Raw genomic sequence first — 144,179 nt, 5'->3', positions numbered from 1 at the left:
GATGAAACTTTGTGCATGAGTAAGCGCAGCAGAAGGTAAGGCTATGACAGTTGGTTGGACTGGCTGGGTCCATTGTGGTAAATGGATGGTGGCAATATAGTCATGAGAAAGGTAACATGAAAAGGTAGAGTAAATGGATTTGAGGCTTCATATGCCTTAGCTATGTTGGGAACTATTGTTCTCAATGTTGTGTATGAATAAAGGAATTTCTCTCAACCTTGACCTTGGTATTTAGTAATTATGCTATGATCATGAATATGTTGATGTTTATACATGTACGTGTGTATGTATGTCATGTTTGATAGGGTTGTCCTGGATCATGATTATTAATGCTAACATTTATATCTATAAATGTATGAATGTATGTTGTTGTCTGACTAGATCATTAGTATTATATGTTGATGTTTATGTATATGTATGTATGTATCCATGTATCTATGTCACTATCCGATAGGTCATTAGGAATCATTCTGTAGAGGAATGATTGCTTATGCATGAGAATCACATGACGAGGTTCGTGGTCTTACAAGGAATCAATTGGGAAGAGTAGTCACGACAAATATACGAGGTCAATATCATGTGGATATGATTTGGTACTGTATACTTGTATTATGCCTATGTTTATGCTATCACAGGTAATTTTGAAGGATAGATCAACAAAGTGAAAGCAGTGTGGTCTGCGGCATGCTAGGATAAGCATGGATGAGATACTGGAAGTAAGGTTTCTTGGTAGAGGTAGTGTGGTTTCGGATGTTTGACATTACTATTGTGCATATATTGTATATGTTGTACATGTTTCATATATGATGTGTGCACATGCGGTGTTGTGTATACATAGCATGTGTACATGTTATTTATGCAATGTTATGTATAGGATGGTACAAATAGGGTTGTGTGAATATTGCATATGGGGTGTTGTATACATATTGTATTGTCTTCATGACGTATATGCGGCGTGTGTGCATATGGTGCTATGTACATGTTGGATATGCAGTGTTGTGTACAGATGATGTTATGTACGTGTTGGATATGCAGTGTTATGTACAAGTGGTGTTGCGTGCATGTGGTACATTAGTACTATGTACATATGGTGTGGTGTGCATGATTGTACTAGTGGTGTCGTGTGTGTGTGGTGCTATGTACATATTGTACAAGTGGCACTGTGTGCATGTGGTGCTATGTACATGTCATGCATATGGAACTATGTACATGTGGTGTCGCGTACATGGCGTGCATGTGGTGGTATTATGTACGCAGTGTATATTGGTGTAGTGTACATGTGGTGTTGTGTACACATTGTGTAGGTGGTGCCATGTACATGTGATGTTGTGCACACATTGTGCAGGTGGTGCAGTGTACCGATGGTACTATGTACATGTTATACATATGGTACTGGTGCACGTGTGGTATTGTGTGCATGTCATACATGTTGTGTTGAGGGCATGCGGTATTATGTATGTGCATCATGTAGTCGGGGTATTGCGGCGTGTGTAGTCGTTGTGTTGTACACTGTGTAGCTACATGTATTGGGTGGTATTACACATCGGGTATAGATGGATGCACTATGTTGTACACTAGTTGTAGGTGTATGCGTTGTATGTTAGGTGTAGGTGCATGTATTGCATGATGTTGTGTGTCAGGTGTGGTTGTATGTGTTTGATGCACACTATGTGTATGTGCACCTAGTGGAGGAGAAGGCACTGGGTGTTTGTTGGGTATCGCAACCGATCCAGCGTGTGTACAGAAAGAATAAAGGCAAACGTAAGGATCGATGAAGGATAAGTATCAGTATTGTATTTCGGTTTTAGTATGCATGTGATTTATGATTATGGTCTATGATGATTACATGTGATCTATGATTTTGATTTATGATGGTTACATGTCATTTATGATTTTGATGGTTATGTTTTGAGCTAACCTGATGTGATATTTTTATACATGTTGATTTGGTCAAATATGCTAGTTTGACTTATTGTGACAGGAAGCAAACATGATTGCAAATGTACCTTATTGACGAGCTACCAATGAGGTATGATGTGAATTTATTTTAATTTATTTTAAAACTAATGGAAGCTATGTGCGTGGTACAAGAATCATGAACATGCCCAATTGGGTAGTTGAAATCAACTACAAGAATTAGCAGCTTGATATGGTGGTTTGGTGGTTGCTTATGGTGGTTTGGTAGTTGCTTTATGATGGTTTAGTATTTGATTTATGTTGGTTTAGTATATGCTTTATGGTGACTGATATATGCTTTATGATTGTTGATATATGCTTTATGATGATTTGATATATGCTTTATGTTGGTTCATACATGCTATATGATGTTTTGATAGATGCTATATGATGATTAGTGTATGATTGATATATGTTTGGTATATGATTTTGCATATGTTTTGGTATATATATTTTGATTAGGTTGTTATATGTACACCCGTGTATGGATGTAAATACCGTAATGTGTTGTGTTATAAGGCTCCACTATGCGGTATGGGTGTTATGTTATTATGTTATCATGATGTTATGATTTCATATGAGTTTTTAAGTAGGATGATCATTGTAAATAATGTAATGAGCTATGTTATAAAGTTCCACTATGTGGTATGTTGTCATGTTTTCATGATGTTTTATCTTGAGCAGATCTTTCATTGTAAATATTGCATCGAGCTGGGTTATAAAGCTCCATGAGTAGTATGTCTTCTGTCAGTAGGTTGCTGAGGTATATGTGTGATTGAACACCGAGGATGGTGTCCCCCAAGGGGGAGGGTTCTGTAACAGCCATGGTAAAAATTCCATGTAATAAATGTTAAAAATAATAACCATGGATGACTGGGACACGTATTCCAAGTTGAATGTTGGGCAAGAAACCATAGAGGGTGTTCATTTGATTGTTTATGGCTAAGGAAATTGGCAAAGGCAATGTCTAAGGCATTAAAATACATTTTGGCACATTTATTTCTTAAAATAATGGAAACTAGGAGAAAAAGAAGGTGAAAGGTCACAGGTTGCATGTGAGGAGGAAAATGGAGGAAACTAATGGAAAATGAAGAAAATAGAGGCCTCATTAATAAAAATTCTTCTAAGGATCAGTGGGTAGGGCTTGATCAGTTCAGTTTTGGAGCTCTCTCATTATTCTCTCTCTCTCTCTCTCACATACTCTTGGATACTTAGATTTTTCTTGGAGCACTCTTAGAGGGTGTGGCATACTTGAATTCTTGGAGCAAGAAGGCAAAGGAAGAATAGGAAAGTGTAAGAAGGCATCGACATCAGCAACTACATCAGATTTTCTTGCAGGTACTAAGTTGCATGTATGATTTCTTCACTAGTTTTGGCATGCATGGCACATGCATGTTTTTTATTGGTTGTGATCTATCATTTGCAAGGAGGATGACCGGGATTGATAGTGGATTGTCTAGCCTTGCCATTTCCTAGATAGCCATGGTGATTGTGGGTTTACATTCATTGCTTTGTTTTAGTTGGTTCTCATGTTTCCATAGCTTGGGTTGAGTTACTAGTCCTAGAATCCCTGGTTGAACAAACGCTCTGGAAGCCCGGTAACAGCTTGGGTTGAGTTACTAGTCCTGGAAGCCCTAGTTGGACAAACACTCTGGAAGGCCTTGGTGGATTGAGTTACTAGTCCTGGAAGCATTGGCTGGACAAATGCTCTGGAAGCCCTGTATAAGGTGTGGGTTGAGTTATTAGTTCTTGAAGCCTTGGTTGGACAAACGCTCTAGAAGCCCTGGAAGACTTGGATGGAGACCAATCTAATGATGGTTTTTGATGATGTCCGACCATGAGGTGGAATAATTGTTTGATGGGTTGGGGTGGATGGAATCTGGAAGCCCTGGATGAGTTTTGATTGATGTGTTATATGAGATCCCACATTCATGCTTGGAATATGGCACAAGGGTGAATGGTTAAAGAGAGATTTGGCTCAGCCATTCTACGATCAGGTGGAACATGGTAGTCCCATCTTTAGTTGGTTCATTTCATTCATTAATAAGAAATCCATTCCCTTCATTTTCATGTGTAAAGGTACTAATGTTTTAATGGATTTTATGGATAATATGGTTATTGTATTTTTGTTCCTATTATGTTGGTTATATGCACATTTCATGACAACAACTATGTATGGCTCTCAACATGCTTTTACTTGTATATGAATGGATAATGTGTTTATGAATTAATGGAGGATAATGTCACAAATAGCACGAGGGAACTATGGTTCAAAGCGATTCTCAGATAAGTATGAGATCCCTACACTTAATTATGTTAATTACACATGTAGGTTACATGTTGATGATATGCTTAACGAAATGCTTTTCATAGCTAGTAGGGGTCTGGTGATGATCTTGTTTATATTATTGCTTTTGCATCATTGTTTCCTTGCATCCCTACTAATTCTAAGTGATCATTCCATTCTAGGCAATGTCCCAAGCTCTGGGCCGAAAAAGGTGGCTCAAATCCTAGAATGCTAGCATTAGTTCTGAGACTAACTCACCTGGGTAGTGTCTGGGAAGCGTTATAAGCACATGGGAAGTTCCTGGGGAGCGTTAGTCCTGAAACTAACTCTCCTGGGCAGTGTCTAGGGAGCGTTACCCTGCCCTTCAGTCTCTCAAACAGCAGTGGGGCCCAGGGATAGGCAGTATGTGTGGCTGACTTGTCTCCTAAAGGTTATTTGGATGAAGTTGGATGACTGTATGTGATGTTTCGTTGATTCCATTTCCTTAAAGTCACCAAGGAGGTTGAATTTTATCACAGTGGCCTCTCGTCGCATGTTTACCCTAGCTGGCTGGTTGCTTGGGTAGATGTGGGAGGAGGGTGTGACACTTTCAATGGATCCTGCTACACAAAAAATGAGAAATACATAAAAAATGTGATTGCAATCACGTTTTTCTTGTATTCCACATTATCGTGTAGCGGGCTCCATCGCAAGCATTCAACATGGTTACTCATTGGATGCAAAATTAAATTTTGCGTCCAACGATTGCTCTCACTCTAAATTTGAGTAAAACTGTAGGGAGATAAGTTCAAAATACAAGTTGAAAAAAGTAGTTTTTTCATTTTTCACTTTTTTATCATTTTACCTTTTTGTTCCAAAAATGGTGAATCGTCCCTTATGGTTGACATCATCATCTTCAATTCTATTGGTTCTTATCAAGCTGGTTTTGGTTGTACATTTTTGTTTGAGGCCCATTTTTTACCTCAAAATTCCTCTAATGAAAGGCCTTGAATAAAGGAAAATTTGCTTTATATAGGGATAAGTTGGGTTTTGTGGAGAACACCTTCCTTGTTAAGAGGGAGCGTTAAATATTGTAGCTTGGACAAGTGTTCTAGTCTTGAGAGGTGCCATGAGGCTAGGATCATAGAGGAATTAAGTATCTCCAATTCCATATAATTTTTTCTAAGTTTCACCTAGGAGAAATGTCTTAATTATGTCAATTAGTGATTTTTTAAATATTTTCTAAGTTAAAACTTCAGGAAAGTGGTTAATTAATTAACATTAGTTTGGATAAGATTGATTTTCCCCTAGAATATTGTAAAAAGTTTTTAAGATGATCTTAGCCATCGATTGGGACAAGTTAACTTCTAATCATGGCCATTCATTTGTGAATGAGAGATTATAAAGAGAAGTCGATAGGTAACATTGGAGACACATCGAGTGAGTATTATTGGCTGAGTTTCCAGTGAGACACCAAGAGGGTCTCAACAACAGTGATTGAGGAAGAGTTTTGCAAGTTTATTCTTCATCTGAGAAGACTTCCATCTTATGAGTTTCAGAGCAATTTTTTGTTGGCCATGATAAAAAAAAAAAAACTATTTGCAAAGAGGGTCGAGTTATTTTTCGAAGGCAGTGTAAATTTCTAGATTTTCTAGTGAAAGTTGGAGGCAATGCAAGTTGTCAAAATGAGTTTCCATAGCCTGTGTGAGTTTTCCAGGAGGCCATGCGAGTTATCTAAGAAGCAGTGCAAATTGTTGGGGAGGTTCTGTGAAATGTTGAAGAGGTAATGTGATTTGCAGAAGGGAAGTTGTGGCATCTTCATAGTTCGATTTGATCAGTAAAGGTGAATATAAAAAAATTGCAAAGATTTGCTAGTGTCAGGCAAGCAATTTATGTAATTTCTCAATAGCATATTTGTTGAAGATTAATAATAAAACCCTCATACTGAGGATTGATTTTCCCCACATTGGAGTTTTTCCAAGGACATTTGTCCAAAAATATTTGTGTTATTTTTGTGATTCGTTTCTCGTATATTATGCTGCAAAATTTATTTGGTGAATGGTGTTGTTTATGTTTCTATTCATCACTTTCAATTGATATATTAATTTGTTGTGTATAAGTGACCAAAATAATTAACTAGGTTAATAGCACCTTCTAGGTAGTATAAATTTCACAATTTCAAACACATTTGTTGAACAATCTTCAAGTTATGGCATACTAATCTATCCCTCATTATGATCTTTAATAACCTCATCATATGCTCTAATTAGTTCTTTGTGAGAAGAGTGTTCATATTCTTGTTTAATCAATTGTTTGTGAGAAGAACGTTCATATTCCATTTTAATCAATTCTTTGTGAGAAGAGCGTTCATATTCTTGTCTAATCAATACCAATTGTTCTAATTTTCTTTAATAATTTCTATCTTGTTTTAACTATTTTTTTAGTTGAATGCGTTACTTAATCCTTTTTATTTCTTTCTTTCATCCTTCTTAATTAATTTTTTTCATGGCCCTATATCATAATGTTAGTATCAAATATCTATCTAGGAAAAAGATGATGATAAGCAACTACAACAAGTTGGAAATTCCATGAATCAGGTTGAGAAGAGGGCATAGGTAAAAAGAGGGTCCACAAATTCCTGTGGGAAAATTATTGACATGGTACCAATTTGGCAGAGAGCACTTATGCCAGAAATCAGAAGGTTGAAGGGTAGTTAAGAGGTTGATAGTCGAGAAATTTCTTTAGTTCACTAGTGTGGAAAAGGAGAAAAATATAAGATATTTATACAAAGGAAATCAAATTCTTCTAAATGAGAGGAAGATGATTTAGAGAGAAGATTTACATATTTAGTAAAATGTCTAGAAGAAGTATTAGAATCTGAGTTAGAACTATAAAGGACAATGTAAGTATATTTTTTATGAGATTCAAAACAAGAATCCCAATCAACATGGTTAAGTTTCTTACCAAATAGAGTGATTAATTTAGTGGCATTGGAGGTGCTTCTTTTCTTTGGGCAATTTTTAGCCCAATGATCTTACCCTCACATTAAAACCATGATTTGACTTCCTTGGACTAGTTCTTCATCTCTAGAAATATTTCCTTCAATGTTTCTTGAACCCTTATTTTTTAAAAATTTTGGATAAGAAACTAAACAAGTACAATGCTTCATTCAATGTATTGGTCACATTTTCTATTTATAGAACCCAAAATCATAAGTTTATTTAAATTCATTACAAAGGGCTTGGTTCAAAATCTAATAATATTTCTTTAATAGCCTAGATACTTTCAATTTAGTGCAAGCATCTTACAAAGTATTTTCAATCTATAGATGCAATCATGCTAGGGAAAATTCTTACATATTCATTTTCAAATATGGTAATATTTTTCTCACTAGATTAGGTGTTATACGTAGCCATGATACAACATAATATATCAAGAATAGAGGATCCTTAGGATGATATATTATATATAACAAATCTTGCATGACATATTTATATTCAAATCTCATGGAAATATCACAAAGCTTCCGGAGACTAAAGAGATGCGAGTAAATTTATCATCATTTGGAACATTACCATAAATTTCTTTGGTTGTTTCTTGGGCCAATTCACTTATAGGATATTGAAGATCATTTATGATTGAATCTCTACCATCCTATCTTACGGATGACCATTAGTTTTCTATCTAACTAGTAAATCCCCAAGTTATTATTAAGGTCGACTTTGACAAAGGAATCCTATTGTTTCATAGGGCTCTTTAAGTTCCACCTCAACCACTCAAGCTTGAATTTATTTTCTAATGTTAACCGGTTTTTTACAATTGAAACATTATATATGTATTGCATCTCCTACTAATGTTAATATAGAAGAAGCAAGAGTATTATATGGATCAAGGGGTACCTTTTTTTCATCTCTCATTTCTTTCCATCTATTTACAAATGTTCCTAAAATTCCAATAATTTAGTCTATAAGATTATTTTGTGTTCCAAAGAATTTCATTCTTTACATCATTCCATTTATCAACAATATGAAAGAAAACATAAGAAAGCTTCTTTAACTCTTTTCTTTTCAAGTTGTTCAAAGTAATTTATTTTTTCTTCCCTTTAAAAGTAGACTAGAACAATGTTTTCTATTAGGAGACATTTTCCAAAGAGTATTAGGTTCATGAATACCATCATCATAAGTTAGAGGCTTACATTACTTTGATTTTTTTTTTTCTAGGGATACATTTCCTTGAATCGTGTTTTTTTTGTTCAATAATTTCTTCTACCTTATCAATCCTAGACAATGTTGCTTATAACCGTAGGTGTTCTATCTCTTCTTTTCATTTGAAAATCCGTTCTAATTATTTAAATCTTGATGATATTTAGATCCATGATTTTTGGCTTCTAACACATCTTTGGCCAAGTTACCTATATATTGATGTAAATAGACTATCTAATAATTGCAGTAATTCATTTGCCTCGATTGTGAAAAGACTCATTCTTCATTACACCATCAATATGACATAAATTCCATATTGGTCATGGAATTATTTTCCTAGAAAAATAAACTTGGTATCACTAGGACTTAAATTCATTTATTGTGAGGATCTAATAGGAGTAATCGTTTCTTTCTCTCTAGGTAAGGTAGGAGAACATAATTTTACTTCAAAAAGATTTGAGGAAGTTGAACAATATTTATAATTAGAATGTTTCCTATTATATACTATTTGTACCACCAATAGATTTTCAGTGAGAATCTTGATGTCTAAGTGAAACTCATCTTTTAATTAGCAATGGGAGTTACTAGAAGTGTTTATTGGCATTTGAAGACTAGGATATTTTTCCATTCAAATTACTTCTTGACTTGAGGATGTTTAAGTGAAACTCGTCTTTTAATTAGCAATGGGAGTTACTAGAAGTGTTTATTGCCATTTGAAGACTAAGATATTTTTCCATTCAAATTACTTCTCGTCTTGATGAAGTAGTACATATTAATAATCTTTTAGGTTTTATAGTATTGACAGCTTTATACAAAAAAAAAATGGTTTATATATTTCTTGGTCTAGCCACCACGTTTTTGGTTTTGCCAAATTGACACTCGAATTTATTAATACAATCATAGTAGAAATTACAAACTGTAAAAAAAAATAGAGTTTTGCAATTAACCAAAGTCCATATCAAAATCTCCAAACTGAATATAAGCCCAAAGAAAATTTAAATGTAAATATGACAGATTAAAGCTAGGATAAACAAAGGTCCAAATAAAGTCATTAAGCAGTTCCTCAAATACAATAATAAATAAGTCTAAAAAGAATTATATGTCTAAAATCAAGATACAACAAAGGCTTGAAACATTTAATTTAGAACCCATTAATGAATTTAAGGAAAAATAGGCTTTTTGAAGTCCATAGTAAGTCTCTTTTTGTTTAATAAAAGGGATTTAATAAGAAGATATTTACTAAAAAAAAATGCAATTATACACAAGTATATCTAATACGTTGAAAATATTTAAAGTCAAAGAACTAAGTGTGATAAACTTTTAAAGAAAGAATATTAATCATAATCCTGGGTGAGTTCCCTAGTTTCCTTGAAAAATCGTGCATTAGACCCTTTATGAGCTTCTCAAATGCAAACATCACATTCCATTGAGTTCTCCAAGGAAATGCATCGATTACACGACAATTAGTTTTCCTATATTTTCCAATGAAAACTTTTAACTATAATCTCTCTTTTTAATAATAATATTACTTAATGGAGTTGTCTATAATGCGACTTTTTGAGATTCCGGTGACGGAATCCGGCGGAAGAAATTGAGATGAAATCATGATTTGTTGCAGTTAAAATGGTTTTTTAACTGCATATTCGGATTCAGCACCCTGAAAAACCCCTGAGACGGTTTCATTGTGCAGAAATTAGCTATCAAACTTGGATTCCAATAAATTACTGCCGGATTTTCACCAGAAAAAATCGCCGAAAAGGCTTTCAAAAAGTCGCGTTAAAGACTACTCCTTACTTAATTCACTCAAGTTTAAATATTTTGATAGGTATTTATCCCTATTTCACTTTTTTTAACTTTAGTTTATTGACATTTTTAAAATTTCCACGTTATTAATAATATTTAATTAATTTTTTAAAACATCAATTTAATTTATATATATATATATATATATATGATTTTTTATAAAGTAGCAATAAGTTTTGATATAGTTTTAATAGTAATATTTTATTTAATAAGAGAGAATTTGATTTTTTACATAGTTAATTATTGTGTCAAGAGGCTTTTTAGCCAGTGTAAACTAGATGTTGTAATTCCTTGTTATGTTATGTAAATATTTTGATTTGATGAAATAAAAATAAAATTAATAATAAATATTGACGGTTTTATAGCTTCGGGTTTTGACAACCCATGATTTTGCCCATATTATATGTTACGATGAAGTATGTTTAAAGGTTTTAGGAAACCCATTATGGAATGTAAGAGTAGTGTAACCCATTTCTATATATCAATCGAGTCAAGCAAAACACATCCACTAGCTACAAAATATGTAAGTTTTAGTGTGTTCAACTAGTTTAGATTTTTTGTAGGATAGCTTTGTTTTCTCAAGGATTCATTTATTTTGATTTGAATTGATACTAATGAATTTTATTTAATGTATGTCGGTTCTTTGAGACTATGAAGCTACCAAGTTGTTCAACCATATCCAAAGAAAAGAGAGGTATTAGGAGCAGTATAAATTGTACTTGTGAGTTAATTTGAATTTATTGAGCTGAGAGGATCATTCTAGAGCCCAGTGTGATGTGTAAGCATGTCTGTCTGTCATCAAAGTTGAAATTTTGCCCATGTCGGCCAAAATAAAATAAAATAAAATAAAAATAAATAAATAAAATAAAATATCCAAAAATGAATAAATAATTATACAAAACATTTAAATAATGTCTACTCATAAAAAAAAATTGCAAATAAAGAAATTAGATCCCTCTCGACTCATGTTAGATCGTATTTAAGATGGATCTATGCTGGTTTGTTTTTAAAGTCACGTTTATTCATAAAATTTCAATGTTTGCGTAAAGAAAGTATGCTTTAAAATCATAGTAATTTAGCTTTAATCTGAATTTATTTATTTCTAAAGTTAAATAATCTAATAAGATAAAGATGGCTATTCAATAAATGATAATTTATTTATTTATTTAATTATTCAAAATAATTAACCTCTCTAGTCTTATAGGAGAGGCTGAGATTATAGAACAAATCTTAACTGTGTATCTCATAACTTACCCCAAAAAATATTGTAGTCATAATCTGAATTTATTTATTTCTAAAGTTACATTTATTCATAAAATTTTAATGGTTGCTTAACTGAAAATGTGTTTTAAAATCATAGTAAATGAGTTTTAATTTAAATTTGTTTATTTCTAAATCACATTTATTCATTAAAAAAATTAGTAATATAAATCTATATGCTTTAACATAATAATAAATAATCTAAGAAAATAAAAATGATTATACAATGATCACAGTTAAATCATAATTTTTATTTATCTTGTTATTATTATTTAATTAATTAAAATAATTATTCTCTTTTCTATTTTTCTCTTCTCTAGAATCCTATTTTTCTCTAGAATCTCGACTGGAGCCCTGCAGCCTTAAAATCGACGCTAATGACAACCGCTCACATTCACGACAGCAGGCTCCCGCCATTGGTCGATCAAGCCACGGAAAACACTGCCACACCTGTACATTTCGGTTCTAGTTACGTGGATCCGTAGAAGGCCATGGATCCAGGGCTGGTTTACGATTTGGGGGTAGATGCCTATGTCAACATTCTCTGCAGCCTCAATTGCACTGAGAAATCCATCAGGGCTATAACTCGTAGGACTGTAGGCTTCCCCACCCGAGGAAAACAGCGTGAGAATCTCAATTATCCTTCATTTGCCACTGTTTTCGATCAAACTCGGGCCTCTAACCTGTCGACATTTTTCATCAGAATGGTCACCAGTGTCAGGCCGCACCCGTCAACTTACAAGGCCACAGTGATTGCTCTAAGAGGGGACTGGGTGACAGTGAGGCCGAGGAAGTTGAAGTTTATAAAGAAAAATGAGAAGTTCAGCTACATGCTAAGCATTAGCGCCATGCTTGTGAAATTTCTCTCGGGAAACTCAGAAATAGTATTTGGGCAACTGCTTCGGAGCCATGAGAAGTATGATGAAAAAGTAGAGGAGGAAAGACACAAAATTGACATACAGAATATGAGTTGCAGCTTTTCTAGTGATCACATAAATTTGACTTGATTTGATTAAAATGAATTTGGTGAGGGGTATTTATGTTTTTCTACTAGGGACTCACCCAAAATAACTTCAACGTGCAAACTCACATTATATTTGATTTTTACCAAAATAAGACTAAACTTTAACACTCACTATATTTGAATTTTAGCAAAATAAGACTAAACTTTAACTAATGTGTACTTGACTCAATTAACTCACACCAAATTTAGACTACTTTGCATGCGGGAGTAATTATACTTTCCAACACTCCCCCTTAATTATGATCGTATGACTCAACATAACTCAACTATATCTGCTAGGTTTGCAATAAATTTTGACTCAATCATCACTCAAACATGTTCGTTGGTCTAAGTTTGCTTACAATGACTCAAAACTTTTACAATTTTGGACTTTCTTTTTCATTTCTTCCAAATTCTATATCCTCGGAATTGCTTTATTCTTTGTTGTGCATTCTTGTGGTAGGCTCCATATTTCTTTACTTCTTGTTGATGTAAATTTTTTTTTGACATATCTTCTATTTGTTCTGAAAAATAGTGTGATCCTATCTTTTCCAACTTCATCTTTAAATATTTGTTCAACCATGGATTGTTGCCACAACTCTTCATCTTCAAATTGGGATCTTTGCTCTTCTTCTTAAGCTTCATATTCCTGATCTTCTTTCTGCTATATTTCATGATAGTAGAATCTATTTCTTGTTGAATCCATTGCTGAAAAAACATTTCAATGTTTTCATCTTTGTCTTCACAAGCATCCATCTCTTTTTCTTCATTTCCTTCATCAGGTATTGTTGTTTTTTTCTTGTACTCTCCACACTCAAGATGATCATTAGTCTTACATGTAAAAGCATCATCATGCTTATTTTTCTCATTCACCATTTCATTTATTTCTTTTGTTCCAGGTTATACTTTAAGACTATCATCAATTTGTTCAATTGGCTTTTCAATCCATTTTTCAATGAACTTCAAATCTGCATCAAACTTATTAATAACTTTATTTGCATCAAACTTATTAATAACTTTATTTTCAACTTTAGGTCTCATGCTAATTCTAACACCTGCATATTCAAAAACAATGTTAAAAACATATTTGTTATGCTCTTCAGTGAGAGCTTCCTTCTCTGCCTTCTTTTCCATTACATTGAGGTTGTCTTCCACTGTTATGTTGTCAGAGGATATTTTCATAAAAAATTATTCAATCACTTTATCCTCTTTTTGATCATTAGTTGCTACTAGATCACATCCTCCTTCATGAGCAGTTCCAACTGCTTCATATATTGATGCTACTGTGACAACTTCAACCTTCAATTCTTCATCAAACATGGGGCTTACCATATTGCCACAATCAATCCTTATTTCAAAAAAGAAACGACACATATTATCAACATAACGTTCATCCACCCTATGGTGGGATATCCAAGCATGCATGTGCTCATTGGAAAATTAAACTTCACCAAATTCATAAGTTGCCGTTGGATTCACCAATGCACAGATCACTTTGCAATCATCATCCACATGTGTTTCATCACAGTGAGATTCACTTCAACTTCTCTCTTTGCAATCCTTGATGCATATTCTTCATTCATATGCATGTATGCATAATGGGTTTCAATTTTATAGTCTTCATGATCCTCATCCACTTTTGAGTGAGATTGTACAAACTCTGTTGTCTTCCCAAAGTTTTTCTCGTCCAGATCTGCGACTGACTCAATAGACTGTGTCACATCTTGTCACTACATGCCGCTCCCCCTTGCACCAAATTCTTCTTCCATGATCTTCCACGCTTCTTTGGAAGATGTAGCTTTTGCTACCTTGCACAAAACTATTTCATCCATTACTTATTGAATAAAATTTAAAACCAAAACATTTTTCACCTCATCATGGAGATTAACCTTCCTCATAATATCATAGTACAAACCTTTGCAACTTAGATAAACTCTCATCTTAATAGACCAAATTTTAAATTTCTAACTAGTAAACATAAGAAGTGTTATTAGCATAATACAATTGTTATTGTTGTGTTCTACGATGTAGAGAGTCCAGTTAAATTGAAGGGGCAAACTGCCTTCATACAATGCTTCTATATATTATCTATATTAAATTTTAAGTCGGAAGTTTCCCACTTCCTTATTTTGGGTTTGCAGGTTCAAAAAATTCATCATGCTATTCTGCAAAAGAGCAGCGTTTCTCCCATTTTCTATTTGTGTGTTATTCGCAAATTGTATTCAATTTTCTATGAAATCAAAAAAGACACAGGATTTCTAGGCTTGAATGGAATGATTTATGAAAATTCATCAACAAAAGAGCCAGCCAAAGCAGACACCTAGGCCATTAATAATAGATTATGACTAAAGATTATGACTAAAATGGAAAGCAAGTCCTCCAAATCACATAATCAGCAAAACCCACTATGCAAGGCAAGTGACATCCAAATTGATACCCAACCTAAAACAAGTTAGGTTGCTGATAAATTTGTTATAATGCAATGTCAAGCAAGTAGTAACCCTTTTTTATTTATTTTTAGGTAGACTTTGTTAGCCTTGAGCTAATTAGAAATTTAAAAAGTTTCAATGAACGATATAAATATTCAAAATTAAAAATTAAATTTATTATGGTGTTTAAAAATATAATTTAAATAATAAAATATTATAATGTCTTAAAAAAATAAGTCTTTACATTTAAAAAGGAAAAAACAAAAATTCTCCTACCTGCCAACGATGGAACACCATAAAAATTATATCATTACATTTAAAAAAAAAAACCAAAAATTTTCCTTTTCATATTATGCGCTTGCCTGCCACGACCAATAGAACCCAATGTAAAAAAAGTTAGGTTGCGGATAGATTTGTTAGGTAGACAAGCCGTGAGTAGTTTTATCAGAAAACTTTTTGGGGATGTGTTTGTGTCGAACTTTAAAATTTAACTACTTAATATAATTTAAATAATAATAGAGTTAAATAATAGAATTTAACTACTTTTTGACTCCTTTTTATGTCACTCCTAGTGACATATAACATTGGTGATTTTGCAATAGTTTCGTCCGTACGACCTTTTTTTTGTATTTGTAAATTCAAACTTTGATTTTGCTTCCCTTTTTTTAACGGCGGTTGACATCGGCTTGCTGCCACCACCAGGGTTTTAGTTTACGAGGACCGACGTCAGTTGGCCTTCTTGCTCAGCGAAACAGCGTTTATTATTTAATACTCGGATGGGTAAGCGCTTATGACACAACGGAAGTGGCGGCTTTTTTTCTCACAACCCACGAATCCCATTCAACTAAAATCTTTGCAAAAAACTCCTTAGAATCCACAATAATATGCCTATTTGTTGCAAACCTTCTCCCTTTTGGAAACTATGACACAAAGCCCTACATACACAAAAAAAACACACATATATATAAGTGCCATGGGTCCCACCAAAGTAAGTAGGGGGTTTGCCTTGACTAGAGGTTGGAGGTCGAACCTATTTTCTTATAATCCGTCGATGTCGACTCCTTCGAACCTGACTACATTGATTGGAGGTCGACCCCGACTCATCGATTTCAACTTTGGATAGTGATCCCCACCCTGAGTCTGGGTCAGGGTTCTCATCCAGAGCTTCACTTACTTGATGTCACCGACTACTAGCTCGTTCCAACCGAGACTTGTTTTGACCTTAATTTGAGCCTACTGAGACTCAACTTGACTGACGCCAACTATTTTCTAGGCCCAATCAAATTCTGCCCTCGACATGCTTTCATGGATTCTAAAACTATAGTTGTTGCAGTTTTGGGGTTTTCATTAGAGAAATTTTGAGGTCTAAAATGGGCCTCGAAACAAAAATGTACAACCAAAATCAACTTTATAAGAACCAATAGGATTCAAGATGATGATGTCAATCATGGGGATGATTAACCTTTTCTGGAGTAAAAAAAAAAACTACTTTTTCAGCTTGTATTTTCAACTTATCTCCCTACGATTTTACTCAAATTTCAAGCAAGGGCACTCATTGGATGTGGAATTTAATTCCTCATACAAATCCAAGGAGGAACCATGTTGCATACTTTCTATGGGCATTGCTACACGAAAAATGAGAAATACATGAAAAACGTGATTGCAATCATGTTTTTCATGTATTTCTCATTTTTCGTGTAACAGAGACCATTAAAAGTATGTAACATGGGTATTTCTTCAATAAAAAATTTAAATTTATCATCCAGCAAGTTCTCCCACTCAAAATTTGAGTAAAACCATAGGGAGATAAGCTGAAAATATGAGTTGAAAAAGTAGTTTTTCTTTTTTTCCTCTAAAATTTGATGATATCATCTAATCTTATTTTATTATTTCCACTGTTATTTTATAATATTCCTTAGGAAACCCATTCTAAACCTCAAAATTTCTCTAATGATGTCTATTAAAATTGCAGTTTTCACACGGTGACATTGTGGTTTTAGAGTGCTTTACTCTCTTCTCCTTTATTTCGAGCTAATTTCTATCGATAAAAACACATAAAAGACACATTTTAGGTGACAGTGATCCTATGAACCTTACTAGATTGAGTCTTGGACAAATCTTCTTTTCATTTATACAGTAGAATAACCAAGGAACAATTATCTCAAAAGAGTTATGAAGCACCACATTTCAACTAATTTGACGGAAGTGTTTGGTGAAAGTAATTAAGATCACCCTTTCAAAGATGCATTCCCTCTACATACATATAAATATACATAGCAGACAAATACTAGAGCCAATTGCAGAAGACGAGTGTATTTTCATATATTCATTGATTGTACTCGGAGACAATTAATGAGTGACCATTTGCATGGTCCCAACAATTTCAATCCATCGAATATATATATATATATATATATATATATATATATATATAAAAGCAGAATCTATTTTCAGTAATGAGACCTTTAATAATATTTTCCTTCATTATTCTTTGGGAAACTGACGCTTTAGGCTGTCCTAAAAATTTTCGTTGGATACCACCAATATTAGTACAGTGTTTTCAATGAGTAAACTCCACTAGTAAGAAACTGTAAATGTAGAATAAGCAACTATATAACTAGAAAATGCATCGAGAGGTGCAAAGGAACACTAATAGGAGTGGGGAGAATGTGGAAGACAATATTAAGAGGGGGAAGAATGCGAAAGGAAAAATTAATAGCTTGGTGTTGTTGTCGGAGATGATGTTGTGAACATTGTTGTTGTGTTTGTAGATGCATCAATTGATGGTGGAGTTCTAGTAATGGAGCATGTCACTCTATTGAATGCTATTTTTTAGCATGTGGAATTATAGCATTAGAAGAAATGGTTGTGTTGAATTCCCAAAAGTTGGGATGAATTTGTGTATTTTCGAAAATTTCGAAAATTCGAAAAATTGTTTTTTCCTATTTTTCTGTAGAGAAGCTTTATTACCATCTACAATTTCCTAATTTTTTAAATACATTCAGAACATTAAAAATATATATTTAAATATAAAATGTTTCAATATTGTTAAAAATATGTTTTGTGATATTTATAATCTATTTCTTAAGGATTAAAATAGAAAAGGAGGACGTGTAAACTAAGTAATTTTTCTCCTCTTTAATTTCAATCCAAATTATAAAAATATTATGTTTATTACCATATGAAATCATATTTTCAAATATTCAAACAATTGTATCTTTTTGAAAATGCTAGATTTTTCAAATACTTGAACAATTGTATCATGGATTGTGTACATCATGGATATTTAGTTTGACTATAACATGTGTTTACATATCAACAGATGGTAGACATTCTAACCATTAGAGAAACTCTGAGGTCTAAAAAGGGCCTCCTAAATAAGATTACAAAATAATAGTGGAAATAATAAAATAAGATTAGATTATCTCATCAAATTTTGGAGTCAAAAAAAAAAAAAAAACTATTTTTCAACTTGTATTTTCAACTTATCTTTCTACGATTTTACTCAAATTTCGAGCAAGAGCACTTGATGAATGTGGAATTTAATTTCACATCCAAAGATTGCCCATGTTTAATACTTTCGATGGATCCAGCTACACAAAAAATTAGAAATACATGAAAAATATGATTGCAATCACGTTTTTCATGTATTTCTCATTTTCGTGTAGTGGGTTCCATCGCAAGTATTCGGCATGGGTACTCCTTGGATGAAAAATTAAATTTTGCATCCAACAATTGCTCCTGCACGAAATTTGAGTAAAACCTTAGGGAGATAAGTTCAAAATACAAGTTGAAAAAATAGTTTTTTCATTTTTTTTATTATCATTTTACCTTTTAATTCCAAAAATGGTGAATCATCCCCCATGGTTGACATCATTATCTTCAATTCTATTGGTTCTTCTAAAGTTGGTTTTGGTTGTACATTTTTGTGTTGAGCCCCATTTTTTACCTCAAAATTCCTTTAATGAAAGGCTTCAAATAAAGGAAAGTTTGTTTTCTTTGGGGATAATTTGGGTGTTGTGGAGACCACCTTCCTTGTTAAGAGGGAGTGTTAAATATTGTAGCTCGGACAAGTGTTATAGCCTTGAGAGGTGTCATTGAGGCTAGGATCACACAAGAATTAATTATCTCCAAGCCCATGTAATTTTTCCTAAGTTTCACCTAGGAGAAATGCCTTAATTATGTCAATTAATGATTTTTAAAATATTTTCTAAGTTAAAACTTTGGAAAAGTAGTTAATTAATTAAAATTAGTTGGGATAAGATCAATTTGCCCCTAGAATATTGTAGAAATTTTATAAGATGACCTTAGCAGTCAATTGGGACAAGTCAACTTCTAATCATGGTCATTCATTTGTCAATGAGAGATTATAAAGAGAAGTCGATGGGTAGCATTGGAGACACATCGAGTGAGTATTGTTGGGTCAGTTTTCAGTGAGACACAATGAGGGTTTCAACAACAGTGATCGAGGAAGATTTTTGTAGGTTTATTCTTCAATGTTCAAGAAGACTTCCAACTTATGAGTTTCAGAGCAATTTTTTGTTGGCCAAATTATTATTTACAAAGAGGGTCGAGTTATTTTTCGGAGGAAATCCAAATTACTAGATTTTCTAGTGCAAGTTGGAGGTATTGTGAGTTGTCAAAATGAATTTCCATAGGTTGTGTGAGTTTTCCAGGAGGCCATGCGAGTTATCTAAGAAGAAATGAAAATTATTGGGGAGGTTGTGTGAATTGATGAAGAGGCAATGTGATTTGCAAAAGGGAAGCTATGGCGTTTTCCAAGTTTAATTTGATCAGTAAAGGTGAATATAAAATTTTTCCAAAGCTTTGTCAGTTTTAGGTGTTGGCTTGTTGGGGCCTGATCCAGGTTTGGAAGAGTTATTAGCCAAACAAATCCCACACTACCAACCCTTTTCGCAACAGTCCGCGGAGCGCGGACTGAAGTCTCACCCACTCGAGGTAGTGGGGGGGGGGGGGGGGGGTGGTGCTGGAACCAGGTTTCCACACCCTTGGGATGTCTTTGATGTGGTCTGGAGGGGTCGCGAACCATTCTGCGGCCTCCTGCCACTTTGTACCGTTGTCAGGCTTCTGTGTAGATCCGTACAGATGCACTTTCTTATTAATGAAATTATTACAGATCTGATCTTCTTCTTACAGTCTTTAAGCAAACATTTAACAATAAAACCCAGTGCGCACAATCACAATTCTTAAAGACAGTGCAAAAATTCAGAACATAAGCAACAAATAGATTCGCGATAAAGCACACAATGATTCAAAAATTCTTATCTTTATTTATCTTCTGTCAATACAACCAGATCTGCCCTGCACACTCAGCTGTAGGGATCCACACACACAGCTGCAGACTCTACTAGGCCTCTGCACACACAGCTGTAGAGCCTCTATCTATCTACCAACACCCTTGACTCGGACTTACAGACGTAGAGAGAATATTGCCTTCATAAACCCATAACATTCAAGATCCAAACCAAAAACTAACTTCTAACCATAGAGCCTTTCTCTATTTATACATTTCCATGGTCCGCGGACCATGGGCAGGCCGACTCACTTTCTATTTTCTTACATTATTTTTGGGTGGACAACCCTTTGACTTGACTCATTACAATTTGCGCTCTGCGCACCTTGCGGAGCTTTTACCATACTTTTACCCAAAATTGTGGGCTTTGAGCCCCAAAACCATTACATGGGCCCTCCGCTACCCAACAGGCCCCCAACACAATCATCATGACTCATCCCGAGTCACTTGGCTGGTGTAACAATATTTGCGCGGAGGTCATTCAACAACTTTTGTGCTTCGCTTACATTCGCAACAAAATTTTCCGCCATCTACTGTACCCATTCTACGCAAGCCACTGATGCATCAGTATTAGTTTCCGTTGCTTGTCTAGGTTCATATACTACATGCATGTGTGCTAAATTTCCCTCGATGTTGGTGGAGACTGCGAATGCCTCTTCAAGCCACTACTGGATGCATTCTTTAAGCATTGCTTCCTTCTACCAGGCGGCATCAACTTGTGCCTTGAGAACCTGGGCCTCCCTCATTTTTTCCAATCGCTGCGTGATGGTGACCATTTGCGCAGTTCCCCGGACTTTGTCATAAGCTTGTTGTAACTCCTGCGCTTCTGCCTCTACCTGTTGTAGCGTTGGGTCTTCCTGGAGGGATGTGAGCGTTAGGAGGGACTGATCCAACAATTCTGAGCAATCTTGGATAGCACGCTTTATCACTTCCAGTCCTACTTGAATTTCCCCGCGGTGCTGCTCTCGAACTTACGCGGCTGTGGGTGGCTGTGCCTTCAGTCTTAGCTCCGGAATTTGTAAATTTAATTCGCATTGGGCTTTCGCAAGCTCCTCTTGTGTTGTACGAAATTCTGCGGCCATGTGATGAATCTTGTTAGCTATAGGAAGTTCCACTGGGATAGCCAACTCTGGTACCTTGTTGCAGGCTGCCGCCACAGCCTGTTCCACTTCCTGGTTGAGCGTGATCAAGTCATCGCGCTATAGACTGACCTACTCTAGATTTTCCTTGTGCTCCATTAAGATTTGGAGGTCACCACCTTCCCTGGCACGAAGCTTAGCAGTTACACCATCCTGTAGTTGGTATAGGGTTTCTCTAGGAAGGGTGACCAAATTCAACCCCCAACTTCTCATGTTACCTTCGGCTTCTACTAAGACAGCGCCTGCTGGAAACACTAAAGTGTTCATTGTGTGGGTGCACACCATCTGCTCAGCTGCGACTGTGTCATCTGCTAGGTTTGGTATCATCCCTCCCGGGGGTTGCACCTGTAATGCCTGCAGCTGCACTCTGAGCTCCCCCAACATAGTTGTTTGGTTGTCATCAGCTCCTCCAAGGCACCTAGAGTGACATTGTGCATTGATTTGCTGTTGTCAAGAAATTCTTTCTCCAAAGTCTTTGTTGTCTTTGACTTTTTGCATGTATGTGGCGATTCCTTGATGTGCGGCCTCTTGCCTTGGGTCGATTTTGTGGGAAGGTCCGTGTGTTCTCGTGTCTCTGTTTCCCTCTGCATGTCCTGTTCTGATGACATTTCCTGATCTTCCGTGATCTCCTCGATTATTACTTCCTTGGTCACCTCCTGCTGCGAAGCTGCCAGTTGTCCCTGACGTGTCCTTTCCGCCAGTTCAGTGAGTCGCAACTGGATTTCCTTCTTTTGCTGTTGTGCTGCCATCCTTTCTAATAGGGCCATGTCTAGGGCGCGCCACTCCGGGGGCCATGCTACTAGTACCTCATAGATTGCATCGTCTGTTGCAATGAACGAAAGCTTTACCCATGTTCGTTTAGGATCCTTCCGCGCCTGGATATATAGGTTATGCATGTCCGCTTAGACAACCGCGGTCTACGAGCAATCCATGTCCAGATACTCGCCTCCATGAATATCCAAAATACCTTGATGTCACGAACCCTCGTGGCATCCTTTGTAGCCCAGAGTGAGTTATACCGCACTGCTTCAGGTAGGTTCTTTTTGATGCTGGGAAACTGGCTACCCTGTGGTAGTTCTCCTGCAACCAGAAGGATTGATAGTAGCAACCATGCATAATGGAAAGTCTTACCTTTCTCCTGTGCTTCCTTACAATTGGTCAAAAATTCGTCGCATAGAAACTATGCCCAGTTGAACTGAACCCCTTCTGCACACTATTCCGCAAGCGCAATGACAAGGGTTGGCACCTCATCTGCGTGGTATTTCTTCATGAGTTTACTGGCCAGTAGCTAGGTGGTGACTTGCACCCCTCGGTCTTTGATGCTCGCTATGGCATAACTGCGCTTCTGCTTCTCTAACTTATATTTAGCCTTCATTGCTTCAGCGAGACCCACATCGCTACTGGTGTTGGCTATTTCTACAGGGTCGTTCCCTTTAGTAGGTAGATGGGTAAGTCGGTGTACTAAATCGGCCATGATGGGAATTGGTTCATCCAACCAGAGATACCCATCATGTACCAGACATAGTAACTGTCGGATAACAAAAATGGTGATGGCCACGTGGTGATAGTGGGGTATCCACCTCAGATTGAGTAATCCCGCCTTTTCCACACCCCTTAGCCACTTCCACTGTAATAATTTATCTTCAGCCAACTGAGGGAACTTCTCGCTATCTGTAAGATCCCAATCTTCGAACTTGATACTTGGTATTCGGCCCAGCGGCAGACCATCAAACCTTATCTCATCCAAGAGAAGCGGGGTTTGGAGCGTACTCTTTGCGGCGTCCAGGTCCTTCGGTATCTTGGTCGTCCCATGCCATGGAGAGAGATATGGTGGTAGCGACGGTATTTGGATAACATCCTCTGCTTCCTCATCCTGTGCTTCGATCTGAGCAATCAGGTCCTATAAATCTTCCTCATCCTCATCGATTTTAGTGGTGATTGCTTTGCCCTTTTCTACCACTGACAATTTACTGAATCTCGGTGATACCTGGACTGGCCCCATAGTCTGCTTGTCTTTTCAAGGTCGCGGTGTGCGAGGGGACTTTGGAACCTCGGGGGTAGCAGCTGCTTCTTCCGGGTCCTCTTGGGTCGGATGCAACTCTTCCGCGAACCTTGCTCGTGTTCTAGCCATGGTACTCATCGTAGGCCTAATAGCTGGGTGGTTACTGTTCTGTACTGGCTCAAATCTCAAATATCCCAGTGTTGGCCAAGGGTTTTTGTAGGACCGCGTGAGTTTGAATGTAATCCTTCCCTCCACTTTCAACTCATTAATGTCTTCTTGGCGGTCGATCTTTCTGTATCTATCTCGAAACTCCTGCCTTAATGGCCCACCGCCTGCTCCTCTCTGCCATAATCCAAACTTCTTGTCATGAATAGTGATATTAACGGTCACCTCCCAACCTTCCCACACTGCAGCGTAGCCCCTTTGGCGTGGCCGCGATCTTGCTGACCAACTGGCCCTGCATGGACCCTTCTTTCCGCGCAGGCCTCCCACAGACTTGTTTATAGTCCCTCGCCTTCTTTCAACTGCTTGGGGCGCTGAGACTATGCTTTCCATAGCTAGTCAAGTGGTCGCACCCTAGGTGCGAGATTTCCACTTCCCCACGAGCCCGGGCTGTGGGCACCTTTTGAGTGCCCTCGTATTCGTTATCCCCTTGTTCACTGCTATATATGCTACATTCCTCTGTTGGTGCAGTCGCAGCCATGCTAGCAAGGTCGCGGCGCATACTAGTACCACGGTAGACGTGGCCAGGCCTGGTTTCCTTATTTGCATATTTGCGCAGCCCACCTGTGCGACGCCAGTTTTCATTTTGCTGATTCCTTCCTCCAACCTCACGCTTTTCCTTCTCAACCACGCCCCTTTTTCATCGATTTCGCGAAGCTTGTTGCTACCCTTCTCATTCGTGATTCCATCTTGTCTTACCATTGATAAAATCACCTTCGGCCCCCTCCTTCTATGGATGGTCTCATAGGCCCATCGCACACTTGGTATCCACAAATTCCTAGTGGGTCATCTTATAAGACGGACGCTGTTTATTCTCCCCCCTATTTTCTTGCTGGCTTCATCGCGAACAGCTGGTGGAATGCATCGCTATGGTGAATTCGGATTTTTGATTCTTAGTTGGTTAGGCGTTTACACCACATACACCTGCACCCTATGCCATCGATGGATGCTCACCCTGCTTTTTCCTCTAACCCGTACGTGCACCGACCTGCGCCACTTTCTCCTAATCTTTTGGCGTCTATTCCACTCTTGTGCAGTCGTGGCACCCAGTGCCCCCGTTTGCGCACCATGTTGCTTTTGTTCCAATCTTGTCGTTTTGCAGTGGTCGACCAATTCCCTCGCTTTCATTACTCCCCCATCTGTTGGTAGCTCCCTTGCTTCTATTGTTACATGGCATAGTGATCTAACCATCATATTACAATTTAGTGTTGTTACCTCATGTAATCGGTTTTGCCATCACTCAATCTCTTCATCTGAGTTCGATGTGCAGGAATTGTCCCGTTCCCATGATATTCCCCCATCCGCTATCAGATTCACCTGATCTTGATATTGTGCTATGATCTGGTAAATACAGTCCAATTCATCGTCACTGTCCTCATCACGCATATGCTCAGTATAGCACGCTCCTTCGGCTAGGTCCAACAGAACCACGACGCGGAGAGACTTTCTCGAATATCATTTTTCATCGCTTTAGGTTGATGACTCCATTCATATCTGTGGCCCAATCTATACCTAACAATGCAGGATACAGGTTACTGACATCCACAATTTCTATTTTTTCAAAATCTGTTTGTGTGCTCACACCTTCAATGTCTACTATGACTCCTTATAGTTTCCCCATAGGCAAGATCTTCTATTGGTTCGCCATCCATAATTGAATAGGAGACCATTGTAGCACAGGCATGTCCATACACTCCCAGGTCTGCTTAGGTAGCACATTCACATCTGACCCCAAATTCAGAACAACTTGATCCATCTCATAGTCACTAATATGGACAGTCAATCGCATTTCCCGCCTAGTGCGCAAAGCATGCTTGTCTAGTTTCCAGACCATGCACGATTCACCCGACCCTGCGCACCTAGTTATCAACTCTTGCAACCCATTAACTACTTTATTGTCCTGTAGTAGCTTCATGCATGTCTTTAAAAAGGTAGTTAACATAGAAGGATCCATTTCCGGCTCAGCTTGATCCTTGCTACTTGAAGTAGAAGCCTCCGCGAAGCTCTTCTTAGCCTCCATAAATGCTTCCTTCACGCATTCCAAATCAAACTCAAGTTGCTTTATAAGGGCCTTGCGAACCCATGTATCCTCCTTGGGTTGCTTCCCCTTATCTTCTTCTATAGTGGCACCACTTCTAAGCACCATGTTCACATTAGGGTCCTCTTCGAGTGGTTCAACCTTCATCATTTGGACATTCTGAGTGGGAGTAGTCTGAAGCACCCCTTTTTCGCACATCTGTGAAATTAGTGTGGGGAAATCTACTGCTTCATGATCAAATTGGTAATAGTACGGGCAACATTTCCAAGTCATGTTCGTGTCATCACGCATGTAGTGCCCAATTCCTCCATAATTGCAGCAAATTAATTGTCCATGCCCTTGTCTAGGTCCCATTCATCGTCCCCACCCACGAACCTGGAATCCACCGCACGTTATTGCTGCAACTGGATCTTGTCCTCGCACCTCAGTTTTCATCTTGTAAGCGTGTGTCCAATCCATCAGCAACTCATAACTTCGGCAATTTCATTCATCATGGCCCATCGATCTACAAAAATTGCAAAACAGCTACTAGGTGGGCTATATAAGTTTCTACAATAGATGACAGTTGTTCGTAGTGTGCTTTCCTCCCACCTGACAGATCGCGCACCAGAGTGTAGGTGCCGCGCTTGGCCCTTCTTATGCCTCTGGTCGCAATGGCATTAGTTCCCCCCTACCACATAGTTTGCGAATACGGGGCAATGGTCCTTATCGTGACCTTGGCCTTTCAATTTGATACACCATACTTCTTCACTTGCCTCCAGTGGGGGTGCCCTATCTTGCTTCAAACTTTGCATCTCCAAGCATAGATTTTGTAGTTATGCGTGGATTTGCGGAACTCCCAACCCCAGATCCTGTATTGGAGTTTCATGCAACCTCATCGCTATCTCTAATGCTTCAGCTTGGGTTGAGATATTTTGCTGTGACAACGTCGTCCTCAGATGTGGTGTCAAAGATGCCACAAACCACGCGTGGTGCTACGCATCTATCAGTGTCATGTTGGCCTCATGGATTGTACTCTTCAATCTCTGATCCAAATCCCACAGGGTTTCACCAAGTAGCATCACGATCTCCTTGAACCCAATGATCGACTGTGTTTCTGATTTTGGCCGGCTAAATTCTTTGTTCAATGCATCTTGGATCGCCACTATTCCCACATTCGGGTGATCACTCGAGTACTTTATATACCACGTCAACGCGTGGTCCTGCAGCGCGCTAACCAGAGTAGCCTTTTTGATGTTATCATCCGTTACGCCTTGGGCTTCCCACACAGCCTTTACCACGAACCAAAACTGATCTGGTTCCTCATTTCCCACGCCTCTAAATACCGGCAACTTGATCGCACTCGCCATTTCGACCCTCGGTGGTGGCGGAGGTGGGGTAGGCGAAGATGGGTTCGATGTAGGTGAAGTGGGGGATGGTGTGGATGGTGGTGGTACCAGTGGAAAGCACTGCTTTATTAGTCGGACTGCGCTTCTTGGAGAGAATCCTACGAGCTCCTCCTCGCTTTCTCGCGAAATAGAAATCAGAGGACTGTTCTCTAATCCTTCGATCCCTCGGTAGCCTCTTCTGCTCCGCGTTACCCCAGACATCAATGGATGCACATAACCCGTTTTTCACATAACAACATTTTAATCCAAGTATTCAACGATTTGATGTACTTACCCTGTGGTCCTTGGAGAAAGCGCCTTTCTGCTTCGTTGTAACTCACAGTTGTGTCTATCGTGAACTCAATGATAAACCCTCCTATTATTTGATCCAACCAGTGATCTACTGCCCATGTGATTTTATCTTCAGATGCTTCCAGCCTACGCACCAACTCTGGAGTCCACACGATGGGACGATCCAGTCTACACCTTCCCTGATTATCAGCTAGCCTCGCGATCCACTCATACAGTTCTATCGAGAAGGATGTGAAGAAGATCTCGTGGATCTCTGTGTATATGTAGCAATCTAGCCACCTTTCCTTAGATATCCATGGATTTCTATTTTCCTGTACCACGAACTTGTGAAGCTTCTGATCCAACCAATCTTCAAGCTCTTTCTTCGTAGGGTTCTAGTGTTCTGACATCAGACATCCCTTAGGCAGATCCCGGTCCCGGCAACAGAACCATTTGTTGGCTTGTTGGGGCCTGACCCAGGTTCAGAAGAGTTATTAGCCAAACAAATCCCGCACTACCGGCCCTTTTGGCAACAGTCTACGGAGCGTGGATTGAAGTCTCACCTGGGGTAGTTGGGGGGGGGGGGGGGGGGGGGTGCTGGAACCACATTTCTACACCCTTGGGATGTCTTTCATGTGGTCTGGAGGGGTTGCGAACTATTCTGTAGCCTTGCGCCACTCTATACCGCTATCGGGCTTCTGCGTAGATCCGTACAGATGCACTTTCTTATAAATGAAATTATTACAGATCTAATATTCTTCTTACAGTCTTTAATAAAAAATTTAACAATAAAACCCAGTTCGTGCAATCACAATTCTTAAAGACAGTGCAAAAATTCATAACATAAGCAACAGATAGATTCGCGATAAAGCACACAATGATTCAGAAATTCTGATCTTTATTTATCTTCTGTCAATACAACCAGATCCGCCCTGCGCACTTAGTTGCAAGGATCTGCACACACAACTGCGGACTCTACCAGTTATGTGTGCACACAACTGTAGAGCCTCTATCTATTGACCAACACCCTTGATTCAGACTTACAGATGCAGAGAGAATATTGCCTTCATAAACCCATAACATTCAAGATCCAAACCAAAAACTGACTTCTAATCATAGAGCCTTGCTCTATTTATACATTTCCATGGTCTACAGACCATGGGCAGGCCGACTCACTTTCTATTTTCTTACATTATTTTCGGGCGGACAACCCTTTGACTTGACTCATTACAATTCGCGCTCCGTGCACCTCGCGGAGCTTTAACCATACTTTTACCCAAAATTGTCCCCAAAACCGTTACGCGAGCCCTCTGCTACCCAACATTAGGCAAGCAAATTATGTAATTTCTCAATAGCATATTTGTTCAAGATTAATAATCAAACCATGAGACTGAAGACAGGTTTTCCCCACATTGAGATTTTTCCAAGGACATATGTCCAAAGATCTTTGTGTTATTTTTGTGATTCATTTCTCGTGTAGTATGCTGCAAATTTTATTTGATGAATGGTGTTATTTATGTTTTTATTCATCACTTTCAGTTGATAAATTAATTTGTGTATAAGTGACTGGAATAATTAACTAAGTTAATAGCACCTTTTGGGTAGTAGAAATTTCACAATTTCAAACACATTTGTTGAACAATATTCAAGTCATGGCATGCTAGTCTATACCTCATTATCATCTTCAATAACCTCATCAAATTCTCTACTTAATTCTTTGTGAGAAGAGTGTTCATATTGTTGTCTAATAAATACTAATTGTTCTAATTTTATTTAATAATTTCTATAGCTAATTGTTTAAATTGTTTTTTTAGTTGAATGCTTTACTTAATCCTTTTGATTTCTTTCTTTATTTTTTCTTAATTATTTTTTGTCATGGCCCTATATCATAATGTTATTGTTAAATTTCCCGCTAAGAAAAAGATGATGATAAGGAACTACAAAAAGTTTGAAATTCTATGAATCAATTTGAGAAGAGGGCATAAGTAAAAAAGGGTCAACATTCTTGTGGGAAAATCATTAACATGGTACCAATTTGGAAATGAAAAGAGAAATTGTGCCAGAAATCATAAGGTTGAAGGGTAGTTAAGAGGTTTATAATTGAGAAATTTCTTTAATGCATTACTTTGGAAAAGGAGAAAAATATAGCATATTTATATAAAGGAAATCAAATTCTTCTAAATGATAGGAAGATGATTTAGAGAGAAGATTTACATATTTAGTAAAATGTCTAGAAGAAGTATTAGAATCAGAGTTAGAACTATAATGGACAATGTAAGTAGATTTTGGATGAGATTTAGAACAATAATCCCAATAAACATTGTTAAGTTGCTTACCAAATAGAGTGGTTAATTTAGTCGCATTGGAGGATTTTTCTTCTTTGGGTATTTTTAGCCCAATGATCTTACCCTCAAAATTAAAACCATGATTTAACTTCCTTGGATTGGTTCTTCATCTATAGAAATATTTCCTTCGATGTTTCTTGAATCCTTATTTTTAATTTTTTTGGATAAGAAACTAAACAAGTACAATTCTTCATTCAATGTTTTTATTGGTCACATTTCCTGTTTATATAACCCAAAATCACAAGTTTCTTTAAATTCATTACAAAGGAATTTCTTGAAAATCTAAGAATATTTCTTTAATAGCCTAGATACTTTCAATTTAGTGCAAGCATCTTGCAAATTATTTTCAATCTCTAGATGCAATCATGCTAGAGAAAATTCTTACATATTCGTTTTCAAATATGGAAATATTTGTCTCACTAGATTAGGTGTTATACCTGTCCATGATACAACATAATATATCAAGAATATATGATCCTTTTGATGATATATTATATATAACAAATCTTGCATGACATATTTATATTCAAATCTCATGGAAATATCACAAAGCTTCTAGAAAATAAGAGATGTGAGTAAATTTACCATCCTCTGGAACATAACCATAAATTTCTTTGGTTGTTTCTTCGGTCAATTCACTTATAGGATATTGAAGATCATTTATGATAGCATCTCTACCATCTTATCCTACGGATGACCATTAGTTTTCTAACTGACTAGTAAATCCCCAGGGATTTACTAAGCCCAAATTTGACAAAGGAATTGTAATGCCCCACTTAAATCTTATCCTACAAATTGTGTTAATATCTACATTATCTGAAAATATTGAGAAATATTGGTCTAAAATAAATTTATGATTTCCATTATTCAAATTCCCCACTTACCTTCTCAATTTGAATATTGTGTAGGATATGGTCTCCTTCCATTAATTCAAAATATATTTATTCATTCACACACCCCAATGTACCCTCACATTTAATTGGGAGAAGACATAGTCCTCTCCATCTTATCATCAATATACATATTTATTCATTTCACATTCCCCAATGTACCCTCACATTTACTAAGGAGAAGACAAGTCCTCTCCATCTTATCATCAATATATATTTATTCATTTCACATTCCCCAATGTACCCTCACATTTACTAAGGAGAAGACAAAGTCCTCTCCATCTTATCATCAATATATATTTATTCATTTCACATTCCCCAATGTACCCTCACATTTACTAAGGAGGAGACATGGTCCTCCCCATGTAATAACACTTCACATTCCCAAATGTACTTTTCAGATTTACTTGGGAGAAGACATGATCCTTTCCCATTAAATTCTCAATTTTAAATTCATATCACAATTCCAAATGTACTCTAGCTTAGAAGAGAAGTCAACCAAGGATGGGTGAGAGTTAATGACATTAATGAGAGGTGGTTGAGGAAAGAGGGTATAAAAGGGAAGGGGGAAGGAAGAAGAGGGGGAGTTGGAGTTTTGCTTAGGATTGTGGGGGTTGGTTGTGATTGTTTGGCCTTGTTATGATTTTTGGGAGACCTTGGAAACCTGTGGAGGTTTATTGGGTTTGAGAGGAGGAAAGTATCATTTTCTAGTTTTGCACATTCTTCTTGAGGACACACTATATCTGGTTGGACTTGGGCACGGAGGGCTAGGGAACCTGTGGAGGTTTCCTGGGCTAGGAATTTATTTCCTAGTTGGCTGGGAGGTAAATCCGGTTGGGTCGGCCAGAAGGAGCGTTCAGCTGGAGCTATCAGACAAAGGTATCGCCATCAACCACCGGAACAGGTATTTTTTTCCATGGACTACTCTTGTTAAGTTGATATCAATGGAATGCTCACCTTAATTTATGTTGCCTATGATAAAATGATTAGATGTTAAATGTTCAAAGATATGTGAAAAGGTCAGCAAGCTCCTTTTATTATTTATAAATTAATAGGAAAATAGATATGTTAGTGTATAAGGAATTAAAGGCTCTAATAATAGGATTCAGGTTCTTACACATGGTATCAGAGCTTTAGTTCACAATCTGGGCCTAAAACCCACTAAACCCAAATTCCGCTGTAAGAATTTGTAACCCTCATAAGGACTCATAATTCTAATATATAGATTCTTCAAAATTTTCCATCCAAAGCCCACCTCACACCCATTTTCAGATCTTAAATCACCTCATCAGAAACCCGATTTCTGGACTTGAGAGGGTTTATAGTCCACGGCAATGGGAACAACGGAGATCGACGTTGAATCACCGAGAAAATCAGTTATTGAAAAACAGAACATAGTGAACAAGCCAGGCGATGAAGTTCGCCCCCTCAAGGCTTCCAAAGCTTCAAAGGAGGCCATTGAGAATGCTGTCAATCAGCTGAAAGAATTGAAGTTGGAGCTGCAATCTGTTTCCAAAGAGCCTTAGTCTGGCTCTCGGAGGGTAGCGGAGGTGGGAGCTGAGCAGAGGATTCAGGGCGCTACGCTGGGGTTTTATTTTGCCTGTTTTGGGTTCGGCGGATCCTGCTTTCTTTCACCAGCCCAATAATGCCGGTGACTTTTCCGGCTCGAGAAGAGATCGAAATCGTGAGATTTGGGTCAAATTTTGTTCAATCTCAGCGCTATTTGCGTGGACGGTTCAGGATCGGGAGATATTCTCTTTTGTTCGAAGCAGAAGTCGGTGATTTTTATACGGCCGGCCAAGGGCTTCAGTCATTTTAAACCCGGAGAAACAGGTTATATATTTATCAGATCCAGGCCCAGGGTTTGGATTTCGGCACTTAAAGCAGGATTTTTAGGGCTTCCTGCATTTTTTTTAATGTTTCGCGCAGCTCCTGGGTTACAGCTGGTGTAAAAACGAAGTCCGTGTGATAAAAGGGGGAAATCTTAGGTTGCAGCGTGCAGGGCGAGGGTTCGAGTCCCGTAAAAGAGCCTGCCATTGGTGATTGGTTGAGGTTAGTGATACTTTTTGTCTGTGAATGTTATGGTCATGATGGGTCAGGAAAAGTGGGCACATGGAAGAGGGTCTTTGCAGCAGGTCATGTTGAAGCTCTATATTTGTAAATCGGGAATGGAGTCGAGTCCTAATTAACTGGGATCGATACACAGCAGGGGATCAGCATATTATATGCTACAATACTTCTTAGGCGAAACCCATATGTATTCTCTCTATTTTTCAAAAGACAATGCTTGAAACCCTTCTGCTAGACCATGCCACGTTAGCCCAACATTACGCCGTTGCCAAGGAAATCCTTGTAAGTTTCTTTCCTCCGCCTAGTTATGTGTCTGAACTCTTAATGAAGGGTCCCTTGCATTGTTTTGCATGGTTTTCTCCTGCGAATATTTGAAACCCCTCTGCTAGCTAAAACGTCGTTCAGTTGTTTCGTCAAACAGTTTGCGAACAAGGTTTTCATCAATTTGCCAGTTGTCTGTTCCGTTAATGACGACATAGCTTCGATATTTAAAATACACTATTTTTATCAGAGAATTCTCACGAATTCTCACTGTTGCGGGAGCATAACCCTGTAGGTAATTGGTGAGAATATTCCATGCCTAGGTGGGAATTTGGGCCGAAAGTCCTAGAGTCCTAACCGTTGGCAACATCAATGTAGCTTCGGAATTCAGTTATACCCACAACTTGTATGACCAAAACCTCCCCGGGAGTTGGGAAGGAACTATGAGATCTTCATTTATATATATATGTGAAAGTCAAGTGCGCACAGTATGGTAAACGGGGAAAAACAAGTTGGTTATATATATATATATATATAATAGTTTAATATTAACTTTATGGTTAAGCTCGATATAAATTGGTGTATAATTTTTATTTATTTATGGGATGATGGATTTTGATTTAATAATTTGATTGCTAAATTTATGGAGATTTACCTACTCTGTCTTTTGAATTTAAACCGTGACCTCTTAGAATGACACTAACTGTGACCTCTCAAGATGAAACTCATATTCTTAACAAATAAGCTCACTCACATGCCAAAAAAAAAATTGGATCCACTAGGCTCAATAGGGCATGTGACTATACCTAAAATAAAAATAAAGTAACAGGAAATTTATTGCTAGCTAGCTAACAAGGGGACCAAGATTGAACCAACCCTTCCATAAACATTAACCAGGGGCAAGTGCAAGTTGTGAGAGATTGTTTATTAGTGCCAAGTCCGATCTTAGGGTTCTGTATGCTGCGCACCAGACCATCTCCTGCTACTCAAACAAGAACTGAATCAGGCCTTCAGAGAGGACATCCATATTCAAGTCATTTCATTATGAGACTTCGGCATTTCTTGGTTAAGAGTTAAATACGTTAGTCTCTTTATTTATTGCTGGCCTCCCATCAATCTTTTCTTTGCCAATATCTTTTTATACCTTTATGTCTTTCTTCCAAAGATATGTATAAAGTCATATGCCCAAAAGGATTGGATCCATTCCATTGGTGAGGAGCAAGAATATTTTTACCATTGGGTAAGGTTTAATCACTGTTATATATAAACACATCACGCATATATAAACCATGGGTAATGCAGGAGCAATGTAATTTATCTCATGGACTTTTAGTGATCATTGCAAGTAAAACAACCTAGTATGATCCTGTGTGTGATTTTGTGCCCAGTAAGGTTTGAATCTGGATCATTGACACGGTGACACCCTGTTTCAACCACTAGAACACAGCCTACTGGACTTGGGGGTGCTTTTGTTAACACATGAAACATGTCAGATACCATTATCATGACTACACTAAGGATATTAATTATCACTTAAGAAACCTAGAAATTTGGGACTCGGTTGCATGAAGGAAGATGTTTAAGGTGTCAACACCCAGTCAAAGCAATACCTCAGGTTTTGCCAGGTCCATGAAGACAATGAAGAAGATTTTGATGAGGCAGGTCCATAATTAGTGTCTCAGCACTAACTCAGATTCTACTTAATGGTCTGACTGATGAAAATATGACACCACACCGAAGGATGAAACCAAAAAGGATTAATGCCTTTGAAGCTCTTCCGAAAAAAAAAAAGTGATATTAACAGGACTTTTGAAATCTGCAATTATTAGGGCCTCCAGTGGAAGTAATGCAGCCAGGGGCTGCAGGTGATGATGGAAATGAAAAACCCCACAAGAAAGGTAAGGAAATTATGTTAGAGCATGAGAATGATATTGTGAAATCCAAGAAAGAGAAAATTCTCAATGACAGAGATAAGGGTAAGTTGAGATACAGTTTAGTGTCGATTGAATTGTAGTCTAGCAGTAGACTTGTGGGAGTTTACCAAAACCAGCCCAGACTCGATACTCATGCAATCCATGCGTGGTCTCTACTTGAAATCCCTGCAGTGATTATTGCATCAGTGCAGTTCTGCATTGGCCAAAAATTGGATAGTTTCTGTTAAAAATAATATATATATATATATATATATATAGATATTTTGAATAACCAGTAGTTATAGTTAAGCTAATATATAGACAATGAATAAATGTATACTTTTATCATGTATTTGAAACATTTTAAATTTCGAATAGCCACTCCACTTATTATTAAAGACGAACAAAATTTTAAAGATCGAAACAAATACTAGGAAAGGAATAAATAGTTGTGATAAAAAAATAACAAATGAAAAAAAAAAAAAAAAAAAAAAAAAAAAACAAGGGTCAAGGATATTGAAAAAAATAAAAATGAGAAAGAAAAGAAAAATAAGATTTAACTTAATGTCCAAACTCCAGGGCATATACAAGTCTGCAATGTCCTAACAGTGAGATTCACGAAGTTTTGTGCTGTTATGCCTACTTTAGACCAGAGAAAAGAGTACATAAATGTGATATAAAATTTTTGTGAAATTAAAGTCTAGCAAAATGAAATTACAGAGCAAGATTTCACATATCTCTCTTTTCAGAATTAATTTACAGGATTGAATAGTCTTTTCTTCATAATATAAATCCAATTTCAATGTAGTTGTAACATGCGTAGTATAGTAGAGAAGACCTTTTATATTTCGAGAGACTGAGTTACAACGAAAAAGTTTGTGCAGAAATGAATTTGTTGGTTTATGAATGCATAATAATTCTGGGCCATTTTGTAACCCACTTTGGAAACTTCTAATTATAACTGGAGATTTTCCATGACCATTGAAGGATTGCAATGCCTTAAAGGTTGTTCCTAACATGTGGCACCATAGTATGGGAAATTTATTTTCTTTGGTTGTTAAAGTATATCTGGTTCAAATATGGTAGGTGCCTAGGTTTCAAGGGCTGGCAAATTGGTCAGTCTGTTTATGCATTGTATATAGCCTAAGATATATGCTTCTCACGTAGTTTTCAAGAGGGGTGGCAAATCACTCAAGAAATCAATGATGTTTCACTGTGAAAGACTATCTAAGATTTTATTTAGTTCTTTTGTAGGCAACCTGTGCTTTTGTTCAAATTTGAATGTATGTTGTGGCTTCAACATTAGAGCATATATGATCTAGTCACTGGGCTTCTTGGCTAACTTGATTTGGATAGAAGTATTATTTTCTTTTTAACGGAATTAAAGATTCATAACGATAATTTAAAAACAGCCTCAACTTTATGCATATACAGTTTTTCTATGGGCCGGCTCACAACAAGGCTACAAGCATAATTTAAGAGTGTACCATACAATGATTGCAATCTTGGGCAAGCTAAATCAATTTAATATTGCACGTGGATTGATTAGAGAAATGAAGGATAGGGGCATGGTGACCCATCAAACTCTGTTGATCACGATGCGTAGGTATTCGACTGCCGGCGATGTAGGAAGAGCTGTGAGGACTTTCCATGGCCTGGAGAAATTCAAGTTAAAGGTGGATATCAATGCATTTCATGGGCTTCAATGTTGATTACCTCTCCAACATATCTGAAAGCTTTGTGACATTGAAAACATTCGAAGGGGCTGATTTTATTTCCATATATGTCCTAGCATTTTCGCATTTGATCATAAGAAGACGGGCGAATGTATCTTCCCTAATGACAGTTCTTGTATTTCCAGATATGTTTGGAACATCTACAGTGTCTCTGGAAGATAGATCTACAAACTCTGTTGATTCTTGGTGTTTGAGATTAACTTGATCCAAGATTGGAAACAAGCAGTGGTGATTAGTTTTCTAATCCTCACACTATGTGGATCTTCCATTTATGCGTTTTATCTAGGGTTGAGATAACACTTTATTCTGTGAATAAAGAGGTAGCTAAATGGCTGGAAGCTGATTGTTCATGGCTCAACTTCAATATTGGGCCCAACTACAGCCCTTACAATCTAGAATGTGTTTTCTGTTAGGCCCTTGCAATGAACCCTTTATGGAAAGTAGTGAAGTAAAGATGTTTTAAACGCCCATACTGTTAAAGAATTTGAGATAGCAATAAAGAATATAATTTGATAGTTTTGACAACCCTTATGAAGCATCGTTGCTTATTTGTGAATCTGGCTTTTGAAAAACTTTCCATAAGTTCTAGCTCGACTATTTACCAAAAACTCGTAGTCCAGTCTATTTATGAGTTCTTTGTGTCCTGTAGTTTCTGAAGTTATGACACCATAAACCATCCCTTGATTGAGGTCTGTAGCCCTTAGTTCCCGAGCCTTTAAAGTAAAAATTTTGTTGTACAAATCGTGCACTTTTCTGAGATGATAAAAGTAACTTGCTTTCTTCAGATATAGCAGTGTATTTGTCCTGCCATTATGAGTAACAGTAATGTACCCTTCCTCAATTTCAATGTTAGGAGTTACGTATTCTCCCATGCTACCCAGTTTAAGTTTTAACCATATGGAATTCTGGGCTGAATTCCTTGATAGAAAAAAAAAAAAAAAATCACATTCTTGGTTCCAATCACATTGTTATTATGAGTATACACTGCTCTTCCTCTGTCTATCATGGAATATGGAGCAGAACTCTGTTCTCCAAAGTGTATGACTGCCTCGGGTTCAAAGGACTTGAAAGCCTCTGCAAGGAAATCAAAATTAGAAACATCTACTGCAACGAGGTCAAGTTGTTTGCTAGAGAATTTCTTCCATCTCTTTATTCTCTTCTGAATCGAGACCATGGCTGTTAGAGACTGATCCCAAGCTTCTAGGAAAACAACCTGCGGACAAGGCTATCAACAAGGACAACTTGGTATCCTTTATTTGAGAGATGCAAAGCTCTCGCCCATCCACATCCCATCCCTCATGCAAAGCTCTGCCTCCCAATTCCCCGAATCCCATCCCTAATCTCATGGTAGCCTTCAATATTGCCGACGGGCTGTGGACAGAAATCCCGTTGCCACAGAGATGCAAAAGGATTAGTCCTGAAAATTTAGGGGATTACAATGGGCAAGTGGTGCTAGTGGAGCACAAGGGCCATGACTCTGTTCGCATATGGAAGTTGAATGAAGCAAAAGTATGGTGTGATGTAAAAGAAAAAGAACCGTTTGGCAAAATGCAGCATTTCGTTATTAGATTCAGTAGCAGTTAATAGCAGTGGGTTGGTAATGGTAATGGATCGGAAAATGAATATATCGATATATAACTGGAATGGGAAATTGATAGTCTGGGGATTGAGATTCCCTGGGCCTCGCATGTCTCAACAACCAATTCGAGTATCGATATCAGCCTTCGAATCTAACAACTTATGGTGGCCTCAACCATTATTTATATACTGATCCATTATTTAGGAAATTTTAGATGGTTGTGTTTTATTTTTCCTAGTTCTTTTTCTAAATTTCGAGGATAATTGAAGTGCTGGGTTTATGAATATATTCTTTCTTTTTATCATATATTACCAGTGTAACATTTTTCATTTACTCAAACTATGGATCCTGAAACTTTATTGACAATTAAATTAGAATTGTGGAAGTTAGTTTCTAAACTTGCAGATCTGTTTTATCTATATATGTAAAAGAGAAGTAAAAGGTATGAATAGAGAAGAAGATTATTCATCGTTATATGCAAAAGAGAAGTAAAAGGTATGAATGGAGAAGAAGATTTGGAGGCTTTTTGGTGTTTATTTTGCAGTTTTTGAGATGGCTAGTAGTGTACCATAGATTGATGGGAAAATAGTATCTGGTGCATCAAGATGAAGACTCTTTTATACTTGTAAGAAATATATGAGATATCCAAGTGGGAAGATGATGATAATGACTTTGTGAGTTTTGCTATATATATATATATATATATATATATATATATATATATAGATATATATATATATATATATTTATCTGATTCTATTTATTTTGAGAATGTAGTAAAAGAAAGAAAATGGTGTGATGACATGGATGAAGAAATCCAAACAATTGAGAAAAATGAGACGTGAGAGATAGTAAATCTTCTAGCAGAAAAAGGAGTTATTAGTGTGAGGTGAGTTTATTAACCCAGGAATGATGTATAATGCATAATTGAAAGGCACAAAGCACAACTTGTAGTCAAGGGTACAAACGACAATATGGAAGAGAATATAATCAAACCTTTGCTCTTGTACAAAGAATGGAAACCGTTATAGTTGTCATGGCAATAGTAGCTCAATACAAATGATAAGTCCATCAGATGGATGTAAAATCAACTTTTCCCAATGACATATAAGTTAAGAAAAGCATTGTGTGGGTTCAAGCAGTTGCCAAATGCTTGGTATAGCTGCATTGACTCGTAACCATTGAGCAATGGTTTTAGTAAAAGTAGCAGGAAGCCAAACAGTTTACATCAAAGTTAGCAATGAAGGTGAAATTATCAAAGTTAGCAATGAAGGTGAAATTATAATTATTTGCTTGTATGTAGATGATTTTATTTTTACAGGAAATAATCTATCCATAGAAGAATCTAGATTAGCAGTCGAGAAAGAATTTGTAATAACAAAATGGGCTTATTGAGATTTTTTTTGGTATTAAAGTCGAACAAACAAATGAAAGTATCTTTATATCTCGAACCAAGTATGCAGGGGTTATCTTGAAAAGATTTAGGAAGTTGAATAGCAAGCTAACGCCAACAACAGCGACAAGAGATCTGAAGCTAAGCAAAGATAATTGCAGTAGCAATATAGATCCAACATTTTATAGAAGTTTGGTTTGAAGTCTTATGTATGTGACAACAACAAGAATTGATAACATGTATGCAGTCAGTCTAATCTCTACGGCTATGGAGACTCCAATATAAGCACACTTGCAAGCAAGAAAGATATTTTTAAGGTAGGTGAACCGTGAATGGCACCAAAAACCATGGAAGAATCTTGTATATTGCAGTACATAACTTTGAGTTAATTGGGTACATTTATTGTGATTGGAGAGAAAACATAGGTGATGGAAAGAGCATATTTATTGTGTTCCAAATTTGGGTCAGGAAGCATCTCACGGGTTTCAAAGAAACAAGCCATTGCGTCATTTTCCACAAAAGAAGTGGAGCATGTGGCAGCAAACATAACAGCTTGTCAAGCTATATAATTAAGAAAGATAATATAAGATTTCATGAACAACAAAAGGGAAGAATAATATTTTGTAATAATCAAGTGTTTCATAGATGCAGCAAACACAGCCATCAGATACCATTTCACAAGAGAATTCATTGGAAAAGGAGAAATAGATTTGGAATTTTGCAAGTTAGAGGAGCAAGTTGCAAAGAAGTCCACAAAAGCAAATTCGAAGGAGAATTTTGAACAGCGAAGAAATGATCTGAGACTGATCGATTTCAACAAACACTTGAATGACAGCACAACTATCACTTCAGACTTGCAATCCTAGAGCTTCTTCACAGCAGCATCTCAGAGGATTATTATTATAAATGACTTGTACATGCCTACACAACAACTGGGTTGCAGCTTCTCTTGCCTTTCACTCATCTACCATGAATTTGCTATTTTGATATATAGTTTATAAGCTTACAATGCTGCTTCATCTTTATATGCAGAAGAGAAGTAGGGGAATCAGTTGATAGATTTGATATTAATGATATTAATGGTTGATGTATGGACTACATGTATGACTCACTTAGTGATGGACTATCTAGTGCGTAACTTATCAGAATTACTTTGGTTCATATATAGCTCAAGTGGATATGATTTATTTAAATGAATGACTTAGCGAGAATTCTTGGATTGACACATGGATACTAGACTTAGTAATGTGATGATTATATGTCTTGTTGTTATATAAATGCACGAATGAGAGTCTAACCCGCAGGGGAAAAGAACTATGTGATAGCCAAGACGGAAGGATGAGACCTCTCATGAGGAAGGTATAATGTACATTATTTTACTTCATTGGTATCTACTTGATATGCACTCTTATGACACGAGAAAAAAAAATGCAAATGACAGGTGGCAAGACGACCTGACTGGATTATTCGATGACAAGTCCAACCAGCTCTGTAGTGTGGTCCCTGCTCTGAAGGAGGGGTGGAGGTGTTTCCCACCGTGTATCCTCCGAAACCTGGAATCGTGGGGAGGACAGCTGAACGCTCCCCCTAGACGTGTGATGACGATTGCCAGATGCCTGCTGGGGAAAGTTCAGTCGAGGTATTCGACGCTTCCACCATGTCGGTTTTATCAGTGGTTAGTATGGCCGTTGCCACTGATAGAGCAGCAGAGGATGGATAGGGTGGGAACGGAAGTAGGTCAAGATGAATAGGAGGAAATAGATCAGTTGGAGACTCTTGATGGGAGGTAATGTCATTGTCTGACTTATCAAATTTTAATGCTATAACTCTCTCTGGTTTGCTATGCTTTCAAACTCCTTGTATCTTTTCATTCTAACTTCGGGACGAAGTTTTCTGAAGGAGGGGTGTATGTAATGCCCCACTTAAATCTTATCCTACAAATTGTGTTAATATCTACATTATCTGAAAATATTGAGAAATATTGGTCTAAAATAAATTTATGATTTCCATTATTCAAATTCCCCACTTACCTTCTCAATTTGAATATTGTGTAGGATATGGTCTCCTTCCATTAATTCAAAATATATTTATTCATTCACACACCCCAATGTACCCTCACATATACTAAGGAGAAGACAAAGTCCTCTCCATCTTATCATCAATATATATTTATTCATTTCACATTCCCCAATGTACCCTCACATTTACTAAGGAGGAGACATGGTCCTCCCCATGTAATTACACTTCACATTCCCAAATGTACTTTTCAGATTTACTTGGGAGAAGACATGATCCTTTCCCATTAAATTCTCAATTTTAAATTCATATCACAATTCCAAATGTACTCTAGCTTAGAAGAGAAGTCAACCAAGGATGGGTGAGAGTTAATGACATTAATGAGAGGTGGTTGAGGAAAGAGGGTATAAAAGGGAAGGGGGAAGGAAGAAGAGGGGGAGTTGGAGTTTTGCTTAGGATTGTGGGGGTTGGTTGTGATTGTTTGGCCTTGTTATGATTTTTGGGAGACCTTGGAAACCTGTGGAGGTTTCTTGGGTTTGAGAGGAGGAAAGTATCATTTTCTAGTTTTGCACATTCTTCTTGAGGACACACTATATCTGGTTGGACTTGGGCACGGAGGGCTAGGGAACCTGTGGAGGTTTCCTGGGCTAGGAATTTATTTCCTAGTTGGCTGGGAGGTAAATCCGGTTGGGTCGGCCAGAAGGAGCGTTCAGCTGGAGCTATCAGACAAAGGTATCGTCATCAACCGCCGGAACATGTATTTTTCCATGGACTACTCTTGTTAAGTTGATATCAATGGAATGCTCACCTTAATTTATGTTGCCTATGATAAAATGATTAGATGTTAAATGTTCAAAGATATGTGAAAAGGTCAGCAAGCTCCTTTTATTATTTATAAATTAACAGGAAAATAGATATGTTAGTGTATAAGGAATTAAAGACTCTAATAATAGGATTCAGGTTCTTACAGGAATCCTATTGTTTCATAGGTCTCTTTAAGTTCTATCCCAACCACCCAAGCTTGAATTTATTTTCTAATGTTAAAATGTCTTTTACGATTGAAATATGATATGATATGGGTATTTCATCTCCTACTAATGTTAATATAGAAGAAGCAAGAGTATTATATGGATCAAGGGGTACCTTTTCTTCATCTCTCATTTCCTTCCATCTATTTACAAATGTTCCTAAAATTCCAATAATTTAATCTATAAGATTATTCTGTGTTCCAAAAGATTCTAATCTATTTTTTTCTTTCTTAACCATTGTATTTCTATAATTTCATTCTTTACATCATTCCATTTATCAACAAGATGAAAGAAGACACAAGAAGGCTTCTTTAACTCATTTCTTTTACAATTTGTTCAAAGTAATTTATTTCTTCTTCCCTTTAAAAGTAGACTATAACAATGTTTTCTATTAGTATACATTTTCCAAAGAGTATTAAGTTCATGAATACTATCATCATAAGTTAGAGATTTACATTTATTTGAAAGGTTTTTGTTTTTTTTTTACATTTCCTTGAATCGTCTTTTGTTTGTTTAACAATTTCTTCTGCCTTATCAATCTTAGACAATGTTGCTTGTAACAATAGGTGTTTTATCTCTTCTTTTCGTTTGAAAATCCTTTCTAATTATTTAAATCTAGATGAATTTTAGATCCATGATTTTTAGCTTCTAACACATCTTTGGCTAAATTATCTACATTTTGATGTAGACCGACTATCTATTAATTATAGTAATTCATTTTCCTTGATTGTACAAAGACTAGTTCTTAATTACACCATCAATATGACATAAGTTCCATATTGGTCATGGAATTATTTTCTTCTCTCTAGGTAAGGTAGGAGAACATAGTTTTACTTCAAAAAGATTTGTGGAAGTTGAACAATATTTATAATTAAAATGTTTCCTATTATATACCATTTGGACCAACAATAACTTTCCAGTGAAAATCTTGATATCTAAGTGAAACTCATCTTTTAATTAACAATGGGAGATTACTAGAAGTGTTTATTGGTATTTGAAGACTAGGATATTTTTCCGAAGTAGTACGTATTTATAATCTTTTAGGTTTTATGGTATTGACATGGTTCCATTTATATGATAGTGTAATTTGGGAAATGAAAATAATATAAGATTTATTAATGCAATCATACTGGAAGCTACAAACTGTAAGAAAATAATAGAATTTTGCAATTGGATAAAGAGAGATCTTGAGGCCATATCAAAATCCCAAACTAAATATAGCCTAAAGAGATTTAAATGTGAATATGCAAGGTTTAGATTAAAGATAAGATAAACAAAGGTCCAAATAAAGTCATTAAGCAATTCCTCAAATACAATAATAAGTGAATCAAAAAAATGCATAAGATACAAGAAAGGCTTGAAACATTTAATCTAAAAATCATTAATGAATTTAGAAACGAATAGGAAGAAAATTGAAGAAAATGAATATGAGAAAATTGAAGAAAACGAATATGAACATATTGATAGGCTTTTTGAAGTGCATAGTAATTATCTTCTTGTTTAATAAAAGGGATTTAATAATAAGATTTTAACAAAAACAATGTGCAATTATAACAAAACTCTATCTAATACATTGAAAAGATTTAAAGTCAGAACTCAGAACTAAGTGTGATCAACTTTTAAAGAAAGAATATTAATCATACTCTTTGGTGAGTTTCCAAGTTTCCTTGAGAAATTATGCATTAACCCTTTATGAGCTTCCCAAATGCAAACATCACACTCCAATGAGTTCTCCAAGGAAATGCATGGATTACAAGGCAATTAGTTTATATATATATATATATTACTTTAATTTCTTTTTAATAATAATATTAGTTAATTCCTTAGAGTTTTAATATTTTTTATATAGGTAATTTTATAATATTTTATGTACTCTTTTAAATATTACTTTTGTTATAATTTATTAAAATTTGATGTATTTATAAAATATCACTTTTGGTGTTGGGTATTAGAATTTTTTTATCATTGGTTTTTTTTAGCATTTGTAAAGTTAAACATTAGTTTTCAACTGCCACTACCAAGGCCATAGTCCGAGGTCTGAGGCCATAGTCCGAGGTCCGAGGCCATAGTCCGAGGCAATATGTCAGCCTCTATTTTGTTCCATATCGAACACTAGTTAAATTTGATAGATATTTATCTTTATTTCATTTTTTTAATTTTTATTGCATTTTGTTTTTATTTAAATAACAAAAATTAAAATTCACCTCAAATTTTTCCTTAGGATTCCGACCACAAAAGCTTCAAAAATTCTCACTAAATACAACTTTTATATATATATATATTCTAATGATTTTTCAATAAAGTAACAAAAAGTTTTGATATTTTAATAATAACTTTTCCATAATTAATAATGGAGAATTTGAATTTTTTACATAGCTAATTATTGCGTCAATAGACTCTCTTCTAAGTCTAGAAGAGATGTTGCAATTCCTTCTTATGTTATGTAAACATTTTGACTAAGTGAAATAAAAATAAAATAAAATAACAAAATAAAATTAATAATTTAACATTGACGGTTTTCTAGCTCCAGGTTTTGATAACCCATGGTTTTGTCCATGGTATTTATTATGATGAAGTCTATTTAAAGGCTTGAGGAAATCCACTATGAAATGTAATAGTAGTGTAACCCATTTCCATATATCAATCTATTCAACTAGTTTGAATTTTTTGTCATACAATTTTGTTTTTTTAAGGATTCATTTATTTTAATTTGAATTGATATTAATGAATTTTATTTAATGTATGCAGGTTCTTCATCACTATGAAGCTACCAAGTTGTTGAATGGTAGCCAAAGAGAGGAGAGGTATAAGGAGGAGCAATATAAATTGTACTTGTGAGTTAATTTTAATTTATTTGTTTCTAAAGTCATGCTTGTTCATAAAACTTTAATGGTTGGGTAAATTTTAATGGTTGTGTAAAACTGAAAGTATGCTTTAAAATCATTTTAATTTCGCTTTAATTTGAATTTATTTATTTCTAAAGACTTATTCGTAAAAATTTAATGGTGTTTAAGACTAAAAGTATACTTTAAAATCATAGTAAATAATCTAATGAGATAAAGATGATTATTCAAAAATCATAATTTTAAATTTTATTATTATTATTATTTGATTAATTAAAATAATTAGTCTCTTATGTGGAATTCTATTTTCCTCTTCCCATAAGTAAGATAATTTTCTTGCCTTAAGGAAAAGAAAAAAAGAGTGAGTTCCTCACCATCCACCAAATTAAATAATAGTAAAGAAATAAATTTCTATGATAAAAAAAATAATTATCTATTTGATCATTTTAAAGTAATATAAAAGATAGACATATATTTTAAAGAAGCCATAATTAAAAAATTTATGAAGACAAAACAAAAAACTTTACTACCAAAAAGTTGTTTTTATATTCACAATAAAAAAATTAATAAAAAAATATCTAATACATGATATTTAGATATTTAAATAATGAGTAAAAATAAAAATCAACGTCATGTGAAGAGAAAATTTAAAAGGAACTCGAAAATTATTGACAAGTAGGAGTACCCCTCAAATTTTTACCCTAGTCTTGGTCTTGGCCTTGTCCATGGCAACCTTGTACTCGCTTACGGTGGGGTATGCCTTCACCATGGTTTCTTCACCGACAAATGACAAACAAAATTCTTTTCGAGAAAGCTAAGAGACTAGAACGGGGATATTTTCTTTTGCAAATGTGACGAGTAGTAGTGTAACATAGGGCCTTAATATATAGCCATGTAGACTTGAAGCACGGAAATGGTAACTGATCTTGACATGCCCTTCGTGTGAACATTTTGGCTGCTTGGTGATGCAGGAGCATTCAGCCCAAGGAAAAGCATTGTAAATAGTAGACATAGGGGATCATGCATTTTAGAAAATAGTTAGGCTTTTAAGTGTGATTTAATTAGATAATGGGAGAATATGTAAATGCTTTCAAAATAAATAAATGAGAACATGAGTGGTAGAAGTCAAATCCAACTCTCTAGGAGCAAGAGAGAGCTTTTAGGAATTAATTAGAGTAGATATGGACCATTACGCTGTTAAGGAGACTTTTCTGTTTTAAAACAAAGAAAAAGCTAGAGTTGATAAGTCTGCCACATATATGTATGCATGTAGCGAACTTTAGGCTTTTGTTAAAGGATGGGATCAGGTCCTTCATAGTAATCCAATCCAAGTTTCTATATAAACATATGTAAGCCTACGAGTAGAAGGAAGAGGCCACTAATGTTGAGAATCAGGCCTGTGCGAGACGAGGAGTCTCAGATGTAATCTGTGCTTTTACATTAATATATGCAGTTTTCCTAACTATGTCAGAATGTATGGAATGCATGTTTCAAGTGTTGATTAATTATAGTTTGAACTTGTAGGCTCTGTAATGAATTGCAGGCAGAGTTATGAAGTACACAGAGGCGTAATATGATTCAGAAGAATCGAAGGGATCATTGAATCTGATTGGAGCAGCAGAGAAAAGCTCTAGAGAGATAACAAGCTGAGAGCTCAAAGACCTAAGATCAGAATCAGAGTGGCACACAGAAGCAGTGAAGGATCAGAACCTTCAGAAGAACCAAAGCACGGAAATAATTGAAGAAAACACGAAGAAATTCCAAGTAAAAGGAACTGCGGAGAAGTGTAAGTGATGCACAGTAGCCGTCAGATCTCGTAGATCTACAGATGAGATCAAATCACAATGGTAGGAGTCCCTTGTAAGTTATCAGAATGTGCCTTGGAAGTTTTCATAGAGAAAATAACGATTAATCGTGGACCGCTGAATCGTGCCCAGATGAACGGTCACGATTAAATTGTGTATCGACATCAAGGCTTATCGACAATCGGGCATTGGGCTTCAGATATCGGAGAGCGATAAAGACATGGACCTGACGAAGGTTATAGTGGCGCATTTATAATCTTTGAGATCCGTTATATGTGTTTTAGAGTGGTTTCCCTATGTATTGGCACAAAGTGTGGATTTAGTCTGCCAAGACTAAAACATATATAATATATTCCGATAGTCAGAGATCAGAGAATCAGAGGAAGGGTGTATATATGTGTATGAACCGTTGATATAGCTGATAGCGATTGCGATAGAGGTTTTAACCTCGGGTTCTGTGCTAAAGCCGTAATAAAGTGGAAAATGTGTTTTGGGAGTATTTCCCTTTGTAATGGGATATAAAGTGGAAAAGCGCCGATAGTGTTTTGGGTTAATATATGTGTAACCAAAGCATATAGTAAGGTTATATATATATGTGAACTGTGGTTCTGAAGGGTTTATTGTTATAGACATTTTTGTGCCTTACAGCTATAAGCATGAAATGTCCATAAACCAAGGGATCCTAAGTCCCTAAAAGTGTTGTTCCAGCTCCTAAAGGAACAAGGTCAACAAATTACAGCTTCTCCCAGAAGTTCTCCACCAGAAACTGCTCAAAACTAGTCAAAACAGGATCATTTCAAGTACTCCACTAGCTGGCTGCATTGCAAAGCACCCAAATACACTGGCTAGGTGCGTTGCAACGCACTTGAATGCACTACTAGGGTGCGTTGAGCGGGAAATGACAAGTGGCAGAGTCATTCAACGAGGTGGAGGGACAATGGAAGCTTCCAGAATCTTCTCCAATGACACTTGCCTCACTGAATTCGACCAGTGATGAGTAAGAGGCTTTCAGTCTCCAAGTGGAAGCAAGAACTGACAGAGAGAAGCCACTAATCAATTCATGAGCTGACTCATCCTCTTTGCATACATCTATATATGGATCCCTCACCAAGAGATCCAGAGGCTGGAATTTTGTGCATTGAAGAGAATCGTTGTTGGTTTTGTGATAGATATCAGAGTATTGGGTGATTTATGCTTTGTTGGAGGTGAAGAAGGGATTCTATGCTGGGAGGTTGATCCTGGATCAGGAATCATCGGTTGTAACTCCTCCTGGATCTTCTTGTTTTATCAATAAAACTACTTGAGTTTCTCCTACATGCTTGTATATCTGATGTGTGTTATATTTGTATGTTTAGCTTAAAACTGATCCTAAGCTTTTTATGAACATAAATCCATGTCTTTGTGTAGTTTCTCTCTTCTGTGAACTTGCAGGAACTAGGTAACGCTGGGCAAGTGAGGGAGCAGATCGGTGGAAGCTGGCAAAGAGAAGATAGATTGGATCGTACAACTAGCGCAAGACACAGGTCGGTTCATCTTAATCATCTTCATTTATAGTTCTTAAAGGAGAATACAAGAGTAGTTTTCCTTGTTTGTTTCTGAGGTCTCTGTCACAACCCAGTGGGATAGGGTTGTTCTGAATAGACACTTTTCCCGAAAACAAAATGGCGACTCCGCTGGGGAGCGTGTCTAGTTAGTTTATTTGTGTTTTTATTGTTGTTCATCTCATAAACTTAGGAATAGCGAATCGAACTGCATTTGCCATTTACAAATGCAAAGTAGACATCTGCTACTCTGGTCCATTCACTGGGCTTGTTTATGATTTGAACAGTTGACTCACAAATGATCTGATTACCCTTTGTGATATCTCTTAAACCTCTTGTAAATCAACCCTCTGATTGTACACAATTGATTGCTTTTACCCGACCAAAAACCATAGATTAAACTGCAAACCGTGACCCAGAACCCGGAGACAATTCTCGTTTCTTCTTCAGCGCAGGCTCTGTGAAGAGACTCTGCATTTCAGCGCAGTTCCCGAGAGGGCTACCTGCGTTGCAATTCAGTTTCTCTGTGCAGCAGGTGCGTTGATCAGCCTAGCCCTGCCTAGCTGAGGTTCTTTGCTCACTTTTTCCAGTTTTGCCTCTGATTTTTGCAGCCTGTGATCAGTGTGTTTGTCTGTTTAAAAGCCCCTTTTCTCTGCCTTGATTCCGCCTCAGTTGTATAAAAGAAACTGTATTTGTTTTTGTGTATTTGTTACTTCATTTACAGTTTCGCATTGCAAAAGTAAACTAGTCATACTGTCGCCCTTAGATCTAGATCTGTCATAAGTGTCATTTTTGATCTTAGGAGAGAGTATATTTGTTGTTGACAGTTGATTACACTTTTAATTTTGCCTTTGGCTTGAATTTGTGAATTTCTAGTGTCGAAACAAGTGTTTACTTCAAAATCATAAAGTGTCGTAATTGTCTCTACCTTTTGATTTCGAAAAGAAGCTTGTTTGTGTTTTTCAATTGAAATCGAATTCAAATTTGTACAACAATTTTCTTTTTAGGCATCAATATTAAGAAAGTGAAAAACAAATACATGCACAAGTGCATTTGCGTATTGACAGTTTGTATGGCTTGATTTAGGAAAAGTGCATTTACAGTGTGCTCTTTTCTCTTTGAGAAAAGATTGTGTCTTTCTTTTCCCCTTGTAGCTAGGATTTTCATTGCTGAAAAGAGATAAAAGCTTGCTTATCATCTTTAGATTGCATTTTAGGAGTTACATATACATCTCGTGGTGAACCCAAAAGGCAAACTTCATAAGAAAGATCAACCTAAAATAAATTCAATGAACTTAACAACGCTTTGTAACTTAACGCACAACATCTAGAGGTCTAGGCTAAAGACGTGTTCCGGCGTCGTAAAGCCTGGTAACTGTTGTCCTCACTGATGGTTGGGTGATTCCTCCACTTTGAGACGATAAGTGCCAGTATGGATTTGTGCTCCCACGTACCGTCGAGTATATATTTGGAGACCCCTATAGGCATAAAACCTTTATCCATAGGAAGCCGTGTCGGCCGCCCTACTGATCGCAATGCACTGAACACAGCATTCGGGAAGATTGAACGCCGTACCCTAAAAAGTATTCTGCGGTTTTGCGATTGGTTTGGTACTCCCTCTACCTAGACCTCCAGAGCAGTCCCTTTCGTTCCTTTTCAGACTCCTTAACGGAAAAGGTCCATCTGAGCACTTGTCACTTCAGGCTCATTAAAAATCGAAGGAGACTAGAGTCATCTTTTGTTTTTTCTCGACTCTTTAAAACTGAAAAAACAAAGTTGTGTTAAAGCGTGTTAAAATTTATTTTAAACGGAATATTCATACCCTTTTCCTGTGTTGATCTTTAGGTTGAGAAAATGGAGCCTACCAACCAAGGAGTTCCCCTTGGTGGAAATCCTAGTCCCTTCTCCTCTTGGGGAGATGTTGGTGCGCCCCATATGGCCACATTGTCGCTTCCAGGACTGACAATTGGCTTGCCAGTGTGGCTCTTCTCAACCAATGTCGTTCAGAACACCACTATTCCTGAACAGTCGAATCAGCAATTAGACGAGTCCAGAGTTACCCACCAGCCTTCTACTTCCTCTAATTCTTCCTCTCCTCCTTCCTCTTCGCTTGACGGGACTGGTAAAACTAAAAGCCAAGTTCCTAAGGAGAAGAAGGAAAAGAAGAAGAAAGAGAAAAAGAAGAAGGAGCCAAAGGCGAATAAGGGAAAACGAGTGTCGTCTAACGAAAATCCACACACAGCACCGACCAGGCCTAAATCGCCATGTGTCATTTGCAGAGGAGACCACTTTCACAGAGATTGTCCTTGCATCCCCCGGATACTAAGGGACTGGTCTCCTCGTTTGCACAATCCGATTTCATCAACCTCTGGAGATCATGTTGAAAGCACACCGTCAACTAGTGAAAGTGAAGCCCCAGGACAAAAATGGAAAGCTAGATTTCCCTGTAGACTGTGCGAAGGCGACCATGCCCTCCATCGTTGTCCCTTCTTAGACGAGGCTAAAAGAGTCTTGGATGATTGTCCGGTTTCACCGTTACGACTTCCTCCTGGATATAAAAAAACTCTTGCCGAGTCCATCACTAGTTGAGAATCCAGTTGGCTCGCTCAAGTGGTCGGCTGAAGCGTCTATCATTGAAGATAAACCAACTGAATCCATACCAGACGAAAGTCAAAAGGTCAAGGCGGCAGCTGACCCGGTCTTGCCTTCAGAGGTTTTATCTTCGAATGATACAGACACTGAAGAGAACAAAGATGACACCGTCCAAATTCTCTTCATCAACACAGACTCCGACGAACATGGGGGCAATCTACCCATTCCTTTACCACAGGAAGGAAGTTCGTAAGAGCCATACCCGGCTGTCTACTCGGTCCCACCTCCAAGCAACCTAGTCGTATCCTTCGACTGGAATCAACTAGGCAGACCCCGTTTACCAGCAAGCATACCATTCCGAATTATCGTTCAAATATATAGAATGGTCATGGCTGGTACCATCATAGATGAGGGGCCTTCTGTGAGTATCCTTTCCTCTATTGCTTGGAAAGCGCTTGGTTCGCCATCGCTGTTGCCTGAAATGAGAAATCTGACAGGTTTTGATAAAGGAACCAGTCGACCTTTAGGGATCCTTCCCGATCTGCCCATAACGTTGAGAGGGAAGACAGTTCGCCTGAACGTCATGGTCGTTCAAGGACCCTTGGATTATAACCTACTCCTTGGATGAGACTATATTTATTGCATGGGAGCCATCGTCTCCTCACTCTTTAGAGTAATGTGTTTTCCGCACGAAGGAAGAGTGGTCAAGCTCGTGGACCAGCTTTCATTTCCCGGATCACGCATAGCAAATAGTCATATACCGTCCCTAAATGGTCTCTTCATGCAAGAAATGTCTCAAGTCCCAGTCCATCCTCTCGATGAGCGTGAGTAATTCGGAGGGATATGACTGAAACCCAGGGGGAATGCGTCCTGGCCTGCTTCGGCAGGAAAACTTCGGGTATAGAGTAGGTTTCCGCGGGAGAATGTGACTAGTCCGTACCTCGTCTGTGATTGGAAGAGGGGTTGTTCTAGAATAAAATTCTCTTGTCAAAGTTATGAGAGTTGGTTGATCTCGCCACTCACCTTTGTCTATTTTGGTAGACATCGCCGAAGAAGTGTTTTGTTTGCACCATGAGTAGAACAATCTTTGGGTAACCTGTAAGAGGTAGGCCTCTCCCGATAGAACAAATGTTTTGTCTGCAAATTGAGAGGTAACTTTGAAACTCTGTTTTATACCTGGGGGCATGCAAACCTTTTGGAGTGCAAGCGAAGGGCGACTATTTATTTTTTAAAATTTTTAAGTCCTCCCTTTAAACCAGTAGGCTAACCCTTTAAACTCGTAGGATTAGTCGTCATCTAACTTGCATAAAGAAAGGATGTGGGGCAAAAATCTAAAAGTTGTCGTTTTTATATGAGACATTCTTATCATATGACTGGATTATCGAGCAGTTTTAGCGCATAGTTCAAGCTCGTTAAAAAATAAACATAAGATCGAGCAAATGTTTCCACCTGCGTTTAAGCTCGTTAAAAAATGAACTATCCTCCGGTAAATAACCACCGTGAATGAAACATTTTCAGCCATTAAAGCCTTGGTCGTGTTTGCACCGTCACCTCCACTTTTCCATTGGTCGATCATTCACCTCCATTTGATTGTTTACCCATTTTGAGGAACAGTTGCGAAGAGTGATTTCACTAGCCATCCTTGTGACACTGCCGTGATTGGAAAATTCCAAACCTTACCTAGAATCAGCGGCTACCCATTTTATCACTCATTCCTCAAAAGACGAGTCTAATTTAAGCTCCTTTCATCTGACTCGTAAAATATGAAAAGATTGCCGAGTTTTGGCCTTCCAGCTCGTTAAAGCGACCGGAAGCGCTATCCCTCCTCTAGATTTTAATCTTTTTGGACCTAAGGGATTATTGCACAAAATGATCGAGCGCTTGTTTTATTCGGCTCGTTAAAATTATCGAAAATTCATCCCTTCTGTATTATTTTATACTTTTTCGGACTTAAGGGATTAGATGATGAAAAAGGAATTCCGGAGTTATCTTTATGTACCTTTTCAAACTCTCTAAAAATGAAAAGGACCGAGTTATCTTTGTCGTTAGACTCGTTAAAAAGAATTAATAGCGACAAACTTGTCTTTAGGCGAGAACGAGTTTCACTATCGCTAGACTCGTTAAAACATAGCGATGGGTTTGCCCGAAGGGCAAATTATAGAACAAGCATATGTTATCCTCCTCAAGCTTGACAAAAATAAAGAGGTACTGGTCAGCAATGACTGGGGAAAAATTGGGAAGAAAACTCAAAGAAACTTTATTGGTAGCAAGTCGCTCTTGAACATGACACTTCCACTCTGTGCCAGAGTCGGGTTGGGTTGTTTCATTCACCGGTCACATCACCATGGTCACACCATACCATCCACATTTGGGGTAAATGCTACCAATCCATCACATAAGTGTCGCCGACATGTTCAAGAGAAGTCATCCAGAGAAGTTACCCGTGTCCCATCCACTACCATACATTATACTTCACTCTTTCATGACCGCCACCCTGAACCGTATGTCACCAGATCGTTTTCACCTCCATCAAAATCATTTGCTCCGTTCTGTGTCATTGATGTGGGATTCATTAAGGCCCTCCTTTGACGGATCGCTTCTTGTCGACATCAGCTCATTATCCAAGAAGTTGATCTAGGAACACCCCTTCAGTACTTTGAAGCTTGCATGCCTCAATGGCAAGTTTCTCACTTCCGGTGATAGGTATACATCAATGACCTTCGACCGAATGATTTTGCGTGGTGTTCGACGCCAAGTCCTTTATTCACACCACGTGAATTGTACTGCAGTACCTTGAGGGTCATTATCATTATTGGTGATTCCTCTCGCGCTTGTTAACAGTTTACATCATTGACTGGTAATCAAGCGATGTCTTTCCATGTTCGACTTCAAAACATTTATCACATGGATCGACTTGTACTTAGAGTGAAGATCGGACGAGATTGAAGACCCCGGATCTAGTTTCATCCATCCGGGCTGCGATATATATTCAGGAAAAATAAAGACATTGAAATGTACAGCATTGCAGGACAGATAATCATCCTACCAAAAGGATGATGACTTCGTTAGAATCATCAGTCTACCATCAGACGATTGTCTGTCCTATGTACATGAAAATGAATTTATAAAGCTGAGCATGGGAATGCCCGCCTCAGCTAGATCATGAAAACAGTATGAAGATAATGTATTGTATTGTATCTTATTACAGGTCTCCTCCCCAGCATCTGAAGAACTTCGGATCCTCCTAATAAAGCATTTGACCCGATAAACGGCCTCATACTTTAGGGGGTAGCTGTTATAGACATTTTTGTGCCTTACAGTTATAAGCATGAAATGTCCATAAACCAAGGGATCCTAAGTCCCTAAAAGTGTTGTTCCAGCTCCTAAAGGAACAAGGTCAACAAATTACAGCTTCTCCCAGAAGTTCTCCACCAGAAACTGCTCAAAACTAGTCAAAACAGGATCATTTCAAGTACTCCACTAGCTGGCTGCGTTGCAAAGCACCCAAATACACTGGCTAGGTGCGTTGCAACGCACTTGAATGCACTACCAGGGTGCGTTGAGCGGGAAATGAAAAGTGGCAAAGTCATTCAACGAGGTGGAGGGACAATGGAAGCTTCCAGAATCTTCTCCAATGACACTTGCCTCACTGAATTCGATCAGTGATGAGTAAGAGGCTTTCAGTCTTCAAGTGGAAGCAAGAACTGACAGAGAGAAGCCACTAATCAATTCATGAGCTGACTCATCCTCTTTGCATATATCTATATATGGATCCCTCACCAAGAGATCCAAAGGCTGGAATTTTGTGCATTGCAGAGAATCGCTGTTGGTTTTGTGATAGATATCAGAGTATTGGGTGATTTATGCTTTGTTGGAGGTGAAGAAGGGATTCTATGCTGGGAGGTTGATGCTGGATCAGGAATCATCGGTTGTAACTCCTCTTGGATCTTCTTGTTTTATCAATAAAACTACTTGAGTTTCTCCTACATGCTTGTATATCTGATGTGTGTTATATTTGTATGTTTAGCTTAAAACTGATCCTAAGCTTTTTATGAACATAAATCCATGTCTTTGTGTAGTTTCTCTCTTCTGTGAACTTGCAGGAACTTGGTAACGTTGGGCAAGTGAGGGAGCAGATCGGTGGAAGTTGTCAAAGAGAAGATAGATTGGATCGTACAACTAGCGCAAGACACAGGTCGGTTCATCTTAATCATCTTCGTTTATAGTTCTTAAAGGAGAATACAAGAGTAGTTTTCCTTGTTTGTTTCTGAGGTCTCTGTCACAACCCAGTGGGATAGGGTCGTTCTGAATAGACACTTTTCCCGAAAACATTTATTATAGTCCCGATAGAGGGTTGCAGTGGGGTGATTGAAGTTCCTATGCAAAGGAACTTATAAGAGGGCCACTTGACCATCTATGGTCTATAGATTTGACTCCTTCATTGAGTTAAATATCCTGGGACAGATGTAGATGCATTATTGTGTAAAATGCATACTGTGGGTATGTGCGGGTGGTTTTACCCTGCATCATTAGTGGTATCAGAGCATATTTGTAATATGTAAGAAGGAACTTTGAAGTTCTTGGAAGACTGTAGCATTCCAACAGAGGTTTGGAATAGAAGGAACAGAGGATTCCTTGAAGGAAAGAGAAAGCAAGATTGCTTAGCGCAAGTTCTGAAGGAAAGAGGACTTGGAGACAAAACAGAGGACAATCCATTCAAAGGACAGCTGGAATGGTGAAACAAGATCATGCTGAGATCTTGGAAGTGAGGTAATGTGTTCTGTTTTAAATTAGGAATGTGTGTTTTTTATACTAATGCACAGGTGACAGCAAGAGAAGTTATGAGAAGAACAGGTGAGTTCTTAAAGACAGAGTAAGGAGAATACTCTAAAGGAGAAGTGGCAGTGAACCTAAAGAATCCAACAAGAGATTAGACAGAGAGGATAGCTGAAGTGTTCTCAAGAGAAAGTGAGAGATTGCAGAAGCCTAGAAGGAGCAAAGGTGTTGCTCAAGAAGAGGTTCTAGATAGAGGACCCATGCTTAGAAAAAGACTGAGTGAGGAGATCTTAGTGAGGTAAGATTGCAGCCAGGAGGACTAGTTGCTACAGAGGCTTTTTGCAAAAGAGCTCATGAAGAAAGAAGAGAAGAAGATGACTACTGATTGTCATAACAAAGGTTCAAAGAGAAGCCACAACAGAATATATAAGAAGAAGGATGCCAAGGAAAATGGAAAGAAGATGAGTCAAGAGGAAATTGACAAAGAGGTTGCTGAATTAAAAGAACAACTCAATGCATTAAGGAGAATGCTTGAGGAAAGCCAGAGACTAGGTTGGGTCTTGAGGAAGAAGCCAGTAGAATGGCATGAGATGCAGAGAAGGCTGTAGCAAAAGAAAGTGAAGTGGTTGAAGGGAAAACTCAAGGAAGTTGAGTTAGAAATGGAAGAATCCATTTGTGAACCAGAACAAGGAGAATTTCTGGGAGATAGTGAAGATGAAGACTTGAAGACTGAAACTTCAAGTAAGGCCGAAGGGTCACATGGTTTTAAATCTGACAATTTGTGTATGTTTTCAGGTGAAGGACAATTGGTTGATATTGTCATGAAGAAGGAAAAAGACCAGCAGAATCAAAATTCTATTCTGGAAGAAGATGAGGTAGATAGATCTCTTATACAGATGGTGGAAGATGTCAAGCAACTAAGTGAAGGGCTTGAGGAGATTAAAGAAGAGACCATCGAAATTTTTTTGAATCATATGAATGATTTAGAACAGGAAGGAGATATGATGGCTGAACCATCAATTGAGACCATAGGGTCTTATATTTTTAAAACTGATAGTTTGTGTATGATGGCAGATATTGCAAGAGAAAAACAACCATTTGAAAATATCTTCGAAAGAGATAAACAGCAAGGGACTGAAGGAAAACTTGAGGAAGAGACTATGTTAGCTGAAAACATAGTAAAGGATCATCAATTCACTATGATGATAGGCACAGTAGAGATAGCCATGGAAACTATTGAGACAGACAGTAGGGAAGAAGGACATCTACTGAAGGATGTTAAGAAGGAGGGACCCTATGCAAACGATTTAACCTTGGGAAAAGGAACACTAAAAAAGGAGTGTTTTGAAGAGGATGGACAGTCTTTTGAAGATATTAAAAGTCTAGAGGGGTACTCTAGGAGAACAAAGTATGATGAAGAAGACCTCTTGAATGAGGGAAGTAGTGATTTGCTATAGCAGAAATACCTTGAGATTACAAGGATCAAAGGAAGACAGTGTTTTAATACTGTAACACAGCATGTAAAGGATGAATCTGGAAGAAGAGAGCATTGTGATGAAGTGCTTGCTAAGTGTGAAGAAGAGATTAAACTACTGGAGAAACTAATGAGAGAACTTGACGGTAGAACATAAGCTACAGTTACAGTTTCTGAAGAAGAAGATGTGTCTCAAGTAGGCATGGAGACAAGAAGATGCAATAATTTGTTTGCAGGTTCATTAGACAACATGAATGAGTATGAGTATGTGATCAAAGAGATTGAGCAGAGATTGTTTGAAGATGGTAAAGAGGCGGTAGGAATCAAACAATTTCAAAGTGAAGATAACCAGCAGCAGGTTAAAGGAGGAGAAGTTCACTATTGTGAACCCAAGCAGGAAGACATCATTAGAACATATGGTGTAGAAAAGAGACTAAATGACAGTCTCATGAATTCTGCTAAGAATTCGAATCAGCATACTAATGTGCTGATCAAGGAAGAAGAAATAGTGCAACAAACTAAATTGTTTCCAAAGGAAGATAAGGCACAACAACCTTATGTTTTTAATTTTAACAAGTGTTTTGTGAATGCAGGTTTTGTTGTAAATGCTGGAGGAGATTTGGCACAAGTGAACAACCAAATAAAAGTGAAAGAAGAGAATTCTATGGAAGAATTCAATCCATGGAATAGAAAAATTAATTTGCTGGAAAGAGTGTTGAACAGTCATGATTCAATCATGAAAGAGGGTAAGGATGATAAGGAGGCAGCAAGTAAACCAAAGGATGAAGCAAGTAAAAGAGAAGTCAGTAAAGCGAGCACAACAAAAGTTGAAGCAAGCAAAGCAAGAGTCAACATAGGAGTCAGCATAGAAGACAACAACAGTAACCTGAATCAAAAAGAAAGAGGAAGATGTAAGGAGCAAAATATGGACTAGCCCAAAGATATTTTTGACATAGAAATTGAAGAAATGTGGGAGCAGATGATGAAGCAATCCAAATGGAGAAAAGTGATAGTAGCAGCAAGAAAGATCATTCAGAACTTGAACCTGATTGACAAGAAGAAGAAGACAGCAAAAGTCCAGTAGCAACAAAGGTACAAGGCATTTGAACAGTTACAGAACAAAGTATGGGATCTAGGAAGACCAAGACCAAAAGACACATGATCAGGAGATCATGAAAATTTTCTACTTTGGGAGTCTAATGCAGGAGCATTCAGCCCAAGGAAAATCATTGTAAATAGTAGACATAGGGGGTCATGCATTTTAGGAAATAGTTAGGCTTTTAAGTGTGATTTAATTAGATAATGGGAGAATATGTAAACGCTCTCAAAATAAATAAATGAGAACATGAGTGATAGAACTCAAATCCAACTCTCTAGGAGCAAGAGAGAGCTTTTAGGAATTAATTAGAGTAGATATGGGTCATTGAGCTGATAAGAATAGTTTTCTGTTTAAAAAAAAAGAAAAATCTTGAGTGGATAAGTCTGCCACATATATGTATGCATGTAGCAAACTTTAGGCTTTTGTTAAAGGATGGGATCAGGTCCTTCATAGTAATCCAATCCCAGTTTCTATATAAACATATGTAAGCCTATGGGTAGAAGGAAGAGGCCACTAATGTTGAGAATCAGACCTGTGCGAGATGAGGAATCTTGAATATAATCTATGCTTTTACATTAATATATGCAGAGTTTTCCTAACTATGTCAGAATGTATGGAATGCATGTTTTAAGTGTTGATTAATTATAGTTTGAACTCGTAGGCTCTGTAATGAATTGCAGGCAGAGTTCTGAAGTACGCAGAGGCGTAATATGATTCAGAAGAATCAAAGGGATCATTGAATCCAATTGGAGCAGCAGAGCGAAGCTCTAGAGAGACAGCAAGCTGAGAGCTCGAAGACCTAAGCTCAGAATCAGAGTGGCGCAGTAGAAGTAGTGAAGGATCAGAACCTTCAGAAGAACCAAAGCACAGAAAGAATTGGAGAAAACGCGAAGAAATTCCAAGTAAAAGGAATTGCGGAGAAGTGTAAGTGATGCACAGTAGCCGTTAGATCTCGTAGATCTACAGCTAAGATCAAATCGCAGTGGTGGGAGTCCCTTGTAAGTTATCAGAATGTGCCTTGGAAGTTTGCATAGAGCAAATAGCGATTAATCGTGGACCGTTGGATCGTGGCCAGATCAACGGTCATGATTAAATCACATATCGGTGATCGAAGGCGCCAAGGGTCAGCGTTTATGAATGTTGCGATATCGCCGATAGTGATATATCGGCGATCAGGGGCTTATCGACAATCGGGTGTCGGGCTTCGGATATCAGAGAGCGATAAAGACACGGACCCGACGGAGGTTATAGTGGCACATTTATAATCTTTGAGATCCGTTATATGCGTTTTAGAGAGGTTTCCCTATGTAGTGGTGCAAAGTGTGGATTTAGTCTGCCAAGACTAAACATATATAATATATTCCGATAGTCGGAGATTAGAGAATTGGAGGAAGGGTGCATATATGTGTATGGACCGTTGATATAGCTGATAGCGATTGTGATAGAGGTTTTAACCTCGGAATCTGTGCTAAAGCCGTAATAAAGCGGAAAATGTGTCTTGGGAGTATTTCCCTTTGTAATGGGATATAAAGTGGAAAAGTGTCAATAGTGTTTTGGGTTAATATATGTGTAACCAAAGCATATAGTAAGGTTATATATATATATATATATATAGATGTGTGTGTGTGTGTGTGTGTGAACTGTGGTTTTGAAGGGTTTATTATAGTCCTGATAGAGGGATACAGCAAGGTGATTGAAGTTCCTATACAAAGGAACTTATAAGAGGGCCACTTGACCATTTATGGTTTGTAGATTTGACTCCTTTGTTGAGTTAAATATCATGGGACAGGTGTAGATGCATTATTGTGTAAAATGCATACTGTGGGTATGTGCGAGTGGTTTTAACCTGCACCACTTGGATTGACGCTATCGACCCTTTAGGACTCTCGTTCGACTGAAGGCAAATGGATTTTAATATAATTTTTAGAACCTCCATAGCTTGCCTTCATGTAAGTGGGGTTGTTGTGTCGCTCAAAGGAACTCATCTCAACTGGAGCCTTGCAACCTTAAAATCGGCGTTAATGACAACCGCTCACATTCATGACAACAAGATCCAGCGATTGGTCAATGAAGCCACATGAAACACTACCAAAACTGTGGATTTCGGTTTTGTTCACGTGGATCCACATAAGGCCATGGATCTAGGGTTGGTTTACGATTTGGGCGTAAATGACTATGTCAAATATCTATGCAGCCTCAATTACACTGAGAAATCCATCAAGACTATAACTCGTAGAATTGTAGGCTACTCTACCTGAGGAAAACATCTTGGGAATCTCAATTATCCTTCATTTTCCATTGTTTTCAATCAAACCCGGGCCTCTAACCTGTCGACATTTGTCATCAGAATGGTCGCCAGTGTATGGCCTCACCTGTTAACTTATAGGGCCACAATGATTGCTCCAAGAGGGATCTCTGTGACAGGGAGGCTAAGGAAGTTGGAAGTTTACAAAGAAAAATGAGAAGTTGAGCTACATGCTAAGCATCACCAACAAACATGTGAAACTTCTCCCAGGAAATTCAAAAACAGTATTTGGGCAATTGCTTGGAGCGATAAGGAACATGATGAAAAGGTAGAGGAGGAAAAGCACAAAATTAACACACACAAACAATATGAGTTGTTTCTCTTCTATTGATCATACAAACTTGACTTTACTTGATTACAATGAACCCAATGAGGGGTATTTACATTTTTGAACTAGCAACTCACCCAAAATAACTTCAACATGCAAACACACACTATATTTGACTTTTCCCAATATAAGACTGAACTCGAACTAATGCATACTTGACTCAGTTAACTCACACTCTAAATTTAGACCACTTTTCATGCAGGAGTAATTACAATTTCCAACACCCCCCCTTAAGTACGATCGTATGAATCAACATAACTCAACTGCGCATGCTAGGCTTACAATAGAAATTGACTCAATCATCACTCAAACATGCCTACTGGTCTAAGTCTCAACTAGGTTTACAATGACTCAAAACTTTTACAATTTTGGATTTTCTTTTTCGTTTATTCCAAATTTTATATCCTCAGAATTGCTTCATTGTCTGTTGCCCATTCTCATTGTAGGCTCCATATTTATTTAAGTTTTTTGTTGCTGCAATTTTCTTTAACTTATCTTGTATTTGTTCTGAAAAAATTAGGATTCTATCTTCTACAACTTCCTCTTTAAAGATTTGTTCAAACATGGATTGTTTCCACAAATGTTCATCTTCAAATTGAGATCTTTTCTCTCCTTCTTGCGCTTCATATTCCTGATCTTTTTCTTATTATTTTTCTTGATAGCGGAATCTTATCTCTTCTTGACTCCATTGTTGAAAAATTGTTTCAATTCTTTCATCTTTGTCTTCAGAAGCGACCCTCTTTTCTCTTCAATTTCATCTTCAGGTACTACTGCTTTTTTCTTGTACTCTACACATTCAAGGTCATTATTAGGCTTACATGTAAAATCATAATCATGCTCCTTTTTCTCATTCAACATTTCATTTAATTCTTTTATTCCAGCTACTACTTTAAGACTATCATCAATTTGTCCAATTGGATTCTCAATCCATTCTTCAATTAACTTCAAATTTGCATCAAACTTATTAATAACCTTGTTTTCAATTTCAACTCTCATGCTATTTTTAACACACGCATATTAAAAAACAATGTTAAAAACATCTTTGTTATGCTCTTCAATGAAAGTTCCCTTCTCTACCTCTTCTTTCTCTGTTTTCTTTTCCATTACATGGAAGTTGTCTTCCACTATTATGTTGTTAGTGGATATTCTCATAAAAAACTCTTCAATCACTTTACCCTCTTCTTAATCATTAGTTGTTACTAGATCACATACAACTTAATGAGCAAATCCAACTGCTTCATATATTTTTTCGATTTATGGCAACTTCAACCTTCAATTCTTCATCAAACATTACGCTTACCATATTACCACAATCAATCCATGTTTCAAAAAAGAAACCACACATATTATCGACATAACATTCATCCACCCTATGGTGGGATATCCGAGCATGCATGTGCTCATTGGCAATTTCAACTTCACCAAATCCATAAGTTGCGGCTGGATTCACCAATGCACATATCACTTTGCAGTCATCATCCACATGTGTTTCGTCAAATTGGGATTCATCATCATCTGCACCATCCATATTATAGTGGATTCCTTGAGCACTTATATGCTTTTGCTCTGCGTCACATACAAAGGCTTCAACTTCTTTCTCTGCAATCCTTGCTACATATTCTTCATCCATATGCATGCCGACATAATGGGCTTAAATTTTATAGCCTTCATGACCATCATCCACTTTTGAGTGGGATTCTACAAACTCTGTTGTCTTCCCAAAGTCTTGCTCGTCTACTCTTAGATTTGTGGTTGACTCAATAGACTATGACAAATATTGTTGCTACATGCAACTCCCCCTTGCACCAAATTCTTCTTCCAAGATCTTTCACGCTTCTTTAGAAGATGTAGCTTTTTCTACCTTTCACAAAACCGTTTCATCCATTGCTTGTTAAATGAAACTCAAAACCAAGGCATCTTTCGCCTCATCATGGGGGTTAACATTCCTCATAATATCATACCACAAATCTTTGCAACATAGATAAGTTCTCATCTTAACAAACCAAATTTCAATTTTTTTTACCAATAAACATAAGAGGTGGTAATAGATCCATGCTACACCAATCAACCTTGATCTGTTCTCTGTCTTCTACTAAACTTCTCAGTTCCTTGACTGTGACCTAAACTTCTCTAAGCATGTCAATGATCTTCGCCTCTTCTTTTCGATTCCTTTTCCTAATCTATTTCAGTCACGCTTTACGACCCATGACTGTTGTCTTTCTTTTGTCTTATGACTGCTTTCTCTATTGCATGAAGCTTCCTACCATATCACTCACGAAAAAAATATGATTTTCAAATTATACCCCTATTAAACACAATCTTCACCTAAAACACTCTTATACTTCCAACAAAATAAAATTTTACAAATAGAAAAACTTTTGCAAACTCCTAAACTCTTTTTCCCACGAAACTTTTTTTAATTCTCTTTTATCAAAAATATGAAAAAAAAATTCCAAAAAATTGAAAACCCTTTTTCAATTAAAGGAAAACACTTTTTCAAAGCTCCACTTTAATCAAAGATTCGAATAGCCTTTTGAAACCTTATAATACTCATCATAGAACTTTCCAAATAGATTTGCCTTTCAAAGCAAGGTGTTGGACTTCAACTTTAAAGAAACTTTTTAAATAAAACTCTCGTGAGTTAAAAGGAACTCAAAGAAAACATGTCACTCTTAAACTTCACCTTATTCTTTAGTTTTCAAACACAGGAATTTTTTTAACTTTTCTTGGAGGGCCGCCGCAACTTTCAAGGTCCCTATGGATTCTCAGACTGGGTGACGACGGCTCTCAGCGGACGCAGCGGCGGATATTTCTTTTTATTTTGGGTTTGCAGGTTCAAAAAATTCGTCATGGTATGCTGTGGAAGAGCAGGGGTTTCTCCCATTTTATTTTGTGTTTGTACGCGTTTTTTCTGTTTTCGAATAATAAATTGTATTCAATTTTTTTTGTGGGAAGATACAAATAAAATAAATGTAAGTTTCATTATTAACTTCGATCTCTGGACTTTTGGTGTTTGGAATCGATTTGCAGTAGTCTCACCCGTGTTCAAATCTCTGGAAGTCTGCCTCGCCCATACGCTCATGTTCAAATCTCTAGAGGGATCACCCATACGCCCATAGTGTAGGAGAATACACCTACAATAAATGCAAGTCCCAGGATACACCTAAAATAAATGCAAGTCCCATCACTAACTCCGGTCTCGAGTTTTGGTGTTTGGAATCAAATTGCAATAGTCCCACCCATGTTCAAATCTCTAGAGGCGTCACCCATACTCCCTAATGTAAGAGGATACAAGCAAAATAAATGCAAGTCCCATCACTAACTCAAGCATCTGAAGTTGTGGTGTTTAGAGTTGATTTGCAATAGTCCCACCTTTTTAGAATCAATTTACAGTAAAAACTTTGATGTTTAGAATCAATTTGCAGTAATCCCACATGTGCTTTGTGAAATAATAAAAAAACATAAAAAATTTAAACTTGAATAGGAGAATACACCTAAAATAAATGCAAGTCCCAGGATACACCTAAAATAAATGCAAGTCCCATCACTAACTCCGGTCTCGAGTTTTGGTGTTTGGAATCAAATTGCAATAGTCCCACCCATGTTCAAATCTCTAGAGGCGTCACCCATACTCCCTAATGTAAGAGGATACAAGCAAAATAAATGCAAGTCCCATCACTAACTCAAGCATCTGAAGTTGTGGTGTTTAGAGTTGATTTGCAGTAGTCCCACCTTTTTAGAATCAATTTACAGTAAAAACTTTGATGTTTAGAATCAATTTGCAGTAATCCCACCTGTGCTTTGGGAAATAATAAAAAAACATAAAAAATTTAAACTTGAATAGAACGATTTATGATAATTCATCAACAAAAGAGCCAGCCAAAGAAAGTCCAATGTGCAAGCCAAGTCACATCCAAAATGTTACCCAACCTAAAACAAGTTAGGTTGCCGATAAATTTGTTATGATGCAATGCCAAGCAAATAGCAACCCTTTTTTATTTTTTTGGGATAGATTCTGTTGGCCTAAAGCCAATTAGAAATTGAGAAAGTTTCAATGGAACATTTAAATATTTAAAATTAAAAAATAAATTCGTTATTATATTTACAGATAAAATTTAATGGAACAGTGCAATGTTATAAAAAATATATCATTACATTTAAACGAGGAAAAACCAAAAATTCTCCTTTCCAAATTATGCCCCCGGCCTGCCAGACCGATGGAACATTATAAAAATTATGTCATTACATTCAAACAAAAAAAACCAAAAATTCTTCTTTTCAGATTATACCCTTGCCTACGAGGACCGATGGAACCCATTGTAAAACAACTTGAGTTGCGGATAAGTTTGTTAGGCAAACAAGCCGACAGTAGTTTAATCAGAAAACTTAACCTTTTTGGGTGGATGTTTTGAGTGTTTAAATTTATAATTTACCTACTTAAAAGTTGTATAGATTTAGTTTTGTATTTAGAAATATAATTTAAATAATAAAATTAGAATTTTATCAAAATTATGGATCAAACAAACACAAAAATACTTTCCTTTTAAATTATGCCCTTGCCTGCGAGGACAAATGAGGGCAGGTTGGTGGAGAAATTTAATAAGAAACTCTAAACCCAATTAGAATGCAGTAGTTTAAATTATAGATGTTTTTTTCCCGGTTAATTTGGTCCAAAAATGATTTATTTGGATTTTTTTTTAATGGGTAGAAATAAAGTGTTTTAGAAAATTTTCAACTCGATAAAATTTATATGATAAATAATTAAAATTTACAATCTCAAAATTGTGTTATCATTCTTCTAATTAGAATTATCTTCACATTAAAAATAAAGTGTTTTAGAAAATTTTCAATATGATAAATAATTAAAATTTACAATCTCAAAATTGTATTATCATTCTTCCCATCAGAATTATCCTCACATTGTTCCAATCAGAATTATCCTCACATAGCATTAGTTGGTGTAGAAATTTAATAAGAAACTCCAAATCCAATTAGAATTAAGAATTAATGAGCAAAAAAAAATTAACACATTCAAATTAAAACTTTAATAAAATTATAATTATAGTGTAAGGCGTTCCCCTCTTAGAAGAACTTCCCTGTTATCTACCTGTCATCACTTTCCACCTTTAGATTATATGTTAGACGATTGAAAGATGTTAAGTCATTCGATCATCACGGATGAAAGTAATTGGAAGGAACAGTCTCAAATCTTCATAAACTACCGAGCATAGGTTCTTTGCTTCATGTTTAGAGCTTTAGGGTTTTTTAATATGAGATTTGTCATGTATGATCACGTCTTTCACCTGCAAACATCATCTCCAACCTCCCCGACGATTGCAATCTCATCCTCCAACTGATAAACAAGGTCTCCCTTCTTGACGAAGCTCTGCGATAAGGGAATACGGGGCTGAAAACATTTCTCTCGCTGACCATTCCCTTGGAGTTGTCATTGCTCTCAAAGTTCGCCAAATAGTTTCCTAGGAGCTACCATTGCCCGCCATTGCTCTCAAAATCGACTGAATAATGGTTGAGGAGGGTCTTCTCCAAGTACGTAATCTTAGTGGATCCGAGTACTAACACTACTTATTTGTCGGCAAACCGGGGAATTTGTTTGGGGTTTACTTGTTTCTGTCGCACTTCTTTAGAAGAAGGCCAATGTCACTTGTTGAATAGGCCTACAGTCAATGCCCTGCCCACAAGCATAGTCCAAATTTTCTTTCAAATATTTTTCATCAACACTGGACTTAGCAATGCTCCAGACTTTCCCTGTAGGAGGAGGAGCTACAACAGGAAGTCCAAGAGTGCGTGGAGAAGCAAGAGATGGACTTGCAGTCTGCCTCATTTATAGTTTCAATTAGAAATAACAGCTACAGACTAAATGAAATTAATAACTATGTCATATTGCCTAGCCTTCATAACAAACTACAATTAGGACCAACACAGTAAGGCATTTTTGTACAAACTCTGAGAAGGGTTGAACTCTCAGTCAAGACCAAGAAAAAAAATAGAAATTCCCTTACCTGAGATCGTAGCAAGCCCACATCATATGTCATTTTCATATCTGTTTTGAAGAGCCCAAAATTGCGCTCTAGCAGATGGGGGTGTGGATGTAGAAAGTATGGCCATAGAGTGAGGTGTAGACACCCTAATTTGTTGATCAAGTGAAACCTCAACAAGGGTAGTGTGTAATTTCTTCAATGCAGGAAGGAGCTGAGAAATCAGAACCCTATCTCCACTGAACATAACCTCGTTCCCCACTGAGATCCCAATGATATCAGTGGCAAGAACAAAAGGAAAAATGTTGTTCTTAACCCAATTCTGTGCTACAACCAGCTGGTTCAGAGATGGGATTTGGTCATTACTAATACATACAAGTAACCCAAATCTTGTGTTAGCAAGGTTTGAAGAATTGCAGGATATATATATATATATATATATATATAGATAGATAGATAGATAGATAGATAGATATATATAAAATCTTGATCTTATTGACTGTGGTTACTTATATGCATGTCCATGTGGTGGCTCCCAACATTACTGCCATTTTCCAAATGCATTTCACAGTTCCAATGGCAAGGGTGGTTCTCAACAACATGAACATGCGTTTATATGCTCGAACTATGTCTTTTCATTTCAATCATTTTTGCCCCAAGATTGTGTTTGTGGACTAAAATGCTAAAATGTTGCCACACAAGGTGCAAAAGTGGGAAAATATGGATACGATAAGCAGGCTCTGAGCACAGGACACACCTTTTTATCAAAGTGATTGGACTGAGCTGATATAGATTCACCTTCATGTAGGAAAAAATTGCAATTGTCTTTTTCCCATAAGATGTCTCTTTGCAAACATCATCCAATATGTAGACACAAATATCTCTTGGGAAAATATCATTCAAGATGCGGATCATTTATGGTTTCTTTTTTTTCCATTTAAAATAGGGTAACAAAGTGTGTATATTTTCCCTGTATCCATGCTTGTGCAACAACACAAATAATGTAGTCTTTCTCCATAGTGTTTTATTTGCAGAAATGGTTATTGTGATTACCTTGTCAAGCTCATCATTTTCTTTAATCATAATGTATTATCAAAATCATCTAATTATGTTGATTAATTGTTTCGGTTATTGTGATTATCGTGTTATGTTTATTTTATTTTGGAGATCGTAGCAATCCCACATCATAAGCCATTGTCATATCAGTTTTAAAGAGCCCAAAATTGTGCTCCAGCAGATGGGGGTGCAGATGTAGAAAGTATGGCCATAGAGTGAGGTGTAGACACCTTAATTTGTTGATTAAGTGAAACCTCAACAAGGGCAGTGTGTAAGTTCTATAATGCAAGAAGGCACTGAGAAATCATAACCTTATCTCCACTGAACAGAACCTCGTTCCCCATTGGGAGCCCAATAATATTAGTGGTAGGAACAAAAGGAAGAATGTTTTTCTTAATTCAATTATGTGCTACAACCACTTGGTTCAGAGATGGGATTTGGTCATTACTAATACCTGCAAGTAACCCAATTCTTGTGTTAGAAAAGGCTTGAAGAACTGCAAGATCTACTCCATATATTCTCAAATTTGAAATAAGTGTACTATGAAATTGTGCTCCAATAGATGGGGGTGAAGATGTAGAAAGTATGGCCATAGAGTGAGGTGTAGACACCTTAATTTGTTGATCAAGTGAAACCTCAACGAGCGCAATGTGAAAGTTCTGCGATGCAGGAAGGCACTGAGAAATTAGAACCCTATCTCCAATAAACATAACCTCATTCCCCACTGAGATCCCAATGACATCAGTGGTGGGAAGAAAAGGAACAATGTTGTTCCTAACTCAATTTTGTGCTACAACTAGCTGGTTCAAAGATGGGATTTGGTCATTACTAATACCTACAAGTAACCTGATTCCTGTGTTAGCAAAGGCTTGAAGAATTGCAGGATCTGCTCCATATATTCTCAGCTTTGAAATAGTTGTACTCTGAACATGCTTTGAAATAGTTGTATTGCACTGGAAGAAGTGCATAGGGTGGGTGTTCTATCAACTCCTTGAATATTGGGGTCATTATAATATATCAAGGTGTGAATTCTATCAACTCTATATATGTTTGTCATTGTGAATTATATGTTTTGTTATATATACATACAAGAAGCTTGAGCATAATTCCACTACAAAAAGTGCGAGGGTGGGTAATGTAACAACTCTTTGTATATGTGTCTTTCATTGTGAATTATGTGCTTTGCTACATACATAGAAACAATAATTTATCATCTTGGTATATTGATGCCAATGTAATACATCAAGGTGATAATTCTATCAACTCTTCGTAAATGTTAACAAAAACCCATTTAAATCACCATATGAATATGAAATATTGAGACATGGGATATGCAACCTCTAGGTGTATATGGTACTAAATTCAGATGGGTTTAGTACTATAGTAGTGTTGAATAGGAGGTTTTCTGTCATTGTGAGCTTAATGGTTACGAACATTAATGGTTAAGAATATGTTCTTCTTTGTAAAAGGTCACAGGTTCAAAACCAAAGGAGGGTAAAGAGTATTTACTCCTCTATGGACTTTAGCAATAACTTAATTAAAGGATGATTTTGTATATGGATGAAGCTCTAGAAAATTTGTTTCAGAATATGGCTAAATGTACTAGACAATGTACCATTTTTCCACTATATTTTGTAATGATTGTGCATTGGACAAGAAATTCATGGAGCTCTTTATGATACAAATATCTCTTCTTAATACTTGAAATTTATATTAAAAGTTATTATTCATTTTCTCTTAATCCACATCCATATAAATATATTTAATAAATTAAAATATTCACAGTACTTTTTCTTTCTGGCAAGCTCAAACAACTTGCACCTTCCAAGGAAATACAGTCTGCCATGGAGGCTCATGGCTCAAAAGATCTACTCTGAACGAGTATGGTATGCCAACTCCTTCATTTCTCCATTCCATTATACTTCTCTTTGATGGTTGTTTTTATAAGGATGTCTCAATTTTGTTTATGACTGATTTTTGAAGTTGTGGATGAGATTGGAATGAACAGGCACACTTTGGATGGCAGTGGCTTATATCATCATAATCCTCATAGGGGCAGGAGTGTTATCATTGGCATGGAGTGTTGCCCAATTGGGATGGATTGCAGGGCTTGTGGCCATGGTTTTTTTTCACTCTTGTGACATTTTATTCCACTTTCTTGATCTCCGATTGTTATAGGTTCCTAGATCCAGTCTCTGGGCCCAACAAAAATTGTTGTTACAAAGATGCAGTATGAGTGAATTTAGGTGCTATATCTATCCATTTTTAGATTGTTTCTTGTTTTTCTTGCATATATTCTCTACTTTCATGATTACTTTCAACAAATATCAATATAAATCATTTTAACATTAGATTTATTGTCTAATCATCCCCCCCAAAAAAAAACATGTACATGACATATCCATGGAATTAAGATGATTGTATCTACCTCAACTTTAAATAAACATGTCAACTTTACATGCAATAATTACCTATCTTTCTTTCAGGTGCAAGAAGAGCATGGTTATGTGGACTTTTTCAATATGCATCCTTCTATGGAATCTTTATTTCTGACACCATCACTACTTCAATCAATGTTAGGTCAGTTTACATCACAAGATATTTGACTGTAATAATGTTTGAATTAAACAAAGCACTGACTCTATTTTTGCTTTCATTTCTCAATCCCTGTTGTGCTTAAAATTGCCTATATTGTGATTATGTACACTCTTTTTTAGGGCTTATGCTACTTTTTAAAATTGGACCTTCTCATCACTTGTCTTGGAAGGCTTTAGAGCTATTGGTGCTTATGACTCTTACTGATAAAAAATTATGAACAATACAGAGCAATTAGGTGATCAAATTGTTATCACAAATATGGACATGACGCTTCATGCCATTTTCTAGATCTCACTTATAGGATTCTCTTTGGAGTTATACAAGTTATCCTATGTCAGATGCCAAACTTTCATAAACTATGGGTCCTTTCAGTAATTGCATCAATAATGTCCTTTACCTACTCAACAATAGGATTGGGCTTTGGCATGGCTAAAGTTATTGTTATTGTTTTATCCTACTCTCATTTATTCAATTCAGGGCTTCAATTGTTGCCCTGGTTGGTCTCTTATTGCTATGTATGGCCAGATTATGGAATTTCAATATCTAATCCGATTCACCATATTCCTGATTTCAATTATTGAAACTCATGGGTTCAAATCTCTAGGAAATAGAAGAGAATAGAGAAATTAAAGGAAATTTGGTTGGAATCAACACTAGCAACTCTCTTACTCAGACCCAAAAATTTTGGAGAATGCTTCAAGGTCTTGGTGACATTGCATTTGCATTTCCATATACTTCCATTGTCCTTGAAATTCAGGTATAACTTTATCTTTTTATTCATTTCTATATTTGAATCCTTTGAACAACTAGAAACTACAAGGATAATTATGAGGCTTCCTGTAATTTAAAACTATGCAGGATGCTTTAAAGTCAACACCCCCAGATAACCTAACTATGAAAAAAGAAAATTTGTTGTCACTAAGAATAACAACTAGCTTCTATATGCTATGTGCTTTTTTGGGTTATGCAGCTTTTGAGGAAAATGAACCTTGAAACCTATTGACAGGATTTGGATTCTAAGAGCCTTACTGGCTTATTTACTTTTCCAATGCATGCATTGTGGTTCATCTGATGGGAGCATACTAAGTAAGAAATAATTTTCTCATCCTTTCTTTTAGTTTTGTTGGATTGAAACTCTAATGTCTCTGTTACCCATAGAAACTTCATTGTAAATCATTCAATGCCACTATTGCAGTTATATTGTTAGCCAATATTTGCTTGTGTTGAAGCATGGGTTTCTCATACTTGGCCTCACAATAAATTCCTCAAGGAGGGCATTCCCATACATATTCCCTTATGTGGGTGGTGCAGAGTCAATCTCTTTAGTCTGGGCTGGAGAATTGCATTGTGGTGTCAACCACTAACATTTCCATCATATTTCCATTATTCAATTATGTGCTGGGAATTTTGGGTGCTCTGAATTTCTGGCCATTGGTATTCTACTTTCTAGTCGAGATGTACATCGCACAAAATAGAGTCCCAAGATGGACAGTCAAGTGGACCATTTCCAAATATTCAGCTTCATATCTTTTTCTTTTTTTTTTAAATTTAGACTCTTGTGATCCATAATATTTATGACAACATCATCTTATAACAGTGATAACCCTTGTTGGCTCCTTAGAAGGCCTTGTGAAAAACAAGGAGACATAGAGAGGCATTTCTATATGGTATTTAAAAATTCACAGATGCTATAATGCTCTGTTCTTGTTGCTCGTAAGGTATAAAAAGTTTGAAGTGAAAAAAACATACCACAATAAGAGGCAATCTTAGCTGTCATCTAAGTGTTCAGAGTGAGCTGCATCATCCAACACAAACAATTTTTAATAAATTCATAGTTATAATCATGGATACATCACTAGAGTTGAATTATTTATCTACAGTTTCATAAAAGAATGTATCTTACTCACTGTAAATTTCAATACAACCCCCATTTGACCAACTCTAATTTTAACTAGTCCTCCTTAATTATCTATATCCAAACATTCTTCCTAGATTCAAGGAATAAAGAGTTTACATAATGGATATTGTGTTGCCTCTGAAAATCTCGTCACCATGATCTCATGTTTGCCTCTATGGATTCCCTCACCTAGATCTAAATCAGCCTGAGAGGAATAAACATATATGGATTTATATATACATACGAATATGAGGTAGATTCTCTAGTGATTTCTAGCATACTAAATTTTTCTTTTATGTATGCATGTATAGTAATGATCCATAACATGAGAAATTTATGCTTCAATTTTTTTTATCCATGGAACAAGGCATTGGTTGACAGCGTATGGCTTAGTGAGAAAGGCTCTCAACTCGAAAGTCATAGGGTTGTTGGGTTTAAAAATCTTCATCGCTTCTTATTAACCCACTAGCAAGGGAAGTATCAAGATCAATTTCAAAAGAAGATTATGGTAGTAGATTCTCTAGAGAAAATATATCAATTGAATTTCACTTAAGCTATCAATAAACACCCTTTCAACAAAACAACTAGTGTTGTAAGTGTTAAGATATATACTATTTGATTTGAAATAATTCTAGAACATATATATCCTAGTTTATACAACATTAATTTCTTTGTTGTGGGGTGCATAATGTTTACCTTTCTTATGGACCGTGAAAAGAATGTTGAAGGCACCTTATTTTGTAAAGAAAACACATTAATCGTCCACACTATTGGGTATCACATAAGCTAGGAAATGTGCAATGACAAATGACCTGTACATTTCCATGGATATTTAACTAGCATAATTCATCACAACAGATCTTGTATTATGCTAAACTATTTTACTATGTAGGTTTACTTGTTTGGATAGATTTATTATTATTAGCTTATTGCTGAAAACTTTAAAAGATGGTATATTTTGAAAGAAGATAGATTATCCTAAAATTGTGGAGAACACATGACCAAGTGATGATTAATATGGAGCAACAATGAGATTTTGGTAGATCCTAAGGGTCGGGCCAATAGGTAGTATGACCATCATGTAAGCTCAATATAGTATCATTCAAGGCCAATATACATTGACCTTAAACAAAAACACCCGCACATTTCCCATGTAAAGTATTAATGTATTAACATGAGGCTTAGGCATTGTTGGTGAAGCTACCAACAACATGGAGATGACACCTTGGATGAATAGATGATTAATGAGCTACCTCCTAGCTTTCATGATGAGGATTCATCTATAGTTTTTAGGGATCTTTGCCTTCTATAGAAAAAATGGAACGGAGGCATTAAATTTACAATTGAAACTACAAACTTAGTTGTGGTTAATGTCAAGCAAGCAAACCTAATGGAAATGTCACTGCTAAGATAGCAATAACATAGATTATTGGAGAAACAATTTTTTGAGATGACACATTAAAATAAAAAAAGGAGAGGATACAAAATTTCATGAATCAAGACTCTTAGTATAATTTTTTCAAACATATTGTGAATGAATTTGTCCTTTACTTTCACAATTGTGAGGAACAAAGTGTGCCACTTATCATCGACTTCTTAAAGGATATTCTTACGAACAAGGATTATGATGCCAATATCATCATGGTCAAATAACAATTAGAATGGGAAATTTCATAACTGGTGAGAAAGATTGAAGATTTAGATGACATCATCACATGGTAAGAGCAATACAATTTTATCCTAAGCAATGTACGCTCCTTTCTACAAAGTGAAATATATTGTTTTTCCACCAACATTTATTAAACCAAATTTATGAAATGCATTTGAAGACATTGAGTCACTATCAAAAGAGAATGATGGACACCCAGTTGAGGCAATGGAAATGATTGAGTTACATAAAATATAATGGTCCAAAGAGACAACAAACTAATACCATTCTTTTATAGTTTGGACATTTTACACGAGTGAAATAAGGATAAGAAGCAACAAGTAACTAAATTAACAACATCATAAACCAAATGATGATGGAGTTTATTAATGTTTCCCTTACTACTAAAGTCTTTCTATTAAGCTTTCCTCATAAAATTAGACCAAATCTAATGAACAAAAACTATTATCCTTTCAATTGTGAATTAAGTTGACATGGGATTACTTTGTTATGAAATGTTTGATTTAAATCATTTACTTATAAAGGTTCCAGAATCTTAATGAAGAGCATTTTCATAAATCCTTTGGAGTGAAGTGTTGTGCATTACTTTCACTTTGAACATATTTTGGAATATTGGCTTGGTTGGAATCTCCCTGAAACATAACATATCATAAAAAAGAAACAAAATTGCATAAAATTTTGACTTCTTTCTTCTATGCTATTGCCTTACCATGTTGCCTTTACAACATGTGGTGCAATTAATAATAATAATAAATCAAAAAATAAATCCTCAATATTTTAATTAACTATAAATATATTATTAAGATACTTCTTATGATTTTTGTTGTAGATATGAGCATTTGACTTGTATTTTCTTATTTGTAAAATTCATAATTTCACATATTTATTCGAAAAATTAAAATAATATGAAACTATACAGAATGATTAGTTTCATAATCAGCCATCAAGTCCTACAAATTCAATATGGTTCAATGCAAAATTACTTGTATTAACAACTCCCAGCTTGGAACACTACTACATAATCATCGACAACTTTGATAGGTTTATGGAATAACTTCACAACTATTCACAAACACAAAATACAGGTCATGTCAACTTTGGAGGTTTAGTTAATACAGGTCATGTCAACTTTGGAGGTTTAGTTCCCATTAACATCTGAAATGTTCATTGCAGCTTTCTTGTAAGAGTTGCAGGGTCTGTGTTTGCATACTCTGAATACATGTTCTTCACCAGTTTGTTCGTCTACCTGCACAATCCATCCGCTCTTGTGGCCTCTTGGAGGTTGTACTTTTCACCTTTTTATAATAATCACAGCATTTCCTCTTGGAAATCATACCCATGGCGTCCATCTTCTCTCCCTGTTGTGTATGAGGTGAGGAGTCATTATTATAATGAGTACCGATTCTGGTCACCTCTAAGCCTTTGCCAATTGGAAGAGTAACAGTTTTGGCACCAGGCTTCCTCTTGAACGTCCTTGCATTGGCGTTTGTGTGCTTCTTATCAAACAGATTGTTGGCAACCACCACTGCACGAGAGGGATTTAGATTCAAAAGCGTAAACAAACCCTGGTAATCTTCGGTGAGCCTGCTATCAATGACAGCGAAATCTACATTCTTGTACTTGGGAAGCAACTCCGTGGCATCTCCGATAACGAACTCAGTTACATCTTCCAACCCCAGAGCCTTGATGGTCTCTGCCACGGTTTCATCGCGCGCCTTCTCAGGCAGAATGCAGACGAGGCGACCACCAGTCTGGCGAGCTGCCGCTGCTAGGCCTATGGTACACGTTGGTGCTGCGCTTGAAGATGCCTCTACAATAAGCTGTGCATTCATGCCCGCTGCCAGAGCTGACATGAATTCGTTGCTCTCTGGTTCTGCCTTATTTCTGTCTTGCTCCAATTTGCACTGTAATGTCACAACCCGAGGCCATTATTAGTAAAATGTGTGAAATTTTTTGTTTTTTATGCAGTAGGATGGAACATCTTGCAATTCATCCTTTTAATTCCTGATGTGTCATGAATCTTTTTGAAATGCAATTTTATTTAAAAATTATTAATTTAAAGTTATTAAATCTAATAATATATTAATATCATATTTTTTAAGTTTGGCGACTATATCTTCATCATGTCTTATATATCACTATATTTTCATCATGTCTTATATATCACCAGTATTAAGTTGGGAAATTGAACAAATAACTTCACATCAAAGAGTGTCTTAACAAAAACATCTCATCACCTACTATCAATAATAATAATAAGAAAAGAAAATTTAATGATGGTTTTTACATGACATGATAACAACATGTATAATAAAACTGCATCAAATTAATATTTTCAAATATTTATGTCTTTCAAGATTTTAATATATTCATAAGATCTAATTTTTCCTTTTAAAGATTTGTTTTATAAATATTTCATTAAAAGAAATATTAAAGAATTTAGAGCAGAATTTTAGATTCCTTGTGATGAATTATAGTGTAATTTTTCTTATTTATATGATTATTTCATTTTTGTTTTGAATGAACATTAATAACTTACACTGTTTCTTTTTGTGATAAATTATATTATAATTTTTTATTTATATGATTATTTTCATTTTTGTTTTGGGTGGACATTAATTACTTACACATCCCTTCATACTGATTGTAAAATACACCTCTAAATGCAACCAATATTTAATATTTAAAATAATATTTTAAACATGCAAAAATACTTATCTAGTATTCAATAAATATATGAGCAAATTGTTGTTTCTGCAGACTGCACAGTTAGATCTCTTTTACTCAACAGCCTAACAATCAGGCAACTGAATAATTATCTATCAACTAAAAGGTGTCAAATTCTACCTCAATATCTAACATGTTTGAAAATATTAATTTAAAAAAATTATAAGAATTCAACCTGGTTCTATCTCTTTGAATTCTTGCCATGTTCGACCAATCCATTTCTTTTCACCTTTATAAATCTAAAATTAATTTACTAAAATTGATAAATAAAAACAAAAAATATTAAGAATCCCAATTTCGATTAATTTCCATAATATCTTAAATATAAATACTTTCCACTCAAATAATCCTGGACGACCAAATCAGAACCAGACTACAACGCTTGCATCATGACCTCTACTGATATCAAGTGGGATAGACCCAAAATATTAAAACATACTCTATCGTAGCCCTAAAGAAAATTGAAGCCAAGAAAACCTTACTGATAAGGAGACAGAAAATTGAAGCCAAGAAAACCTTACTGATAAGGAGACCTGACTACATATATTCGGTTTTAGAAATATCAAATTTTAGATCGAAAAAGCATGATTGTATTTATATCAGAAATATAAACATAGTATTATGTATCAATACAACTGTTTTTCATATAGAAGGAACTATGCAAAGGAATGGAGAATTTGACACAACAATAGTCCCAGCTTAATTGAAAAGCATCAACAGTTCATGCCAAAAGAAAAAACTAACAACCATGATAGGTATAGGTATGAGCCTAAAATCTGGAAAAATCTGACTCGGAGAAGTTTTTAGGTGTAATTAGTCTTACCCAGAATTAAATCACAAATCTTATGCGAATCAAAATTCCCGACTATAATAGCTTCATTTTAACTAAAGCCCTTACTCATCCAGCAAATCCAATAACTGAGTAGTTCTGTATGACAATTTCTTTTCACAAAACCCCAGGAAAAAAATCATAAAAACCCCCTATATATATATATATATGCCAATAATCCAACCTGACACCACAACAACAACTAACTATATTTTCCGCCAGGATTAAAGAAAACCAAAACGAAGTTCTGATACAGAAACCTGATTTAATTCCACCAATATCAAGACTTTAAACCTAACCAAAGAAAAGCAAAATAATGTTTGGAGTACACAGATAATAATAATGCAGGGATTAACAAAAGAATTTCTCTCATATTCAGCCAGAGAAATGCACGAACTTACCAGATTTACGGTGTCAAAAAATGCGTTGGCTGCATTCGCCGGAGACCATCCCATGGTGGTGACTAAACAGTCTTTTGAAGTTAACAGGGGAGGAGTGTATCAGAAGATATTGAAATATGAGCCCAAATGGCAAACTCTGATAATATTGTGGTGTTCTCTTTATGGAGGCTTAGAAACCCCTGGCAGCAATGAAAACCTTTTAAAAAACTAGTAAACAGCTTAAAATCCCTGCAACATTAATGCAACCAGCTCCCCGAGCACAGTAGTTTTGATAAGCCCAAGTTCTTATCTCATACGTAGGCACGTCAATGGTTTTATCTAGAATCCAGAGAAAGAATGACCCAAAAAAAGGGGTACAAAGATGAGAATTTAGTATGTCCTGATAAGTCCAAATCAGGGCAATGAAATAATCCTGCGTAGGATAATTTAAAAAACGCTGCACTGCTTCAGGGACCGATTCCCAACAATTTCTTGGAGTTTTCGCCAAAATACAGTTGAAACTACCCAATTAAATGGATCGCCATAAAGTGGATGAAAATTTAGGTCTCATGACAGACTGACATAATAAAACATACATAAATCAAGAAATCAAGATGCAAGAGAACTCAATGAGAGATGTCCAGTGCCCACCAAAAAAGGAGCCGCCCTCTACCGGGGGATATCTACAAAATAAAATATCTGCAGTAGACAGGTCTCGTCGAAAACACGGGAGCCATTTCTTCTTCTAACACGTGGCGATGAGGCAGGGGTTTATCGTACTGCGAAAGCAAATACGTGGTACTGTAATTCCTTTCTGGTCGGTTCTCAGTTACGAGGAAGATAACCTGAGTGTGTGACGTGGCATTTCTCATCATCGAATACGGGAGGATAAACATGGCTTTATAATTCCACCGACGTTGGGTTATGGATGTGTGAGACTTGGACTCTCACCACTGGTTCGAAGTGTGGAAAACCCAAACGCTAAATTATCTCCATTTTAAGAGAGAGATGATCTGGCTGCTTCTAGTTTTCAAGAGGGTGACTCAGGTTGGTTACATTTACTCCGAGGTCACTTTGGATGTTTTGAAATTTTAATCCGTGCTTTATATCGAAGTTGGGTCGTTTTATTGCGAGTATAATTCACTGCGTATATTGATTATTATATTATTTTATTTCAATAGAGTAAGGAGGGTTAAAATTTAAGAGATATTTGAGACTATCAAGTTGCTTATTACTAGCAATTGTCCCAAAAGGTACAAAGAGAGGCCGATAGGATTAGTGAAAGGAAGATAGTTTTATAGATAGTCAAGCATATATAAAGGTATGTAGTGACGAAGGCAATAATCACGTTGACCATCCTGTACCAGTGCATTTGATATTAGAAGAACAAAACCAAAACCAAACCATTCATATTAATATAGTAAGTGTAGAACGCGTTCATACTTAAAGCTCAATAGGTTCAATAGATTATTGGCAGCACGGTTTTTTTCTAAATAAAAAGTAAATTACAACGTTGTACATGGTAAATGAAAAGTGGAGAAATTTGTGATTTGCAAATGTTAAAACAAATCACTTACATTACTGGTTGACAGTAGAAGTAAAACATTAACATTATTAAAATTTTGAAACCGATTTTAAATTCATGTATTGTATTTTTCAAAGTATTTTGTTTTACATACTTAAGTCCTCAAATATAGTGGTTTTAGATTCCATTTTGGCAAACCCACCATTCAAAACACTATGTATTTCTCTGGCCCTCAAAGCAAGCTTTTAGCACTTATTAATCTATGCTCTGTCCAAGATACAATTCAAACTTTCGTTTTCAAGCATTTTAAGAGGCAAAATAGTGCAAATATTTTAAATTTTCTATTTACTTGTCTGAATTTCTACAAATAAAATATATATGATTGTTTTGATAAGATTGGAATTGATGGTTCCTTTGTCTAATTTGTGTAACAATTCTTTTCATGCTGTGCACTGTTTTGATCCTGATGTTCTGGGCTGTAAATAGCATCTTTTTGTATTTGGTCAATGAGGTTTTTAAAAGAATAGAAACAAACGCAGGGCTTTATGACAGAGGGGAGCTGCTTCTGTAGCAGTAAAAAGTGATGAAAAATCAGAAGTGGTTACAGAATATGTTGTGGGTATATCAGGGATGAAGTGGGTCTGGTCTGATTGGGGTTCAAGTCCGCTGAAGTATGTAGTAATTTGGGGTGATGCAATCAGAATGGGCTTGATGGGATTGCAATACAGGAAAGGTCAAATAAACATCAGAAAAAAACAACCCATTAACATTAGAAATAAAAAAAAAAATAAGCAGGAGCACAACAGCCAAATTCTTATTCATTGAAATTAATTGAGGCAGTCTCTTCCATAAAGCTTATCCCCAGTCTATTCTATGCTTCCTTACATCAAGATTAGATTTCAAGCTTGAACCCCTTTAAATGGGAGCTTAATCCATCTTCATCCTTATCTATAAATGTTTATTATAATTTTTAATTTCTTCCTATTGTCTAGATTTGTCTCCCCATTATTATCTAGAATTATGTCTACAGCTTAATCCCAGTCATGAGTAGATATTTTAATCCATAAAATTTTATTATTATGTAGAACTCTACCTCGAATTATATTATCCATACATAAATATTACTGTCTATAAGTTTTCTAATACTATCTAAACGCCTTTAATGCCTAATTCTCAAATCCCTCCAGGAACGTGTTCTCCTGTGTGCTAATATGGATCAATTTGAAACACTTGATACCATCAGTATTCGGATTACTTGGATTTGCAGCGCTGAGATTAATGGTACACTGATAGTTAACCTACATGTAGAATCAAATTACATATTTGGAAAGTTTCAACATAATTTTACCTTGACATGCAGGTAGTAGCCTGGCATTTCTTACAAAGGAGTAAAAATATTTGAATTTTGAAGGTTCGGATGAGTAATATTCCAGGTTCATTGAGAAGGCAAAGTATTTGGAGTCCTTCTGATGGCCAAGATAGGCAGTGAAATGTTTGAGCTTCTGCCGAAGAATTTTCTTATTTATTGTAAAATATTCAAAGCCCTTTTGGCAATGTAAAGGTATCTGGTTTTCAGTTCTTCTACGACATAGTATCTGAAGTGCAGATGGAAAATGGGAAATGCCCATTAACAAAAAAATGATTCAAATGCCTTCAACTGTCTATAGGCATACTATTTCAACTATAGTTTTTTGAGGGTGGAGGAATTCCAATCAGTAAATTCACTGCAGCATTGAAATCTGTTAATAGTTAAATTCCAATTCATGGGCCAGGCATTTGAAGCCCTCTTGACAGGTAAAATGCTTTTGGGGAAACTGCCTTTTTAAGCACTTTTGAGGGATTCTTCCTTTCCCCTAGAGAAATATTCAAAGCCATTTTATTGACTGAATTGCTATTTTAAAGTTTTTGAATTCGTGCCCTTACCATGAAAAATATTTATAATCCTTCTAATTGCTGAGTTACCCTTTTATGTACAAAATACTTGAAGACCTTCCAATGGGTAGAACTTTCTTTGGCTAGCAAAGTGTTAGAAGCCTCACTAATTTTTAGATTGTCATTGGCCACCATTAACAACTGATACCGTTGCGAAAAATGCTGTTCAAGAGGTAAAATAATTGAATCCTTATTGGAGGGGAAATACCAGTAATTGGAAAATGATTTGAGCTATTTTGTGTAGTATTGTGCAAAAGCAGATTGCCATTTAATTTGAACAAAACGGTATCTATGGTATTGACTCAATAGATGGTTAGCCACAAATTTTCCTACGTAGCGTTTTTTAAGATGTGGTAAAGATATGCCTGATCCAAGCAGACTCTACCTGGGGTTTCAGTTTTTTTATTTGGAAATTGAGAATCTGGCTTTACAGTGAGGCTGGATTGTTATGATAAAATTCTTTGAATTTTTCTACAGAAATGGAAGTCAACAAGAGACCCTCATCTTTATTCAACTGTTCCTTTTTACTTTTATGTTCTTTTCCAAATAGTTATTTTCTGTTTCTCTTTTACCTTTTTGAAATTATGTTAAGGCTTTTCCAAGATTTTGGCATTCTGGACTAAAATACTCAAAATTATGCAGGGGATCTTCATTTACAAGGGAGTAGGATGGCGCCTGCATTCAAATGAGATTATCATACAGCCCCATAGCACAGCTGTTCCTTTTTCTTGTACAGTGGGCTGATTGCAGCCTAGCAAGCACATTAGGACTTCTGTACATACTAATATATAAGGTCCTATGCTTATTTTGTTTTTTTTCCTCTAGGAATTGTTCCGTTGTTTGACTGGCTTGAAATTCAACTAAATTATATTGAATAATATGATTTTGTTATTTAGGTCTATGTTGCTATTGTAAAAATTACTCCTGCTTCAAATCTGAGTCCCCTTTTGTAGAACCCAGAGTACCTCTGCAATCTGAAAAAATCTAATATTTCCTGCACAGTTCAGATCTCTCTTGCTACAGGATCTACGCATCAATTCTGCACTCAATGGCTCCACAATTATAGCCCCAAGCATAATTTGTCAGGGATTACCCTAGATTTGTCACGGTAACAATCTAGAAAGCAAATACTCAAAACTAATTGATTGAATATATCTCAGTCCCAGATGAAACATATAAAATTAACATTAATGGTAAAACTTAACAACATTTGGATCCTGCAAATACAGGCAGGGATTGCCTATAGTTACAGCCAAGAATAATGCCTTGTTCAGGATGATATACAATAGAAAAATTCATTATGGAATGAAACGGTTTCATTATGTCTCAAGGATCAAATATGTAGAAATTTTGCATTATGTAATGAAACGGCAGCATTTGATCTCAATGATCAAAGATCTCTTAATCAAAATAATGGTTTCCATTAAATGAATGTCATTACAAATTGCACGAAGAATAGTTAGGAGCTCTTTAATGAAGAGCAGATCCCCATAATAATCACATGGTCCAGAGAGATATCCCGCAGGTATGTACAAGTAGTTGAGAGTATAAATGAACAGAACATATGTACAGGTAGTCTAATAATCAGGACCCATGACCAAATCAAATGACTCACTAAAACAGAGACAACTCAGAAAGTTGTTGCTTCATCTGGATCAGTAAGTCCTTTGTGTTATGGAAACCAACGGAAGATAAATAAAATCAACTATACAGTTAGAAGAACATATTGTATTTCCAGGAGATGAATGAAGAAGCTTTATGGACTTTCTAAAACAGTTGTTTTTCTGCCAATAGCAGGAACTTTATAGATAGCCCATAATAGTCAACATGGGATCGGTAATGGAGAGGCCATAACTGTTTGCAAGGCCGGACAATAGACACCTACACAGTGTATGATAAAATTTCATCAGGCATAAATGTTAATATGAGAGGAATAATCAAGGGTTCCAGCTCCTTCCCATCCCATCCATTCTTCCCACTTGTCCCAATAAGCGTTATTGATTCCCATCATGCCCTTGACAGAGTAATCAGCAGAATAACTTTGCTGCTTTGCCTTTGCTAAACTGGACATTAACGTCTGCTCATTATCACAAAAGTAACAACAATCAGAAAACCGTGGGCCTGCATAAGAGTCCCATATTACAGAATGAAAATGCATATAGATAAAGATTACTCTTAGGCAGGCAATTTACCTCATAAGCCTGATTGATCTTGTGAAATTGAACCCCACGCACATCTCCTTTGCAAACATCCGGATGATACTGTAAGCAGATTATATCAACATATGAGTGCAATATTAATGTTTTCTGACATTATATATGACCAGGGATATTGCCAGACAAATTTTCTTAAAAATTATCAAGAATGTGTGAAGTCTGACATTTTTAATTTCTATTTCAAACCTGTATCTCTTTTTCTATTTGCTTCAGAAATGGAAGATTTATTGAAAATATTTGATCTTGAAAGTAAGAGACATAGCTTCAAATGGATACTTGCATACCTGCAACGCAAGGCGACGGTAGGCTCTCTTCACATCTTTTTCAGAAGCCCCAGGGGTCAATCTCAGCGTCTCATACTGCTCTTTCATCCCAAGAAAAGCAACAGAGGCCATCACAGTTACATTCCTCCTGCCTCCCATTTGTAATAGAATACAGATTAATAGCAGTGTGCAACCCATTGTGAGTGTCTGGAGCATCTTACATAGTAGAGAAAACAAGGGATCTATCTTATTTGTGACAAGCACTCACCATAATCCCCAACTTTCTGACAGAATTAAGTCTTCTTGTTTCATGACACATGTACACACTTGTCTCACAAAAGTTTGAATGATCCATAGTAATCTATATCTACCAGAAACAATTGCAACATAGCAAAATCATCCTGAACCAAAAACTATCACATGCCACGTACCAACACTAATTCTGAAGGGTTAATCCATAATAGTAATACTTTAGGTGAGATCACGTAATTACAGAAAACCATCTCTAAGCATCTTGAACCCAAATGTCTATAGGTCTCGTGTGAATTCTATGATAGGTGCAACAAAATATATAAGAGTTCAGTTTTGCAACAGTTAACAGAGGTTCGCTCAAAATAATTGTGAGTTAAACTTTCCTCACTGATTTCTTCACAAATTTTTGTACTTTTGTATTCCTAAAAAAAAAAATTGAATATCTTTATCTTTTTGTACCTGTAGAGTTTTTCCCAATTCCAAATCTAGTATACCTTTAATGTTTCTAGTATATTTGAGATCTATTTCTATTATTATTGGAATTTATCAAATATATAGGGGTATTAGTGCCCAGTGGGAGCATGGGGATGCTACAAAGCATATTCCTTATATTCGACACTTCTATTAAAGTACACCCATCGATCCACTCAAATGTCTCTGTTTGCTATTTGCTTGGTATTTCCTCTATCGAGCCCCTTTGACTTACCTTACCAGGCATTAGAAGAGGGTTCAAACAAGCAAGAGAAAGCTGAACCAATGATCATACGCTGTTAATTTTGTGAAGTGAACCTAGCAAACGTAGGAGTAGTTGCAAAAAAAACTTGCAAGATTCTCCGACAATTACAAAAAAGGCATGATAAGCATCGGATTAGCACATACCTCTCAGATGGGGACCAAATATGATTGCACTTTTCGAAAAAAAAAAGTTTAAATTCCCACATAAGAAACGAAACAATTAGATACAGACCGTTTGAGATTCTAGAGAAGATTGCAGAGACACTCTTTCCAATCAGCATTAGCCTCGTACATGGGCATTTGTTTTGTGGTGAATATAGATCAATTGAAGCTTTCTGAACCATCTTTATCAACAGGGACTGTCTTATCAACAGGAAGTGTTGCAGAAAGGTAAAGTGTTGCGGAAGAGAAGCAGGTAGACTTGGTAAAATGAAATAGAGTTATTCAAAATTGGAAAGAAGGGAGAACTCTGAGTGTCTAATAAATGGTACATTTAATAGAAGGGATAGGAAAATTTCCCTCAATTAAAAGTTGATGAGGACATTCAACTTGTAGGGGAAAAGGTTGATCTGAGTTGGACAAGGAAAGTTTGATTTGCAAAGTTGGATAGGTTGTAGAGCTAGGGAAAAAAAATACAGAGTTGGTTACAAACGACCCGAGGCTAGCGGGGTTTTAAGTAGATTGCAATTGTATGCCTGTAGGAGGTGTAAGATTGTAACCCCAAAGTTGTGGGAAGGAGACAAGAAAGCAACCCCTTGGTTGGAGGGTTGTGGGCAAGACAAACTAACCATAGCAGTTGGACACCCGTTATCCTAAGTTGTGGAGTTAACCAAGAATGTAACTTTTCTTGCAGAGGAAAATACCATATTATGGGGAATCAAAAGGCCTGCAACTCAACATTGCTACAATATAGACATTCTTGAGTTGTATGTCACACTCGAGTTAAATGGGTCTGGACTAGTGTTCATGTTCAATGCACTTAATACAACATTCCATGGGCACACACCAAGAGTTACACGTCACATCTCTCAATACAATAACAATCAGTAACAACCGGATCAAACTAACCATTTATTATACAGCAAATTGCTTCTCCAAACAAGATCAGACATATGCTAGCTACCAATGACAGCTCAGCTAAAGTCTACAGGTCTACGTAATCACATAATTATGAGATATGATCAAAATAATTACATGATTATTGACTACATGTACTTATTCTATCAACAGAGCAATATAACATAGCTATACAATTCCCAAACAATGATTGTGTGAGCAGTCAGGAAACTGAAATAAAAAGATCAAATATACACAAAGTAAATAGCAAAATTTCACCTCTTTTAGATCATATGTAAGACAAAAAATGCCAAAGCAATCTGTTCTCTTCCCGTCCGGAGTCAGGGTGGTAGTGGGTGCAGGGGTTGGCGCCTGAGTTTGGCTACAAAAATACCAATAACGACACTTAAACAATTCACCAAACTGCACAATAAATCAGAGAATTTCACCATAGCCTTTCCAGTGTGGATTTTACCTTGGAGCAACTGAGCAGACAACTTTCATGGACGGAAAACATTTTTCTGTATTGACATTGAAGGAGAACGTGGCTGGTTTTTGCGGCAAGAAAGAACTGTTCAGACGATATAAAGAGACGTTCTTCTTCCTCTGCAAAAGCTGAGATGTCCCAGTAAACGAGATATCGGCCATGGCCATATCCAAGCTGATCAGACACCGTGAATTCAGAGATGTCGGAGCTTAAATTGAGTTGAAGGGTAGAATATAGATGGGTCTTTGTTGTATTAAATTCAGAGTTGTGCCGCGATGGGATATCCCGTTTTCAAAATTTTTGACAGACCCCAAATTTTATTAAAAATTTCTTTTTCATTGGGTTTGATGCAATTAAACCACGAGGAAATTTGATATGAAACCTTTCTCACTGATAAAGCTATAAGTCAAAAAAACTGTTCTCCAGGCACCAAAAACTTTCAGATGGCAACCAATGACACCATTTCATTTACCTTTCAAAAAGATGAACAGGACCTAAACAGGTAATGTCCTTTACCTTGGTTAGAAGGTTCGTTCCTGATTTTACATGAGCGAGGGTTGCTCCTGAAAGGTCAACCCTATAAGTTTATGTGTGTGTGTCCTGCAATACTGTAAACTAAAAGACACTGGAGCCAAAGAGAACCTTACATCTTCTACATGAGCATGATTTTGGTAGGTATCCAATGCAGCAATCTTACTTAAAAGTCTCTGTCTCAAATTGCCCGTATACATCTGTGAGCCCTTCAAAATCCTAGCATTGCTTCCTAAAACCACATTGGCAACCTCATCACATTGTCCTGACTGACCGTCCAATTGCAATCTCCTTGCAGTCTCATTTGTGGGTTTCCACAGCTTGATTCCATGCAGAACAATATCTGGTCCCAGGATTGGTATCAGGCTCTGCGATGAAAATATCCCGAAAAACCAAAGCATCTTCAGCCACCCATCATCTCAGAAACTAAAAATACAGGAGAGGAGAAGAAAGCAACGTTACTTACTTTCACAATGGCAGGATGTTTTGCGAGATTGTAGCATTCCAGAAGCCATAAAAAGCAGTTTAGCTCCGAGGGGCCCCTTAGTCCTTTCTTGGAGATCTCATTATGCAGTGCCGTATGGCGTATACCCCATTCAATATACAGTTTAGTAAAGTTATAATCGATATTTGTATTTACTGTTACATAGCCCTGTTGGCTGAAAACAAAAATGGCTGCGGGCCCCATTCTTGAGAGCCAGAGTAGGTGGTAAGCCGCCCAAGCGCCTACAGCTGCGATTTCCTCTGCGACCCAGATCTCTCACAGAGCATGGCTGTCGAGATGGGAACCAAATGAAACAGCCAAAACTGCTTTGATTTTGATTTGATTTTAACTCTTCCCAGGCTTTAGTAATCATCTGCAATGAGAAAAGAATTATGGCCTCCGCCGTTGGATCGAGGAATTAAAAAACCCAGCAATATAATAGAAGTAGTGGGAATTGAACCAGCGACCTGCGCTACAGAATAAACTGACTGAAACCCACAGGACAAAACATAACATCATCGCACTGCGTTTACTCACTATTAAATCGCTCGGTTGGGCGGTGCAGTTGAGTTAAAATTCAAACCCCCTTCTCTAAATATTTACAGAGATTATTCATCAAGTGACTGAATCATCCCTGGTGAATCCTGAACGGATCTATAACCTAAAAAAGTAGGATCCAAATTCTTGGGCAACGGCGAATTGAAATAAATAGAAATAGCCAAAAAATGTATACATGGGGAATTTGTACTAACCTTGATGATTCTGCGAAGGTACTGAGGAAAGAGGGGACTGTGCCGAAATGTCGAGGGCGGGCGGCCCCTGGAGACCGTTGGTAGCATGGCTCAATGAATGAATGAATATCAACAGATGCGCGAACAGCAATGGCAGGGGTCGAATCCCAGTGGCTAATAAGCACTCCACCAGAATCGATAAGAAGAACTGCAATTGTGCAACCTTGAGAGGGTTTCCGTTGAGGTTTCGCGAGACTCCAGCAATACAACTCGCGCCAGCTGCAGAGGTTTTGCGAGACCTGGGCAATACAACTCGCGCTAGCTGCAGAAGTTCTCGGACCATGACGAATATCGTATGTCAGTGGAAAGCAGAAGGGTCGCGCCAGGTGTCAACCTGACAATGAAAAGAACGACGAAACTCTGTTTCAATAGGAAGGCCTATCGGCCTAAACATGGACAATTAAAAAACTATTATCATAAGCATAATAACATAGAGAATTCAAGATTGTGAAGAAGAAATTTTTTCACATTTGTGTCATTTCTTAAAGTTGACTATTTTTTTTTTAAAATTGTGGTTCACGAGTGGTCACTACATCCACGGGAAAATATCGGGGTAGTTCTACCCGAAGGGATTTGCCCGTCGGCGAATCTTAACAGGCCTAACCCCTAGGGCGTCGAGGAGATTTGACCCCGTGACCTCCCAACTGGGAAAGTACTTTAGCAACGGGAACTCGACCAATTGAGCTATCCCTTGGGGCTTCTTAAAGTTGACTAATTGTTAATTGTTTTTTTGGATTTGTGTTTTATTATTTTTACCATCAATGTTTTTCTATTGGAAAAAGTTGGGAAATATTCATGTAAACACAGATTCGTGCATATGAAGTGTGCTTCCCTCTCATGTAAACACATGAAATATACTTCCCTCTCATGTAAACACATGAAGTATACTTCCCTCTCATGTAAACATAGATTTGTGCATATGAAGTGTACCTCCCTCTCTTGGTAGCCTTCGATACTTCGACAAAGTTGCCAATGGCATTATTGATGCCTTCAAAGGTTTCCTCCTCTCAATATTCCTTGGGAAGAGAAAAGAGACAAACCCAACTACAAGGAAACCCTCCTTCTCAAGATTATATTGCTCATTTCATAATCACATGAAGAACCTTGCATTGTTGAAAAAATATGACCCTCCTTCAAAAACCCTCAATCTGTCTTAGCTACAGAAAATAATTGTAAAAAATCCTTGGCCCCTAACTCCAAATCTCATCTTTCTTAGTTAGAAAAAATAATTGTAAAAAATCCTTGGCCCCTAACTCCAAATCTCTTTGACCTAGGTTTCCATTTACTTTGGATCCACCCAATCAAAGCTTTTTAAGAGGGCCATAATCCAATACATTTGTAGATCAAAACATCATCCTACATGTATTGGATACATTATCCAATCTTACTAGATTTAACTTGGTATTTTGGATCTTGCACTGCTTTTGAAAAGTAACGCCCTTGATATTTAGCTTGCCATGATACACCCAACGAAAGGTTTGTTGCAAAACCAGAAATCCCACTTTGTCCAAAGACACTATGAAAATAATGTCAAAGATGAGGAGATTGATAGGAATACTAGTAGATCCATAGTCATTATGAATTCCAAAAACAATTTGGCTAAAGGCCAACATCTCTTGTCAAACCAAGCATAGACTGTTATGCAAAAGAAACCCTGGAATTAGCAAAACAGAGAATAAAACCTATCATCAACTCATTCTTCTGACGTTATTTATTTCAATGAGAAATTACATATTTTTTATTTTTTTATCGATATATTTTCTTATTTGTTTAAATATAACATTGTGATATGATATTACTTTATTAGGAAAAAGATTTCATCTTTTAAAAGATTTATTTTGTATAGTGTTTTTTATGAAGTAGATGTGTAATTTTTTCTCCACTCAAGTTGGAATTGATGTAGTAAGCTTGTCTTCCAGAGTAATCACATGTACTATTTGGTCGAGGTTTAGAACCAACTAATATGGTTCATCCTCAGGACAAAGGTGAAAAAATCTAAAGATCTTAATGAATAAATAACAAGGATGCATCAAGGACCGGAATTAGCCATTAGGAGATTAGTTATTTAAATAATAAAATTAATATCTTTGTCATTTTAAAAATAAAAAATAAAATATTCACTAAATAAAAAACAATATTATAACCAAAACAAAAATAAACTTTAAGCTTTAATTTTCCAATGTGACAAATAAGTATCTATTTAATTTAAAAGAAATATTTTATATTTGAATATCCATGTTTACTACTAGTATAAATCCAACTTAACTTTGGATCTATCAAGCTCTTAGAGGGATCAAATCTTAAAAGATGTAAACATATTTTTTTGTGCAAACCTTGAGGAAAAGTATGCATTTGATTCCTAGGAATTAAGTTGTAGCTATGTTGCTTTTTAATAATATTATTTATATGTATATAAATTTATATAATATTATTATTCTTAATTTTATTAAAATTGTAATTTCCCTAGAGGCACATAATAAATGATACAATAAAATAATATTTACATTAACAAATTAAAAAATAATAATAACAAACAAATCAACCTCAACAATAAATAAAATCTTGAATTTTCACCTTTTATATATATGTTGTGTAATTTTTTCATTATTTAATATGGATTTGACATATGACATGGAAAAATAATATTATTGATATTACATAATGTGTAAATCACCCTATGTTCACTGGACATATAATATTTAAAACAAAAATACACTAATAACAAAAAGATATTTTTTTAAGGCATAACCATGATATTTTAATGAACATAATGAGTAATATAAATTTATATCAATTTTATATATAAAAAATAAACTAATTTAAATTAAAAAAAATCATATATTTTCATTTAGAGGGAAATGCGTAATTTATTCCAATTTTGATATGGGGTTGATATATAACATTTAAGAAATATTAATAATATAAAAAGAGTTTAATGTGGGTTATAAAGCAAATATTTCAATTTCCATGTTCAGTGAATTTTTTTAACATAAAATCTATAGAGCCAGAGAACTCTTATTCCATTAATAAGTTCTTTCTAATTCAAGTTACGAGGGATATTTGTAATTCTTTCAATATTTAACAAGGAGTTAACATGAAACATTTAAAAAATATTAATAACAAAAATAATTGAATGTGTTTGTAAGCCTTGTCTAACTATTCTAGGTTTTAGCTTTTTAGCAATCTAAATAATCTGTTGTCAAATTATGTTTTTCTTGTTATTTAAAAGTCTTTTTTAAATGCATAAACGGATTAAATGCCCCAAGTCATTGGGATTGTGCAAAATTCATAAAGGATTCCAACAAATTCATGTAAAATTTTTGAAAATTTTAATTAGAAAATATGCCTATTTTTTTTTTTCAAAACATAAAATAGTTAGACTACAACTAATGTGTGTGTATAGAGAGAACAATTTAAAATATTAATAACAAAAATTATATATATATATATATATAACTTAAAATTAGCATGGATCCATCTTAACTCCAGGTTTACGTGAGCCGAATCAAATCTCTCAAGATGAAAACTTTTCTCAAGTTTTGCACTCAAACGTGAGTGGAATCAAATCTATCAAGAGGGAAACCTTTCCTCAAATTTTGCACTCAAAAAGAGAATTGCATCTTGACATATTTGATACTTCTGCGCTCTTAGTATATCTAGGGTTAAAATGGATCCATACTAGTAATACATATAGTTACATATATATGCAACATTTTTCCTTAACATGCTTTATAATTTAATTTAATTTTTTAATGGGATATGCATAACATTGATGATATAGATAGATAGAAACTTAGAAAAAATGTTTATTGTAAATATTGATTTTTTACATGTGTTTATTAATTAAATTTAAATACGAAATGTTAATTATCTTAATAATTTATGTGGTCAAATGGATCTTAATTTGTTTTATCTTTCCTAGCGATGCCTCAGCCTTCTTTCCTATTTCTTTCTCTTGAAAAAGGTGACAATAAAGTCTTAATTTGATTTTTCCTTGGTCAAATTGAGAAAATTCGAATTTCCACATCAATAGATAACTTGGATGTAGTGAACTTGTGTGACTTCACTCTTGTCACTCAGTTAGCTCAGTAAATTTGAGTTAGAGGGTTTGGAGTTTAGTTAATTGCAAAGTTTTAGTAATCCAATTCAATTATGTCCAATTAAGTTCAATTAAACTAGTTCTAACATTTGGAGGAACTAGTGGAAGGTCAATTGTGTAGTGGGACAACAGTCTAACTCAATGATGATCTAGTTAACTGATTAATCAATCCAAAATAGCTAGTGCATGCAGAGAATTCGAGTTCCCCGGTTGTGGTGTAGATTCCAAGGTAGTGTAACATCAGTTGTAGACTAGTCTTGTGTGTACAAGTGTCGCATGCACTCAGATGATCAATTTGGGGAATTGTGCAATCAATTAGAGGAAAATCCCTAAATAATAGGGTCCTAATTCCTCGGTATTTTCACAAGGAAATAGAGGCTCAAGCTGAGGCAAAAATTGACTAAGTATGGGTCAGAGATTCTCATTGTGCAGAAAGAGAGGTTATTCATTTGCAGGTTATGCTCAGAGAGAGCAAGCAATTGTAATACATCTCGATTCATCTGATTTAATGCAAGCACGATTAAGGGGTTTCTAGCAGTTGTTTTCCCCTAGAAAAATACTATGCATGTGTGTTATTTCTTATTTCATCTCTGAGATCGTTGTTCTAAATTATGAATTAATTTCCGTAGAACAGTAGAGTAGAATTGTGTCTCCTGATTTTGATTATAATTTCTTGAGCAGTTATAATTCTACATCATAATTCTACATGGTATCAAAGCAAGATTCACATTAGAACAGGAATTTGGAAGTATTTTCTCATGAGGTTAAAATTTGCATCTTTTGTGTAGCAGGATCTCTTCATAGATGCGAAAATTACCTTAAATGGGCTAAGATTAGAGTATGCCTTGGAATGCAGCTCAAATTTCATTGCATGGAGGTGGTATTGGATGATAATGGATTGTTAGAATATGTGAAGACAAATATTGCAAAACCATAGGCATCTGATGCACAATACTAGCACAAAGGAAGAAAGATGTAGCCAAGGCGAGGAGAATAACATTGGAGGGAGTGTGAGACCACATTGTCTCAAATATCCATGGGAAAGAAACACATTTCGCAATGTGGAAGACACTGATAGAGATTTTTGAGAATAGCAGTGACCACAAGAAAATGGCCCTCAAAGACAAACTTTGAAATATCAAGATGAAGAAGAATGACACTATTCTGCAGTATCTCAGCAGATTTGCATAAGTTCGTGATGAGCTTGGAGGAGTTGGTATCAATATTGCAGAAGATGATCTGGTGAGCTTGGCTCTTTTAGACCTTCCCAAAAGCTGGCATAGCTACCAAGATTTGGTGAACGGGAGGGAGAAATTACCAAATTGGGAACTCTTGTGGTCTGATTTGGTACAAGAAGAGATCAGGTAGAGTACTAGAGATGGAACCTCATCCAAGGGTGAGGATGAAGAAAACTTTGCATTGGATGGAAGGGAAAGAAGGGAAAAGGGAAGAAATCTCAAACCAAACCAGAATCCAGCCAAGGGGGTAAGAAGAAAGACTTGTCTAAAATAAAATGCTTCAATTGTCATGAATTCAGGCACTATGCTACAAAGTGTCCACTCAAAAAGTCTGGTAAGAAGAACTCAGGAAGAGCAGCATTGGCTTCACAATTTGAACTCGACTTCACCCTTATTGCATGCATGGCCAACGCTATGATGGGGAGTGTGTGGTACTTGGACTCTGGTGCCTCATTCCACATGATAGGGTGTAAAGAGCTTTTCATTGACATGGACGAGAAAGATGTCCATATGCGTATTGAGTTAGGGGACTATGGAAGGTACATTGCCACTGGGATTGGTGCAATAACCTTTCAAAGGGAGTTAAGATCTCCTCTTCGCCTCAAAGATGTCATGTTTTTTTAAGGCCTAAAGAAGAATCTCATCTTTGTAGCATTTTTGGAAGACCATGGTTATGGTGTGATCTTCAACAAAGGGAAAGCATTCCTAAGACACATAGCCCCTAGAAAGGTGAAGCAGATCAGGGTTCGTGTGAAGAACATTTACAAGTTGGATATGGAATATTGTGTTGCATTAAGCAATTAAGCAAAGAAATTGCAGAGCCGCGATGTCAATGAACTTTGGCACATAAGATTGGGTCACATTAGAGAACTTTTGAGGTATAAAATGGGCCTCCTAAGAAAAATGTACAACCAAAATAAACTTTATAATAACCAATAGGAATCAAGATGATGATGTTAACCATGGGGGATGATTCACCATTTTTAGGTTAAAAAAGTAAAAAGATTAAAAAATAATAAAATAATAAAACTACTTTTTCAACTTGTATTTTCAACTTATCTCCCTAAGGTTTTACTCAAATTTCAAGTGGAAGCACTTGTTGGACACAAAATTTAATTCCTCATCCAAGGAGTACCCATGTTGCATACTTTTGATGGAACTTGCTACACGAAAAATGAGAAATAAATGAAAAAACCTGATTGTTTGTATCCAATGAGTGTTCCCGCTCAAAATTTGGGTAAAACCATAGGGAGATTAGTTGAAAATACGAGTTGAAAAAGTAGTTTTTCTTTTTTCCCTCTAAAATTTGATGATGTAATCTAATCTTATTTTATTATTTCCACTATTATGTTGGGTTTTGTTATATTCTTTCCATGACTAGCCCACGTAGTTAACGGGGTGTTAGAGGGGGGGGTCGAGCCCTCCCCCCCCCCCCCTCATTGCACTTATTGCGTAGCGAGGGGGTCACAAGGGGTTTGAGGGGTGGAGGTAAGCCCCCTCTATGGGGTCTCAGGCAACACCCAATAAAATTTTGTTTTTTGGACCTTATATTAGGTTGGCCGGACCTACCTATGGTTTTGTGCATGATTTTCGCACATGGTTTTGGACGCGATGGTTTTCGGTCCATGGTATTGGATGCTTCGGCATGTATAAATATGTATTGTAACATTGAAAGGAACATAATGAAAAATCAAGCTGGTAGTCCTAGTTTTGGGATCCAAGGGAAATCTCTGTGTATATGTGTTTTATGTGATATGCTCTCACATTGTTTATTTTATCTGTTTTAGAATTAGTATGTAGGTAATTTCTATACAGGGTTAAAACCTAAATATTATTTTATAATTTCCTTAGGAGGCCTATTTTAGACCTCAAAAATCCCCTAATGTTTGCATCATGGCACCCTAAAAAATATGAAAAAAATAACCACTCACCTCCCTAAAGGATCACTTGAGCGGTCAGATGTCTACCAAGGTTGTAGCTTGGGGAAGTATGTGAAATCAATATTCCATGAATTAGATAGTAAATCATATGCAGTCTTGGAAAAAGTCCACTTTAATGTTTGTGGACCTTTCTCAACAATCTCAACTACCAGACACAAATATTTTGTTATGTTTATTGATGATTTGTCAAGGAAGTGTTGGATCTTCTTCATGCGAAATAATGATGAGGCATTCTCAAAGTTTCTATAATTCAAGGCACTAGTTAAGAAAGAGACTGACAAGAAGGTGAAGGATCTTAGAAGCGATAAAGGAGGTGAGTATGCTTCGAATGACTTCAAGGAGTTCTTTGTGAAAGAAGGCATTTGAAGAGATTTGACATCACCCCACAACCCATAGCAGAATGGGGTCGCTGAGAGAAAGAACTGGAGCATTGTTGGAGTTACGAGACCTATGCTACATGATGAAGGCCTAACACTACATTTGTGGGTAGAGGCATGTAACACAATAATCTACTTGCAAAACTAGAGTCCTCATTAGATTCTTGGTATGATTACACCGGAGGAGGATTTCACGGGGAGAAATCTGGATGTGTCACATTTCAGGATTTTTGGAGCCTCTATTTACTGCGATGTCTCCAAAGACTCGAGGAAGAAGCTTGAGCTAACAGTGGAATTGGGAGGATTTTTGGGTTATACCAAAACTCCACACAATTACCGTGTGTACTTACCTTCCCTCGTAATGATAGTTGTGTGAAGGGATGTAAATTTTGATGAGGAGAAAGCAATGTGGTGTTCTCTTGAGAGGGAGTTTCAAATCCCACCAGAAGAGGAGCTTTTAGTACCAAAGGAGGAGCCTCAAGAAGTTGTGGAGTAGCCACAAATTGAGGGGCAGAGAGTGGAGACATCCACTTATGCAGAACCATCCAAAGAAGGAAGAAAAAGAACCAAGGACTTTGATAGACTTGTGTAGGATGCAAGCGAGAATGTGGGAGTGTGATCAGGTGCTCAAGCTTATGCTCAAAAATCAAAGTTTCATAATCTTGTTAAGCTTAGCTTCAGATCGAAGAGATTGTCATTCTGAATCCAATGGTGTGAACGACAGTCAAATCCGAGCTCGTATGAAGAAGTTAGAGCAAGTCAAAATTCAGCTTTGACTTGTCTACATGATAGGATTGGATGATGTGGCAAGGTCTTCAGTGAATGAGGAACCGCCAGGTGGCAGGCTTCTGTTGACCCCCGCATTTCGAAAATCGTAGTCGCAAGCAAAAAGGTGGATAAGAATCAGCCCTAGCGAAGCTTGGTTGCTATGCAATAAGGTAATCAGAAATCACAATCATAATCGGCAAGGGGAAGGTATTACAGAAATCACCCCCCAGCAGGTTAGGTTGTGATTTTCAATAATCGCAATCTCATATCGCACCAAAACCTTGCTAATGTTTCTGTTACCACTGATTAATGCTGATTGTGATGAGCAATAATGTTTTGATTGCGATAGACTGCCTTGATGCAATACGTTTATGTGTTGCAGTTTATATGTTTTCGGGTCCATCGATACCACCGATTATGTTCCCACACCAATTGTTGATTGTGTTGAGCGATAAGTTCCCAGACGTGAGATGTTATGAGCCACAATTTATACTCCTGTTAGGTCTGTGATATCACTATCTCAACATCCTTTCGTGTTAACAAGACCTTCAACCCGCCTAACCTCGCCGATTGTGATTTGCGATATGGCCAATAGGTTATGGCCCATGCAGCGACGAAATATTCACCTGGTTAGCAGATTTTGGAGCCGAAATGTGGGTTTCTGCCGGTTTTGGAGCAATTTGTGGAACAAGTAGTGGGAGAACTAGGAGAAGTCATAACTTCTTAAGTTCTTATCCAAATGGGATGCAGAAAGAGGCTAGGTAGCCATTTTTGAGTATTCTGAACTCATTGAGACAGGTTTCAGAGGAATTTGAGCATTGTAAACATAGTTTCGTTGTAATTTTGAGCATAATAGAGAGGCCTAAGCATTGGAATCTGGACAAAGGAGACATAGCCCAGGAGGGGTGAACTCCTCATCAAATATTTGTGTTGTGTGTTGTATTTTGATGTTCTTTGTTGTTGTTTTGTTGTTTTTCAACATATGTTTTATGTTAATTTTTTTATAAAATTTACATAAGAAACTCTCATGGAAATCAATTAATTAAGCAAACATGGTGAATCCTTAAGCACTTTATAAGAAAATGATAAGCATCTTTGATTTTATTTTGAAAGAGAAATTAGCACAACATTACTAATCTGCTCCATTTCCTATCAGAGTGCCTTCAAATGTGCACAGGAAAATGAGGTCGCCTGATAGGTACACTGGCTACATGGCTCTAATAACTGATATTGTAGAGACTGAGCCATCCTCTTTCGAGGAAGCATTAGAGAAACCAGTTTGGGTTGATTCCATGGTGGAAGAATATGAATCCATCATGAAGAACAATGTTTGGGATGTGGTCCAAAGACCAATAGATAAATCAGTTGTGGGTTTGAGATGGATCTTCGAAGTTAAGCATGCATAAGATGAAAGCACAAAGAAGTATAAGGCCAAATCTGTGGCCAAACGGTTCTCTCAAGTTGATGGAATTAACTATGAGGAAACATTTTCTTCTGTAGCATGGTATTCATCCATTAGATAAATTATTTCACTAGCTGCATAGATGGGGTGGAAGATCCACCAAATGGAAGTAAAAAAAACATTTCTCAATGGTGTTATTGAGGAGGAGGTGTACATCAAGAAACCAGGAGGTTTTAATACATTTGATTGAGAGTCTCATGTGTGTAGACTCAAGTGAGCATTGCAAGGTCTTAAAAAAGCACCTCGTTCTTAGTACACCATGATCGACAGTTATCTCATCGGTCCGGGCTTCACCAAAAGTGAAGCGGATGCAAATCTTTAACACATTTTGGTAGAAGGTAAATTGATTATCATTGTTTTATATATTGATGATTTAATATTGATAGATGATGAGCAACAAATCGGCTCTTGCAAGGAGGACCTTGCAATGGAATTTGAAATGAAGGAAATGGGTCTCATGCACTACATCCTTAGGTTGGAAGTAAGGCAAGGAAATGGGGAATGGTTTGTGTCTCAAAGAATGTATGCCAATGAGATACTACAAAGCTTCCACATGGGGAGTTGTAACCCCATGGAGACACCTCTAGTGACCAACTAGAGGAAAGAGACTGCTACTTCAGGTGAAGAGGTGGATGCTACCATTTACCAACAATTAGTGGGTTCATTGATGTATCTTGTGAACACACGACCAGATATGTGCTATGATGTCAACTAGCTAATCCAAGATATGGTTAAGTTAACCAAATTATATTGGAAGGAAGCTAAACATGTTTTACGGTACCTCGGAGGCACTACCCAGTATGGATTATGGTACAAACAGACAGAGGGAGTGAAGTTGCATGGTTTCACAAATGCAAATTGGGTAGGGAGTCCATCCGAACAAAGGAGTGCATAAGGTGGAATTTTTAGTTTTGGGTCCACAATGGTTTCCTAGTACAGCAGGAAGAAAATATATGTGGCACTTAGCTCAACAGAAGCAGAATACATGGTTGCAATTGAAGCAACATGTGAGGTGATCTGGATGAGAAAGATACTTGTGGGACTATTTGGTTAATTGATGGATCTAACTATGATCTATTCTGATAATTAGAGTTGCATTAAGCTCTCTAAGAATCTGGTATTTCACGATTGATCTAAGCGTATAGATATATGGTATCACCGTTTACGACATTGTGTGTAAAGGTGGATAATGTTGCTACAATACATTATGGTAGAGGAACAAGATGCTGACATTTTGACAAAGGCTTTGTCAAGGGGTAAGTTAGAGTTCCATAGGTGCAGGATATGGGTGGTTGGTAATCTCTTTCTTGCTAAGAGGGAGTGTTGAAAAATGCAGTCTCATTTCGATTTTGCCTTGGTCAAATTGAAAAAAATCGAATTTTCACATTGGCATACAACTTGGATGCAATTAACTTGTGTGACAGGGCTCTTGTCACTTAGTTAGCTTAGTAAATTTGAGTTAGATGGCTTGGAGTTCAGTTAAGTATGTGTGATTGCTAAATTTTAGTAATCGAGTTTAGTTATATCCATTTGAATTTAGATAAACTAGTTCTAATAGTTAGAGGAACTAGTGGAAGATTAGTTGCGCGGTGGGACAAGAGTCTAACTCAGTAATCATCTAGTTAACTAATCAATCAAACCAAAATAACTAGTGCATGCATATAATTTGATTTCCCCAATTGTGGTGGAGATTCCAAGGCAATGTAACATCAGTTGTAGACTAGGCTTGAGTGTATAGGTGTTGTATGCAGTCAAATGATCAACGTTGGGAATTGCACAGTCAAGTGGAGAAAAATTCCTAAATAATAGGGGCCTAATTCCGCAGGATTTGTGCAAGGAAATAGGGGCTCAATCTAAGGCAAAAATCGACTAAGTCTGGGTTGGAGCTTCTCATTGTGTAGAGAGATAGGTTATTCACGTGCGGTTGTGCTCAAAGTGAGCAAGCAATTGTAATACATCTTTGTTCATTTGATTTAGTGCAAGTAGGCATAAGGGTTTTGTAGTAGTTTCTTTCCCCTAGAAAAATATTGTGCATGTGTGTTATTCTTATTGCATGTCTAAGATTGTTGTTCTAAATTATAAATTAATGTCCACAGAACAATAGAGTAGAATTGTGTATCTTGATTTAGATTAAAATTTCTTGAGAAGTTGCAATTCTACATCATAATTCTACACTTTCCACTCCTTCTCGCCTTCTTCTCCCCCAAATTTCCCCTTTTAATCTCTTTATTTTCCTTTCACTTTATTGATTTATTTTTTACTTAATTATTTACCCTCCCAATGACCTCTTTTTCCTTTCCTTTTTAATTGGCATCTTTATTTTTAATTATCCTTGTTTTTCTCTTAATCTCTTTTCTCTCTTAATTTCTCCTTCAATTCTCCTTCCCCTTTTCCTCACACCTTTCAATTTATCCTAAAAATTATCTCAATATAACTTTAATATTTTCTTGCTTCCACTCAATGGTTATTCTTTCCTTTTTCATCTTATCTCTTTCACCCTTGTGTGCTGACTATATCCAGAAACAATCTACCTTACTAACACAACCATATAAATCAAATGGATGGTAAATGCTCGTAGGAATCAAAGCGCACATTTCATAATACATCTCACATTGTTAAAATTTAAAAAATCATATAACTAACTAAATTATTATTATTATTATTATTATTTTAAAAGAATGAGTATATAGATTATATTGAAAATCTGCACCTGGATGTGACAAGTACATTAGGAGTTACATTGTTTTTGCCTCACAAAATTCTAAAAAAGCTAAAAACTAGTCTCCTCCCAATAAGGACAAAGGGGGAAAAGATACAAAACTAAATCTTCCAATATTTATTCCTAATAGTATAGTAAATTTTAATAGCTTTCTTGCACAAGAAAATGCAGAAACAAAACATTTCTATAGATTGCTAGAATATGGCCCACCGCTTGGCTCGTAGGAGTCAGTCTTGGAGTTCTTTCTACTATGATGTTTCTTGCTTCTTCTTACTAGTGGGGAGAAATGTTGATTTTTAAACACATATAAATAGGAAGGGGAAGAAGAGGATGATTTCAACTTCTTCTTGGCCACCTTACTAGCTTCCTCATCTTTTGATGTAAGAGAAAAGATTTCATCTGCAAGAGTTTTCTTTGGAGGGTCCTGATCTGAGTCTTCTTGATCATTCGAATTAGGAGGGACCTTTAGAATAAGATTATTTAGATGATCTGCTTGAGCCTCAATATTCTTACCTTCTTACTCTAGAGCATTTAGGACTTCAAAGGAATTTTTAGAAATGGGTTATTTTATTTCCTTTTAATGGGAATGAATCATTGTGTATCTTCTTCTTGCTCTTCTTTAGGAGGAGGAAATGGATTTGGAGAGCTTCGAGAAGCTGAAGCTTTTAGACATATTTTCTTAAAGTGTCCATACTCGTGATGTAGATTACACTTGAAAGGAACTTGTTCATAATCTAGAGCCTAGAGGCGAGACCAACCATCCATTTTTAAATGCATCGATTCAGGGATGCCATTTGAGATATCCATTTCAACACTACAAATTTTTTTTTCCATGTTCCATATCATTGAAAATGAATTGGCCTAGTTTATCTCCTATTGCCTTAAAAATTCCTTCACTCTGGAAAAGAAGTGGGATAAATGGCAATCTGATCCACATAGGTGTAGATGAAATTTCCATCATTGTATTAAATTCCAAAGACCAATGAGTGATAAATAAACCTTTGGTACCAAATTATAAAACTAGTCTTGGTTTTAAAAAAGAAATGCATAATGCCCATTTCCACAATAGTAAATGCTCGTGGGTTCATGGTTTTCCAGTTTTTAGAAACCCAATCTTCAACAACTTCATAACTTGGCCACAAGCAAGTAAACTATCCCAATAGCCCTCTTTCCTTCAAGAATACCACATTATTTTTCACTGAGGAGGAAAACCCTAGATCCAAAGAAGGGTTTGTTCTAGCTTCTTCACAAAATTTTTTGAGGCACTCATTGTGCATGCATTGAATAAAAAAACCCTAAAAACCCTCACAATGACCACTAGCCGGAAGGCCTACAGGCTAAATCATGAGCAGTGAATGACAATGACATTAGAAAAGCTCGAATCTGTCACTTGAAGTGTTGTGACAACAACCTTGTTCTCATGTTTCAAGATCAAACTTTTAATTTTACAGAAGGAGGCTCCCATTAAGAAAAAATCATGGTTGCAAACTAGTAATAAATGTACGCTATCTACTTCCCACAAATTGCAAAAGGCGGCCACACAGATTCGTTTGTCTAGACCAACCTTAGTGGTGCAGAATGTTAGAGGAAACTAGGCAAACCCTAGCCGCAACAGAGTAAGCTAGAAATCCATCCTATCTCTTTTCGAAAGGTTGATATATATATATATATATATATATATATATATATATAGATATATAGATATATATAGATATATATATATATATATATATATATATATATATATATATATATATATATATATATATATATCATAGAACAAGATTCTTACCCATGGTTTTTTGGGCATGGAGATTCTTAATATGTAAATAGACTTTATTACAATATCATGGCTTATCAATACCACATGCCCAAAAAAACACAACTCATTTCATATGGCACTTATTTATATGACATTTTTTAATTAATTAACTAAAAGATAATAAATGACATAACTACTTTGGAAATAAATCTCAACTTTTGATTTGTGTATACTATTAAGAATATTCTAAAATATTCTATGGAAGTCAAATCACTACCATCCACATAGTAATTATTGATAATTAAATTAAAATTAAAATTTTGGAAGGCCAATTCCAAAATAGACATGCTTTTGACATTTCTTATTTTTAATTATACATTTATTAATTAAATTTATTAATTTTCTATATATTTACTAATTATATGTTCTAAAATATCATGGTTATGAATATGAATCATTATTATCTTGCTTATTGTTTCCTCATAAGGGATAGAGTGTCCACCTGAATTTTCAAACATTTTCACTCCACTACATAGTTTATCTCCACAAACTATATATATATATATATATATATATATATATAGATATAGATATAGAAATAAAATTTTTAATTATAATTTTATTAATTAAATTTATTAAAAGTTGTTCTATGTTTATTGATTATATGTTTAAAATATCATGGTTAGGATTATGAACCATTATTATTTAAATTTATTTTAATTTGATATGTATATTATGATTTTTTCATGGAAAAAAATGTCTTTAATTTTATTAATAAAAACAAAATTACAATATAACAATTTGTTTTTGTTGGTAAATGATTTACATTATATTAACAAAAATGGCATACATAGAGTACAAGCAGATAAGCATAAAGAGTCATATAAAGGTAGAGCATTTGGCCTAGAAAGGGGAAACTAGATGGGTTGCCCAGGAAAAAGTTGACCAGAACCATTGTGACAATTAGATGTGGCCAAAACAAGTGGGTTAGGCAGGGCCATTGACAATAAGCCTCTGTCGTTGTTCTAACAGTAACATATTGACAAAATATGTTGATAAAGTTGGTGACAAAAAATGCTAACATCAAAACCATTGACAAAATGGACATGTTCAAGTTGAGTTGGTGCCATGTCAACTAGAATGAGCATGGTCGTTTTGTTGTTGTGTACACTTACCTTTGGATGGACCAACAACCTCTTCATTTCTTAGGATGGAGGGGTCAGCTTCAAGTGTCTCTTCGATGATATACCAGCCAAATGGACTGGGGAGATGGGAAGAGAGTCTGTCTCCAGGGAGTTGCACATCCATCAAACGGAGGGAGGTGTACCATGAATCATGAACATGAGAATTATGCCCAACAACAAAGATGGTAGCGGGTGAGGAGGAGTCGGGAGGGATGGAAATTGAAGTAGAGGTGCCATGAGAGGATGAGGAGGGGATATCCGAAGGGAAGATAACTCCAAGGTCATGGGAGAGATGGTACAATATAACAAATTTAATTGAATTGATTTGTTAATTTTTTTTTATTACTCTCTTAATTGAGGCTACATTATTATTATTATTATTTAATGAGTACACACACTACAACATCTCACATATCTCCCATATTGAGACGACATTTAAATTTTTCCACACATTTATGGAGTCTACAACATCTCCCCCATATTGGGTTGTAGAGTGTCTCTCAACGCAATACATTTTTTAATTAAAAGTAACCAAATATATATATTTGTTTTTGTATTTTATTATAGATGACATTGTATTTTATTTAATGAATATTTTATTTTTATTTTATAAGGGAAGCCAATCAACTCTAGGTTGAACATGAAAGGAATCACATATTTCCCTCATACTTGGATGTAGAATGAACTTCTCCTAGCAAATATAACCAGGGTCTATCCATCCTTACCTATACCTATAAATCGCTTAGAGAGACTCAAATATCTTGAGGTGTAAACCTATTTTAGAGTGCAAAACTTGAAGAAAGGTTTGCACCTCAAGCAACTTGATCCCTCTCGACCCTTGATAGATTTGGGGCTAAGATTGATCCACATTAGATAAGCATCTCTCTCTCTCTCTCTCTCTCTCTCTCTCTCTCTCTCTATATATATATATATATAATCAACAATATATATATATATTTTTTACTTAGTTTCTCTATGTATAAATATATGAAGTTGTTATTGAATATATTGGTTAACACACATATTTAAATATTTTATATAAGTGATACATTAAAACACTTTTAAATAGTAAATGAATTATACTTCTTCTTCATATAAAATATTTTCGCTTTCAATAGTTGTCTTTATATATAATTTATTTATTTTTTTCACACTATACCAAAGATCAATGCTAGCTACACCTAAGGAAAACCCACCTATTTATAAAATTATGTTATTTAATATGGACACTAAAATATTTTATTTATGGTGTAAAATGAAATACTCTATGTTAAGCATGAAAGTGATTATACATCTTATATTTATAACGCTTTTAGTTAATAACCAAATATGTATATCTATTTTTGTTTTTTCTTATAATTAACATTTTTTTCATTTATTATCTATATATATATATATATATATATATTTGAAGGGAACATATCAAATCCAATTTGAACATATCCTCATACTAGATTGTAGAATGTGTGTCTCATGGCAAATATAATTAGGATAAATCCATCCTAACTCTGAATCTATCAAGAATTGGAGGGATCAAATCTCTTGAGGTACAATTTTTTATAGGATGCAACAACTGAACCAAAATATACACTTGTTTGATCCCTCTTGATGCTTGGGGTAAATTTGCAATCAAATGTTCTAGTGACACAATTCTTCATGAGATTCTAGTTTTTCATTATTTAAATTGCATTTTTAAAGCATAAATGGATTCAACACCTTGAAAATATCTTTGGGCACTATGATTGTATAGACTACATAGCTTAAACTTGAAATTCCAACAAATATTTACTAGATTCTATAGAAAATTAACCAAAAATTGTACATTTTTCTGGAATCTAAAATGATTTGACCATGCCAATGTTTTAACCATAAGAATATTTTTATTTTCAATTTCTTTATAGAATATACATAGTTGACATTGACATATTTTTCTTAATATTAACATTCAAATGCTCTATTTTTAATTATTTTATATGATATTTACATAGTTGAAATTAAAATATCTTATTCAACATAAGCATTGAAATATTTTATTTATGGCCCACATTCTACATTAGGAAGCAATTCAATTTTTTTTTCAATTATTTTTTCTCTATATATATAATTAGAATATTTTATTTATAGTAAACGATATTTTTTATTTTTTTGCATTATCTCTCTATGTAGATATATATGAAATTGATATTGGAATATATTAGTTAACATGGATATTCAATTATTGTCCTATCTCAGAGGAGCTATGGAAAATATAAGACACCCTTTTCTGGCAGACCAATGTAGACTCTAATAGCATCATTAACACTATTGAGACCTGGAGCCTTTAGATTTTTCTGGCCCCATTCTCAATTGGGCTTGAACTCTCCTTCCTAGCTTTTTACTCTAGATCATCTGGAAAGAGTGCAATCGATGAATATTCCACAAATTTTCAGCTCTTGACTCTAATATATGGTCTACTCTCATCAAAAACCTCTCGAAAACCATCCTTATCTCCAATTGGTCCCCTTCATGATAGGAAGTCGGTGAAATAAAAGCACCAATTCTTAATGCCTCACAACTTCATCTAGAGACCAACACCTCTTACTATTATCCTCCCAATACCCTACCTGGCTCTATGAATAATTGGTCAATCCTTCTTCCAATATTTCTAAAACTTAATTTTGATGGAGTCTCCAAAGGTAATGTTGGGTGGGTAATAATTGAGGGACTCTTATGCTATGAAACAAGAACCATTTTGCATCTCTATGCTAACTATATCGGATTCAATACCAAAAATTTTGTTGAGTTGTTCACATTGGAATTTGGATTGAAGTGAGCCATCATGAGGAAATTCTCCAAGTTGTGCATAGAAGGAGACTCTCGATTAGTTATATTTCTTATATATAGACTCCTGAATGTTTCCTCATCACTTCAAATAGCTCGGATCTGATGTTTGGAAAACTTTCTCTCTCATATTTCCCACCCCCTTCCCCAACTTCTTATGGTGCTCCCAGTTCATATTAGAAGATAGGAAATGAGCTTGTTTATCACCTCCCTAATGAAGGTTCCAAGAACTTCTTCTCCCTTCTCAAAACTTCTCGTGGCTTTCTACTTGCATCGCAACTCAAGGAGGATTGTTTATCTCTAATTGCTTAGGATTTTCCTTCCCCGATATGGGTGCCACCAATTCTCATCATAAATGAAGGCTCATCAACATAACATGAGGTTTATTACATCACCCCCTTGGCTCGTCACTATTTTTTCTCGCATTAATGCTTCTCGTCGATTTGGGAGCTGCCCTCGGTTCGCCATTGTGGCTATTACTCTTGCCATGATAACTACTTTAACATCTTCATTAGATGGGATTTCTCCTCGTGTGAGGCATTGTGGACTCTCATATTTGATTATCCTCCCTTATAGGCTCTCCCCTACCCTATACTGATAGTTGGCCATCTTCATATGTGATTTTACATGGTTATTTATTCTTGGATTTTCTATTCCCTACACTGGCTTTTTCATACACATTGGGTCTCTCTCCAGCTTCCTCTACCTTGATTTTCCTCTTGCAGGATAACTTGTCCATATGGAGTCTCCACCTACAAAGCCCTTCTTCTCTACACCTCTTTCGTTCTCTTAGCTTTTCCCTTACCCTCATTGCTATGATGAGGGAACGCACTCACTGCTGATTAGGAGGAGGTGGTCATGGTTTCATGGGTAGCTCTTAAGCCTGCTTTTAGGATGAATCCTTTGCTTTCTATTATCAGAACCATACTCCAACTAAATTTTAAGTTGAAATTCATGAAGTTGAAGAGGATGTCAAGCACAAACATCAATACATTTTGCATTCAGAGGTTTTGGAGGGAGTAGATGCATGGATTCTTGACGCTACTAATACAAGGGAGAAACATAATCATTATCAATATATTGTTTTTATTTATTGGAACATAAAAATTCTCAAAGGAAAGGTTATTTTCAATCGAAAAGAGGCACAATGTAACCTATAACACAAGTTAGAGGAACTTAAGCTTCTTATGTTGGATGTGGAGAGTCACCTAGCATGTTTGGACATAAAACTGGCATCAATATATTCTATGCCTCCTCATAACAAGGGAACAAACTAGCCTATAAACTTGGATACTTCCCTATCCTCTTGATGCTCAAATTCTCCTTCATGGTTATGTTCAAGTTGTATTTTCTCCTTTGTATGCTAGGTTTTCAGGGACACTAGCTCACATCCATGGACTATCTATTTTTACTTCTGGTTGTTTCCATTGTCCGATTTGTGTTTTTTTGCAGCCAATTTTTAGCAATAGCTCAAATACTATGTTATGTATGGTCTAGTTTCCTTGTGGCATGCTAGAGACAACCAACATCTCTAGAATTATGTAAATATCTATGATATCAATAGAATTTCCAAATTTTTGAAAAAAAACATGGATATTCAAATATTACATTTAACTCCAATAAAAGTAAAATAGTTAAAGTCATATTCACACCTAAAAGTGAAAAATATAAGACTTTTTTTTAACTTTCAATTACTTATCTAGCTATATAAAGTTAATATAAAATTATGTTATTTAATATGGACATAAAAGTATTTTATTTATGGTTGAGAATGAAATCTTCTATGTTAAGAATGAAAGGAATTACACATATCCTATTTTATAATGTTATTAATTAAAACTAACCTTATATATATATATATATATATTATAGGTGACATTGTTTTTTTTTTTTCTCACTTTCTGGTTCACGGATACCCGGGTCAATGGGTAGCCGCTACATCCAGGGTTGTTCAAAACTGAGTGGATGCACCTGAAGGCATCAACACCCCTCAGCCTATTTACTGACCTAACCCCAAGAGCTTTCGGGATTCGACCCTGTGACCTCCCATTGGCGAGGCACTTGATTTGACCGATTGAGCTAACTCTTGGGGCTAGGTGACATTGTTTTATTTAGTGAATATTTTATTTAAAAGTGACATGTCTCAACTTCATGCTAAGCACAGAAGGAAATACACATATCCCTCATAGTGGGCTATAGAATGAGTTTCTAAAAGCAAATATAATCAGTGTAGATTCACCCTAACTCCACATTTATCAAGGGTTGAGAGGGCTCAAAACTTTTGAGGTGCAAACATCTTTTAGAGTGAAAAACTTGAAGAAAGGTTTTCACCTCAGTTGACTCGATCCCTTTAGGCGCTTAATAGATGTAAGGTTAAGCATGTGCACACAAACAAAGATGCTACTCAAAGTGAAGGACAACAATGTGTAATTGCTTCCATGGAGTTTATATGTGGCACGGATAAATATGCATAGCATGTAGTTTATATATAATTGAAATATTTTATATGAATTAGGCATTGAAATATTTAATTTATGGTCCATATTGACATTTTTATTATTACTATTTTTTAAAGACCATGTATAAACTTCATTTTAAGAGTTGAATGAGTTATACATCTCTTTCTTACTTTGAAGTAATTATAGTTTTTTTTTTTTTCAATTATCTTGTCTCTATATATCAACTTGATATAAAATTAGAATATTTTATTTATAGTTAATAATAAAATATTTTCCCTAGATCCAATTATATCAATGACAGTGGGATGCATTTATCACCTCAATGATTAATGTGTTGATAACATTCACTCTGAGGGATTGAGAGTGCCTTGGACCTTTCCCCTCGTTTACCCACAACTCCAGAGATTGTAATGATGGTGAGCTCCTCTTGGCTCAATATTTATGGCCCTTTAGGTCATTTTGCACACATCCACCTGATGGAAGTACTAACTTATCTGCGAAGAATGTTAAGAATACCAAAATTGGGGGCATCAAAAGGAAAAAGTGTCAGCTAGAAATGCCTAAGGGAAGCAAAAGATAAAGGGGTTGTTTACAACATCCCTTCATAACTGTTATGGTGAAGGAGTGTGGTAGACCACACAAGGGAGGTAAAGGCATAGGCAGGTTGCCTCTGCCCCCTTTAAACATCTAGCTCAATTCCCAATTCGATGAGAGTATCCCTTGTCATTACTAGAACTTAGTTCTAAACTTGGAGGCCTAGGATATGGTCATCACTGGTGATATGTGTGGTATCTCCGTAATCTATTGGGTCACCACCTTTGAGATTAGGAAGATGCCATTGTGGTGTTGGAGGGACATGTTTTGGATTTGGACTTTCACTTACACCACACATGGGCAGCTCTGCTTGCCATTACTGGTACTCTGGGACTTTAACTTTAGCATACTTCCTTGTCTACAACCAAATCCTCTTATTAAAGCCACAAAGTTTCTACCTCGTAAGCTACCAAACCCTATCAACAACATCCTCGAAACACTAAGGGTCTTTCCTTTTCCAGGCTTCAGCAATGGTGCAATACAAAGGAGAATGTTCCTATGGATCCTGAAATGCTTGGTTGCATGGGAGATGCTATCAAAGGCTAAGGAACTCTCACCCATCATCAACAAGTAATGCACCAATAGCCAGCTATAGGCACTCTCTGTTAGCAATGCACCATTTGTAAGTTGGGCACCCTCTGCCAACTGAGCACCCTCTACCCAATGTCGACGATTGCTACGGACCAATGCCAGTTGTATGGGAAGATCATCTTAAGCTCAACCATGGAGTGGAGAACCTAAGTAAGTAGTTATTGGCATTATTTAGGCTTCCCATGTGATTTAGGTCATTTTGGGGCTTCTTCCCTTCTACTGTTTTTATATCCTTTTTATGTGAGAAATCATCAAGGAGGACATTTGGTTTCCATCACAAGGGAATATGGTCCTGCCTGCTACAATTTTCTGGCGGTCAGGCTCCTTTGATCCTAGTTCAATCTTGTATCTGGTTGGCTAAGTCCCCCCATGCATGTAATCTCTATACATTTTCTGTAATACAATGACTTCTAACTTATAAAAAAAATTAAAAAAATAGTTATATATATATATATATATATATATATATATATATATCTAATTGTTTTTGAAATATATTATTTAACATGGATAATCAAAGATTTTATTTAAGTCCTATATTAAAATATTTTTTAAAAAGTAAAATCTTTATACATATCGTTCACACTTGAAAGTGAAAATATAAGATTTCTTACTTTCAATTACTTATTTCTCTATATAAAGTTGATATAAATTTATGTTATTTAATATGGATATCAACAAAAATTATTTATGAATGAGAGTTCACTGTAAGGTTGTAACAGGTGGCAACAACAGATGAAATGTTGTATTGTATTGTAGCTAATCAAGTGATGGAGACTCAAACTGAGTTGGTTATATATATATATATATATATATATATATATATATATATATATATATATATATGGCTCATCCATAATATGCACATTCATATATAATTATAATTGTTTTACAACATGAACCACATTACATTATGAATTCCACTAATCATTGCATGACATGTAAGTACACATGAAATATATGGGAGCGAAATGCATCCTTACTCTCATATATATATCATGCATGCATGCTGCTCCCATATATATGAATGAATGAGAGTAAGGATGCATGTCACTCCCATATATTTTATGTGATGATTATTGGAATGCATAATGTGATATGGTTCATGTTGTAAAACAATTATAATTACATATGAATGTGGATATTGTGGATGAGACAAAGATACACTTAGTTTTAGACTAATTTAGATATTATGCTATATAAATTAACTAAGACATATAATGCCAATGTTGATTTGTGAGGAATAGTTTAAGTGAAGTATTGCCAAGGTGGCCATGGCATTGGTGAGAAACACATTGGTGCTGCATGACTAGAGATCACGGGGCACCTAAAACCGTTTGAAGTCTTTAGGCCATGGCAGATGACATTAGAGTAGATCGTTTCTAAGTGGGAAAGGGATATTTTTAGTAGAGTGGGTTACCATGAAGGTGATATTGGAGCATAGTTGAGACATATATATGAGACAGGTGGATATATCAGTGTGTAGTGTTTGAGTAGGGATATCAAATTGACAAAAAAGTGGAAATAACAGAGCAATGTGGTTTCATATTGAGACTTGATGTAGATTTAGAAATGGGATACTCCTAAGAAGTGATATCTCATATGTAAAATTAAGAAATTGTTATCTCTTCAAATAAGAACATGATGACCACTATAAGGATTGTGAATGGTAGGCAGACTTTCAAACATCACTACAACACTTGGACAATATTTGGGTTATCTCTAGGAGATGGGTTTCTTGGATGGAACAGATGGAAAGTTTACTTGTAGACATTGATATCTTCTAGAGCGAGTTAGATGCCAAAATTGCGAAGAATAGGTTGAGTGTTGCAAATATCTTGAAGAACATCTTATGGAATTTTTTCTAGGAGAGAAGGCATGCCTTGGGGACTTGGAGGAGAACCAAGAGGAAATAGGTTCAATGATGTTAGATGAATCCATGTAGCCAGAGGATGAGAAGACTTATCTTATAACCATGAGAGGATATCCTTATGGGTCCACTTTGTAGGTCTAGTTTGGGGGTCGTCAAAAATATGAGGGCCATGAGGAGATGGGAGAACCTGATCGAAGGAGGCTAGGATTGGCACATGAGCACAAAGAGAGAAGATGAAATGGGAAGAACCAGAGCTTTATTTCATAACGTTTGAATGATAGGAAGCCTACTTATATGAATTAAGAAAGTAACTCTATATGGGTACTTGAATTAGAAACAACTACAAAGAAAGAGGACACTTTATCCCCAATCGTGATAAAGGATTTGCTTGAGGTGACACTAAGAGGAGTGCATAAGACAACTAGGAGAATTGCATCCATGGTACAAGAGGGGAAGCAAGGACCCTTATCATTGAGAGAGGGATTGGGTCTTCATTTCATGTAGGCAATAGTGATGGGGAATAAATAAGAAGCCCTAATAGATATTGGGGAAACTCATAGTTTCATCAATGAGAAGAAAACTAAGACTCTCCATTACAAGCAGGAAATAAAAGGAAGGGCATTTAATGTGGTGAATTCTAGGATGATCTCATCCACAACCATAGTTTTAGGAGTGTCAGTTTTGACCCTATACAATTAATTGTTGCAAATATATTCTTAATAAAATAGAAAGGATGTGAATGTAAAAGACACACATTAACAAAGAGATTTATCCTGGAAACCCAAACTGGGAAAACTAATAATATTTTTCAATATATTTATTTTGTACAATACTACTAAAATATATATATCATAACTTCCATATGAGTTTCTAATCCATTTACCATGGATTGGAATAAAACCATAGTTCCTTAACTAAAACTAAAAAACCATGGGAAAAATCCCCATGGGCCACAAATTAAATCGATTTGTGCAAAAAAATTGTGCTAAAGTCTACTAAAAATGATCACAAGAAACCACCCAAAAAAAATTAGGCGAAATGCACCCAAACACCTACATAGGAGGGCTTATGTCTAGCTTATGCCCCATTGCAAACCCCCCAAACAAGGGGGAGCTATAACCTCCTCATGTGACACCCCTTCCATGCATATCCCATTTTATAATGCATGGGGATAGTCGTTCAAAGAATATAACACCTACACAACAAGGAGTGTCAATCCAAGTTGAACACTAGTTTGGAAAGATGGACTCGAGGATAGTCCCATTAGATGATTGTGTGGTGATCATGGGGCAATACTTCCTTGATACTTCCAAGGTAGTATTGTTTCTTATAGTAGGTTAATTGTTGTTTCTAGATAAGGAAATATCCATACATGTTACCTTGAGGAAGACGAGTAGATTGGGCTACTAATATAGGATGTCGGTGATTAGATTATATGAGGAGGATCCATAAATGTAGGTATCACAAACAAAGGGAGATTAAATCTCACCTATTTGGAGGATAGTAGGGGTTCACTCGGTGATAGTGACAGGTGACTTGGTTAGTAGGTTAGGAAATCTGAGGAGATGGGAAGGAGGAGGTCCTTCCATGGACAAAGGGAATAAGCATCAAGATGGTTCACTCAATTGCATCATTGGCACGATGAGTCATGTGGAGGAGAGAACAATATTCCTTCTTCTAGAGTCAAATCAAGGGATGAGTAGGTTTGAGAGAGTGAAAAATATCCCACTACCATTGTTGACTTTTATGGACATGTAATGGGCATCTATGATATTAAGCTGGAAATGGAGAAGCTTAAAACTTTGGGTTGTTAAGTGAAAGAGATTCATGTTAGGAGGTATTTGGAGACAGAATATGAGTTTGATACCAATATTTCTTTTAGCCTTGGAGGGGGTTTCCAAGCCCTTATCCATTAAGATGTATTTGAGAAGGATGTGATGTCTCTTTAGAGAGGGGCATTACACCATTGGTGCTTAGGAGAAGGCATCACGCTTAAGAGGTACATGCAACAACAAAAAATGTCATTAACAGAAAACGATGTAGATGAACATACTTTGACATGAGCGTGTACGTTCTTATTGAGCCGGAGTGATAATTGGATTATCTACCCAGTTAGCCTATGAGATGGGGGAGCTTAGTGTGCGAAGACGTGTGGAGAATCGTCAACTACATTCATGGGAGTATGTCAATAGGATTATAGTTTGTTTATGTAGGAGGTTGAAATAAACATGGGGTGTTCATAGCCACTTATATGAGGGAATTTTTGGTGGTGATTTGAGGAGTTATGGATTGGAGCATTGAAAAGGATGTCAATTATTTTAAGTGGATAATGATATCAAGCCCTTAGGGAAGGTTCATATCTAACTAAGATGGGAAGAGTGTGAAGATATAATCATCAAATATTTGTGACATTTGATGTGATATTTGGTGGAAATTTGGGTTTTCCACATGCATGAGCACACTTTGTATATAGAGGGTTCAGTGACTTGGGTGCACAGTGGGTATGCCAGCTTAACAAACACATTTGGATGAGTTAGTTAAGTTGAGTTGGTGTGTTTGGTGTGGCAATGGGTGTACATGCCCAACCGAGACAAAATGGAGGTCAAGACAAGTTGGTGTAGGGTGCGACAATAGGAATAAATGACCACTCAAGAGATGAGATGAGTGGCATATGGGCATATCAGTGAGTGTGCAAACCTAACTAAAAGATGAGGAAAATGGTGTGTGGTTGTGGTAGTGGTTATACATACTCGATCGAATAGACTGTCTGACACACAAATATGCACAAGGTGGAGATGTGTAGCAGTAGAATGATGTAAAATGGGTCAACTTGAAGATGAAGTGACATGTCAGTTAGAATAATTCCAAGGGATGTAACCCTTTTTATTCCCCCTTGATACATATATATTAGTGATTAGACGAGTTGGGAGGAAATAACTTGGACATATAACTTGAACAAAAAGAACCGCAAATCACAAACACACATTGCAGTAAGGAAATGAGTGTGCAGATTGCAACAAAAGAGAAGGGATAATGCATTTTGGGGTCTTTATCCTTTTTGGGACTCATAGTTGCTCTTCCAACTGAGTCGATTAGCGAGTGAATCACAAGGGTTGTTGAGTGAATGATATGATATATAGCTAGTGTCTATGCATGATCTGATAGCTATGTAGGATAGATAGGAAAAGGCCATTGTAGAAAAAGATGGTATGAGTTTACAGTAGGATGCTAATGAGTAGCAATAACTTGTAAGGTGTTGTATTATATTATAATTGTTCTGCTCACTTTCTTGGAGACTCAAGCCGAGTTGTTTGTAAAATTTTTGTATATATATATATGATTAAGGCCACATGCCTCTCCCATCTATATCTTATGTACTTACATGTTATGTGATGATTATTGGCATGTATAATGTATTGCGGTTCATGTTGTAAATTAGGCATATGAATGTGGATGTTGTTGATGAGACAAATATACACTTAGTTTTAGATTAAGTTTGATATTTTACTATATAACTTAACTAAGATGTATAATGAAAGTGTTGATGTCTGAGGCATAGCCTGGGTGAATTATTGCCAAGATGGCCAGGCCATCAGTGAGAAACACGCTAGTGCCACATGACAAGAGATCACGAGGTGCTTAAAAATTGTGTAAAGACTCTAGGGATATGACACCTTCATTAGAGAAATTTTTAGCTCTAAAATGGGCCTCCTAAAAAATATTATAAAACAATAGTGGAAATAATAAAACAAGATTAGATTACATCATCAAAGTTTAGAGGGAAAAAAGTTTTTTTTTTTTTTTCAACTCGTATTTTCAACTCATCTCGCTATGGTTTTACTCAAATATCGAGTGAGAGCACTTGGTAGAAGCGAAGTTTAATTCCTAATCCAAGGAGTACCCATTTTTCATACTTTCGATGGACCCCGCTACACGAAAAATGAGAAATACATGAAAAAACGTTATTGCAATCATGATTTTCATGTATTTCTTATTTTTCGTGTAGGAGTGTCCATCGAAAGTATGCAACATGGGCACTCCTTGGATGAGGAATTAAATTTCGCATCCAACAAGTTCTCCCACCCAAAATTTGAGTAAAAACATGGGGATACAATTTGAAACTATGAGTTGAAAAAATATATATATATATATTTTTTAATCTTTTAACTTTTTTAGTCCAAAAATGGTGAATCATCCCACATAGTTGACATCACCGTCTTAAATCCTATTGGTTCTTATAAATTTGATTTTGGTTGTACATTTTTGTTTTGAGGCCCATTTTTTCCCTCAAAATTTCTCTAATGCATATTGGGTTGTAGCATAGCTCCATCTTAACCCCAAAGCTATCAAGCGTAAAGAGGGATCAAATCTCTTGAGTTGAAAATCTATTTTAGAATGTAAAATTTTGAAAAAGTTTGCACATGAAGCGATTCTATCCCTCTTGATAATTAATAGGCCTAGGGTTAATATTGACTAAATTGGTTCTTTATATATATAAACATGTGTATGTATGTGTGCCTGAATCAAAATGAAAGAAGGAGATGAGTAATTCCTTCCAAGTTCAACATGAAGTTGATACATGGTGTGTGTGTGTATGTGTGTGCCCGACTCAAAACAAAAGAAGGAGATGAGCAATTCCTTCCATGTTCGACATGGAGTTGATACATGGTATGTGTGTGTGTGTAACTCTGTGCCAAACATGTAAGGAATTACACATCTTTATTTTGAGAAACATATTAAATAAAATGCTTCAGTGATGTAATTCTCTATGAGATTGTAATTTTCATTGTTTAAATTGCATTTTTAAATGCATAATTGGATTCAACACCTTTAAAATCCCCTTTGGAACTTATTATTGTGTAGAATACACAACATAAACTCACAATTCCAACATATCTTTACTAGATTTCAAACAAAATTGACAAAAAAAGAACATTTTTCTTAAACTTAAAAATGTTAAACCACATGAATGTTTTAACCAATTTTTTTTTTTTTTTTTTTCAATTTCTTTATATAACATATACATAGTTGACATTGAAATGTTTTACTTAACATTGGCATTGAAATGTTTTATTTTCATTTATTTTATCTAATATATACATAGATTTCATTGAAATAATTTATTCAATATATGTATTGAAATATTTTTTTATGGCTCACATTCTCCATGTTAAAATGGGTTTTCTCTCTCTCTCTCTCTCTTTATATATATATATATATATATAGAGAGAGAGAGAGAGAGAGAGAGAGAGAGAGAGAGAGAGAGAGATATATATATATATCTCTCTCTCTCTCTCTCTCTCTCTCTCTATATATATATATATATATATATATATAGAGAGAGAGAGAGAGAGAGAGAGAGAGAGAGAGATCATTGGGTTATGTGAGTTGTGAGATTATTAGCGCGTCTAACTCGTAGCTTGAGGAGTCGTGACCCAAGGACATCTAAGCCGCTAAAATCACCCAGTGAATACACCTAGCCTAGGCCACACCAACACTTAGCATGGCTAGATTTGTGAACCAATGGCGTTTACACCACAGAGTGCCTTAACAGAACACCCCATCACCATATGTTCTACACCTTGTGGGTGTTATTAATATATTTTTGAAAAATATTTTTAAATTTTTTACTTATAGTGGATATTAAAATACTTTATTTATGATTCACATTGATTTTATTATTATTATTATTAGTAATTTTTAAATACCAATAATCAATTTCATATTAAGAATTAAAAGAATTATGCATCTCCTTCTTATTAGGAAGTAATTGAACTTTTTTTATTTCCAATTACTTTATATATATATATATATATATATATATATATATATATATATAGATATATATATAAAGTTTAGTTTCTTTTTCCAAATGAAAAAGACCATAATTTTATTTCAACTTTTGAAAAACGAAACAAAACTACATTTTGTAGATGTTATCTACATTCAATAAGAGTTTCCTCTTAGATTATTTTCTTGATAAAAAATACAAATATAAAAGGAAATACGAGAAGTTAAGTTTTCTAGTAATCACTTAACTTCTCTTTCTTTCATTTTTCTCAATGGACCTTCCACCATCCCCCTGATTGTGGATCAACAGGAATCAAAACTTTCTTAAGCATGAATTCCCTTTTTGGCCATCATTTTGTCCTCTTTGTGTGCCACATTTATCTATTGATCTAGTTCATGGATCACTTCTAATTCTATATCATTATGCTTATGTGTGACATTTCGAGCATGTAACTAAGTACTCCCTTCTTCTTAGTTTGATGGGTTCTTTGTGATTTCTCCTTATTCATCCTTTGTGATACAAGGTTCAAAAGGATTCCATCCTTTTGTTTTGCTATGTTTCCACTTTTTCTTTTTTGGGTGTTCTTTTTCCTAGGGGCATGTGTCCTAAAAATCTCTTTTTTGGTAGTTCATGAGAGACATTTGAATGTCGCATTTCCACAATTCAGAAGTTGGGTCCACTGGAAGGTTTTATATTTTCGTTGAATGCATTCAGGTGTATCTTTACTTATGTCTATTTCTACATCAATTATGGTGAAATAAAATAACCCGTTCTCCATTCTCTCGGAGTCCATCTTTTTAAATGACCTCAAAGAGTTTCCAATGTCCTTGAGAACCTCGTAATGCTAGAAAGGAAGGATAATATTTAGTAGCCTCACTCATATGGGAATTGTTGAGACCATTATTTTTATGGAATCAAAATCTAGGAACCAAGGGGTGATGAAAAGCTCTACTCTTCCCCAAAACTAGGGCCCTTCTTTCAAAGTTCTCTCCAATTCTTCCTAGGTACCAAACTGAGCAATGAAAAACCCTTTTGATCATAGGTATATTTCATAGTTGTTGCTCCAAGTTGCAAAAATATACTGATGTAAAGCATCAGACCTAGACCAAAACCCATTTAATATGTAAATCACTGCCCTAGATTGAAGAACTGAAAAAAGTTGATTTACCTCTATTAGATTTACCTCCATGGTGGGTGCTTATTGTTGTTCATCAAAAAAAGGAAGGTCCGAGATTGTATTTTGGAAAAAACAATGGATTAGAACCCTCACCTCATACTGCATCCTTATAGGAGACTAATCCTCTTCAATTCCTACATCCCGAAGCACCCCCTCGCAACCTTAAATTCAAGACAATGGTGGAATTTTTTGAAATGTTGCAATCTTGTAATTGAATTAGATCCTGAAGCTACTTGCATTTATGAAGAAGACGTTGTATCTCTATGGGAAATCCTAACTGGTTCTCTATATTCTTCTTGATATTCACCACAAGATCAAGACCCGAGACCCAAAAAAGGAAGAACTTCTTGTTAGGGGTCTTAATAAAAATTTGAAAGTCCTCCCCCTATTCCAACTCTTCCAACCCTCCACCCAACCCAGATCAATAAGGATATGGTATTTTTTCTGCTGGATCTACATCAATCTAAATGTTGTCGAGGTTTTGTAGGCACGTATCTAAGTGTGTGACCCAAAAGAACCATAGATAGGGTTGATACATGCCTAATAAAATTCAATATCATACATGGGCTCAATAAAGACACATAATAGAGAAGGTGGCATACTCGATCTTACATATTTTTTGGAGAGTATCCCCCCTATAGAGTAGAAGAAATCCCTATGAGATACCAACTGTGAGTTTAATAAATGGAATAGGTAATCTGCCTTCAACCAACACCTTAGATCCCATTTCCATACAATCTAAGGGAACTAAAGAATTTTGGGAGCTTGAGGAAGATGGTGACTGAACCAATCACAAGGTCACCTAGATCAGTCTCTGACCTTCTCCTTGAATGATATTATTTTTTCCTTCTCCATTCAACAACATTTGTTGATTGTTTGGCTGGATGATGTAGGAGCGTGCAACTCAGCAATTTCGTTGTATTTTAGTAGACATAGGGGGTCTTTTGTTTTCAAGGAATTTGGTTTCCTGAGTATTAAATTAATGTAATTTTAATGTTTTTAAGTACTTTTATGAGAGATATTAAGAATAAGATTTAATTAAGTATTGTGAGGAATATTTGTAAATGTTCTCAAATGTTGGAGAACATGCGAGAATTAGGATAGTTGAGAGATTGAGAGATTTCAGAATTAATTGTAAATCTTAGATTAGGAATTGGTTTCATGGTTTGTGGCACTAGAGAGGATCCTTAGGAATTACTTGAGTCAAAAATGGACTTAGAGGATATTCAAGATTTAGTTCAAAATATTAAGTATCTGAACCGAAATGGGTTACAGAACCTTTTGTATAAATGTAAGCCTAAAAGGCATTGAGAGAGTTAGTTAGTTAGAGAGTTAACGAGTTAGGGAATTAGAGTTTAGTGATTAGATATGGTTTGATTGTAAGCCTACGGCAGGAAAGGAAAAAGCCACTTATTAGAAAATCAGGCGAGAGAGAGAGACACTCATTATGTAATTATTTGTTTATATATACACAAAGATTTTAATTCTAAATTGTGCAAGTGTGGATTGAGTAATTGAATTATAAATTGTGTGTGGATTAGAATAAATCTGCGTAACATAGGTTTGTAGGTGTGCAGAACCAGAGATGAAATACAGAGAGGAGTGTTATGGGCTTGCACACAGACAATATTGGAGAAAACCTTTAATGTTACAGCGAAGGTATAACTGCAAGGTTTCCTAAAAACCTAAGGATTTACGAAGGAAGCATAAAGGTGCGAAGGAGTGAAGTAACAGAGCTGAAGATCGGGATCAGAACAGTTGAAGACCATAAGGCGAGAAAAAATACACAAGCAGAAAGCCGAATGGGCTATTACACAGTAAGAAACAAAAGGACGTAGCAGCAAAGTACAGTTGTTGGATCAGTCAAATCAACGAACGAGAGTGAGGGAGATAGACGACTAGGATTAAGTCGCACAAAATAAAGTAAATAGTGAATGGATCAGACTAAAACCACGTGTTAGTAGAAGGATGGAGCTGTCTTCGCAGGGGGTAAGCAACATCTCGTGCACCCTAAAAGTTGTAAATGGTATTCTACAATTTCACGCGATTAACCTGGGGGGTTGACACGTAGCATGAGAAAACCACTTTTCTCACATGCTCTCGATCTAATATCGGTCGTGCATGTAATCACATGATATGGCATGATCATCGTTGGATTGAGGTAGGAGAAATAAACGGTGGAGATTGGCCAAGCTAGTTGGCACGAGTTATTGCACGATAACTGTCGGATTGAGGAATGAGATCGACGACGAAGATTTAATGCGCTAAGGAGAGCATCGATATATGTGCAAAGGTTTTTGGAATGGAGGAAAGGTAAGGTTTAAGTGTGGGTTATGAAATATTTCTATTATACAGAAAATATAATAGAAATAAGCGGGATTAAGGTATTATGGTTTAAGTTGTGTTTTAACTAAAGTCTAAAATCCATGGTATGGTTAATATGCATGAGTAATAAGAATTAACCAAATATTATGAAGGTTTCGCTCAAAGGTTTATAAAGGTCTAGACTTTTTATAGTTAAATCAAACGTTTCCGCATAAGAGTTTATTGAAAGAGCATTAAACCTTGACTTGTGAAGGTTTCACTAAGTATGGAATTTAAAATTCCTGGAACATAGTGTGCCCTGCAATATTATTTGCATAATGTGGGTAGATGTGGCTTTTGTTGCATCACTGGACCACACAGCCATAGACCACACATGACAAGAATGCACAAGCTCTTCTTTTGGTTGAAACCCTAATACATAGAGTTGGCACCCTTTGTCACTCTAAAAAGAAACTATATATATATATATATATATATATATATATATATATATATATATATATATATATATATATATATATATATAAAGTTGATATAATGTTGGAATATTTAAGTTTTAGTTAGCTATATATATTTTTTAATGCTTTCTCTTTATAGATTATATGAAATTGATATTAAATTTTATTTGTTGAGAGAGGTGTTCTACCACCTAGTATGGTGAAGATGTTGTAGTGTACGTAAATGTGTGTAAACATTTAAATGTTGGCTCAGTATGGGAGAAATGTTGTATTTTCCATAAAATGAAGCATCATATTAAAATTTAATAATAATAAAACATAATATCACCTCAATTAAAAAATTAATAAAAAATAAATTCAATTTAATTCACTTTGTTATATTGTAATTTTTCTTGTATTAATAAAATTACAAACAATTTCTTTTGGGAAAAAAACCATAATATGCACATCACATTAAAATAAATTTAAATAATAATAATTCATATCTGTAACCATGATATTTTAGAACATATCATTAATAGACATATAACAACTTAATAAAAATTTAATTAATAAATGTGTACTTAAATATAAAAATATTTCTAAATATAGAAATGTGAAATTATATATAATATAAATATTAGTTATAATGTATATTGTTTATGGAGATTAATTGTGTAGAGGAGTGGAAAAATATGCATTTCAGGTGGCTGCTTGTTATGACCACAAGGGCCCTACATGGTTACAAGGAACTTTTGGCACATTGTAACCCCTCAGCATGCAACACCAATGTGTTTCGCAACCAACTAATACTAGAATGGAGTTACTTTACCTAAAATAAACCTCATAATACAAAACTTGTTAATTACATTCTATCTTTGTTACTTAGCGAAAGATCATAGTATTATTATCTAACTAAGAAATGACATTGTCACATCCATCATAATTAACACATCAATATGCATGAACACCAAGAAAACACCAAATGTCAGTATAACCATCCCACGACCTTAAATCTTATAAAATCACTAAAATTTGGTTCTTACAATTACAAAATTTAGGGTGGCTCGATCTCCAACATGTCCCCTACACATACACTATAAAAAAAAGAGATAATTATCTCTACAACCTATAGTTCAACTTGCAGCAATTTGTTTGTCCCAATGGAAACCCAGTCGAATTGATCCTTGAAACCCCTAGTTGGAGACTAGTTGTATCCAAAACCAAGTCCTGACTTCTTTTGGCACATTCACTATATCGTTTCCTTCAATATGTGAGTCCTTCTTGATCATCTATTGAGTGATGTTTTGTTCCTTGATTTCCTCCTCACAATGTAAGTGTTGTGTATATAGATGTGGTGAGAAAGGAGCACACGAAGGGACATGACCCTTCACCTCTAGAGTCGACCCATCATGCACACCCCTTGTTTGGCTAAGCATGCCCTCGATCGACCTATTATAAGGTATTCAAAACTACAACACCCCCCATTTCATTTGCATATGGTGTGCGTCCTCGTCATTGTGTTGATTCCATTGTTTCACCATTCGACTTGGCCAATCGTGCATGACTTGATGTGCCATATACAATGAGTTACAACAAAACACCCCAATTCTTCATTCATTTGTGAGTAAGTTGACAAAAATGAATTGTGCATGTGCCCCTCAGTTTGGCTACATGAGGTGCACCCTATTCACTAGATCACACCAATTGATATGAGTGTTTCATCTGAGACTGTAAAATATGTCAAATTAACTCATCTTCAAGGATTACGAGTACCCATTGTTGTAGGTAAACACAACCAGAGGAAGAAATTCTTCCCACCTCCTTGGATTATACATGACATACATCCTTAACATGTCTTCCAACACTCTATTTACACTTCCAGTCTACCCATTTTTCTAAGGATGGTACTTTTGTATTAGATGCTAATCATGTCCTAAAGCCAACAAATAATGCTTTCCAAAACTTAGATATGAACTTAGCATCCAAATCCAAGATTATTTTCTTGGGTATACCGTGTAGTTTCACTATTTCCTTTATAAAAATTTGTGCAATTTCACTTTCCTTGTCAGTGGATTTAACAACTATAGAGTGAGCTACCTTGCTCAACTTGACCACCAACACCATTATGGCATCACCTTGCCTATATTTCCTGGGCATCCCACTAATGAAGTCCATTGAAATGATTTCCCATTTCAATTATGGAATGGGGATTTGTTGTGGTAATCCTACTAGATGTTTGGATTCCACCTTTACTTGTTAGCATTCCAAGAATTTGGCAATATACCTAGCCACATTCTTATTCATGCTTGGATAATAATATGATTTACTTATGGTTTTTATCATTTTTCGATAACCAAGATGACTATAATATCGTAATTTTATGGAATTCCTCTAAGATTAGCTTCTTCAAGTCGCCCATACAAGGTATATACCACCTTCCCTTGAACTTTAATAGTCCATATTCCATGAAAGATAAATTCTTGTTCAATGCCCCTTGGCTCTTACTACGAGCATTATTTTACTTGTTGGTACTTCCCATCTTTCTACTCTGATTCTTTAATATTTTTCCTAAATGTTGATTTCACAAGAACTCGTAGTTGTCACATTAGCTACCTGTAGTGTTCTACTAAGTGCATCAACTACTTTTTTATTTCTTTCCATTGATGTATTTGATTACAAAATCAAACTCTCTAATCAAGGCCAACCATTTTTCCATCCTTGCATTCAGCTTGGGCTAATAAAAAAATACCTTATCCCTCCATGAACCGACATTAATACAAATTTCCTCCCAAGGAGGTATTTCCTCCACATCTTCAATGTGTGGAATGTTATTTCCAATTCTAGATCATGCGTAACATAGTTTTTCTTGTGTTATTTCAACATTTGGGATTCATAACAAATGACATGTCCTTCTTGCATAAGAACTCCACCAAACCCTTCTTTGTAGACATTTATATGTACCAAAAATTCTTTATTTGGGTTTGTTATCCTTGGCAATAGTGTGTGTGTGTGTGTGAGAGAGAAAATATTTCAATTCGTCAAAGTTGGCTTGACATTCCGATGTCCATTGGAATTTAACTCCTTTTTATTTCAAATGCAATGATTAGGTATCCAATCTTGGAGAAATTTTGGATGAATTTCCAGTAATAGTTGGCCAAACCCCATGAAGCATATTTTTTCAGAAACATTTTGAGGAGTAGGAAAATCCATAATGTCTTTAATATTCTTTGTCTATTTCCACTCCCTTCTTTAAGAAAATGTGTCCCAAATACTGAACTAGGGACTGAAAGATTTCACACTTGCTAAGTTTGGCATAGAGCTTATGCTCTCTCAACAATTGTAGCACTATTGCTAGATGCTCTTCATGCTCCTCTTTTTTTTTGAATAAACCAATATATCATCAACAAAAACTAGTGTGAACTTATCCAAATATGGATTGAGCACATTGTTCATTAAACACATGAACGTTGTTGGGGCATTTTAAAGCCCAAATGGCACAACTACAAATTCATAGAGACCATATGTAGTTCTAAAGGTGGTCTTATGAATATCTTCATATTTAACCAGTAATTGATAAAATCTAGACCTAAGATCAGTTTTTTAAAATGTCGTTGCCCCTCTCAACTAGTCAAGAAAATCATTAAACCTTGGTAAGGTATATCTATTATTGATTGTGACTTTATTCAGTTTTCTATAATCTATAGACAACCTAAAGGTATCATCCTTATTCTTTATGAATAATATCGGTTCTCCCTGAGGTGATACATTGGGTCTAATATACCCTTTGTCTAACATTTCCTTCAGTTGTAAAGTTCATCTCTACTAACTCTAATGCGCTCATCTGGTATGGAACTTTGGATACTGGTGTTGATCCCGACAGTAATTCGATGGAAAAATCAATTTTCCTCCTTAGTAACAGTCCCAAAATATCTTCAAGAAATACATTGTTCAACTATTTTATGATTGGGTCCTCTTCCTCTTTCTATTTATCATTCTCTGATTCGATGGTCACTTTCACTGCAAATAGTAAGCAACCCTTCTTGTTGCACTACTTCAGATACAATGTGATGATTTACCAGACTATCACTAGATTTATTTTTTCTTGTAACATAATTCTCTCTCCATTTTCATTCAGACACTCGATTAGCTTACTAAAACAATCAAATTTTGTCTTATTCTCTTCCAACTAGTCCATGTTGATTAATAAATCATATGATCCCAATGACAATAAATTTAAATTGACTAATGTGGGCAGGTTTTCCATTACAACTAAGCACAATTTCACCATGCTCTCAACTAGCCTCTTTGTCCCCTTGGCTTACTAAACAAACCATGATTCCTCGTGTGCTTCCTTCTTTAGTGCACACTTCTCTACAATGTTGGGATTAACATAACTAAAATTTGAACCAGGTTTAATTAAAATTAAAACAAGATAGTCATTGCTTGTAACTTCCATTTCTATCACTGAGACTTGATGATCAACCTTTTTGTTGTACAACACTACATAGATGTGTGGAATACTCCTAGATACATCATTGACTACCTTGAATTCCTATGCATTGTATAGTCATGGGAAAATCCTATGTAGTTGAGGATAATCCCTTTGTAAGTGGTCTTCCCCACATTTCCTACATTTTATGGGTTTCCTCTTGGACCCATATGTTTCCTCTCTTGAAAAGCTAGAGATTTTATCTTGATTAGAAATAGTGGGTTTTTGTTGAAAATCACTTCTTGCAGAAGTGGTAAATCTCACACTTCCACCTTACTAGCATCTTGTAATTCTCTTCCCCTTCCCTTTGAATCCAGGTATTATATTTTCTTTCCAATCATCCTTATATTCAGACATGTGTTTGGATTGCTCGTATCAATACTTCAACTTCTTGATAGCGTCCTCTAGAGTTTGTGTTGCACTAAACTCTTTTTTATCCTTGAATTCTTGTGTCAACCCAATGAGATATCTTTGAATATTTAGTTTCTCGTCCTTGAGGTAGCGCACATACCTCAACAAATCCAAAAATATGGTTGTATATTCATCGATAGACAATTTCCCTAGCTTGTGTTAATAAAGTTCCTTTTCCTTGTTGTCATAGTACCGCTCAGATAGATACTTCTCTCAGAAATGTCTTTCAAATCTCCTCTAGGACAACCCTTCCTCTTAAATTTTCTTTAAATTATTCAGATCTTCCCACCGGATATCAACCTTTCCCCTTACGCTAAAGGTGGTTATTCTTACCTTCATATTTTCAAAATAATTATGGACCCTGAAAAATGTCTTCATTCCAAGTAGCCATGTCTTTACTTCCTAAACCTTATTCACTTCTCCATCAAAGTTAGGAGGCTTTTCCTTCAAGAATAGGAACTTCTCAAGGCTTCCAATCCTCCTTTCTGGGGTACTTAGACAAGTTCCACCCCTCACTATGTCTTCACTTCCATGTTTGTGCCTCTTTTTAGACCTGCTACCTTTTGCACTACTAGTCTTTGTAGGTTTTAACCCTGTACAAAAATTACCTGCATACGAATTCTTAAACAAAGAAAATAAACAATGCGAGAGCATAACCCATAAAACACATATGCACAGAGATTTTTCCCTGGATCCCAAAACTGGGACTACCAGCTTGATTTTTCATTATGTTCCTTTCAATGTTACAATACATATTTATACATGCTGAAGCATCCAATACCATGGACCGAAAACCATCGCGTCCAATATCATGGACCGAAAACCATTGCGTCCAAAAAACATGTGCGAAAAACATGCACAAAACCATAGGTGGGTCCACCCAACCTAACATATGGTCCAAAACCAAAATTTTTCGGGGCGTTGCCCCGGACCGCATAAAGTGGGGTTATGGGTTCCCTTCAAACCCCCTATTAACTACATGGAAAGAATATAACACAACCCAACAGTCTTCAATTTTTTTCTTCCTAGTCTTGATGAATTCTATTTAAAATTGTATCTAGCTCCTAGCTAATGCTATTTTTTTCTCTATAGGTGTGATAGGATTTGTAGTATTATTGCATTCAATTATGCTTGATTTTCCTAGGCCTTGACATGTTTTCATTATGATCCAAACTTATGAAGGGAAAAAATGAAATATAGATATAAACGGAAACACAAAGATACAACAAAAACAAAACTTCAGTTCATTAATAAAAAATTACTGAAAATTGTATACATGTAGAATGGAAATAAACTAGCTCAGGCGATGGTAGTTTATCTATGAGAAGAGATATGGAAACTACATGCTTTTTGAACTATGTTAGAATGAGGCTCACAGGTCTATTTATTATTGAGAACAATGGAAATCACCATCCAGAAACCTAACCCTAGGAGATGAAGCACCAAAATTTTGTGGGCCCTATTGGGGTAAATTGGTACATCTTCCTGAGGCCATAACTTTGGGATATGATCTCTATTTGACATGTACAATACCTTGTTAGAAATGTCTATCCAAGCAGTAAAAATTTCAATTGCAAATATTATTTGAATCAAAGGATTTTCCCATTTTCCAAAAAAAAAACTTCATTTAGGGCCTCAAAACATCCCCAGAAGTTCAGGACCCAAAAAATTGCCAAAAATAATAAATTGTGCTACAATTAAGGAAACTGAAAGAAACAATGGTGGGAGTCCAAGTGGAATAGGTAGGTGGCCACCAAAATCCATCTAGATCAGTCCTCCCCCCTTAGGAAGCAATGGTCCCCATTGCATTGAGTGTCTCCATGAGATGGGGAAACTTCTATTGAATTTGGTCCTTGGTGAGCCACTTGCCTTGGTGCAGGAGTTGTAATCTTTGACAACTTGATACAGTTGGATACTTTGTTGGTGAGTGTTCTTGATCTGTGTGTCCTTGATGCAATCAGTTGTGGCTTGTTCCATGCAGTCTAGGTTTAGCTTTCTTGGTGTGAGTTGTTCTGCAATATATGATGTGTCTAGTAATGGTGGAAAGTATGGTCGAAGGTGGTCCACATTGAAACAAGGTGTAGACCAAGGAATGGGGGAATGTTTAACTGAAAGGAATTGTCTCCCACAACCTTGGTGATGGTGTAAGGCCCATATCAGAGTGGTTTGAGCTTTTGATGGGCTCTAGTAAGGCATTCTTTCTGCAAATGCAACCAAACTTTGTCACCCACTTGAAACTTGTGTGGCACCTGATGTTGATCATGTTATTGCTTGTACTTGGCATTGGACTTATCCAAGATTTCATGCACCTACTAGTGGATGTGTTGGATGCGTTCAATAAACTGGGTTGCTTTATCAACCTCAGATTGTACATGTGTGGATTATGTCTATGTAGTTGCATGAGGAATTGCAACATTAATCAGACACAATTGTTGAAAACCTAAACCCACTTGAAAAGGACTGCTACTGGTCGAGCTATGGAGAGATTTTTTATAACTATGTTGCACATAAGGAAGGTTCTCATCCTAGGTTCGTGGATATTTGGAGTTTTACATGTGTAGTATGTGCATTATTGTCTAGTTGACGACCTTTGTTTATCCATCAGTTTGGGGATGAAATGCAGTCAACTTTGTGAGCTAAGTGTCCAATAATGTCTAGAGGCTCAACCAAAATGTGCTTAGGAACTTTCTATCCTGATTTGATATAATGGTTTACAAGATTCCAAAATTTACCCATACTTGTTCAAAGAAGATTTTGGCAGTTTCTTATGTTGTGATACTCTTCTTGCAAGCCAACAATATAGCCATGTTTGAAAATCTCTCCACGACCATAAATACATGGTCATTACCATGCTTGGTAGAAGGGAGGCTTGATAGATAGTCCATGGAGATGGATTCCCAGGGGTGGCTAGGAGTAGGCAAAGGAGTGTACAAGCCTTGATTCTTGATAGTTGGCTTGGTGATGGCACATTCAGTGCGGGATTTGATATATTTTCCAACATCTTATCAGAATTTTGGGTAATAAAAATGCTTATGTAGTACGACCACAGTTTTATCCACACCATAGTGTCTCATGACCCGACTGAGGCAGTCTATATATGTGTGGATTATGTCTATGTAGTCGCATAAGGCATTTCAACATCAATCAGACACAATTGTTGAAAACCCAAACCCACTTGAAAAGGACTACAACTAGTCGAGCTATGGAGAACTTTTTTATAACTATGTTGCACATAAGGAAGGTTCTCATCCCAGGTTTGCGGATGTTTGGAGTTGTGCATGCGTAGTATATGCATTATCATCCTGTTGATGACCTCTATTTATCCATCTTTCTGGGAATGAAATGTAGTCGACTTTGTGAGCTTAGTGTCCAATAATGTCCAGAGGCTCAACCAAAATGTGCTCAGGAACCTGCTATCCCGATTTGATATAATGGTTTGCGGGATTCCAAAATTTACCTATACTTGTTCAAAGAAGATTTTGGCAGTTTCCTATGTTGTGATACTCTTCTTGCAAGCCAACAATATAGCCATGTATGAAAATATGTCCATGACCATAAATATGCGATCATTACCATGCTTGGTAGAAGGGAGGCCTGACAGATAGTCCATGGAGATGGATTCCCAGGGTTGGATAGAAGTAGGCAGAGGGGTGTACAAGCCTTACTTCTTGATATTTGGCTTGGCGATGGCATATTCAGTGTGGGATTTGATACATTTTCCAACGTCCTATTGGAGTTTTGGGAAATAAAAATACTTTTGTCGTATGACCAAAGTTTTTTCCACACAAAAGTGTCATGTGACTCGACTGTAGTGCACGTCCAAAATCAATTTGGCACACTTGCTTGAAGGAACACAAAGGTGTCCTAAGTAGCATAATAGTGTGTCCTATAGGTGGAAATATAAATCTTTCTTGCCATCCACTAGCATATGGTAAGTGGTAGCAAACCTTGGATCATTCTTGTATAGTTGCAGCCATCCAAAAGTCTCGTGGCCACAAGATTTGAGAACAGTAGTTAGAACTACAATTGGGGACCAAGTAAGGCAATGTGCAACATGATTGGTGTTTCCATTCTTGTACTTAATGTTCAAATGAAATTATTGCAAATATGTAGACCACTTTTGATGTTGATCATTCTACAACTTCCCTTGTGTTTGTATAAACTAAAGAGGTCGGTGATCTGTGTGGATGACTGTCTACTTCCCCAAAATGTAATGTTCCATTGTCGGAAAGCCTGCATGATAGAATACATCACTTTATCATAGGTGGGGTACTTCCGAATTGTATCAGAAAGTGTCTCATTGTGATAGGCCATCGAATGCCCTTGTTGGGTGAGAACTGCACCAATAGCATAGTTAGAGGCATCTATCTTGAATTCAAATGGTTGTTGTAGGTCTGGAAATGTGAGTATAAGTGTAGAGTAGAGGTAGTGCTTCAGCTCAATGAACGCCTTATGTTGGTACTCGGACCAGGAAAACATTGCTTTCACTTTGCCCTTCGTAACCTGACTCAAAGGCCAAGTGATATGGGAGAATCCCAACATGAACCTACAATAAAAATTGGAAAGGCCCCAAAAGTTGTGAATCTCTGTTAGAATGGTTGGGAATGGCCAATTCCAAATAACTTGGATCTTAGTCAGATCCACATGCACACCTTTCTCATCTATGATGTAACTTAGATATTGGACCTGGCTCATGCTAAAGGTCCATTTCTCCAAATTGACACATAGTTTGTGATGTTGCGAGGTTTGAAGGACCTGTCGAATGTGTTGTAAGTGTTCTTCCCAACTCTTCCTAAAGATAAGAATGTCATCCAGATATAGAACCACAAACGAGTTTGTGACGGGCCGCAATATGTCATCCATCAGCCTCATAAACGTTGTAAGGGCATTTGTCAACCTAAAAGACATGACCAACCATTCAAAAAGGCCCTCCTTGGATTTGAAGGCATTCTTCCATACATTTGTGGGCCCTATTGGAACCTGGTGATAGCCATGCTTCAGATCAATGTTGTTGAAATACTTTTCCCCCTTGAGTTGGTCAAGAAGGTCATCAATCTACGAGATTGGATATTTGTTTCTAATAGTGATTTTGTTCAATGCCCAATTGATCTAGATTTAAACAGGAACACCAAAAATTACATATATAACCATAAATACAGTGATGCAGCAAAAATAACACTTCATTTCATTAATATCAAATACTAAAATATGCTTAAAAACATAATGTAAATAAGACTAGCTCGAGTGATGATAGCTTATATCTGAGAAGAGATGTGGCAGCTACATGCCTCTAAACTCAGTTACAATGAGGCTCAAGGGTCTTTTTATTATTGAACAATAAGAGAAAACCGTAACACGAGGAGATGTAAAACCAAGAATTTATGGGCCCCATTGAGGTTAGTTGGGCAACCAACTTTTCGAGGTCATAACTTGGTCATATTATCTCTATTTGATGCATATGACACCTCATTGGAAAGATATCTCTGAGGACTACATATGAAATCACTAAAGGCATTTTTCCAAAAAATCATCATTTAGGGCCTCAAAAAGGATTTGGAACTTCAAGACCTGAAAAACTGCCAAAAATAGTAAACTATGCTACAATTAAGGAACCTGGAAAAAAATAAAAGAAAAGGGGGGGATGAACAATGGTAAGGGTCCAAGTGGAATAAGCGAGTGGATACTAATATCCACGTGGATCATTCCTCCTCCATTGCGTTGAGTTCCTCCATGAGATGAGGAAACTTCTGCTAAACTTGGTCCTTGGTGAGCCATTTTCCTTGGTGCAAGAGTTGGCTGACTTTGACAAATTGATATAATTGGATCTTCTGTTGGCGAGTGTTCTTGATTTGCATGTCCATGATCCAATTAGTTGCAGATTATTCCATGTAGTCTGATTTAATTATGTTGGTGTGAGTTGTTTTGCAATGTCAGATGTGTCCAACAATGGTGGAAAGTATGGTTGAAGGCGATCCACGTTGAACACTGGGTGCGGGCCAAGGAATGGGGGAATGCTGAGCTCAAAAGAATTATCTCCCACAACCTTGATGATGGTGTATGGCCCATATCGAAGTGGATGAATCTTGCGGTGGGGCCTAGTGAGGCGCTCCTTCTCCAAATGTAGCCAAACTTTGTCGCCCACCTGGAACTTGTGTGGCACCTGGTGTTGATCATGTCATTGCTTGTACTTAGAATTGGGTTTGTGAAATATGTAATGGACCTATTGGTAGATGTATTGAATGTGCTCAATGAAGCTATTTGCCTTTTCGAATTTGGACTAGACATGAGCCGAAAATACCTGAGTCACTGAAAATGGTATGGCCACATCAATGGGACATAGTGGCTAGAATCCCAAGCCCACCTGAAGAGGTTTGTGGCCATTTGAGCTGTGGAGAACCCGATTATAGCTATGTTGGACATAGGGGAGACTATCATCCCATGTGTGTGGATGCTTTGAGTTTTACATGCACAAAATGTGTTTGATCATCTTGTTGACGACCTCTGTCTGGCCAGCAGTTTGGGGATGGAAGGTTGTGGACTTTGTGATCTTGGTGTCTAACATAGACTAGAGACTAGACCAAAACATAATGAGGAACGTGTTGTCCCGATTTAGATGATAAAATATGGGATCCCAAAGTGTACCCACACTTGTTCAAAAAAGAGTTTAGCAGTGGCTTCTGTTGATATATTCTTCTTGTAGGTCGCCATAATGGCCATCCTCGAGAATCTATCGATAACCACAAAAAAAAAGTCATTTCCATTCTTAGTAGAAGGAATGCCCGACATGTAATCCATGGAGATGAATTCCCAAGGTCGACTGGGGGCAGGCAGCGGAGTATAGAGGCCTTGCTTCTTGATGGTCAGTTTGGTAATAGTGCAAGCAGTGCAGAATCTTATGTACTTCCCAACATCCTGTTGAAGATTCAGCCAATAGAAATACTTATCTAGTACTACCACCATTTTCTCGACCTTGAAATGCCCAATGGCCCGACTATAATGCGCTTCCCAAATCATCTTGGCATGCTCACTTGAAAGAACACAAAGGTGTCCCAAGTGGCATAACAAAGCATCCTTGAGGTGAAAATATGGAACTTACTGACCCTCCAAGAGCATATGATATGTGTGGCTGAATTCTGGGTCACTTTTGTAGAGAAGTGGCCAATCAGAGGTCTCTTTCCCACAAGATTTGAGCATGGTGGTTAATGCCATGATCGATGGTCAGCTGAGGTAGTCTACAACATTATTGGTTCTTCCCTTCTTGTACTTGATATTCAAATGGAACTATTGTAGGTATGTGGACCACTTTTGATGGCGATCACTTTGCAACCTCCCTTGCATTTGTATGAACTGTAGGGGTTGGTGGTCTGTGTGGATGACCGTTTTCTTCTCCAAAATGTAATGCTTCCATTGTCAGCAGGCCTACACAATGGAATACATATCTTTGTCATAAGTGGGATACTTCCAGACCGTGTTTGAAAGTGTCTCACTTTGATATACCATTGGATGCCCTTTTTGAGTGAGGACTACCACAATAGCATAGTTAAAGGCATCTGTCTCGATCTCAAATGGTTGTTGCAAGTCTAGTAGTGTGAGTACTGGTACAGAGTAGAGGTGATGTTTCAACTCTACGAATGCCTTCTGTTGAGATTCAGACCAAAATAATTTTGAATTCACTCCTCCCTTGGTGACTTGACTCAAGGGCCAAGTGATATGAGAGAACCCCAACACAAACATGCGATAAAAATTGGCAAGACCCAGAAAGGTGTGGAGCTCTGTTAGAGTAGTTAGGGATGGCCAATCCCAAATGACTTGGATCTTGGCTAGATCCACATGCACCCCCTGTTCATCAATAAAGTATCCTAGATACTGAACTTGGGTCATGCCAAAAGTGCATTTCTCCAAATTGGCACACAACTTGTGTTGTCGTAGTGTTTGGAGAACCTGTTGGATGTGGTGGAGGTGCTCTTCACAACTCTGGCTAAAGATTAGGATGTCATCCAAGTATACCACTACAAATGAGTTGGTGAATGGCTGCAAGATGTCATCCATTAGCATCATGAAGTTTGTAGGATCATTCATCAACCCGAAAGGCATAACCAACCATTCGAAAATGCCCTCCTTAGATTTGAAGGCAGTCTTTCACACGTCGAAGTGTTCGATTAGTACCTGGTGATATCCAAACTTAAGTAGATCTTGCTAAAATATTCCCCCCCTTGAGTTGGTCTAGAAGTTCATCAATCCATGGGATCGGGTACCTATTTCGAACAGTGATCTTGGTTAGTGCTCGATAGTCAATACAAAGTCTCCAAGTCCCATCCTTCTTCTATACGAACATGATCGAGCTCCCACTGGGTGATGAACTTGGTCAAATGTGACCTTTCTACAACAACGCCTAAATTTTCCTCTTATTTTCATCATTCTCCACAACAGAGCGCTGATAGATTGGTCCATTGGGCAACAACACACCTGGGGTCAGATCGATGGAATGCTTTACCTGACAGTGCAGAGGCACCCCTACGGGGTAGGTGAAGATGCCCTTGTACTCCTCCACGACCTTGTCCATATGTGGTTGTAACAGAGGGGCCCTGTCTAGAGGTCGTGGCCACCATAATCTTCTTTCCCTGAGGGCGTATCATCAAGAATTTTTTTTTCCATGTTTTTGAATTGAGCTTATTGCATTGTCTTGCAGTAATCAGAGCGATGGTGGTACGTGTGCTACCTCCATTATCCTGTACAACTTATTTCCCAAGATAACAATAACAACACGAGGCCTTGACTCGTACACAATATATCGCTTCCACAAGTATGGTTGACCTAATATTACATAAAAAACATTGAGGGGAGCAATGCTACATAATGCCTCGCCCGTGAAGGGCTTGATGCTATGTGGAAGGTGGCACTGTTGGCTCATGTGAAGATCCCATCCTTGGTGAAGCCACCCGATGGTGTACGGTTGTGGGTGTGTTTTGTTCGATAAGCCTAGCCGCTTCATGACCTCTGCTACAATGAGGTTCTTTTCGCTCCTATTGTCGACAATGAATTGTAGCGAGCAACAATTTACTCACATATGGGAGTGGAAGAGATGCTCCTCCTCCTTTGAATCTTCGGGTTCCTCCCTCTGGATCTTCATGGTGGCAATGGTGGCGTTGGGATTTGCATCGATAATCTTTTTCCCTTTATCATTCCCCTTGTCGAGTTCTGACTCAGAGTCAGAACATGCATCAAATTCCGAAGCCTTTAGCTCAGCCACGAGTGACTGCTTGGCCCGACACTCACTTGCTTTGTGAGTGGAGCTCTTATGAAACTCACACCACTTTCCTGTGTCCTTCTTTGGCTTCGCAATGTTTTCCTTTTCTTGTGGCTTTGGTGAGTTGTCCCGGGTCGTCCCACCTTGGATTTTTCCTTTGTTCTGCAATTTGGGGGCACCTTTCCCTTGCTTTGGATTTGCAGATTCAAACTCTCGCTTCTTTTGTCTAAGCTTTTGCTCAATCTTGACGACGTATCGGTACGTCGTGCTGAGCGAGGAGATGTCCAAGAACTCCATCTCATCCTAGATGTATCTGTGTAGGTAGTCGCAATACTTGAGTACCAAATGTTTCTCAGAATCCTTGATGCTCGAATTCACGTGAAGGGTATGAAAAACATTGGTAAACTCCAACACATATTGGTCCCTTCCTTGGCGCAGCATGGTCCACTTTATGTATTTGTCCTCATAGCTCTCGACAGGGTAGTACTGCTCCTTGATGACATCCCAAAATGAATTCCAAGTGGGAGAAATTCAAAATATTGAGGTTGTACTTTCATCCTTCTTCTCATAGTAAGTTTCCCACCAGTCCTTGACATGGGGGGCAACTTTGAGAAGAGAAAAGGTAATATTTTCCCGATTGGAAAAATCATGAACAAAAAAAATCCTTCTAGCAGATTTAACCATTTATCTACGAAGTCTGCATCTATTTGACCCTCATATATGGGAATTTCAAAGTTTACTTATACCTTAAAATTTGTGGACCCTCCAGAGTGGCTGCTGGATGTGGATGCGCCACCAGTGGGCAACCATTGAAGGATTTGGCAAAAATTTTCCATCATTGTGTTCCTTTGTTTCTCGAGAGCCTCTTCAAGCAATATTTTGATAGGATCTCCTGCTCCCTTTTCTTTCTTTTCTTCCCTCACGGGTGACCGTCAAGGTTTGCGAGGCTGATCTTGCAAAGGTTCAACCAGATTGAGCCCTAACTCCTTATATCCCGACCTCGTTGGGGACATGCAAAGAAAAACAGGGAAAGAACAAACCGTTTTGATACCATTGATTCAGATTTAAACAGGAACACCACAAATTATAGATATAACCATAAATACAGAGATGCAACAGAAATAACACTTCATTTCATTAATGTCAAATTCTCAAATATGCTTACAAATAGAATGTAAATTAGACTAGCTTGGATAATGGTAGCTTATCTCTGAGAAGATATGTGGAGGCTACATGCCTCTAAACTCAGATCCAATGAGGGTCAAGGGCAATTTTATTAATTAACAATAAGAGAAAACCCTAAACAACCAAAACCCTAACCCGAGGAGATGTAACACCAAGAGTTTATGGGACCTGTTTGGGTTAGTTGGGCAGCCAACTTCCTGGGGGTTGTAACTTGGTCATATTATCTTTGTTTGACACATACGATACCTAATTGGAAATATCTCTTCGAGGACTACAACTAAAATTGTGATTTCTATAGAAATCACAAAAGGCATTTTGCCAAAAAAACGTCGTTTAGGGCCTCAAAATGGCTCCGGAGTTCAGGCCCTGAAAAAATGCCAAAAATAGTAAATTATGCTACAATTAAGAAAATTGAGAAAAACTAAAAGAACAATGGTAAGGATCCAAGTGGAATAGGCGGGTGGGCACCAATATCCACCTAGATCACTGATAATCAATGCAAAGCCTCCAGGTCCCATCCTTCTTCCGTATAAGTACAATCAGGCTCCCACAAGGTGTGGAACTTGGATGGATGTGCCCTTTCTATAGTAGCCCTTGAATATGGCGTTTGATCTCTTTATTTTCCATAATGAAGTGGCAGTATATTGGCCCATTGGGTAGAGGTGATATGGGGGTTAGATCGATCAAATGCTTGATCTGAAAGTGTAAGGGCACCCCTGTGGGTGAGAAGAATATGTCCATGTATTATTCCACTACCTTATCCACATGCTTATGTTGCATGGAGGAACCTTTCCCAGGTGTCATGGATGTGGCCACGATCTTTTGCTTACTTAGAGATCAAATCAAAATGGAAAAAATAAAAATAAAAAATCCCAGTATGGGAAATGATTATACTGCATTGCTTAGTAGAGATCAAAGAGATGGCGGTAGGCGGGGACACCTATGGTATCCTATATAACTCATTTCCCAAAGTAATAATAACATTGTGAGGCCTAAACTCATACACAACATGACACTTCCACAAGTATGGTTGGTGTTGGGTAATTTAATTGACTCTTAAATTACTTGCATTTATATGTCAATCTAGGTACGTGAAATTACAAAGTATACATACACTATATTCTCTAGGATATCTACTTTCAATTCAAAGAAACTAATCTAATTGAACATGAGGATTTAAACATGTTTATGACTAAGTTTTGATAAGCATATGCACATGTTTTGTCTTAAAAGGCCAATGAATTCAAACTTAAAGCTTTGAAATTTAAATGAACTTTTAAATCAAACTATACTATCAAAAATTCGAGATCTATTCTAATTGGAAGATAAATTCAAATCTATTATACTTAATAAAAATTGAAATCTATTCTATTAAAAAATGAAAGAAAATCTAACTATCAAATTAAAAGCACAACTATTGTACAAAACTTGGAATTGGAAACTATTCCAGAAAGCAGTGAAAAACAATGATAGGTTGACAAAATTTCAAGTGCAAGAGCCTCCATGTCTTATCAAAATGATGACTAGAAAAAACATGAAATGAAATCAAGGAAAGTGTTTTTGGATTTTTAAGTTTATATTGAGCACTCAACCTGTAACAGATAGAAAAAATGTAAGCAAACAATATAGAAAACAGAGAATTCAAACATGTAAAGAGATTAAAAACTAATTCAAAGAAAATACTGAGAAAATGAAATTAAAAAGACAACTATACTATATTACAACTCCACAGGGGGCCCTCCTAGTGAGTGTGAGGAATTATAAACTCAAATCACTTGATTCAAATCACCAATTTCATTAAGAGTTGCACCATATCAGAGATTACATTCATTGGGGAAAAAACAGAGTTCTTCTTCTTCAAATAACAATGAAAATTACAAGTTAATATTCATCATTGACTTCTGATCCCCCCCTCCCCCGCCCCTTATCAAATAGACTAAAATTTATAGATTTTTGAAGCAAAAATAAACTCATAATTTCATTGCATGCATTCTAGCCATGAGATCTCAGTAAATCAATTTGAAAATAAAATAAAATATATTTTGAAGGTTTCTGGGATAAAAAATCACTCCATATATGATCACAATTACCTCCTTGCCACGAATTTTCTAAAGAACAATTTGTTCGAATCCTTTTGGTGACTGGGCATTGACTGTGAAATTACCAAACTATTTTCTCACGCAACATGAAAAATAACTCTCCAAAGAAACCTAAAACCATCTCAAATGGTAATGAATTTGAGAAAATTGTTCATTGAGAACCTAATTGGGCCCATGTTGAAAACAACCCATGTTTACATTTTCCAAAATTCATTTTCATTTCTCATAAAACACGTTTGAAGTTGACTAGTCAAAATGGTGAGCACCAGTATTGCAGCAATAATGCTGCAAGTCATGGGCTTCCTACTTTATTTTTATCAACATGGTAGTTCGTAACAAACTTGGAAGTGACGGTGTTGTATGCACAAGTACTAGTTCTTACTGCAGGCTGTCACTTGGTCAGATGGCGCAAGATCACTAGGAGCTCAAGCCAACTTATATGGATTCTAGAAGAAGCTCTATGTGTGATGAAAGAAAGGAAAGCTTACTCTTCAGAGGCTATTCTACTTGTAAAAAGGAAAATAAGACTGAAATGTAAAGTAAACCTAACAAACCCACTTAACCAACTAATCCTACTTCTGCAGAAAGAGAGATGAAAAACCATGAAATGAGTGCCATTAACTACTCAGGAAGTAAACACCATCTACTCAGGCTATTTCTAGAAGTAAATGAGGAAAAAACATCTTTTTGGATTTTTATGTGAAATTGTCATGCATGTAATTTATTTGATTGTGAATGTGGCAGCGATTAGGTGGTGGTGGAGGGTGACTTTGGGATTTGCAGAGGTGTAGGATGGTGTGGATGGGTCCTAGGAGGGCTCAGGTGGCCTTTTGGAGGCTTTTCCCGCAATCAGACTTCAAAAAGAAGCCTACAGGAAAATCTACAGGAGGCTGCAAGGGATCTACAAGAGGTCTACAGGAGGATGCTGAGAGTAGTTTTGGAGGTTTTGAAGGTAGGAAAGCGGGTGGAAAGGGTAGCTTGTTACAGGGAAAAGTGTCTACTCAGAACTACTTATCCCACTAAGGTGTGATAGCTGCCTTAGAAACAAACAAAGTAAAGCTACTTTTGTTTTTCCTTTATGAAGTATAGATAGAGAAGAACAAAGAAGACCAACCTCTGTCTTGCGCTAATCTCCTGGTTCGATTCCTCTCTTCCTTGATAGTCTTTCGCTACTTGTTCCCTTGCACGCCCAGCTTCACAGAGTACCTGTAAGATCATAGTAGCATAGCACTATACAAGAACATGGATCTATAATCATAAACAATCTAGGATCAGATGTAAATTGACCATACAAATGCAACAAATATAAATGACACAAGAGTATGAAGGAAAACTTGAATAGCTTTTATTGATAAATAAGAAAGAGCCAAGGGGAGTTACAACCAGTTGTTCTGACCTAGCATCATCCTCTCAACAAGGAAGCCCCTCTTCACCTCATACAAAGCTTAGATCACCCAACAATCTGATGTTTGTCTCAAGAAACCAATAGCAATTCCTTACAATATGCAAAATTCCAGCCTCTGGATCTTTGGGATGAGGGATCCATATATAGATATCTATAAGGGAGATGAGTCAGCTTGTGACTTGATTAGTGCCTTCCCTCTGATAGTTCTTGCTTCCACTTGGAGATTGATGATCTCTTACTCATCCTTGGTCGAATTCAGAGAGGCAAGTGTCACAGAAGAAGTTTCTGGAAGCTTCCATTGCCTCTCCACCTCGCGGAATGACACTGCCATTTGTCATTTCTCGCCCATCGCACCCCATAGAAGGGCTTTTTGAAATGCAACGCACCCACACAGTGTGTTTAGGTGAGATGCAATGCACTTTGCCTATGGAGCAGCTGAAATGATCCTGTTTTGACCAATTCTGAGTAGTTTTTCATGGAGAACTTATGGGAGAAGCTGTAATCAGTTGACCTTGTTCCTTTAGGGGTTAGAACAACACTTTTAGGGACTTAGGAGCCCTTGGTTTATGGACATTTCATGCTTGGGGTTGTAGTGCCCAAAAATGTCTATAACAGTTGCCCCCTAAAGCATGAGGTCGTTAATCTTTTGATGTCGGGTGAAATGCTTTACTATGAGGATTTGAAGTTCTTTCAAGCTGGGAGGAGACCTGTAATAAGATACAATACAATACATTATCTTCATAATATTTTCATGATCTAGCTGAGGCGGGCATTCCCATGCTCAGCTTTATAAATTCATTTTCATGTACATAGGACAGACAATCGTCTGAGTGTAGATTGATGATTCTGGTAGAGCCATCATCCCTTTGATTGGATGATTATCTATGCAGCAACAATGTACATTTAATGTCTTTATTTCCCTGAATATATATAGCAGCCTGGATAGATGAAACTAGATCCGAGGTCTTCAATCTCGTTCGATCTTCACTCAAAGTACAAGTCGATCCATGTGAGAGATGTTCTGGAGTCGAACATGGAAAGACATCACCTGATTACCAGCCAATGATGTAAGCTATTAACAGGCACGAGATGAATCACCGATAATGATAATGACCCTCAAGGTACTGCAGTACAATTCACATGGTGTGAATAAAGGACTTGGTGTCGAACACCACACAAAATCTTTCAGTCGAAGGCCATTGATGTAAACCTGTCGCCGGAAGTGAGAAACTTGCCATTGAGGCATGCAGGCTTCAAAGTACTGAATGGGGTGTTCCTATATTGACTTCTTGGATAATGAGCTGATGTCGACAAGAAGTGATCCATCACGGGAGGGCCTTAATGAATCCCACATCAATGACATGGAACAGAGCAAATGATTTTAATGGAGGTGAAAACGATTTGGTGATATAAGGTTTAGGGTGGCGGTCATGAAAGAATGGAGTATAAATGTATTGTAGCGGTGAGACACAGGTGAATTCTCTGAATGACTTCTCTTGAACATATCGGCGACACTGACATGATGGATTGGTAGCATTAACCCCAAATATGGATGGTGTGATGGGACCATGGTGATGTGACCGGTGAATGAAACAACCCAACCCAACTTGGATGCGGAGTGAAAGTGTCATGTTCAAGAGCGACTTGCTACCAACAAAGTTTCTTCAAGTTTTCTTCCCAATTTTTCCCCAGTCATTGCTGACCAGTACCTCTTTATTTTTATCAAGCTTGAGGAGGATAACATATGCTTGTTCTATAATTTTCCCTTCGGGCAAACCCATCGTTATTTTTTAACGAGCCTAGCGATAGTGAAACTCGTTCTCGTCTATAGACAAGTTTGTCGCTATCAAAATTTTAACGATTTTAACGACAAAGATAACTCGGTCCTTTCCAATTTCAGAGAGTCTGAAAAGGAACGTAAAGGAAACTCCAAAATTCCTTTTTCGTCATCTAATCCCTTAAGTCCGAAAAAGTATAAAACAATACAGAAGGGATGAATTTTCGATACTTTTAACGAGCCGAACAAAACAAGCGCTCAATCTTTTTGTGTAATAATCCCTCAGGTCCAAAAAGATTAAAATTTAGAGGAGGGATAGCACTTTCGGTCCCTTTAACGAGCTGGAGAGGCCAATGGCTCGGCAATCTTTTCATATTTTACGAGTCATTTGAAAAGAGCTTAAAGGAGACTCGTCTTTTGAGGAACGAGTGATAAAATTGGGTAGCAGCTGATTCCAGGTAAGGTTTGGAATTTCCCAATCACGACAGTGTTACAAGGATGGCTAGCGGGATCACTCTTCGCAGCTGTTCCTCTAAAGGGGTAAACAATCAAATGGAGGTGAATGATCGGCCAATACAGAGTGGAGGCAATGATGAGAACACGACCAAGGCTTTAAAGGCTGAAGTACTACATTCACGATGGTTATTTAACGGGAAATAGTTCATTTTTTAATGAGCTTAAACGCGGGGAGAAACATTTGCTCATGACTTATGTTTATTTTTTAACGAGCTTGAACTATGTGCTAAAACTGCTCGATGCAGGTTTATTTTTTAATGAGCTTGAACCCTGCAGTAACACTGCTCGTGGCGGGTTTATTTTTTAACGAGCTTGAACCCTGCAGTAACACTGCTCGTGATAAGTTTGCATGCCCCCAGCATAATAACGCAAATCGAGGTGCATGCCCCCAGCATAATAACGCAAATCGAGGTGCATGCCCCCCAAGCTTCATTGCATTCAACTCGGTGGTTGGAATGAAGGTTTACCTTTGAGATCTTCGAAAGACTCGACTTTGATTTTATGAGATTGTAATCAAAGACTCGATTTGGAAAGGGAGTCGTTTCATTTTTTAATGAGGTTGACACAGTAAAAGAACTATCCTCATGACTCCTTGTTTCATTTTTTAACGAGGTCGACACGAGATAAGAACCATCCTCAAAATCCATCGTATTTATAGTATTTGATAGAAAATAAAAAACTGATGGATGATTAAGGTTGCTAGAATAATCTTCGTGGTAATT

The 144,179-nt window shown here is 36.4% G+C and overlaps 3 protein-coding genes and 2 pseudogenes across 6 annotated transcripts; 2 read left to right on the top strand and 3 right to left on the bottom strand.

Annotated features, from left to right (window-relative positions):
• The first annotated feature begins 11,978 nt into the window (after positions 1 to 11,978).
• LOC149206289 (subtilisin-like protease SBT1.5) lies at positions 11,979 to 12,494 on the top strand. Its single transcript, XM_089397643.1, has one exon. The coding sequence runs from the start codon at positions 11,979 to 11,981 to the stop codon at positions 12,492 to 12,494; it is 516 nt and encodes a 171-aa protein (XP_089253769.1).
• A 24,558-nt stretch (positions 12,495 to 37,052) lies between these two features.
• Positions 37,053 to 37,800, bottom strand: LOC149206288 (UDP-sulfoquinovose synthase, chloroplastic pseudogene; annotated as a pseudogene).
• A 51-nt stretch (positions 37,801 to 37,851) lies between these two features.
• On the top strand, positions 37,852 to 72,504 carry LOC149206287 (amino acid permease 3-like; annotated as a pseudogene).
• A 3,069-nt stretch (positions 72,505 to 75,573) lies between these two features.
• Positions 75,574 to 79,098, bottom strand: LOC149206286 (uncharacterized). The gene is made up of 2 exons (XM_089393666.1): positions 78,459 to 79,098; positions 75,574 to 76,405 (listed from the first exon to the last, which is right to left on the bottom strand). The coding sequence occupies exons 1-2, from the start codon at positions 78,510 to 78,512 to the stop codon at positions 75,728 to 75,730; spliced, it is 732 nt and encodes a 243-aa protein (XP_089249792.1). The 5' UTR covers positions 78,513 to 79,098; the 3' UTR covers positions 75,574 to 75,727.
• Positions 79,099 to 83,215: 4,117 nt separating this feature from the next.
• Positions 83,216 to 89,056, bottom strand: LOC149206285 (chaperone protein dnaJ 8, chloroplastic-like). Of its 4 annotated transcripts, XM_089395399.1 has the most exons (6): positions 88,671 to 89,046; positions 87,901 to 88,291; positions 86,892 to 87,802; positions 84,395 to 86,798; positions 84,087 to 84,155; positions 83,216 to 83,971 (listed from the first exon to the last, which is right to left on the bottom strand). In XM_089395399.1, exons 4-6 carry the CDS (start codon positions 84,587 to 84,589, stop codon positions 83,801 to 83,803), a joined length of 435 nt encoding a protein of 144 aa, XP_089251525.1. In that variant the 5' UTR covers positions 84,590 to 86,798; positions 86,892 to 87,802; positions 87,901 to 88,291; positions 88,671 to 89,046; the 3' UTR covers positions 83,216 to 83,800. The 4 variants fall into 4 exon arrangements, 1 of the variants encoding a protein (XP_089251525.1); XR_016252541.1 differs by lacking the exons at positions 83,216 to 83,971; positions 84,087 to 84,155 and having other exon boundaries at positions 86,695 to 86,798; positions 87,901 to 88,579; positions 88,671 to 89,056; XR_016252542.1 differs by lacking the exons at positions 83,216 to 83,971; positions 84,087 to 84,155 and having other exon boundaries at positions 86,695 to 86,798; positions 87,901 to 88,385; positions 88,671 to 89,056.
• Positions 89,057 to 144,179: the final 55,123 nt, after the last annotated feature.

Source organism: Pinus tabuliformis, chromosome 1_2 (assembly GCF_031772625.1).
Source record: "Pinus tabuliformis cultivar Carrire ecotype Pingquan chromosome 1_2, CPIR1, whole genome shotgun sequence".
Classification (NCBI taxonomy): Eukaryota; Viridiplantae; Streptophyta; class Pinopsida; order Pinales; family Pinaceae; genus Pinus; species Pinus tabuliformis.
The sequence above is the reverse complement of the archived record's forward strand: the minus strand, read 5'-3'. Positions and strand labels throughout refer to the sequence as shown.

Coding starts and splice junctions, on each gene's coding strand:
- LOC149206289 (XM_089397643.1), top strand. CDS start 11,979: ATGGATCCAGGGCTGGTTTACGATTTGGGGGTAGATGCCTATGTCAAC.
- LOC149206286 (XM_089393666.1), bottom strand. CDS start 78,512: ATGGGATGGTCTCCGGCGAATGCAGCCAACGCATTTTTTGACACCGTA. Junction 76,406..78,458: donor TTTTTGACACCGTAAATCTG/GTAAGTTCGTGC, acceptor GTGACATTACAG/TGCAAATTGGAGCAAGACAG.
- LOC149206285 (XM_089395399.1), bottom strand. CDS start 84,589: ATGCTCCAGACACTCACAATGGGTTGCACACTGCTATTAATCTGTATT. Junction 84,156..84,394: donor ACCGTCGCCTTGCGTTGCAG/GTATGCAAGTAT, acceptor ATCTGCTTACAG/TATCATCCGGATGTTTGCAA. Junction 83,972..84,086: donor AGATCAATCAGGCTTATGAG/GTAAATTGCCTG, acceptor GATAATGAGCAG/ACGTTAATGTCCAGTTTAGC.